The 108,002-nt window shown below is 33.6% G+C and overlaps 10 protein-coding genes across 10 annotated transcripts; 4 read left to right on the forward strand and 6 right to left on the reverse strand.

The window, feature by feature from the left end:
- Nucleotides 1–6,076: 6,076 nt before the first annotated feature.
- LOC130641230 (uncharacterized) lies at nt 6,077–12,857 on the reverse strand. The gene is made up of 3 exons (XM_057447948.1): nt 11,978–12,857; nt 7,239–7,306; nt 6,077–7,066 (listed from the first exon to the last, which is right to left on the reverse strand). The coding sequence occupies exons 2-3, from the start codon at nt 7,297–7,299 to the stop codon at nt 6,324–6,326; spliced, it is 804 nt and encodes a 267-aa protein (XP_057303931.1). The 5' UTR covers nt 7,300–7,306; nt 11,978–12,857; the 3' UTR covers nt 6,077–6,323.
- Nucleotides 12,858–20,513: 7,656 nt separating this feature from the next.
- Nucleotides 20,514–28,161, reverse strand: LOC130641227 (uncharacterized). Its single transcript, XM_057447945.1, has 16 exons — nt 27,940–28,161; nt 27,576–27,740; nt 26,877–27,343; nt 26,341–26,455; nt 25,580–25,775; nt 25,342–25,414; nt 25,066–25,242; nt 24,506–24,607; nt 24,113–24,217; nt 23,698–24,041; nt 23,554–23,589; nt 23,057–23,375; nt 22,459–22,889; nt 22,084–22,178; nt 21,768–21,944; nt 20,514–21,391 (listed from the first exon to the last, which is right to left on the reverse strand). The coding sequence occupies exons 1-16, from the start codon at nt 28,045–28,047 to the stop codon at nt 21,215–21,217; spliced, it is 3,087 nt and encodes a 1,028-aa protein (XP_057303928.1). The 5' UTR covers nt 28,048–28,161; the 3' UTR covers nt 20,514–21,214.
- An 8,124-nt stretch (nt 28,162–36,285) lies between these two features.
- LOC130642236 (uncharacterized) lies at nt 36,286–36,903 on the forward strand. The gene has a single exon (XM_057449324.1). The coding sequence runs from the start codon at nt 36,286–36,288 to the stop codon at nt 36,901–36,903; it is 618 nt and encodes a 205-aa protein (XP_057305307.1).
- A 10,177-nt stretch (nt 36,904–47,080) lies between these two features.
- On the forward strand, nt 47,081–48,698 carry LOC130641238 (40S ribosomal protein S8-like). Its single transcript, XM_057447957.1, has 2 exons — nt 47,081–47,845; nt 48,051–48,698. Exons 1-2 carry the CDS (start codon nt 47,676–47,678, stop codon nt 48,628–48,630), a joined length of 750 nt encoding a protein of 249 aa, XP_057303940.1. The 5' UTR covers nt 47,081–47,675; the 3' UTR covers nt 48,631–48,698.
- A 147-nt stretch (nt 48,699–48,845) lies between these two features.
- On the forward strand, nt 48,846–55,183 carry LOC130641237 (uncharacterized). Its single transcript, XM_057447956.1, has 7 exons — nt 48,846–49,831; nt 50,123–50,821; nt 51,497–51,668; nt 52,228–52,331; nt 53,154–53,235; nt 53,408–53,553; nt 53,917–55,183. The coding sequence occupies exons 1-7, from the start codon at nt 49,565–49,567 to the stop codon at nt 54,196–54,198; spliced, it is 1,752 nt and encodes a 583-aa protein (XP_057303939.1). The 5' UTR covers nt 48,846–49,564; the 3' UTR covers nt 54,199–55,183.
- Nucleotides 55,184–60,900: 5,717 nt separating this feature from the next.
- LOC130641239 (calmodulin-binding transcription activator 1-like) lies at nt 60,901–68,466 on the reverse strand. The gene is made up of 9 exons (XM_057447958.1): nt 68,294–68,466; nt 64,723–66,797; nt 64,151–64,245; nt 63,498–63,630; nt 63,185–63,360; nt 63,043–63,107; nt 62,392–62,466; nt 61,797–62,032; nt 60,901–61,709 (listed from the first exon to the last, which is right to left on the reverse strand). The coding sequence occupies exons 2-9, from the start codon at nt 66,732–66,734 to the stop codon at nt 61,640–61,642; spliced, it is 2,862 nt and encodes a 953-aa protein (XP_057303941.1). The 5' UTR covers nt 66,735–66,797; nt 68,294–68,466; the 3' UTR covers nt 60,901–61,639.
- Nucleotides 68,467–69,997: 1,531 nt separating this feature from the next.
- LOC130641240 (ropporin-1-like protein) lies at nt 69,998–71,568 on the reverse strand. Its single transcript, XM_057447959.1, has 2 exons — nt 71,367–71,568; nt 69,998–71,005 (listed from the first exon to the last, which is right to left on the reverse strand). The coding sequence occupies exons 1-2, from the start codon at nt 71,487–71,489 to the stop codon at nt 70,463–70,465; spliced, it is 666 nt and encodes a 221-aa protein (XP_057303942.1). The 5' UTR covers nt 71,490–71,568; the 3' UTR covers nt 69,998–70,462.
- A 14,540-nt stretch (nt 71,569–86,108) lies between these two features.
- LOC130641241 (KRAB-A domain-containing protein 2-like) lies at nt 86,109–89,223 on the reverse strand. The gene is made up of 7 exons (XM_057447960.1): nt 87,812–89,223; nt 87,471–87,590; nt 87,238–87,381; nt 86,922–87,162; nt 86,719–86,852; nt 86,603–86,635; nt 86,109–86,515 (listed from the first exon to the last, which is right to left on the reverse strand). The coding sequence occupies exons 1-5, from the start codon at nt 88,049–88,051 to the stop codon at nt 86,770–86,772; spliced, it is 828 nt and encodes a 275-aa protein (XP_057303943.1). The 5' UTR covers nt 88,052–89,223; the 3' UTR covers nt 86,109–86,515; nt 86,603–86,635; nt 86,719–86,769.
- Nucleotides 89,224–91,193: 1,970 nt separating this feature from the next.
- LOC130641243 (glycine betaine transporter OpuD-like) lies at nt 91,194–100,156 on the forward strand. The gene is made up of 8 exons (XM_057447962.1): nt 91,194–91,429; nt 94,532–94,583; nt 94,719–94,966; nt 95,595–95,745; nt 96,430–96,851; nt 97,145–97,342; nt 97,987–98,200; nt 98,731–100,156. The coding sequence occupies exons 2-8, from the start codon at nt 94,534–94,536 to the stop codon at nt 99,668–99,670; spliced, it is 2,223 nt and encodes a 740-aa protein (XP_057303945.1). The 5' UTR covers nt 91,194–91,429; nt 94,532–94,533; the 3' UTR covers nt 99,671–100,156.
- Nucleotides 100,157–103,062: 2,906 nt separating this feature from the next.
- LOC130641244 (Y-box-binding protein 1-like) lies at nt 103,063–107,224 on the reverse strand. Its single transcript, XM_057447963.1, has 4 exons — nt 106,993–107,224; nt 104,317–104,748; nt 103,804–104,047; nt 103,063–103,571 (listed from the first exon to the last, which is right to left on the reverse strand). The coding sequence occupies exons 1-4, from the start codon at nt 107,090–107,092 to the stop codon at nt 103,337–103,339; spliced, it is 1,011 nt and encodes a 336-aa protein (XP_057303946.1). The 5' UTR covers nt 107,093–107,224; the 3' UTR covers nt 103,063–103,336.
- Nucleotides 107,225–108,002: the final 778 nt, after the last annotated feature.

The raw sequence follows: 108,002 nt of genomic DNA on the forward strand, positions 1-108,002 counted from the left end.
CTTAAAATAACAAAAAATCACAAATGACAAAAGAAACCTTGAAAACCTTGAATTTATTGAAAGCAATTTGACAGACGCCTTGTTATGGACAAAATTGCATGATTATTTTTTGCCATATTAAATGTGCCAAAAGTGTCTCCAATCTCACTGCACCTACAAGGTCTATAATCATTGATGTAAAAAGGTTGGCGTTTTTCGGACAACTGGCCAATACTCTACAAATACAGGACTTGTAGCTTCACCATGCCCAAAAAAAAAGCATCGCAGCCGAAGGTCTGAAATGAGAAAAAAGGGTATGCCGACTTGATCAACGATTACTGCCGTTTAACCCTTTGTATACCCTGGTTGAGGGAGTAGAACTTTTATTGTCATATAGCCCTAAATTCGATAACTTTTACAGGGCTTACGATAAAAGATGGAGAATTATGTTCTTTTGCAGTTATTGGGTTTTTAGAAAGGATGTGGTTTTTATGAAAAGGGGTTTTTTACATGACAGGCAGCACAAGACGTTTGCTAAAATGATTTTTCTTCCCTTTATATGGAAAAAACGTTTTTCAGTGTTTTTCTTAAATTTGCGGAATATTGCAAAATTATCTCGTTCCTCCCGGGACGGCGTGTTTATATGGCAAATCTTCCCGTCCAAGCGAAAATCACGCTAAGCTCAAGGGCATCCCGCTTATCCGGGACGAAACAGAATTGCCCTAACACAAAAATTTTATAAACACAGTGATTTTTAGTATAATTATATTGATGAGAGCAGTATCCCGGCAGACTTGCGTCCCGCCTTTAATGTACACGGTCCCTAAGTGCGATTCGTATTTTTTATATACATACTTTTTTCGTGTATGGTGATGCCAGGTGTTTACCAACTGGTTGCTGGGACGATGTAGGCGTAATAACCAGACCAGATATGAAGAAAAAACAAATCTAAATAACTGACGACAAAATATGATCCCAATGCTGTCATTACTTTACACCGGCCCTCATTGAACACTATCCAGGTTCAGTGGTAAAAATACCCTACCTATATCCTACAAAATATCCTTACATTCCTTAATAACTTCAAAATTGTTGATAGAATGCCTCTAAATTTTATTATATTTTGGACACAAAATTAAGCCACGGTCAATTTTGAATTTGTTGAATTTGTGCTTTATTTGTTGCCGTTTTAAATTTGTGAATCCTCACGTTATAAATACGTCAAATAGTTTACGCCATTGCTGCTAACACTCAGTAACTAAGGGCGTTCAGGTTTTTTTGAAATTACACCCGTTCACTCACACTCCGCCCCCCCCCCCAAAAAAAAAAATTATGTAGACTTGGCGCCTTGTAACATTAGTATATACAGTTGATACTAATATCTCCTCAAGAAACAAACTTTTTCTTGTCAAATTGGCACCTCAATGTGTTCACAGGGTGGTCATCACTCCTGAAAACTTCTTGAAATTTTTGTAAATATAATATGCTCTATGCTCTAGAAACAGTTCAAAAATGGGAAAAAAGTCTTATAAAATGCTTTTTCTCGTTTATTCGGGTCGGTTTTTTATCAATCAGGCTATAGAAACGTTTTCACAGGGCAAGGAAGGCTATAATATGCATATTGTCTAACTTATCAAAAATAACAGACACAGGAAAAACTGCTAAAGTTACAGTGAAAGAATCACTGTAACTTTTTCAGTTTGTCTTGTGTTTTTAGGTTATTTTTACAACCTATTAGTCTGTAAGCAACCTAAGTCTAAAAAGGACAAAACACGGTATCAGTGACAACTCAGCACACTGCAGAGTAGCGAAAACTCAATTTCTGAGGTAAAGAGCCTAAAATCGGTCTCATTTGTTAGCAATAGAACTGACCTTAGTAAAAACAATCTTAATAACCATAGTTAAAGCCATTGAAACTAGATTTCCAATAAAATCAGTAATTATTGAGATACATTAGCTGAACAACTGTGGTAAAGAAAATTGCTACAGCACGTTGTTGTGTAACATCTCTTGTGTGACTTTTGCACAACATGTATTTTCACAACTTTTTCCGCAGGGTCTTGTGACTCCTGGGGCCCCGTTATTACGGAGTTGCTGCCAAATTAATCAAAAAGGTTGTACGACAGTTTTTTTTTAACAATTTTTAGGTCATTAGAAAGTAAGTACTATTAATGACGGTTGACCAATTTTTTTATGGACTATACAGAAAATACACCTTTCCCGAATAAGTTTTCTTTGATGTACCGTTGCTATTTCTCAACTTTGTCAAACAAAATGAATGTGGTTTTGAAATCCTCACCCGAACATCCTCTTACAACAGGATTTTTATTTTTTTCCTAATTGAACTCTGCTTGAAACTGAGGCTTATTAGTACAATGAGAAAATTAAGAAGATTTTGACCGTAACAGCATTTTCACCCGTCGGATTGGGATTAAAAAAAACTTACACACCAAATCAATGATGTTGAATATGATCCCGAAGTCAAAACATCAAAATTTAAAAAAAAAAATGTAATTCGGGAAATGTGTCTTCAAGTCCTTTTTTTATATTTTTTCATCACAGACTACTTCAAAAAATCGTATTTTATTCCGAAAAAAATAAGGTATCTTTACGTCATATATTACGCGCATCCTTGTCCCCAGGGTTTAACGCCGTTTAACGATTTGTTACTAGCGAATAATGACACCTTAAAATAACGTCAGTAACATTCTTGTCATCCATTGGACATGAGTCAACAAAACAATGATAGTTTTATTAGCTTCATACCAATACTAATTGATTCTAATGGACTTTTTAAAATCAACAACGAGCTCGTTACAATTTTTCGATTGCTTCTCTAACTACTTTATGATTGACATTGGTTTGGCAGGCCCAATCAAAAATGTCTCTGTTGTACCGGTCGTTGAAATATTTTCCCCCGTTCAAACGGGTTGCGAAATAACTTTTGGTAGAACATTCCATTGTTATTAGTTTCTAGAATTCCGTGCAATTTTTTGTTGTCGTCGGTGTCATTAGTCAATTTAAAGATATTTTTATACTTCTTGTGATATTGACCTCGCAATTTTTTAACGTTACCAGGCAAAGCCCAACAAAGTTTTCCATGCACGTTTATTTTAATAAGCAAAGGTACAACCAAGGTTTCCTAAATTCTGAGGTCATTTTACTAGAAAGAAGTTTCCTAATTTTGACGGGGGCAAAAAGAGAGATTTTCACAATCTCGTCGCAAGGCCTCTTTGAGGTCTGACTCGAAAGTAGTACTAGTATCCGAAAGAGCTCTAGGGACGAATATAAGGCGGTTCTTATAAAATGATTTCTTAAAAGGGTTTCTTATAAAGTGGTTCTTATAAGGTGGTTTCTTATGAAGTGGTTCTTATAAAGTGGTTTCTTATAAAGTGGTTCTTATAAAGTGGTTTCTTATAAGGTGGTTTTTAAAAAGTGTTTTCTTATAAGATGGTTCTTATGAAGTGGTTTCTTATAAGGTGGTTCTTATGAAGTGGTTTCTTATATGGTGCCTCTTATAAAGTGTTTTCTTATAAAGTGGTTTCTTATAAGGTGGTTCTTATAAAGTGGTTTCTTATAAAGTGGTTTCTTATAAGGTGGTTCTTATAAAACGGTTTCTTATAAGGTGGTTCTTATAAAGTGGTTTCTTATAAGGTGGTTCTTATAAAGTGGTTTCTTAAAAGGGTTTCTTATAAGGTGGTTCTTATAAAGTGGTTTCTTATAAGGTTGTTCTTATAAAGTGGTTTCTTATAGGGTGGTTCTTATAAAGTGGTTTTTTATAAGGTGATTCTTATAAAGTGGTTTCATATGAAAGAATGCGTGTAATCTTTCTGGTGCACACCGCCCTATTGGCGTTAATTTTCAAACTGTGGCGTTAAATATACCAGCGCTAGATGTATAATTTGTCATAAATTTTGCCAATTAGTGCTGGTTGTGAGTTACACCCGGTGTTATCATAAGGCGCGATACTTTCCATACACATTTTTCTCTAAGCAAATTTAACAAGCACATTGTTGCTTGTTGACACTCGACTTGGGAAGGCCAAATTTACATCTGTTTGGTCAATTTGATGGCCAGTGCATTAATTAAAATCAACATTTATTGTTGTCATCTTTTTTCTTTGAAACTTAACTCTCTTTCAAAATTCGAATGTCTCCTTAACATTGCTTTTTTTATCCTTTTTATTTTTTATGTTTCTTCACTTACCCACTTCAGGCTTAGCTGTTTTCAATAAGTTGCTTTATTTTAAAACGAATTTAAGGCTCGTGTTGCTTTTTGAAACGCTTGTAATTACAATTAACCAGAATGTCTGTACTGCTATCTCAATTTTTCGTCAAAGGACTGTAGCAACAGAGAAATATATCTCATAAACCTTTATGAAGGCTTACTTTTAAAAATATCTACTTCAAATCACGTTCGACATGAAGTGTTATAACATTTTTGCATGATCAGCAATAATGGTGGTAGATATGATGCAATCTATCCACAACTAGGAAACAATGAACATTGAATGGTAGTTTAGTTATTAAGAACTAATTTCCCGGTCCACCCAGGAAGACAAAATAATTAAAAACCTACATGCAGCAATTACTTGTCACAATTTACCCCCGGGATCAATTTCTATCATGTACATGTCGGGCCAATGATATATGAAAGAGTGTCAGTTTCGCGCGCGCTTTTTTTTTTCTTTTTGCCGCCCTGTTTGATATCAACTATTTATTATTATAGATTGTCATTTTTCACGCGCAGAAAGAAATTTGGGTGAGCAGTTATTGGTTGTTTGCTACTAATACTAATTAGAAAATATGACCTCTAAAACAGCCAGGTACACGTTTTTCTTATGAGAAATCTGGCCGGGGGGTCTATTTTGAAAGTTTACTATTGCCGAAGTTCTAGCTCCAGACATGATGAGTTCCTAAACAACGTTTTATTCTTTAGTTGGAAAAATAAGATCTATAAAGGCATGTACCGAAGAGACAATAAAAATAATTTTTCTTAAATAAACTGTCATAAAGTATATTCCCATTGATATATTCAACTTGTTCAAAAAAAACATAATTCATTCACAAACGTGCGGTTATTATTATGTCCGCTAAAATTAATATCATTAAGTTTAACGATATCAAACTAATACCCTTTTTATTTCCTAATGTTATAATTTGAGGATGTTTCCTCTACTAAGTATTCCTTGATGTGTTTTTCTATTGTAGATTGTTTTAGCGTGGTTAACATTAAAGTATAATTCCATATTTTGCCTTCCTCTTTTTCCTCCCTGTCTATCATAAATCTAAAATATGCTGACCGATGATATTGTTGTAATTTTGAATGTTCAACCTTCTAAGCCTATTTAAATATGCGTTTAACAATTATTTTTTTAACAGTGTTTTGACTGTAAACAGCATTTAGATCATATAAGTTAGAGTACCTAAACCACCCTGATCTGAGTTCCGTGACTGACAGAGAAACACTATTCTTCTTACTACGCTTACTTAAATCGAATACAGTTGATTCAATATGAATAACTTTGCTAAACTGGATACAGTGGATTCTTTCTACCTCGAATACAAACTTGATCAAACTTTTTTTCCATCCCTCTTCGAATTCTTTCTCGAATATGCACTTTGTTTATTTTTTCATTTTAACCTATTTTTTTCTCCTTAATCTCTCGAATTTATCATTTCTTAAACAAATTAAGGGCCCTTTGCAACCTTGTCTCCAGGGGTTCTTGCCTTTTTGAGATATTAAGGGTCAGCCTTTAAATAAGCGCTAGCAGCTTTGACAGGTACAAAATCCTGGGCAAAACAGGATAAGGCCTTTTGCTTAGGAGACCTTCACTGTGTTTTCATATACTCACTTCGGCGCGTTTTAATCACATCGACAAGCTGGGCTAAGCTAATGAAAATTTACAGGGGAATTAAAGTTAATAAATTCCTATAAAGTTTATTAATTTATTTATTGAATTAAGATATTATTTGCTTACAAAGTATTAATTAATCTATTAATAATTCCTAACCTCAAGAAATGAACAAAACTTCACGAAAAGACCAGCTTACAAACTTCATATTTTGGTTCTTGTTAAGGTGCTATATATATCTAATCGCTTGTACATATGTGAAAAAATACATTTTATATACACTATTATTTACAACAGGCTATATATCTTTTTTTAAATAATATATATATATATATATATATATACTAACTGTCAATATAATTTCCTGTCCAGCATTAGTATTTTTGTTCTGGTTGCTATAGTGACATACAATATGGCTGACCAGCGCTCTTTTAAACAATGTTTTTCGCTTTTTATTTTATAGTATTTCTCAAGGTTTCATGTCACAATGTCACAAAAAAATGTATGATATAAGTTCAGCATAGGAAATGTTCTTACTAACTGTCTTTTTCTTTTCTTTATTTTTTTTGTTTTTATTTTTCTTTTCTTTATTTTTCTTGTTTTTATTTTTCTTTTCTTTATTTTTCTGTTCTTTTTTCTTCCTATTTTTTCTTCTTTTTCTGTTTTTTCCTTTACGCTTACTCTTTCTGTATTTTCGTCTCAATTTTTCTCGAATTAATTTTAAAGAGTTAAAAATCCCTTTACTGTTCTTTTTCCTGTTCTTCCGATTTCGCTTTCTGCGTTTGATTTTCCGCTGCTTTTTCTTACTTCGAAGTTTGCGCGGAGGGGCGAGCGTCGGTATTTTGTTATCAATCTGACATGGTCGACATCTGCATTTAGTCGCTTTCTTCACAAGAACCTGTTTTTCTTCAAGCCCACAATCAAGAGTCACTACAAATTCCTCTTCCGCCACTGGGCTACACATTGAGCACTCGAAATAACCCGTCCTTTGTCGGGGTACAAACGCAGTGGAACATAGTCCCGAACAAGCTGTCTTCTTGACTTTCTTAGACTTGCATCCGTGAAATAAACCTACTTCTTCCATGAATGATATCACCTGGCATGATTGTTGTGCAGATCTATGGCTAGGGAGTAGGTTTTCTAGTATTTCGTTTATACTAAGACTATCTGTTAACGTCGGTGCCGTATATACGGTGACGGTTAGATGAGCAGCTAACAAGAGAATGTAAATATCTGAAAATAAAACACAAGCAAACATTGTCATTTCTTTATTGTTGTTCGAGATAGAAGGCACCTATTGAAAGGAAATATTACCGATTGCTACCTATTAGCTTCATAGAGCGGTCAGGGAAATTTAATTTAAAAAATTAAAAATACTAAAGAATGCAACAAGCAGTATACTTACATTTCATTTTGTTACGTGCAGGAGAGTTCGTGTTACAGTATGTTGCATTGTCGCTTGCCATTGATACACTAAAACATAATAGCTTTGTGCTTCTCTATTTATGAATGTGACGGAAATTACAAAATGACAGATTACAGTTGTAATGAGATGACATCTAGCATTATTGGAAAGGTAATTTGCAGCTTATACGTTTATTAGGAACATTAAAACAAATGTCTCATTCAAAGACGTCCAATTCAGAAGCATGTGAAGAAAGGAGAACGTCTTTTTGTTATTTTTGATGTCATCCGACTAACTGGAACAAATTTATGAATCTATTGGGTTAAGAGGAAAACCCTTTTTGAGGCCAAGTTTAACCGATTTTTTGAAGAAACAGTTAGTTTCTACCTAGCTAAAATGTAGGGGTGGAACATGACGTTAACAATAAGGTTCTAGTTGGCTAGCAGAGACTAATAACGTTTTAAGAGTGAAAATTTTGCCCATCACATATTCGTCCCCAGGGTTTACTGAACATTTACACGAATCATAAAAATGGCAAAATGTCTTAGGACTTGTCTTCGGCTCAAAAAATATTGTTTGATAACAATGATATGCTAAAACAACGAGATATACACTTTACTTTATGACTTATATCTAAATAAAACTCCCCCTTCCTCCCTCCTCTATTCGTGTATACGATTTATGGCGATTAGCGCAAGTGGTTTTGATTTATGGCGATTAGCACTATTTTAGGTGACGGCACCTTAAGTAGCAATACAATGATGTTTTATATCTACAAGAAAAACCGCAGTTGTGCTTGAGGGAGGTACATTCACTTCTAATTTTAAACCCACAATTATCATTTGTCTTCCGTAATGTGTCGCACACTACATGATTGATTTCCCCAAGAAAAAAAATAAGTATTTACGGTCCCAATCTCCACATTTTATAGACAGATGTTAGTGCCGCTACCGCTAAATCAAGGGGTTCCATAAATCACAAAAATTAATATTTCTAGAGACGAATTTTATATTACAATGTTACTTCTCTTTTTTATTTTCCATCTCTTCTTCCTCCCATCCATTGAGCTATGAAAAACCCTTTATAACGAATTGTAATCCACAAAACAGTCAGGGTCTTGCAACACCAAAAAAGCTTTTATGTTTATACTTGCTTCTGGGGTTTTCGAACATATTAAGGCCATCCATAACTTTTGTAAGCTTCTTCAAATCGAATCAAACTCAATCTTGAAATGTGTCTAAAATACTACTATCTGCTTTAAAATCAATTACTTTAGTTCTAACGAATTTTAACATTTTGTTTAGAGTTTCTAAGAATCCAATAAGAGTAATTGAAAATATTTTCCGTATTTTACATAAAATCAAAAAAATCGGAAAAATAAAATGATTCTTCTTGATCAAATAAAATGGGTGTTTATTTTATTTCTAAGGATATTATAAAAGTTATTATACTTTTCTGATTATGAGGATTTCCATAGAAATTTAAGGGGTAGTTTTGAGTAATGACCAATTTCTTAGAGGCTCTGGAAGTTATGGGACCTGCAAGTTTAGCATGGAGGTGCCTAATTAATAGATATATAAAATAATTCAATAAGTATCATAAACCGTGCAGAATAGCAAAAAAGAGTTAATTTAAAAACCAAGGCCGGAATCCCCCCCCCTCCCCCCACACACACAGAAACTGAAGAGTTGTTATGAGAATGTAAATATACTAAATGACGAAAATTAAGTATATAAAATAATATTCGGTAAGTATGTGATTATTTTTATAAAAGGTAGTTGAAATTTTTTATTTTGACGGAACTTTTGATAAAATATATGTGGTAAATGCCTGTCTTCACATACACGTTTCACAGTTAGCCTTTGATGGCTTAGTGCAACTCCTTTGTTAGTGTCAACATTGTGAACAACTTGCAAATAAGATTGAAAATCCAATTAAGTTACAGCTTATTGTGGTTTCCCATCCAATAAAACGTCTGACTGGTGGTTATATTAACATTCTTTCCTGGTGGATAGGAAATGATGCTAATTATTTTTTAACCAAACAAAAGTTTTTTGTCTCGGCTTTATTCTTTGGCATAAATATGACCTATTGAGCAATACCAGTAAAAATTAAACCTCTATTGTTCTTTCCAAGACTAAATATATAAACATAAAACAATTATGTTAATCTAAATGATCCACCAAAGCATGCAGTATGCTTTGGATTCTCATTAGCTTCTGAGATTGTGTTTCTCTTCATTAATTATATTGGCTAGGGTGGGAAAATATTTTTACGTCGATTAAGCTCTTAAACAAATTTTCCATTACCACGTCCATCTGATTCTTGATTAATCCTAATAAGATGAAAATGATACACAGGTGCGTCTAATTATGCAATAAAGTCTAAAAAGAATTCCTGATTGCCACACTTCATCAAGAAGTTTTGTTAGTTTTGTTAAGTGCAGCTATGTATGGACATCCGGTGAGAAACCAATGGCTGATAATAATGTTAATCACAGTTTGATGAGATGAAGTTCTCTTCTATCCTAAGTAATTGAGTTTTTTACTAGCATACCACACAAGCACCATAAGTGATTCTTTCTATTTTATTTTATTGGTCAAAACAAACAACTTTACAAGTATTTATTTATAGAAACTAGTGAAAAGATTTAAAAACTGGCAGTTTCCTAATCTTTTGGCAATTTTAATACACTGAAAGTTTCATATTTGGTTTCTCAAACTCAAACTGCATTTAAATAACATAAAAGCTTTTATTTTTCACTATAGTTCTATTAATAAATACAAACAAAGATTGGAAAACATGCGATTATTCAGTTTAAACACAAAATGTCTCGATTGAAATTGTTTCGATTTGAATCGCTTGTCTCTACGCTAGATGACTTATCGCTTGGCGTGCTTCAGTTAAGCGAGCAAGAATAAAGTAAGAATGAACAAGGGGGTGTCTAGTTCAAGACGAGGCATGAAATTATTGAAGACGAGACATGAAATTATTACAATATACGATCGATTGAAGAAATGAGACATATTTTATTAGCTGTATTGATTTAAACAGAATGTTTTTTCCAGATTGTAAGATCATCATGGGATACCGCATATTTCCATTTATCTATCCGGAAGGATGTACCAGTAATTTTCCCATATTAGGTAAATTTAAAATTAAACGAGGTAGTGTCGCTTGGTGACGATTTAAACAAAAGCTTTTTATCAAATTTTCATCTAGAGATCATTATGGCCAACAACAGAAACATAACCATATTATTACAGTAATAAAAATAACAGAAAAAGTATCTATAAAAAACAATAGTTGAAATTTTGGAAAACACAATAATTTTTAGTTAATAAAGAGAAGTTTTAAAAGAAATAGTAAAAGGGAAAGAACAAATCATTTCTTTTTTTTTATTCTCTTCTCCTGGCAAAAAGAAAAAAGGACGTACATTTCGCCTGTCATGCAATTTCGTCCCCCGTCATCATTATTTTGATATTGACGTAAGAATTAATACGGGCGCTTAAAACATATTTTACCTTAACAAAGTGAGGTAAAGGCGCTCTGTTGGGGAAGTAAAACTATTCCAATAACAATGGTATGTCACAAAACATAAAATACAAACAAAAATGTGTCTGAAACAATGATTTACAGTTTCTTATGAGATTTTAGAACTTTAAATTTAGGAGTATTTTGTGTGAGGTTAAACACGTTTCGTTCTGCATTTTATCACAGTCACACGATTTTCTTGTGACTTTGAATAGAATTTCTTATAAAGTTCTTCCGAGGCTTTTCTCAGCCTTGCTAATTGACCTAATTACAACTTCCTAAATAGACTCTCACATCTCACATGCTTGGCTTCTTGACATTCAGTGAGAGGTCAGGCTTATGGAATTTTCAGTAATTTTTGATCAGGGAGAGTTAATTAATGTCAGAAAAACATTTTATTTTGTTTTTAAATATTTTTATTTTTTGTTTTACCTTTCCATCATCATCATCATGATATTTTCAAATAGATTTTTTTAACTCTTTCTAACTTGCGGACTAAAAAACAACTTCCATAAATAGCGTGTTAATGTACAATAATTATTCTCTTTAATATTCAGTACTATTTTTTAATAGCTTTCAGTGAAAAGTTTTACTACAAAAGCGCTCCTTCACTGAAAATCGCGTGCACATGTGAGCCATTAGAATTTTCTTATTTCACGCAATAAAGCTATTTGCACGATTTTTAATTATTTTTCTTACTTGGGAATTCTAAAGCATTTGAAAACGTTCTTGAAAATCACAAAAGTACAAGTTTGAAAGCAGACACTCATAATAGGGGTGGGTTCATTGTTGGCTAAAAAACGCCATGTTTTAAGGTTTGGCGTTTCTTTGAGGGCGTGTTACCATTACAAGCCAGTGAAGAAAAAAGGGGGAAAGGCAAAATTGACTAAAACACCATTAGGTACTAGTCTTCACTTCGTACGTCTTTTTATATTTGATGGAACCTACAGTGCGGCTGTTAAAAAAACTTTGCAATCCCTGGACGAAAATTTGCCCATTGGGGTGAACTTACTTTGTGTCCAAAATAAATGCGTCTTCAAACTCGACGACAGCAGGAAACAAATTTACACGTTGAATTTTTGCGCTAGTACGAACTTCTTCTATGACGTGGGTGGATGTATACAAAGTACAAAGATACAGGTTACAAGAAAAGAAAAATCACCAGGGTAATAACAAACCATTTTGACAGAGACAGGAAAACTTACGGAGCATTTCTGCACTGTCACATTACCACGCGCGTTTAACTGACGTTTCAAATTTTTACTGCATCAATTAAAACCAGTTAAGATGCATGAGGCAATGCTTAAATATTAATTATCGCAATTAATAGCCCACTCAAAATTCCACATAAAATTCTTCTGACATTTCTGACGCTACAACTTCAGTTAACACACATAAATGCTTTCGATGTAATAGTTAATCGTGCGAAAAAATTTATTGCATCACTGAAGAGCGATTATAGGTATCATATAATGTGTTTATATTATTCATCAATTTTTAAGAAAAAACTTTTATGGATACTTAATCCCTTGCTTTCGATACAAGTTCTATATCCAGGTGAAGTTGGTTAGGCGTTGACTTAAGCAAGTGCAATTAGCCTTAGTTTAGGCCCGGCATTAACTTAAGATTGGCTTTAACTAAGGGTTGTCGTTGACTTAGGCCCGGCGTAAATTAGTCCGGAATTAACTTATAGCCAGCTAGCTACCAAGGTACGTTACGATTTTATGCGATTGAGAATTGAGATTCGTCTAGTTGTAATTTACATGGTCATGTTGCAGTTAAAATATAAGCTATATATCGTTCTAATTAAAATCGGTTACCATTTATTTAATAGTCAAATTCCCCTGAATTAACTCACGTTCCCTGCTTTGAAGCGAGTGTGCGGTGACGGATCATATTCTAAAAGTTTTGCATACATTCCATCGTCTCCTTTGAGAATGTGAGATAACTCTGACTTCTTTAAAAAAAATTCTTAAATTATAGTCAAAAGGGTACTATTGGGTAAAAAAAAGTACAGTGGAATCTCTCTATCTCGAACTCTAGAGGGACCAAAAAATTTGTTCGAGATAGAGAAAGTTCCAGATAAGGAAAGGAAAATACCTTAGGCGGACCACAAAGGGACCGAGACTTTAGTTCGAGATAGGGAGTCGTCAAGATAGAGAGATTCCACTGCATTTTCAAATATGCTAAGTGAGGAGAAAAAAAATTATTCCTGATCTTATAATGACATAAGAGAATTTATAAATAAAGATATTACTCAAAATACTACAAACCGACTTTTACTTTTTAGATCTACAATACTGCATAAAAAATGCAAACTACAGGATGTGTCAAATAATACCTTTTGTTCGGTCCTAAAAACAGAAAATTGGATAAAATTTTAAAACATTACAATTCCGAATTACCAAATATACCTGCAGGAGACAGTAAAAATAATGATTACACCAGAAAAAGCCATTCTTGTGAAATAAGGCTAGTTTGTTCGTAGATAGGCTACAAGTCTTTGTTGGATCACTTCCATTATTTCGTAGCAGGTAATATCTTCCACAAAAAGACGCTGTAACATATTACATACATAGCTCTCCCACCACAATGTCCATACTCCTCTAAAAGACTGTTAGCTACTATGTCTGTTACTATCCCTTGGTACGTTTTTTTCAGTAAAACTTCTAATTATTAAATCAGTTATTTATTTTTTCAGCCTCTGGTAAAAATTATACCACAGCTAGCCAATAAAAACTTAGTCGACTTTAAATATTCTCATTCCTGCCTTTGTGTTTAGTAGTTTATTGTCATTTTTCTTGTGTGTTATCGTTTGCGGTGTAAAGGGAGGAACAGACGGGTAGGTTTAATATCAGTTTATTGGTATTAGCTAATAAATGTTTGTTTTACAATTACTTATATTAGGCAGCTATTAGAATTTGAGTATAGTGCCTCGAATGCAAAGTTAGGTATGCTCTTTTCATGGTTAGCTATTTATGAAAAGAAAAAAATTGTTTCCAGATGGATTATTTCTTTGAAGATTGTTAAACGGTCATTTTTGCTTTACTTGTTAAAATAAGAAGATTTCGCGTGAAGAAGTTTTCGCAAAAGAATATGTTGGTGCGCGAAATGATAGAAGTATTTTGTCTGTTTGTGCACCAACATCTTCCTGCAAAGTGTTTAAAAATAAAGAGGGATAATTCAATTCAATTAAAAAAACTGCAGTATTTACACAGTACACAGTATTTTGAAGACTAACCATTGTACCGTAGGCCGTTCGTTTGATAAGTCCTAGACGGTACAGAATGGTTAATGGCCATTTTTGAGGTGTTTTATATTTTTGCAATATTTTTTTTTGTATTTTTGCATGTTTACATATTTAGCATGGATAAATCTTTAATAAATCAATTTAAAAATTTTGGCTGCATAAACGCACATCCTGACTGTATTTTTACTGTTCTGTTACCTAATTTTTTATTCCGTTTGTTTTTATCATAGCCAACATTATTCTTTATTGTGTGTTATATTCACAAATCTTATTTTACTAAGGTGCAGAGAGAAACCAAGGGAAGCCCACCAAGGACCAATAGATTGGTTCCAGAGAGGGAGATATTTGTGAAGTATATTGTTTTGTGGCACCATGGCCTTTTTAGAAAGCTATAGCATTTTACTTTAATTTGCGTCCCCTTTGTTCAACTAGAGAGTGTTGGTCGTCAACCACTTATTTAGTATTTCATTCATGTTATCGCCGTGGTTTGGTCAGATAAAATTATTTTCTGTTAAACATCCAGATATTTTAAAAAAAACAAAGAGAAAGTTTTCGATGTAGAAACAAAAACATGGAAACTTAAAGTTCAAAGATATAAGAACAAACGAATTTAGAAGCATGGCTGGCAATACATTTACTGTGTATGTGCTATACAATTTGTGAAAAAGAAATACAGTATTTTCAAATTTATTGACAATCTTTTGGTAAGAGCGTGTGCTACCATAAAAACTTCTTTGGTTCCCTGATTCAATCGTTGTTCGACCAATCTTTCAACTGCAGGAGAGTAAGAGTTGGTTGTTTTTTTTATGACGTTTTTATTAAGCCGACGATGCTATAGTTGACGTGTTCATGATCGCCTCAACTGTTTAATGAGAATTTAACGCAAATGTACAATTGAAATTCTCATTCAGTGAAAACGCGGTTGAGTTCCCTATCAATGTTTCTTGTATACGGCAAAATCAAAATGTTTAAATGGAATTAATTTTTTTTCTATTCCATATAAAGCTTTAAGAGAATTTTGCTTTTTATTTTAAATTTAAAGTTACATGAAAATTAGATGTAGCAAAGAATGCCTGTATTTTTCTTCCCATTCCCTTTAGTAGAGAGAATTCCCTTTTGCACAGTGCATTGCATGTAGCGAAAAAACTGTCCGTTAATTGCGGTCCATTTTTTAGGATTTGACCGAGACTTTTTGACCATCACATTTTGTCCGTGAAGTAGCTAGTCTGTTAATTATGGAGTCAACTGCAGTTTGGGTATCTAAGACCTTTTTTTCTTTTCAATGGGTATTATGATAATACTGGTCGTTAGCCCGTGGAAATATCCACGAGTTCGCCCGTCCTTTTTATACCGCATTGCGTGGGTCTCGCTACCTACCATTTTGCGTGACAGACAGTAGGACGGACGGACGGACGGACGGATGGACAGACGTATACGGGTATTATAAGATAGATAGCACACACTATCTATTTACAGTACGCGAATATATTTCCACCTATGACTTTATAGTTTTGTTTTTTTACTTTGGAAATAACACCTTTATTGTTTTATTGTTTATTTTACACTGGTGTGAAATCATATGACATTATATTTCCCTTTTCTTCTTTGTATTGCTTATGATTTTGTACTTTTATTCTGTCATTTAAAAATAATAATCTATGTATGTTTTTTCCCCGTAATATCGTAAATCGATTTTATAATATCGTAAATCGATTTTGCTCTGTAGTAAATTAAATTTTGATTTTACGCTTTAGAATCATGCTTAAAAACACTCGAAAAGAAATAAATAAATAGTAAAATAAGACCGGTGTGAAATTTCACTTCTAACAGCGCAATTTGAACGTGTAAACAATTGCTCACTGTTCTGATGCTATCATATAATCACGCGGTGATTGCGTATAGACATTGGCGCTTCTATCCGGAAGGGATTCATGGTGCTATACCGGACCTGTTTTTAAGTTTTAACTCTTAATTATTGGTAGATGCACTTTTGGATTTAAGGTTGTATTCATAAAAAGAGTTTCTATTGGTACTTTGTTACCGAGGGTCCTGCGAAGGGGTCCTCTCAGCTTAATTCATTCTAACTTCATTATTAAGTCTCATTACTAACAACTTCATGCTACAAAGAAAACATTCAAATGTCAACTCGTAAGTCAATCTATTCGATTCAATATAACTCAGATTAATGGAATTGCATGGTACCTTCAAGCAACCCCAAACCTAGAGGAACAAAAAATCTCCGTCCAAATACATTGTCAAGTTCGTTTTCCTCATTATTTATCTTCGTACCAGTCTTTAATACTTCAACGAATCCTATCTCGCCAACACACCAACTTATCAAAATCGTCAATAAATACAAGTTCATGTGATTCTATCTTAACGAAAACCTTCATTGATAACCGCTCTAACTAAATTTTTAACAACGGTCGCATCTCCGTCCTTGCTCGTAAGGTTAATTTTAAAAGATAATCTCCACAAATCATAAACAACACCATCATCATTAAATAGATTGGGAAACCTAACAGTCAAAAGTTTGTTTTGATCAATCGTTCTTAGATAATTAGTCGCCGATCTATGCTGCTTCAATTCTTAATTCCGCTTTCTGCTAGAAATTCTCGTAGGTAGTAAATTATTCCCATACATTTTTTATTTACCCAATTTTTCTTCTAAAATGTAGAACAATCCCGAAAGGATAGTCCATAATAACCCTTTCATTACCATCTACAATACTAACATCTAAAGAATAAATACACGACCACAACAACCACTTCGGATCCAAGTTTAAAACACTTGAACACCGAATCTCATCCTCACCCACATGTCAAATATATATTCCCTACATCTCACACCATGAACTAAATTATCAGAATAATTTAAACTCTTCCAACCTAAGACCATCTAACATATCCAGCCTCTCAACCAATCCTCTTAAATTTTTAAGAAGCATCGTAAGTAGTAACTAAGGGGAAGTTTTGACGTCCTTGGGGATTCCATCCTAACGGGCGGCTCTTAATCCACTCCGACTGTAATGTCACCTTACCGCCAGAGATACGCATAGCATTGCTCTAACTTGCTTGCCTGCCACACAAGCGGGTTAGCGGTCAGTAGATGGCACTATGGACTGACAACACTGAATTTAAAGTGCGCCGGAGTGGGGACTCGAAACCTTAAGATTACAAGTTGAAAACCCTATCACTACACTATCTTCGCTAACGATATCGATAGTAACCTCCCCACTTTGTCGATAAAAATTAATCCACACTCACTAAGTGTATAAAGTCCTGTCTTTATGATCTTCTCTTTACCGCCGGAGGGGAGCTTTTTATCTTTAGGAACATTATAACACGAAAAACTATACATCATAACATATCATTAACATCACTAATAATACTCTAATTTACCTGACAAACCTTACCAACAATCCTTAGATGCTTTTACCTATCCTACAAATACTATCCTAAAAAAAATCCAATTCCAAGAAAGACAAACACAACATTCCCAATAGGGGCCTAGCGAGGAATAGAAAACTTTTCCTCGCGAGGCACATCGTAGTCACTCAACTTAGGTTCCTTAACTCCGGCAACCTTACCACAGCTATCTGAAAGTAACTTCTCATTTCATCCTAATAGTCACTAAAAATATTCTACTAATTATTATGTCAATCCTCTTTGACCTCTTCGAGTTAAACCTATCCCTAACCTCCTAGAGGAAAGTTAAACAAGATAAACACATTTGACTTTCTCCCTGTCACTAGCATGCTTGGGTAACGGGTATGGGTAACGGAAAGCAGTTCTCCTCAAACCTCCACCGCTATCAATTATCCACCTTGAATACATAATTCTCTAGCAATCACCCTGACTATTCTTATCGCAAGACATGGACAACCTCTCAGGACAATACTTCACGATCCCTACCAACACCATATTCATTACAAACAGTATTATAACCCTCCCCTGACCAATTAATATAATATTGAGAAAAACCACTTTCACGTGTGAAATATCCTCCTGACATGATATCTATATTTTTTTCCAAATGTCTAGCAAAAACACCTAAACACGTAAAGGCACAATAAATAACAAATCTAAGCTGAACAGACGAATAACCAATATACTTATCACTATTCGAACACCCTTACCAGATAACCACTAATTTGACAATCCCTTTCTATCCTAATCGGATAACTTACAACTTGTATTTACAAATATTTAATTTCTTGTTAGATATAATATAACTATTGCTCCCACACCAGCAAAAGTTGTAAGCATGGAGGCAATGGCTATCCACTGCTCCCTAAACAACGTCTTTACCCGTTCCTTTTTAAAAACATCCGTATTTATTAACAACCTAAACGACTCCTTTACTCTTTGCAACCATATTAAATAAAATTATCCTTTAAAATTGATATTATCTAGTTATACATATTCAATTTACCTTCAGCCTTTTAATTCTATCCCTCAGCTTCCTCCTCATCTCCATATAATCATCACTCAACAAACCACCATATCAAATAGCTTCTCTGCTTCTCATACTCTAGGTCTAAATGAGCCTTTACCATAGCATATTTTTCTGTAGCACTCTTTAACGCAATCCTGTAATCTTATCTTAAACTTATCGATACCAAAAACCTCTTTCAAATACTTTTAGTATTCAAGTGTAAATCTATCCATATCAATAATTCTCACATCTCTAGCATCATTAAAAAATCTTATCCGCAGCCGCAACCACCTTATTACCATCTCTGGTAACTTATTCGCTATCTTCCCCATCTCTTTCTGTGCGTCTCGCCTTGATCTAAGATGCTTATTGATTAGCATCGACGGTAAACCTTCAATACTCTTATAAAGACTGTACACCTTGGTTTTATTTGCTCTGGTAGTGACAAGCCCGAACGTACACCCATCACCCATTAGTCCAGTATCAGCCGACACAGGATCAGCAGAAAAGAAAATTTCTTGTTTGGCCGTATCATGATCATTTTCATCACCAACATCCCTCAAAATTATAATCCTGTATATTTTACCCAAGCCAAAATAAATACCACGACTAAATTTATCACTTATCAAACAAATGAAATCTATCAAGCTGACGACAAATATAAACGAAAAATAAATACGCTCTGTGTGTTGTTGGTGTTGCATCTAAATACAAAACAGATAACAACTTACATCAAACACAGCAAATAAAACTATGGCTGCATTCCAAAAATATACAAGACCATTTACGTATCCTAATCTAATAAGGAGGGAAAGGAATTTTACAGTGACGTTACAAGATTATGCAGTAAGCATTCCCCATCGCCAATCAACAAGGCGATCCAAAAACAGCATAGAAGTCAGAGTTTAATAGGACGCAAGCTGAAAGATTGGTTGGTTATTAATACTAGAAAGGAAATGGTGGAAGGAACGTTGAGTAGATTCAAATTTAACATTTGAATTTCTTTTCTTGCCGTAATAGAAATAATGGTTAGATGGCTGTATTTGTCCACCTAGTGTTTGAATAACTTTGTCACTAAAGATTCAAATTATACCTACACCCAGCCAACTGGCGTTGCTGAACATTTAAACCAACCTTGTTCCCGGGAGATTCTGCCTTAATGATTAATTTGATAGCGGAAAAATTATTACTGATCACTCCGTAATAAAACTTTTGAGGTATTTCAAATGCGAACACAACGGTTAACTTCGAGGCAACGTAACGCATAACAAGACAAATAGATTAAAAAATATTAATTTTCAACGTGTTTCATAATTTTAACCTGGAGAATGAAAAATATTCTAGGTTTTAACCCTATTATAATATTGGGCGATAGACATGTAGTGCCTCTTTGACTAGGCATCATCTTGTTACGCACGCGCATTAATATTAGAATTTTGTGACTTTTCCTAACTTGAATCACGTTTGTCATTAAAAATTTCGGACATTCATTAATTAGGGTTGTAAAATGTCGTATTGGTTATATAAATATTTGTTATTGTTTTTTGGTTACCAAGTGGTTGCCAAGGTGTTGCTTAAAAGATCGTTACTGAAAATTAAACACAGGAATGACGTTATAACACCTTTCTCCCCAGGGTTTTTTTCCTTCTTAATACGAGAGATGACAGCGATTTATAAGGCAAAAAACCTTGGAGACGAAGGTGGACGTTATAACTGATTCCGTTTACGCCAGTATATTGATTTTACGTTGATCATTTTAAAATGCGATATACAAGTTTAATGACAGGAGTATCAATGATTTTTTTGAAAAATGGGTCTTTATATCTTTTCTCGTTAAAATAAAAAACTTACCTGTAGATGTCTTCGATTTTGATCTCTTTTTTCGATAAAACAACTTAAGACATTCTGCAACTATGGAATAGCAGTTTAGGAAATATATCCCGCGAGCAGTTTGTACCACCTCAGGGTTACACGGGCCAAGAACGCGTAGGTATAATAGGGTTAGCCTGTTTTCAAGCTTTCTCAGGAGTAATTGCGAAGGATAAAAATACCAATTGAACAAAAAAAGAATACTTTTTACATATATTTATTTACATACAGAAATATATAATACAATATCAGTCAGAATCACCCGCTCAACGAATCAAATTCGACCTTGAGATATCACAGCCTGCATTTTTATTTTATTTCAAGCTACCTGCTATCGTAACTTTTAAGAAAGAGAAAAAAAAAAAAGAAAAAGTAAAGAGCACAAAATTTGAAATTTTACAATAATTACATAATGATGTTCCCAAGTATCTTATCACCACACATGTGGTTTAAAAGTTATATCATGGTCACACTCGTTGAGTGCTAAAACAGATTACTACCACCGGAATAATTATAGTAAGAAAAGACAATACAGACGTTTCAAAAAGCAGTCTCACGTATATACATAATTTTAAATAAATGCTTTCAAATCAAACAGTATTTTGAGATGTGTTAAAATTAAAGAGTTTCAAGGTCTAAGTACTAAGTTACCAAGACTTTTAAATTATTTTTACACTTTTTATGTGCGCGTATTAAAGTCATTATAACAATTTTTCGTTCAGTGTTTTTATCTTCTATTAGCTAAAACCATCAAAAAATGACGGTAAAAAAAAAAAAACATTAAGCGTCCACACAAATACAATTTTGTTTACTAAAACCAACACAACTAATATAATCGTCACAATTGTAACTGGATAACAGAGGCGAATTGTTCTCGATAATATAATCAATGCCGGGTTTGGTGCCACGCGTTATCGTTTGATGCTAGGAGTTCCTCAATGCAGCTGCCGACATTATCTTTGTGTTTCTTTAATAGCTTCTCGTTCATCTCTCGGTCAAAGAATCCCATCTCCAAGAGTTGAACCATACTATCTTTATCTCCATCTTTAAACGGTGTAGCAACCTGAATAGCAAGAACAACAACTTATACACAACACAAGGGTGTGGTGCGAAGCTTATCATGACATTTCATAAAGGATGTCAGAGTATGACAATAAAGCTCTTCTTTACGAAAATCAATGAATGCGGAAATAAAAACCTAATTCTGCGACCACATTCTTGCAAACTGCAAGTTCAAAAAACTGAATGGCGAAATTCTGGGTGTTTGTTTCTTGAGATATTTATTTTTGCAGTTTAGGTTTTTATAATTTTGCGATTTGAAGTAAAATTTCCAAGGTTGATCAGTTTTTTCTTTCAACATTATACGTGTATTTAGGGTTAAGATTTTAAGTAAGTGAACGCAGTCAAGTAATTCTCAATTAAAAAAAATAATTTCCTACCGGCGGTGGCATCGATACTTCAACTTCTCCTTCTCGATACTGAACTTTGGGAGGTGATTTGCTGTTTAAGCTAACGATGTTTCCCACAGTGTTACCGACGGCAGATGCAGCACTGGCTGCTGCATCCACAACACTCGCCATAACATCAGTTAACGCTTCACCGAATGAAGGATCCTTCTATAAAATTTATATAATAAAAAAATAGTAAATATAAATATACTTGATAATATATAATAAGTTTTATTTATTCAGTTTTATTAATTCGTTAAGCTTCTTTCCTAACAAGGAGATTATATTGAGTAAGCGTTTTACAAACCTCAGTTTTAATTTCTTCTGGTCGTTGTCGAATTTGTTGTGTAAATTTCACTGATGGAGGGTTGAACACAGACAGAGTGGGAGAAGGTTCGCGAGCTACGAGGAAAAAAGAGGAAAGTGATTATAAATTAATTAATTTTATTTCAAATTTAATTCTGATCAATTAAAGAGGGTAATGTAAGTGGGGACTTATTATGGGAAATGTATAGAATTGGAATCTTCTCAAATGAGTTTGTTTTAAAATAGGTTTGATTTACATCTAACTTTTACTAGAAAAGTCATTGTTCAGGTACGCAAAGCCTCTGTCTTTCGGGTATTTAGAAGTATTTTATAGGAAAAGTCAATTTATACTCTTCAATCTTGTATTAGAACCGACCTTTCTCCAGCCGATAAATTTCCATCTCTTTCCTTCTGAGTTGTTCTTCTCTTATCATTTGAGATTCTGTGATGGAATCTAATTGGTTGTTAGATTCAGATTCGTTGACATTAACTTCTGTGACTAGTGGAACAGATGGATCAGAGTTGTTTGTTATTTCTTTAGCTTGCTCAAGTAATGTCCTTGGTTCAACTGGGCTGGGTGGAGACAAGACAGCGTCTGTTTTCTTTCGTATTATCATGATCTCATCATGCAGTGATGGCTGAGTAGAGATAACATCTTCAGGATAATCTGGCTGTGTCATCACAACAGTTGGAGATGCCGGTTCGGGCGACATAATGGGTGAATTTGATTTCTCAGGCTCAGTAATGCTTTCGTCCATTAGGTTTAAGTTGCATGGCGGTTCAAAAGACGCAATATCAGGTGGGGATCTAAAACAAATAATAAAAATAATCTAGGGTCAAGAAATTTAGCAAAATTACAAACATAAAAACTCTTGTTGTTCTCAGGTATGTGAAAAAACAAACAAAAGGCACAACATAGACAATTAGCACAAATTTGGTCAGAAATACACTACAGTAGACTTTTAAATCTTCACCTCTCAACTGGTGGTACAGAAGCAACAAGATCAACTGGCATTTCACCTTCATTAACAGGTGAGAATTGATTGCATGATTCAATATCACCTTCGTTTACACTCACAGAAGGTGAAAATTGATTGCATGATCCAATATCACCTTCGTTTACACTCACAGAAGGCGAGAATTGATTGAATGATTCAAAAACATTGCTGTCATAAGAATTAATACCCTGGTACTCTAAAAATTGTTCCGCATCTAATGGTGAATTCAAGTCAAAACATTTTGGCACGACGATAAATTCTTCTGTGTCAATATCTTTATTAAAATCCACCAAGTCTGAAAAATATAACTGATTTTCATTATAAAGAATTTTCAAGTCCTAAATCTGCTGTAAACATTTGAAAGTAAAGATTTGGTGCCATATTGAAAAGGCAAAGTGCAGAACATTGCTAGCAACCATTTTCATTACACAAAGAAAGCAAGGAAATTATATAACTACAATGCATTGCGTTACCTGGTTTAGTAGAACAGCCTGCAGCAGCTTTATTACCTGGAATATAAATTTTCACATTAAAACAGTCCTCTTTTGGACAATTTTCGAACATTTCCACAAGAATTACCTGCCAAAACCTTTTATTTGCATATTAAAACAAAATACCTTGTAAAATTTCCATAGGTAATGGAATCTCACTCTTCTGTATTACCATTACATCACTCGATGTACGATCACTTTCATAGTCCAAAGAAAAGTTCTTGTCGGCCTCACAAAGTTCTGCCTCATTATTGCAAGCAACTTCTTCTACAAATAGACCTTCAACCTTTCCTTCGTTGTTCGTTAGAGCTTCCTGAGAAGTTTGCACTATTTGTAGACCAGATAAAGCTGTGGTTAAATTATCATCTTTTAATGAGTTTGTATCAGTTGAAACCACTCTCTGTACTTTTGGAGGGTCATTCACTTCAAAATGAAAGGTTTCATTGGAAATTGTAGTCTCTTGTTGTTGTCTAAAAGAAAAGTATCTAGTTATTCTAAATTCTTGCTTAAGTATTTTTTGTCAACAACAATTTAAACTTACAGTTTAGTTCGTCTCATATACTTTTTGGACTGCTCTTTCTTGTTCTTCTTAAACTCATTCTTTATCTTCTTCCATTCCTTCTTCCTTGCAGCTCTTAAAAGTTCTCTGAATAAAAAAGTGATGCTTCAGTCATTCTTAGTCAATAAAGACAGCTAAGGTATATATTTTTAGATTAACTTAAATTAAATAGACTTAAATTGATCATGCTTCAATTTTAGTCTAGACCTATGTTCCAGGCAGGGAGGCAGGCAGGCAGACAGGGGATATATTCAAAGAAGATTATTAACCAATTATTGCAGTTTAACTAATTACACAGCAGTCTATATTTTGAGTCAATTGCTTGGCGAATGCCTAGGATAATAAGGAATGTATGAATTTTTGGTTTACATATACCTTGCTTTCTCTGCTTCTTTATTTTTCTTTCTTTGTTTTTCCACCTTTTCCATGATATTTAACTCCGACCCACTGTCAAACTTTCGTTGCAATAAATCCTCCCTAAAATAGGAGCCAAATCTGCATGTCACGTGTTTTTTTAAGAATTTGTGAAAAAACAATTTTACATTTTTATTCCTCTAGGTAGTATGGTGACACCAAGATGGACAGAAATGAGTAAACATTTACTTTAAAAGGTATAAAACATCTACAAAAGATTGTTTTTGGTCTAAGGGTATAAATACAAAAACAATCACCTAAATAAAAAAGTATTTTGTAAACGAAAGGCAGTCAATGTATAGTTAGTCTACACATTAAGAACATGGGACCAACTTTTGTAAGTTTTACATTTTAAATTGGTTTTCCAGTAAATATTCAGATAATAATAGTTATAATAGTAATTAAGTTAATCATAATAAATTTGAAAGCCCACTGTTAAAGACACAAAATAGCATATTTTGAAAAGAAATAATTTTTTTTTAGGATTAGGAAATTTTTAAAAGAAATGAATCATTAGTTACTTTTCTCTTTCAGTTTCTCTTTCTTCGTAAATGTTTCCTCGCAGTAATGGCTGCAGATGTCCAACTTTTTGTCCAGCAGAAGCTGTGGGATAGTAAAGTTTTAGAAACACATGACTCGGCGTATGAATTCCATCAATTTGTTCACACATCTCGCATAAATCATAATCACTGCAATTTCTTAAAAAAAGAAAAATTAACGAGAAATTAGATTTATACATTAAACTGTGCAAAATAAAAGCAGGTTTTATGACATATAAACAAAGAATGTTTACTCACCCACATTTGTATCGTGGTCCAACAATACTACCATCACAATGATCACATATTACGTTTTGATGGTGGTACTTCACTAAATTCGAAAAATCAATTAACTAAAAAAAATCTTACAAAAAATGTAGATCAAGGTATGTGTGGAATTTAAATTTGTTAAAATTTTTTAAAGCATTTTTAATGCCACATATAGTATGTTCAACAATTTTATTGTGAAATGTAATTGTGTATAAACTATATATACCTCTTGCAGAATCTTCACCAAAATTGTTTGCAACATAGTTTTCAGCTGATGCATTTGGTGTAGTTATTGATTGTATGACAGCACCTTCCAATTGCTGAAGGATTGATTGAGTGATTTCACCTTTCATGTCACTGATATATTTCTTAACTTCCTCAGAAAATTTCTCATGCATTTCCTTTTCAAATTTACGAAGTATCTATAAGAAAAAACAAAATATACTGAATTATGACTTTAAACTTTTTTCTTAGCCAGTCACATAGGTCCTATTATGTTATATATATATATACCCAAAACATAACTTTGTAACATGTGTACAACTTCAGTTATAAAAAATGAGTTCTTTGCATAAATATATAAGCATAGTAGGAAATTGTCAATACATTTGCTGTTTTTAAATATTATGTTTCTTAGTTACCAAAGGGGGTGTTCAGGGCAATTGTGCATGGGCCATCAAAAAACTTTAAAAATAAAATACATATATATATACACTAATAGCTACTTTTTATAGTTTTACCTATAACTTGTGAAAGAAACACATGGAATGCAGTGGGAATGCAAAAAGGTATATGCAAAAACACTTATAAAAGTAGAAGAAATATAAATGTATTAAAAAAAACAACAACATGTATGTAAGAGGAAGTGTGATGACAGGAAGTGTAATGGCACTGTTTTTATTTTATTGTAAGAAGAAACAATTTTTTTAATGCATAATTTTTTATTGTATATACTGTATTATAATAGTGATGATTGATGAAAAATACCTCATTTATCATTGCTGCTTGAATGTGTTTCTTCTTTTTTCTTTTGGTCATCTTTCCACATTCATCAGAACTACTTTCTGATGATGAAGACAAGGAAGAAGATGAGGTGGATGATCTAACATAAATAATGTTTTGCTTATTTTTGTTGTGTAAAAGTTTTTAATTTTCATCAATTTAACAGTTTTGCAACAGAGCAGAGCGAAGAACAAATTTAAAGGCGAAACATAACCTTTAGTTCCCAAGTTTTTTTGCTATGCAGGAAAATAATCAACCAATTTCACACAATTTCTAATTAGTAAACAAATAAACTTTTGACAGATTAGTGAATTACTGAATTTGCATTCATAATTACGTTTCGACAGCTACAGCTATATTATCGACGGGCAGACATAATATCCATATTATGCAATGACAATGACTGAACAATGACTAAGTGGTACTATTTTTAAAGTCTACAAAGTGGTTTAACAAAAATTTTCTCTAAGATTCATGTCATATATAACAGTTCCATGTACTATATGTATAAAAAGACTTACCCACTTGATGATGAGCTTGAACTTGAAGAAGAACTCAAGACTCTTTGTCCATGTTTCTTTTTCTTTTTTTGCATGTTGCTTCTGCTGGACCTTTTATCATTTTTATCTGACGTTGACGAAAGAGTATTGGATGACATTCTTCTGAATTTTCTACAGACTGGCTTCTGTGAGATATAATTTAGTTCCATGCATTGCTCTGACGCGGATGTAAGAACTGGAATGCGTCCTGTTACCTCCGAACTAGTAAATTTCAAGTCTTTAGACAGTTTTGACGCAGATTCAATTTTATGAGGAACTGATTTTTTTCTGTTCTCTGTTATATCCTCATTAACTGAAATGTCCGATGCCAATATTGTCTGCTTTTTCTGCTTTCTAACGTCAGCTTGCATCAAGAACTCACCAGAACATTCAGCTAATGCATCTTTAGCATTAGAGATTTGATTATCTGAAGCGCATTTGACTCTTCCCTGTTTGATGAAAGAAAGTGTTTATTTTTACAAAAAGTTAGATAACTAATTGGAGCTAGGTTAAAAAAATTGTGGAGTGAGTTTGGGCGACTGTTCGAATTAAATTGGCAGTTGTCCTTTGTAGTCAACCTTACCACAGAAGTTTTTTCCACAAACATTTTTATCCTTACAGGTATAAAATGAAAGAGATTTGGATTTCTTACTTGCCAATTAATCAGCCAAAATAACTTACTTGCTTTATTTCAGCAGAATTGAGATACAATCTCATGATTCCTCCTGTTTTTGGCACAGTTTTCAAAGCTTCTGTAAACTCATCTTCTGTGGATAATGATATCAAGTCTTGATCTTCATCTTGAAATTTTACTGTCTTAATTTCATCCTCAAAGACATTTTTGAGCTATAAAAAAAAATAAGTAATGTTTAATGTTTGAAGGGTTGTAAAAAGTGATTTAACAAACATTTTACAGCTTGGTTTGTGACCATGTTTACGTATTTTTATTAGAAAAAATTCTTAATGAGTATATTCTATCTAAAACTACATACTCATAAACACAACTATTCTAGCTAGCTAGCTAACTAATTTATCGAGCACATACCACAGACAACAAATCCCTGTACGTGCAGTCAGTCGGTACGTTGAAACGTTTTATCGTAGAACCATGGCTGGCTTTAACCGAAAGTAACCTTCTTTCTCCGTTTTCCATGTTTTCTGAATATTATAAGCAATAAGAGATCTATAGTAAATTATATATACGTTATATCTGCAAACTTTGTTAAAATTTGTGATTCACGTTGTTTTGTTTTTAACCTTGCGTTTGCAAATTTCTTTGTTTACCTTCTTTTTCCCTGCGACTTCGACGCATGCTCACGTGATTATTTGGCTCTATATTTGTAACATGAGGTAATGATCAATGTTTACGGTCGACGACTTGTAGAGAAATGATGAAATATAATGGCGAAATTTTTTTTTTTCATTCTCTTGCTTTTATTTATATTCAACCACAAATTATTTCTTCCATATGTCTAACTATTTGTAAATTCGCTGATAATAAATCCTAATTTCTCTAACTATTATAGAGGGTATTCTAACAAGGTCGGCGTCCAAAACGGACAGAACACTGGGAACGAATTGTTCGGTTTTGATGACACACAAAGACGGACATTCTAGAACTGACTTAGCTCACGTGTCGGCTACTAACAATAAAATATGTCAACGCATGCAAAATTGTTTTGATTTGTGTAAATACAAGACAGATGACCAATATTGAGAAGTGAGTATAAAATTAGTGATCTAGCAATATATTTTGCAATCGGCTCACAGGGCTTCTTCTGTCTCAAACAACCAAACTCTTGACATTAAAACTTTACACGTCAATATTGAAAGGACTCTGCTTAGAAAGACCTAAACATGAAACAGGGGTGTGACAAACCAATAGACTATATATATCTCATTACGGAGTTTCATACCGCGCAGGTCTGGGCGCGAGCGAAGCGTTTTCTAGGGACAAATTTTTGGCTTGTTTTCATTTGTCTCGTTAGTCCAAATAATTTTCATGATCAGTTTTTCACAACTATTCTGATTAGTCCTGCGAAAAGAGGCAGAAATGCAAAATCCTGCTTGATGTTTCTTCAACTAATTTTTTACTTTAACTGACGTTTTGCATTTTAATAACACGTTTAAATGGTGTTGCTAACCCTCTTTGTGGTATATTGACATGGGTAAGATGTTGGAATCAAAGAAAACTTAAATTACTGACTTTTATAAAGAGGCAAGAGAAGACATATTGATGATGTTGGTTTTTAGGGGTTAGCTTCCTGTTGCAAGCTATATATACCATACATGTTTTTCTTAGCAAATGCCTTACGCTCTGCGGGGGATATAAAAATTTGTCCCTACAAGCCCTTCGCTAGTGCCCAGATCTGCGCGGTATAAAACTCCGTAATAGAAAGGCAGTTGGTCTAAAAACTGATTACAAACGTCTAGGGAATCGACTTCTTTCTCATCCTCGTCTCCAGGGCTTGTCGCCTTATGTCAAAGCCGCTAGCGATTATTTGACGGCTAACGCCGCCATCAAAAAGTCAAGAACTGCTAGGGACGAAGTGTTTTTTTAAGTGTTTTTTGCTTTCGTGTCATGCGTCATATTCCCACTTTTAATAACTGTTTGATTGAAAAGCTGCACCCAAGTGTTTTTACTGGTCGTTAGAAGGAAAGTAATTAAACAAACACATTAACGAGTATGGGGTTATAACATTATGTAAGATTAAATAACACAGGTACTTTCTCAATCCTTTTTATTTAAGAAAGGCTATTTAATTGGACAATGATAGTACGATCTAGTAATTTTTACCTGATCTTAAAGACGATGTCACATCCTCGTCCCCAGGTTTTGTCTTTTTCATATATGAGAGAAGACGACGACCAATATAAAATATTTTTTGATGTCATCTCTCTCAAATCGAAAAGGCAAAAAAACCTGGGGACGAGGGTGACGCTATCACTTACTTGACGGTTTTTCCACGGTTCGCAATGGTAAAATAATCTTGGGAATACAAACAAAAAAGTTACATTATTGCCTGTGGATGATATTGTCATCACGGCACTAACATTATAAAAGTTTCGTATATTTAAAATATAAATATAAGAAATATACAGTTAGCTTCCGTTAACCCAAAAGCCAAATAACTCGAACTTTTCTTATCTTGAACCATTTTCTGGGGTACCTTAAACTTTTAATAATACTTTCTTATAAAAAAACTCCAGTTAACTCGAACGTTGGATGACTCAAACATTTGTTTTAACTCGACCCATTTTTCGTCCTTCTTGCTAAGGGATTCTTGAGATAACTCGAATTTTTACTCGACGAAAGTAATAAAAGACTAGATAAATGTCTGATTTTCATTTTTATTTAGTTTTTATTAACTCCTGATGTTGTCTGTCAAGGAAAATTCAATTTACAAAGGACCTGCATGCCTATTTCATCAAGATTTTACCTGTTGTCCCACTTCTTAAATCTGAATTTGAACTATAATCCCATTTTAGACTAAATTCGAGCTTTGTTAAACTCGAGCATTTGTTATGTCGAACTAATTTTCTCGGTCCCTTGGAGGTTCGAGTTACCGAGAGTTAACGTGGTTATTTTTGCATGAAACTGTACCTTAAAAATTACCGTAGTAATGACCAAATCAATGTAGTACCATGTTGCATTATCTTCTTCAAAATTTTGTGAATTATTTGTGTAAAAACAGAATTAGTATTAACTTCTGCACAACAACCAAGCAAAACATATAAGACCTGGTGCTCCCTAAAAAGATGTCACTCATCCCAGTCTTTTCACCGGCGCGTACTGGTCTCTAGGTTAAATTGGGGAAGGCTACTTAACGCATACCTAACATACTACCTGGCAGTGAGAGAGATTTAATTCGCCCATGATGTTCTGACGGACCGTCAGAGTATCATTGGCGTAGAAGAGCTCTGAGGATGAGATTGGTTATTTGTCATATATTTTTATCGACATTGGCCCGAGAAATAATCAAATTTATTATTATTGTGACATTCTGAAGAACAATGGTTCTGTAACTATTATGCATTTCATTCACAACCTTAAGCGAACATCATATTCGCCGTATATTTACCGTGGATTTAACTTCGCGGATAAAATCTTTATGGTATTGCGTGGACTAATTTTTTGCAGAGACCCTTTTTTAACAAAATAATCTCATTGTCTGATTTTGAGGATTATCGTAACATATAAGTTCGTAACTTGTAAATTCAATGTCTGATATTGGGATTATTAACTGGTAAGTTCGTAACTTGTAAATTCAATGTCTGATATTGGAAATATTGTAATTGGCAAGTTCCTAACTTGTAAATTCAATGTCTGATATTGGAAAGTATCGTTACTGGTAAGTTTGTAACTTGTTAGTTTAACTACAATCTCGGACAAAAATATAAAGATAACTTTTTTGGAAGAATTAGAAGAAAGATCTTGCTTTTTTTCAAACATCATTTGCTTTCTTTATGTCTCTGCATATTTGTCTTTCTGTGCATAACACCTCATCTCTCCCTCTCCACACAAGCAGTTTTTCAACTGCACAGTTGGGGATTTTCCCACTTGTCGACATTGGACATTGCCAGCAACTTTGCTTGCGGAGGAGGGATGGAAGATGACTGTATAAGTAGATAGATGGTAGATTGTAACTTAGTTACTTGTAACTGATTGATTACACTTGTCTTCTTTATTTTTGCCCCAGATTGTAGCACCTCGATGGTGATATCTTCTTACAAAGAACTACAACATTTTCCCAATCGAATACCAACTCGTTTGGGTGCTATCCTGGGAAAAACATTAAAAATCATAATGGCGGACACTGCTGCAACTTTTGTATGCGTTACTATTTCAGAGTATGATATGTTTGCGAAGCGAAAAATTAAATATTTTATTGATCATAAACTTTTGCAAATTAGTTGGAACAATATTTTCTCGCGAATTTAAACTTCCGGAATTAAAAACAATCCATTTAATCATTCTGGATAAAAAAAGCTAATTCTAGTATAATAAAAAAGCTATTTATTGGATAAATCATATACTAAATGAAATACTCCCGTTCTCCAATTCCCGTCGCGAACTAAAGGTGACTCAGGTTAACGAGGTGCAATTAACCAGCTGTTTAATTGCAGATGACAACGCGAGTTGGCAATGGCGTTGATCACGAAACGTTTTTAATCGCATGATAGCTACGCTGTGATAATAATAGTTTCTTTTCATATTGTCACGTGGTAAGTGTTTATGTTATACAACATCACTTGGTGAGAATGGCATAAAGAGCGTGAGAAGAATTTACCTTAACACGCGTATTTCCCTTTTGTGAACGCATAGGTCGTTTGTAAACAACACTATCTGTCGAGATTTTGCAACTTTAATCTCAGGAACATTTATCTCTGTTTTAAATGATAAAGGCAAGATAAACTTTTAGTCTCGGCGTAACAATGCCAGTGAATATTTACGGTCAATATTTGAATAAATTCTTATTTATTTTTCATTCAAAATTGTGCGGCAAAATATGTATAAAAATGACAGAAAAATTAGATAAAAATATATAAGAGGGCTATCTTTCTTTCTAATTCCAGGCGTCATTATTCTAGTGTGAATAGTCTTGGAAACGAGGATGCAATGAGCTCTCTTCTAGTAGGAATAAAGTTAGCGAAAATATATTCAGATGATAAACTGAATCCAAAAATCCTTTGTTTTTGCTCGTGACATTTTAGGCTAAACGAAACTGAAGCTTTTATCTCGGAGCTACAGAAGTTTTACCGCTAATTATAAAGATAACGGTACAATCTGAAAACAAAAAACCGTATTTCATATCGTGAGTATTTTTTAGCGTTTTCTATTTTACGACAATTAAGTGACAAGAAAAATTGGTTGTCAGATAATCAATGTGTGATTGACATAAAATTAACATCATAAACAGAACTGCGGATGGCAACAAGACTTGATGATAAATGGTCAGAATTGCGCGCCATTCTTTCATAGGGACAGCTTTTAAAAGTCTTTCAAATGTAACACTTCCAAAGCATCTATGGATTTCAATCAACATCCTTTCGTCATAGAGCAGGATTTTTAGCCGGCTGTCTTCGCGAGGTTGACAAAAATGGACACTGTCGGGTAGGAAATTTAAATCTTTTTCAAATGAACCACTATTTTGATACCTCAAAGTTGAGCCATTACAAGCTGTGGCTAATAATTTACATGTCGATATTTCGGTCTTGTTCCAACGCCAATTGACGTGATACAGAGTCTAATGGTTAACATGTAGAAATGGGCACTAAAAATTAGAAGGTCAAGGATTTTGTAAGGCAAAGTGAAATACAAGTTTATGTATGTTTTTTTTGCCAATAACAAAACAAGATTTTACTGATCGGCTTATCTTGTTAAAACTTTGCAATTTAAAATTGATGACAGCTGACATGCTTATATACTCACATATGTCAATTTTACTGAAATAGTATACTCCCTTCCAGAGAATAATTTCAGAGATCTAGTTGATATGCATAGATAATGAATACATAATATTAATACAGCGAAATGCCGTAACAGAATTACCTTGCCAAAACCCTACAGTTGATAGACTGTAAAAGCTTTCCTTTTATAGATGTGCAGGTCAGGGAAACGGCAGTAAAAATGCGCTACTGAAAGTTCTTACTATTTGCTAAGGAGTCAACCCGAAGGTCCGTTAAGACCCTAAAAATCGTAACATACTGACACCAACGCGAAATTAGGCCGGTTTGCACGTGTACTTTAATAAGTTATCAGCGCACACGTGTTTTATAGTAACAGGTAAGAATGTGGTACGAATTTAGAAGTTCGACCCTCTTTTGCAATATATATCGTCCGGAATTGCGGTTGTATCTGCCGGATGCATGAAAATTCCATACTACATCCTTTCCAAAATTTTCAAAAACAACATCAATTAGCTGTTAATACTGCAGTAACTACATGCCATACGTAATTCATTCTTGTTGCATATATATTTCACATTCCCTTGTGTACCTTATAAAATTATATATGTGTAAAGTGGTAACATACTTTCCGATTAGTTATTACATCAGAAGTATCTTTTGTTGAATTATTACAAAGACTTATGCATCATACTCGGTCTTATGATAGAATGTTTTTCATGCCTAATTTTCTCGCGGGTTGTAATAAAGATTAAATACTTGATTTGTTTACATATTTATTAAGTCATTACACCTAATGATGGGAGGAAAACCACAAAGTTGATCATAATTTGCCTTAAAAACCATACAATTATGAACTGAATTTTTTTCATTATAATTCCCAATCATATTGCCTGATACAGCAAATTATTTTCACATGGGTACGGATAAAAAGAATTCACGTTTAATCATTCATGAGTCATCTGCGTGATAAAGTTTGGGTGACCTCAACCACATTTGACAAATGTAATAGACTTTTTCTTCCTCTTTGTCGACAATCTTTCAAAATTTATTACGCACGCAGGAATTAGATGTGTTTAATGATACAACCAACCGCAGTCAATGTAAAATTCATGCTCTCGACTTTACTGCTTGTGCAAGTTAATTATGAATCATAGTATTTTGTACTGGATGTTGAAATACCACATTGGATTATTACTTTAAAACATCTAGTCATGGCCATTCTTTTTCGTTGCATCAGGTCTTGTTTTATAATTTCGTCCTAAAATGTTTTTAATTGGCGGTGCTTCATATTTTTCCCCAGAAGAAAAGGAAAATTTAAAAATTAAAAAAAAAAAAAAATGATTGGTACTAAGTATGTAGGTATGTAAAATTTTTGCGCTTAAAACCTTAAAGAAAATGACATCTTTTAATTGAAATAATTGCTATAACTCCCACACTCCTTGCTCTTTGACCAATTTAAGGATTATAATTTCTGATTGAATACATACTCGTTGAACCAAAGAAGAGAGTTGAAGAAGTAGAAGATTTTTGAAAGAAAAAATAAAATATAATAATTCACTTTAATTGATTTAAAACAACGAGTATTTTTATAAAATAATCATAAGCTATTCGAAAGTTCATGCGAATGTTCAAAAATCTTATGCTTGTTATACGAAAATATACGTTGTTTTCAATTAATTTTAAACAACATTTTTCATTTTCATATAATAAATTGATTTTTTCGTTTTATCCATCAGTGCCATATTTGGTTTCCCCCAAGTACATAATCAAAACAAGGGTTGTGTAACGAATCCATGCAACAAGACAAACGCAGACGAATGTTATATAAGTAATTGACAAGAACGTATGGATTAGAAACCAGACCGCCTTAAATGTCATGTAAACAGGATATCTTAATGAACCTGTAACAATCTTGAACCTCCTCTACAATTCTTCAATAATATACTTGTACCGTTGCGCTGTCTTAGAAGATGGTTACATTCTCTTCGCAGCTGAAATCTCAGCGTAGTTTTTAGAATGGTGAGTCAGTTCGTGGAACATTGTAAAGGAAAATAATATGCACCTAATAATGGCACGGTAATCTTTAAAATGCACGCATTAAATTGCCATTATTACACAAATCGTCTCAAACAGGATGCGAAATGATTTCATTAGACAACCAATATAATTAAAATATGATAGATAGATGGGAGGTGGCACTGACACTAATTCAGTTAGTTAGGTAGCAAAAGCGAAATGTATATTTCGTGATCTAGTTGATGTACGGATTTGACTTATGTCTTGGTAATTTTCATCTTTAATTGGATCTTCCTAATTTGCATATTTGATTTTTGATTTGCGTTTTTTCCTTCCAGCTGTGAAGTGACGTTACATATTGTCGAAGACACGCAAAAGAACGGAAGACCATAATAGACGTTCAGTAAAAAAGAGAGTCTCATAAGAGCTTCATAAGTCATCTGGTTCGATAGTTAATATTTCATTTAATATGTTGCGGTGTCGTTAAGAAATGTGTTAATGGCTTTTGTTCTATTGTCAATTGCTTACTTTGTATTGTCGTTGTTATTATATTTTATTGTCTTTACCTCTAATCTTTTACCATAATCTCTTTTAATTACATATATTTAATAGGATTCAAGTGACTGACAATTAAAAACAGTTAATGACAAGGTTGGTTGGCATTGGTATTTGATTAGCTGCTACTGGACATAATAAAAGAGGGACATTACAACAATAGCTTATCAAATAAAACCATCGTAAAGAAACCATTTTTGCACGTCAACATAATTTTTATAAAAGTTCACTGTCCGCGTGTATTATAACTATTGAACGATCAAAAACTGCGTGTTTACGAAACGCTGATATATTTTCTTTGTAGCGCACGACTTGTTATTAGTGTCGTTGAATCTCATAATCGAATGGTTCTATTTTTTTGAACGGAAGAAATCGTTTTGTTTTCATCTTTGGTCGTCGACACGTCGCAATGTTTATGTTATCGTGGAACTTTAGAAGAAGCAGAGTAGCAAGAAAGGTCCGAAAGCTGAGCGGGAAATTTCTGTGTGCGAGGCTAACAAATACTTTCAAAATTGTGGTTGTCGGATGCAAAGATTGTGGTAAAACAAGCGTTGTAAGGCGATATGTTGGAGATACGTTTTATGAAAGCAAAAACGACCCTTTAGTAAAATCATTCACTTTGTTAACTTTTTTAGAGGTTTCAAACAAGATGAGAGAATTTGAAACAGAAATTATTGAACTATCGAGTAACGAGTTGAAAACTAAAAATGGTAAAAAACAATTTGCTTCTGCGGATGGTTACGTATTAGTATACGAAAAAAATAATGGCGATAGTTTAAAACAACTCAAGAAAAGACTAAAGGAATTAACAACATTAAAGAAAGACTCGTCACCCATCGTTTTGCTTGAAAACAAAGCGGACTTATGCTCAGACGAAGTCGATGGGAAATATAGTTCTCAAGACATACGCGCTGAATATCAACATTTTTCTGTTTCGGCAAAAACGAACACAAACATACTAGAAGCTTTTGATGCTTTACAGAAAAGTTTCTTGTTACAAAAAAAGTACGTAAGAATAAGTTCATAAGTTGAAAAATAAAAGTTTATTTATGTAAAAGTAATAATTAAAATGTAGATAAAAAATAATAGTTTAAAAAAAGCACGCAATGATCCAACATTTTACGATGTTTATTCTGTTCAAAATGGCTTTGAAATCACTACTTTGTGCTGAAGAGGCACAAAATATGCTTGAAATATGTATGACGGGTTCCCGTGTATATTTTATCGAAAGTGTTCCACTTCTCCTTAATGTGAAAATGTTAGGTTTGGTTTCTTGTGAATTTACGGTACTGTAGTTTCTAGATCTCTTACGTCTATTTAGTATCAGCAAATAGAGTCAAACGCATCGGTATTTTTATTTGGGAAATTTATCATAAGACATTATACCCTTTTCGTGAAGAAAATATCATTCGCATGACATTGTACGACATCAGCGTGAGTTTTTATGTTCTTAATACAAATTCCACTTTGTTTACAAGATGGTGTAGTTTTCGACTAATCCTTTTTTAAGCTATAAGCACTAAGCAACCATTGTATAACGATAATTCCAAACCACTTATAAGATTATACAAGTTACGAAAAATAACACGGTTAAATAACAAGCACTTTAGATGGGTTTAAAAATTTCACAAAAATCTGCGGTAATTGTAAAGTGACGAATTTACTTTTAACATCCACCGTTATTTCAGAGAATTTTTTTTCTCTTTTTAATGTTAGGGACGGGACGAAAAAAAAGAAATCTGGGAATGAGGTTTGGACATACACAAAAAATTTGTTCTGAAAGTCAATCCAGCATTTGTCCTTGTTATGAATTATTAAACCTTTCTATAGCAAATACACACATTTCCGGAAAAGTCTGTTCTGTGTGACGTTAATTTAATAAGCACTATACCTTGTTGTCAAAGTTTCTTGCCTCTTTGACATGGAGGCCAAGTGCGAAGAAACTTGTTAATTGCCAAGTAAGCACTAATGGCTTTGGCGTCAGACAAAAAAACATGGGTACGACGATGCACCCTGTGATTGGGCGTTATAAAAATAAAAGTGGTCAATTAAAAACCGTATATATTTTGTAAATTTGCAAATGGTATTGAAATTAAACCTCGATCCCAGGACCTGTTTTTTTATATCTCCCGAGACAAACACGTCCAGAATGCAGCGTCGGGTGAGAGACTCAAGACCTGGGGAGGAGGTTAATTGAAATTAATTTAAAGTGGTAATTCTTTATAACAAAGAGCTACACCAGACTTCATTAGTATGTGACGACGACGGAGAAGAGGAAAGAAAGCAGAATTAGTTAGACACAATACATTTGATATATATGTATTGTTTTTGTTTTTTTACCATTGTTAATTTGTTATTATTATTATTCTAACTTTAATTCCAAGAAATTCGTAATGGGCGTACACAGTGAGCAAATAATCACAGAATCAGTGCAGCCGTAAAATTAAGTACAGCAAGCCTTAGCCCCTGGTGTTTTTACGTTTTTGACAAACCCGACCTCGTTCCCAGGGCAATTTTCGCTTTTTTGATATCCGAGACGGCGCGAGATTCTCAGAAAGAGAAAAATGGATCTGGGGACGAGGTTGTGACAAACCATCGAATAAGCACTAGCGGCTTTAACATTAGGCAACAAAACCTTCAGACGAGGATGGGTGTTCAGAGTCGACTATTTATTCTCAACGGTGCTGTGCTTTTTGACAGTTCTGCTAGGGTCAAGCTATAATCTGATGCAAGGTACGAGGGAAGGGAAACGGGCCGGTCGATCACCCCCATTAAGTTCATTACGAAGCGAAAATGCCGTGGGAACGAGTTTGACAGAGGTTGGTTGTGTGGTGTGTGTGTGGCCGAAGAATAAAATTGTAGTAAATATGTAAATTTTGCTGAATCTTATGCCGCATTTAATTAAAATGTTCTAAAAGCCATTGCGTTAACTATCGGCTAGTGAATCTCAGCACGCTCGAAAGATCTGTCAAGGTTTTAGCTACACTACCTTTGCCCGTTTGCTTTGCTATAACTTGTTCTCTTTTTCAGCTATAACCTGTTCTCTTTTTTAATGATTTTATATTGTTTATACCCTTCTCTAAACATGTGACACAAGATGCACATATTGCACAGACTAATGCTCAGAATTTATCCCATCTGGCGCAAAGATATTCTTGGATCCGGATTAACATGCTTAAAATTTTCTGATCATTTTCATCAAAAATGACCAACATATTTAATTTCAGCACCAAAATTTATGGAAATATGCAAATTTTTCAGTTTGTACACTAAGTACAACTGCCTCTTCTTATTAGTAGCCAAGAAATGACCACACAAATTAACTGCAGTGAGAATTTTTCAGTGCAGTTAGATATTATGGTCAAACTCTTATAAAATTTAATATTCTTTTGGCATTCTAAGGGGCCATCGACAATCGATTTTCGTATCTTTTAGCGGCATTTGACCGTTAAAGGGGGCAGGGGGACGCTAACGGCATTAAAAAGATATGAAAACCTCTAAGGTGTTGATGTTCATTCTTCTTTATTTTAGAATAAGAGAAGTAGTTGAACTATCACGTTTAATGCTGCGCAAGGAAGTATCCGTCGTTCATAACCAATCAAGCCTTTTTCACAAGCCATTGGGATTGTCTCAATTTTCAGCAAACGGAGTCAGTTGTTATAAATTGAACCCTGTAACCCACTGACCCTGGTATTTATTCGTCAAATTTTGGATTTAGATAATGTGAGAACCAACAAACTCTGGGATTCTGGAGTACAGAAAAAGGCAGTGTTGGACTAAAATGTATCTTTAATAAGTTTGTTACAGTACTGGAAAAGGTTGTTTAACATCGCGTATCTGTATTCTCGATCTGTGATAGACGTTTTTTTTAATTTCAAATTGTATTGAGAGGGCTTCGCGATGCATCCGTCTTAATGTCATTCTCGAAGCTATCGAGGCCATTAAACTTTTTCATAATAGAACTATTTTAAAAATAAGAGTGTATTCAACAATGATCGCGGATGTTTAAATATATAATTATACTTCTTTTGTGTTATATTTTTTTAACTTATGCATAACAATCTAGGGTATAAAGCTAGCGTTAATCTTTCTTTTTTAGATCACATTTTAAAAATTTAAGAACAAAGAACGGCAATAGAAAAGTTTTTTTAAATCACATTTAGTTTAAGAACGAAAAGCAACAACAAAAAAAGCTTCGTTAGAGATCGCATTTTCATAGTTTAAGAACGAAAAGTAGCGTTAGAAAAAAATTACGTTAAAAAAGTAATGCGAATTACTTTATTAAATACAAAAGTTAAAAATTTTCTTATAATATACGCCTATTTAAAATAGAAAAAAAGATAAAGCAGAGAGAAACTTTCTCTCTATTCTCATTAAAAAACTTTCTCTTTATTCTCATTATCACCTACCATTGCGATACATCGAGACGGATTTTGTCACGGTACTAGATTCTCGATAGATCACAACAATTTAATTTAATTGTTTCTTATTATTATAAACGCGGTACATCGCGTATCGAGGGAGTCCACGCACGTTGTGCGCTTGATATGTTAAACAACCTTTTTCCAGTACTGTATATTTGCATGAAGTGGCAGGTTGTTAATTACTAGTGATTGTTTTTATAATAATAATATAATAGCACGACGCTATATATTATTATACTTTGGTTTTCGGTACATTTAGATAAGTGCTGAGCGAGATCATGTTTGATAATCGAGACCAAACATCGCATAAAGATAGTGGTGGAAGGAAGACGATACGGCCGTTTTCATATGAAAGTTGGCTTTCATTTTCTTTTATTTCTGGACAATATTTTTCAAAATTTGGCCGTTAAGAGGGAGGGGGAGGGGGTAGAAAGTTTAACGGTCAAATGCCACTAAAACATACGAAAATCGATTGTTGATGGCCCCTAAGTTTCCTATGTTATATAATTTTTGCTGATAAATCCAAATATGGCACTCATTTTTCTTAAAAGTTTCTTGTTTTCTTTTTCAAAATTTGATAATGTTTAATTGCTTTGGGTTCCAGAATAATAACACAAGTTGATAGAAACAATGTATTTCTGTTGGAATGAGTTGATACAACACATTCAGTATGCGTAGACTATTTATGGAAATTTTTGGGGAATGGGTAGGAATGAAGGTGCCTTCTTCGTGCTTCGTCATATGCACAAATATATAATGCATAACCTGAGCGTCAGGATATGCGTTATAGGGGTTTTCATGCCCTGAGCGTCAGGTGCATGAGACAGATGAGATGCACTGAGCGTCAGATGCATCGACATGTCCTGAGCGTCAGGCACATACTAATTATGGTGTTCTCTTCCATGCCCTGAGCGTCAGGTGTATGAGAGATGCCCTGAGCGTCAGGGGCTTCATCATGCCCTGAGTGTCAGGCGCATGTTTCTTATTCACATGATGACTACACTAGAGATGCCCTGAGCGTCAGGTGCATCGACATGTCCTGAGCGTCAGGCACATGCTAATTACTTGTGTTCTTATTCTATAATGACTTTTATCAACACATTACTTGCCTAAACGGCTGACGAAGGAGGCTCCCTACAGACTTGTTGTTTCTACAGTACAGTCCAGATGTAAGCGTACGCGTACGCTCAACTTGCAAAAATAATTGCTTTCATTAAAAAAAACAATAGGATAGCGAGTTCCTTTCAAATTGCGCGAAAATAATTGCTTCGTGTTAAGAACAAAAGCATAGCAAGAAACATTGTTTAAAAACAATACTCTGCGCGAAAATAAATTAAACGCGAAGGCCATTGAATTTTTATTTTTTTTAACAACGAAACTAATTATAGTAACGCGATTTTAAACTCGATTTATTTAAAAAACACAAGCTCTTTTAAAAAACAACAAATCCAATGAACTAAATATTTAAAAAAAAACTAATGCTATTTTTAAAACTTTTAGTAATATTTCTTTATCGTCGAAACATATTTTAACATGCGAAGCTTTCCTATCGCCGTTCTTCGTTCTTTAACTTTTAAAATGTGATAAAACGAAGCTTTTCTATCGCCGTTCTTCGTTCTTACACTTTTAAAATGCGATCTAAAAAAACATTTCTGTCGACGCTTTTCGTTTTTAAACTTTTAAAATGCGATCTAAAAAAACATTTCTGTCGACGCTTTTCGTTTTTAAACTTTTAAAATGCGATCTAAAAAAACATTTCTGTCGACGCTTTTCGTTTTTAAACTTTTAAAATGCGATCTAAAAAAACATTTCTGTCGACGCTTTTCGTTTTTAAACTTTTAAAATGCGATCTAAAAAAACATTTCTGTCGACGCTTTTCGTTTTTAAACTTTTAAAATGCAATCTAAAAAACATTTCTATCGCCGTTTTTCGTTTTTTAACTTTCAAAATGCGATCTAAAAAATTTTTTCTATAGCGGTTTTTCGTTTTTAAACTTTCAAAATGCGATCTAAAAAAACATTTCTATCGCCGTTTTTCGACTTTAAAGTTTTAAAATGCGATCTAAAAAAACATTTCTATCGCCGCTTTTCGTTTTTAAACTTTTAAAATGCGATCTAAAAAAACATTTCTATCGCCGTTTTTCGACTTTAAAGTTTTAAAATGCGATCTAAAAAAACATTTCTATCGCCGTTTTTCGTTTTTAAACTTTTAAAATGCGTTCTAAAAAAACATTTCTATCGCCGTTTTTCGACTTTAAAGTTTTAAAATGCGATCTAAAAAAACATTTCTATCGCCGCTTTTCGTTTTTAAACTTTTAAAATGCGATCTAAAAAAACATTTCTATCGCCGTTTTTCGACTTTAAAGTTTTAAAATGCGATCTAAAAAAACATTTCTATCGCCGTTTTTCGTTTTTAAACTTTTAAAATGCGTTCTAAAAAAACATTTCTATCGCCGTTTTTCGACTTTAAAGTTTTAAAATGCGATCTAAAAAAACATTTCTATCGCCGCTTTTCGTTTTTAAACTTTTAAAATGCGATCTAAAAAAACATTTCTATCGCCGTTTTTCGACTTTAAAGTTTTAAAATGCGATCTAAAAAAACATTTCTATCGCCGTTTTTCGTTTTTAAACTTTTAAAATGCGTTCTAAAAAAACATTTCTATCGCCGTTTTTCGTTTTTAAACTTTTAAAATGCGATCTAAAATAGCTTTTCTATAGTGTTTTTTCGTTTTTAAACTTTCAAAATGCTATCTAAAAAAACATTTCTATCGCCGTTTTTCGTTTTTAAACTTTCAAAATGCTATCTAAAAAAACATTTCTATCGCCGTTTTTCGTTTTTAAACTTTTAAAATGCGTTCTAAAAAAACATTTCTATCGCCGTTTTTCGTTTTTAAACTTTTAAAATGCGATCTAAAAAAACATTTCTGTCGACGCTTTTCGTTTTTAAACTTTTAAAATGCGATCTAAAAAAACATTTCTGTCGACGCTTTTCGTTTTTAAACTTTTAAAATGCAATCTAAAAAACATTTCTATCGCCGTTTTTCGTTTTTTAACTTTCAAAATGCGATCTAAAAAATTTTTTCTATAGCGGTTTTTCGTTTTTAAACTTTCAAAATGCGATCTAAAAAAACATTTCTATCGCCGTTTTTCGACTTTAAAGTTTTAAAATGCGATCTAAAAAAACATTTCTATCGCCGTTTTTCGACTTTAAAGTTTTAAAATGCGATCTAAAAAAACATTTCTATCGCCGTTTTTCGTTTTTAAACTTTTAAAATGCGTTCTAAAAAAACATATCAATCGCCGTTTTTCGACTTTAAAGTTTTAAAATGCGATCTAAAAAAACATTTCTATCGCCGCTTTTCGTTTTTAAACTTTTAAAATGCGATCTAAAAAAACATTTCTATCGCCGTTTTTCGACTTTAAAGTTTTAAAATGCGATCTAAAAAAACATTTCTATCGCCGTTTTTCGTTTTTAAACTTTTAAAATGCGTTCTAAAAAAACATTTCTATCGCCGTTTTTCGTTTTTAAACTTTTAAAATGCGATCTAAAATAGCTTTTCTATAGTGTTTTTTCGTTTTTAAACTTTCAAAATGCTATCTAAAAAAACATTTCTATCGCCGTTTTTCGTTTTTAAACTTTTAAAATGCGATCTAAAAAACATTTCTATCGCCGTTTTTCGTTCTTAAACTTCTAAATCACGATCTAAAATAGCTTTTCTATAGCGGTTTTTCGTTTTTAAACTTTCAAAATGCGATCTAAAAAAACATTTCTATCGCCGTTTTTCGTTTTTAAACTTCCAAAATGCGATCTAAAAAAACATTTCTATCGCCGTTTTTTGTTCTTAAACTTCTAAAACACGATCTAAAATAGCTTTTCTATCAAAATTATAGTTTCAATCTTTGTTAAAATATAACAAGAAGCCCTGGGGGCTCTAAGAATTTCCGCGCGCTACCAAAATATTTGATGAAAACCTGCTAATTCGTTGTGTTATTGTGCTAAACATTTGAAGGGGTTTGGTGCATGAACCTCTGAAGATAAAGCCCATCAGTGACATTATATCTTAGAACAAACGCAAACAAAACGAAACGTGTCATAATAAACTCACATTTTAAAAGAAATTGCTAACAAAAAATACAGCCTATTGTTCATGGTTGAAAGTCTTGCGATTGTAACGTTTATGGTCTTAAACGGCATTAGTTGACAAAAAATCAAAATTTTGATGTGACCATCATTTTCAGCATACTTTTTTTATTAACTGTGTCAATTTTTGTCGAAAATAAAGCAGTTTTAATTTTTGGATAAATTTTGGCCTGAAATGACATTTAGGTGATAAAAACCAAACTTTTGTACCATCATCATTTTCAGCATACTTTATTTGTTAACTGTGCCAGATTTAGCCGAAAATGAAGTGGTTTTAATTTTTTGACCAATTTTGGCCTAAAATAGCATTTAGGTGAAAAAAATCAAAATTTTGATGTCACCATTATGTTCAGCATACTTTTTTTGTTAACTTTGCCAATTTTTGTTGAAACTGAAGTAGTTTTAATTTTTGGACCAATTTTGGCCTAAAATGACATTTAAGGTGGCAAAAATCAAAATTATTATGTCACCATTATGTTCAGCATACTTTTTTTGTTAACTGTGTCAAATTTTGTCGAAAACAAATACAAATTTTGGCCTGAAGCGTCAACAGTAGTTAAGGAGCTTGGGTACGAAGTTTACATCCGTGACGGACCAACGTGAAATCCCAGGGTCGATTTTTTCTCAAAAAATGCTCCGAAAGAAAAAACGACGGTTTTAAAGAATTTCCTACGCCTTCGGGCGCGGAAATTCAATAATTTCTATCGCTTAAAAGCTTTATTTAACCCGCGCAACCAACAATGCCTTCTCGCTAGTTTATTTAGTTTCCACGCAAAACTTTTGTTTAATAAAAATATTAAACAATGACTCTTCGTGTCACATTGATAGAGTTGATAACATTTGCAATAATGCTATTGGAAATAGTTATGTTAACACTATTTAACAATAGCTACGCGCAGTTATAATTAGCTATTTTTTCTTAAATAATCTTTTGTTTATTACGCGCAAGTTAATGACTTACAAGACTCGCAAGATAATTAATAAGAACAAAAGACAAACAACTACCGCCTCCGAGAAAAAGGTGTGAAACTTGAGCGTACGCGTACGCTTACATCTGGACTGTACTGTACCTCTGGACTAAAACCCTGACATAACATGAGCCAAAAGAAATGTCAGGGAAACCTTGAGGCAGAAGCAATTTGTCTGGTTATGTTGTGCTGCGTGCTCACATAACAGTTGTGATGTGGTTGTCTTTAGTTGCATTGGAGACGTTCATGATATTTCGATTTCGACTCGAGTCCATTGCACCACGATAATTGAATTGGTATCTCATCCAGGCCATTTCGTGAGGGGCGTGCGATCGCACGCGCACGCCCCCACACGTGCAGATTTGTTTAGGCGTGCGATTCATCACACGCGCAAAACGTTGCTGTAATTAAAAAAATCTTAAAAATAAACGATCATTCTTTTACTGAACTCTAAAAATAAACAATCATTCTTTTACTGAACTCACAATAGATCGCACAATTTAATTGCTACCATTTACCAGCTACCAGGCTATATTAAGGATTTGCGAGTTTTATTTTAATGATTTTATAAAAAAATGCGCCAGTATTTTAATCCTTGTAAGGTCGCCTTTTGAAGAATTTAAAAGAAATTCATCATTATTTAAGTTAAAAAAGATAATATCATTAATAAGAGAAAAAAACTTCTTTAATAACGAAATATTCTTTTAGATAATAATTTTTATGATTCATCGAAGGCTTATTAAATATTATTATTAGCGGCCGTTCAACTTTCCGTCGCTCTCCTGCACAAAGTATGAGAGTGATAACCACTAAACTGTGGCTCCACTTTAAAATAAATCTACTGTGCCACTAAATAAAACTACTGCGCTATAAATTTTACGAGGGTGCAGACTCACCGGAAACACTGCAAAAACCACAGGCTGTCGGACGACTTCCAGTGTTTTGGAAGAAACTTAAAATTTTGCCTGGAGAAACTCGAATCAACAGTTTTTTTCAACATGTATTTCCATTTTAATAATTTTTTCTTTTAAGCTTTGGGGAGACAATGCAATTTTTTTCATCCTCATGCAACGCGATTTTGTTGCATTGCAAGGTCAAAAAGTCGCTCTCGTCTCACAATTTATATGCAACAAAGTTATCACTTTCTTCACTCACAAAAGCTTTGGGGAGATGATCTTTTCTGTTTATTGTTGTGATCTGGATTGTCGTTTATCCACAGTACTAGATTTTCTTGATAAAAGTTTACAAGTTCTCGTTTTTCTTGCTTGTTCATTTTTAACTTTTCTTCCACACAACAACAACAATTCTTGCACTATGAACTTTCCGTTATGATTATTCAGCATTATCCAGAAAATGATTGGAGAAAAAACCGTATTCTGATTGGTAGATTATCATCATGCAGCAAAAAAATGTTGCAAACCATGGGAAACGAAGCAACAACCTGAAACTTTGCTGTATGTTGTCTCCAACATTCAAAAAAATGTTGCAAGAAATCAAATCGATTTGATTTCGTGCAACAATTTTTTTGACGAATTTAGTCGCATTGCACGAAAAAAATCCCATAATTTTACCCGGCTTCACGATGTAATTTTTTCATCCGCATGCAATGCAACAAAATCGCATTGCATGCGGATGAAAAAATCGCATCGTCTCCCCAAAGCCTTAATGTCGAGCAGTGGTAGTGAAAGACTGTTTTTTATGTCATTTATTCGATAAATAGCTGTAATAAAAGCCCACAAATAATAAACTGTAAGTACAACGACAAAATAGCACATTCCTTCTTCTTGACAAAATTTTAAATGAGAACAATGAGCTCGCCCCACGTTGCATTTCGGGCACAATTCGGCGCTTTTGGACCGGTCCAGGTTTTTCCGGGCTGTTACAGACGAAAACCCTGAAGAAAATCCCCTGCGACCACCCTCACATGTACGCCGTTTTAGGCGAGTCAGCACCCTCGTTACATTTTAATATGGCTGTTTTCAGGTAAATTAGGCTATACCTTCGACACATGCTGTCTTAAAACCTTTGCTGAATGAACATGGTTAATAAAGGCCTATGCATAGTTATACTGTGATTCGCTTTTTCAAGCTACATTAAATGTTTAAGTTAAAGGTGGCATACTAATTATACTATAACAGCATATTCAAAAGTTTTTCCTGAATGCTTATTTTATTTTTTAGCATTATGCGCGATTTCACAGTTTCAGTTAAAACATTGTTTAAATAAATCTTTCTTTTAGTACAACGTTCTTATTGAGAATTAAAAAAATGCTCAAAAATCAGGTGCGAAATTTAGAAAACTTGGTGAGGCGAATAAATAAAGAGGATCTGTGGAGGAAAGCATACAGGGCAATGAAATTTGTATGGCCATTGATTAAAAAATTCGTATCGCAATTCTTATTGGAAAATCTTAATAATTCATATGAAAATTTGTATAAGTAAGAATATAATTTGTATCATAATTCGTATAAAAATAGTATAAAATTCGTATAGGACTTTTTAAAAATCGTATAACTAATTACCACTACAAATTTTATATGATTTTTATACGAATTATAAGCAATTAAATTCGTAGTATAAAATCCCAAGGGTGGTAAATATAACATAAATTGAATTTTTTTTATTGTTTTGTTATGCATTTAGGTCTTTAAAAAAGATGACTTCTAAAACTGCGATAACAAAGGCTTGTCGCTGTTTCTTTCCAAGATTTTTTTCAACTACACCTGTCACTGGTCGACTAAAAGCTGAATGGCGTGTGGACAGAAGACCAGCCGATACACGATTGTCAGCAGAAGATGTTATAGAAGAAAGAAAAGCTTTTGGTGGTTATAAAAAATGGAAAGCTGTAAATATAAGCAAAGGAAAATATGTACTAGAATCACAAGGAATTGAAAAATGTCTCCCTATATTGGATGTTCTTTATAGTGCTGCTGGAAAAAAGTACAGCGAAGAAAAAATAATGGTAAAGGGAGCTTATATTTTAGTTGATGCATCAGATATTAAAGATGATTTAAACATCGACTCACTGTTGGATGCTTCGAAAGACTCAGACATGAGTGATGTAGAAGACACAGTTAAAGCTAATGTTATTGATTTGTTAAACAGCAAGAAACTTATTGCAAGAATTACATCTCGTCCAGGTCAAGTTGGGAATTGCGATGGTGTTATTGTTGAAGGAAAAGAATTAATAGATATGATAAGTAAACTTGGAAATAATATATAGTCTGAAGTTTTAGGTTATTACAAATTTGTAGGTCTTCTTTTTTATAAAAAAATCAGTTATTTAAGATACTTTCTAGTTTATTTTAGTGATGTATGTTCTGAAAAGTAAAAATCTATCTTTCAACACTTTTTAAGTCCTGTTAGTATGAGCAATTAACAAGAAAAATATTTTTTATAATATTTTAATATTATATTATAATGTCCCCTATTTTTTGACATAAGGGCCAATTAAAATTATCCTTTATAACTGAAACTCACAGAAAAATATTCAATAGTTTGCACTACAACTTCACCATTTTAGAACATCATTAATTAGAAAATGATGCAATTCATATGTAATTAATAATCCTGTGATATGTTTTTTGTGAATGAAGCATGTTGAAATTTCTCTTCTTCATAATCATAAAAGGCACAGGTAACAGGAATTACGAACTGGTTTTAAATGATTTTTAATGCCTTTTTTCAGTCAATATCCACCTGTGTTATACCCTGTCGTTGAATCATTATTATGGTATGGAAAGGTTTTCTGTTTGTGAAGATGTGGAATATTTTAAGTGACACAGTTTATATACATACAGTGCATTGACATATTGAGAAAATTAATAGCCTAAAATTTGATGGCAACAAGTGCTTAAACTTGTTTTGTTAAAATGTCAATTTTATATGCTGACCATGTGCACATAAAAAGTGACAAATATTCATCGTACCTTTTAGTTGCAAAGTCAGTTAAGCAGTTATATGTACGTCTCAAAGCTTGTTGTTTTTGTAAAGAAGGTGATGTTGGATCTGAATCACCTTAAGTTGATTTTTTTTGCAAAAAAAAGATTCATTGACAACTAATCTTCAAGAAATATCTCGATTTGATTGATCCGCAAAAATTAATCTTTGGGAAATAAGTCCTTATGGAAATTGGGGTCAATATCCAGATGTGAACTATGATTTTGAAATTTTACATAAAATTTTATGCAGAATTTTATTTTTATGAAAAGATGTATAAATCACATGTATGCCATCAGGTAAAAGAGTGGATACATTGCCGAAAACTGCTATCAAATCATGGAAGATTCTTTTCACCTTTTTGTTGCAAAATACACAATCAAAACAATATTATAAAACCTGAAAAGCATGTGGAAATCCCAAAAGAAGATCTCTTCACGTTTTTCTTGAGGAGAACAGAAGGATATGCTGACAGAGTCGCCATGGTATTCTTTATATTTGTTCTTTCCTACATATTTTTTGCAAGCAACTCAGTTGCGAAGTGTAGCTTTAAAATTCAGTCAAAATGTAAGCAACTTGTTCAGCAACCTCCAACCTAAGCAACTTTTGGAGTTAGACTAAAATTAAGGCTTGTAAGAGTATACTAAGATCCAACAAGATTTTGCTCCCACAAATGTTAAGAACTTTCGCTAAATCTTTTAATAAATGCTTGCTAACCCTTGGTTTAATACCTTAAATCTTTTAAACATTTTTTGATACATTACAATATATTTAAGGTTGATTGTATTTCTGGTGACCAGATGACATTTAGAGAGCTTACCAAGAGATCTAAACAGGTCTCATCATTCTTTCAAGAAAAAGGCTACCAGCGAACTGACCATGTTACAATTCACGTTCCAAACTGCATCAACTATCCCGCAGTAATGCTGGGAACACAAGCGAGTGGTATGGTATTCACAACAGCAAATCCTTATGCCACTGAAAATGAATTAAATACTCAACTTAAGTATTCCGAAAGTAAAGTTTTGTTTACAAATAAAAGCTTGCTTAATTCAGCCAGAAAAGCTGTTGAAAGTACAGATGTGAATTATCTTGTGTTGATGGACGATGCATCTTGCAGTGATAGTGGGGTCCTGTGTTTATCAGACATTTTAGAAAATCGAGAATATAGAAATCAAAGAAACAACGTTTACATTGATCCAGCCAATGATATTGCTGCAATGCTCTACTCAAGTGGTTCCACAGGCGTCCCTAAAGGAGTTTTAATAAGTCACCGTAGTATGGTAGCTAATGTGTTGCAAGTACTTGATGATAAAACGTATAAATTTCAAACTGATATCTTGTGTGTGCTACCAATGTTTCATGTTTATGCTCTTCAGTATGTGATGTTCACTCATTTATGTGGAGGGTATACCATCCATACGCTGCCTTCGTTTACTCCAGAGACGTTTTTATCGGCAATAGAACAATACACAGTAAGTCATGTTTCTTTTTTTGCTTCTTGTTTTTCATTGCTTTTAATCTATATTAGATTCTATCTGTTTAAATTGTATTTTTAACGGTGCCAAAGGAAGTTTCACATTTTGTCAAACCAATATTGGTATTGAGCCTCCAAAACCTAAAAATCTTAAGAAAATTTTAACAAAATCTTCAGCCTTAGCGTGTTAAGATTCCATTTTAGGACACAAATCTTAGTTTCTTTTTTTCAGTCAAATATAAACATCCTAACAAAGTTTTATCCCAATAATAACAAGCCTTTTTTCTTCAATAAAAATAAAAGATACCTTAAATAAATCGTAGTTTTTTATGAACACAAAAAACAAATAAAATATAGAAATACATTTTAATAAAAAAATTAAGTAAAATTTCGAAGAAAGTTCAGGCAAAAAAACTGTTTTCTTATGAAATAAAGAAAGTGTAAACCAGGACACAATTTGAGTTGACATTATCAACTGAACTAGCTTAATTGCAAACAATAAGTACTCCCAATTGGAATGTTGTTACTCCTCTTTCGTTTGATTGTCTACTTCAAAAACCCTCACAGATGCCATATAGCAACCTTGTCCAATAAAGGATGAATCAACTACTGTATTTTGTGGCATAAGGCATGCTTTTTAGTTTCAGATATCAAAAGTTCTTTTTGTTTATAGATCCAAAAACTTCCCATTGTGCCACCCTTGGCCTTGTTTTTGTTGAACCATCCAATGGTTCAGAGTTATGACTTATCTTCCCTACAGAATATTATGATTGGAGCTGCTCCTGTATATGAAAATGTAATCAATGATTTTTCAAAGAAATTCCCAAACGTCATTCTTCAGCAAGGCAAGTTTTAGGAACTGCTTATTGCATGAATATTTTGCGGCATGCGAAATTATGCATGTTTGCTCGACCGCGAAATTAAAATGCCACAAAACTTTAGTTCTGTCAAAAATTAAAACAACCGCAAAATTTTCATGCAATACACCTTTTCCAAATTTTTTATTTATTTATTTTTTTTTTTTGATGTACCGCTGCTATTTCTAAACTTTTTCTAACTAAATGAACGTGATTTTTGAAATCCTCACCTGAAACTTGATAGACTGTCAAATCTCCAGATTCATACAGCAAAAAAACAACTTCTTACAACAGTCTTTTTAACTTCGTCTTAATTGAACTCTGTTTGAAACCGAGGCTTATTAGTACAAGTAGAAAGTTTAGGAGATTTTGACTGTAACATTAATACCACCAAAACAGCATTTTCACATGTCGGATTAAGTTAAAAATTTATACACACACCAATTCAATGATATGAATATGATCCTAAAGTCAAAACATCAAAGTTCTAAAATTTTAAAAAACATGTAATTCGTGATAGTTGTATTAAGGACACTTTATCGCTTAGGTTTCGGGCTAACTGAGGCACTTATAACACATATCCAGGCTGAAGATCCTTCATCACATCGACCTGGTGCAGCAGGAAAAGTTATGTGTAATACTCAATGGAAGGTATCGCTGATTTTCTACTGTTATTATTATTATTATTTTACAATTTTTTATACAGAATAGACAATTCAATGTAGGAAGATACTTTTATCGCTGCGGATTCTGTGTTCCGAGGGTATGGACTTAAATGCACATCAGTCTGGTACTGGCACTTGATAAGAATGCCCCTACTTTTTACGGAGCCACCGACCCTTAGATTATGAATTAACCTCTGTAATCTTTAGCCAAACGACTATGAATAAGCAATTTGAACGTAACATATTTGGATGAAATAGATTTGTATTGGTACTCGAAATAATAGTAATATTTGTTGTTTTTGTATGACAAAATATTCATTAAAATAAAATGTTTCCATTTGCTTTTATATGTTTACATTTTTGTGCAGACTACCTTGATTATCTGAAACTTCATTATCCACACATTATTTTAAAATGCCGATTTTTTTCTTTCTTGACATTGAAGCAAATAAGATTTTTTTCTTTTCTCATAATGTCGTTGCATTTCCACTTGTTTTGTTGTAGCAGTATATGTTTTTTATTCGCCATTTCAATTTTTTGACCAAAATCCCCAAAATCACTTACGCCATTTTGTTTTTGTTTTCTCTAAAGCTGAAATTTGTTACTACTAAAAAGTAAACTAACCAGTATTTTGGTTTATGTGGATGTCAAGAGTTGAGGTAATTCGAAAAGAATTCTGTATTTTTTTTCTTCGTTGTTTCCCTTGCGTCTGTTTCTGCCACCCTCGACAGCGCAATCTCTGTCGTAGAAACATATTATGAATATCAGTTTTTATTGATTTGTAACTTTTTACTTGTTATATTTTTAGATATCTTGTATTAATACTGGTAAGGCTTTACCAGCATTTGAAAAGGGCGAAGTTTGTCTGAAAGGACCCACCGTTATGAAAGGTCTGTCTCTGTTTTTTATGATTTCTGGACATGATTTGTTAACTTATTTAGTTGACATCCGTTCGTTCGTTCGTTCGTTCGTTCGTTCGTTCGTTCGTTCGTTCGTTCGTTCGTTCGTTCGTTCGTTCGTTCGTTCGTTCGTTCGTTTGTTTATTTGTTTTTCATCTTCTAGGTTATCACAAGGATGAAGAGAAAACAAAAGCATGTTTGAGTCAAGATAGATGGTTAAGAACTGGTGATTGGGGATACCATGATGGGGAAGGAAGACTGTTTGTTGTTGATCGTTTAAATGAACTGATAAAATACGAAAATGTTTTTGTGAGTAAATTATTTTTTTTTTATCTCACTACACCGCATACCTTCTTCAAACAAATAAATATTGGCGCAGGTTTAATTTAACAATGAAATCAAATGATTTGTTGATGTGTATTTAATTTAGCGATGAAGGAAAACGAAATAGCGTTGGTTTAATTTGTAGTATTACAAGAGTTAAGCTTGCATAATTTTAAGTTATATCCATAAAAGTAAGAGAAGTGTCCATACCTGCACAAGATTATGTTTTCAGTTTTGCATATTTTGGATTTTTTCTCTTGCTTAAAACATTTATGTGTAAAACTATGCATAGAAGGAAGCTGAAAAAACTGCATGTGTATCAAAATTCGCAATCTAGCTCTCGTTTAGATTGAACCAGTTGAACTCGAGGACGTACTAACTAGCCATGAAGAAATCAAAGATAGCTGTGTGATCGGTGTTCCAAATGAGCTCTGCGGTGAAGTACCTATAGCATACGTGGTGAAGCAGGAAAATTCAACTCTTACTGAAGCAGACGTACAAAGTTTTGTGGACGGGATTGTATCACCCCATAAAAAGCTCCGTGGAGGAGTAAAATTCGTAAACAGTCTTCCTCGTTCTTCGTCTGGAAAGTTGCTAAGACATGTCCTTAAACATCAGTACATGTCATGATGATGTTATTTTAGGGAGTGTAGCAATGATAAACGGTAATTTTTATGAATATTTGTCTTTCTGCGATCGACTTCAAAATAAAAGCACATGTTTACTGCATCGTAAGGGATTTTTAAAGACTACCTTGAGGGAAGAAATTATTGCGCACGAACAAGATTGCGGGATTGCGAATTTGGCCAAAAGCGAATTTGGCCAAAATTCGCATTCTTTTCTTCCGGAATTTCTAGCGAGGAGTAGCAATTTGCAATCTTTTCTTCCGCAATCCCTAGAAAAATTACGCAATTTTTAATCTTTTACAATCAAATTTTGTCGATTTCCATGAAAAAGACGAGTTGTTTCTGTCGTTGTTTTGCTCAATTATTTGCATCAAAAGAAATTTTTAAAGGAATGAAACGTAATAACCAAAAAGATTTACAAGTGATTTCGTGGAAAAGTTCATGGATCATTGCTTTCATTCGCAATTTTAAATTTCGCAATTTCTTGACACAATATCACATTAACAATCTCTAAATCCCCAATTTACCATGAATCCGCAACCTTTAATTTTGCAATCTTTTCTTGGGCAAACTTTTCTTCCCCTAAGGTAAAAAGTTGCTCGAAAAAATTCACCCCTTACATGCATTGATATTGATATTGTTGAATTTCTGTAATTTATTTTTATGTTTTACGTTTATAAATTTTTTTAAAGTACTGTTTCTAATAGAATAGGGGGGATTGCTTTAAGAGGTTTAAAAAAATTTATAAAACCTAAAAAGGAAGTTATTAGTAGCGCTGTTGTTTTGAGAGGCCTAGTACGGGGGTGGAAACTCGTATCAAAAATTATTCGTAGGAATAAGAAGAAAAATATTTGAAAATTTATTTAGCGGCTGGCTATTAGCGAGAAAAAAATTTCGTACATATATCGTCTTTGTAATTTTCTAACTTATTTTCATAAACGCTGCATACCACGCTGTATATATTTTTTAAAATGAATATTTAAATTACAGTTTTGTGTTTAATTAACCGACTACAGTTGACTCTCTCTATCTCGACTACCCTCTATCTCGAACATCTCTCTATCTCGAACCAAAGTCTCGGTCCCTTGGACATTTGTGTAGGCTCTAAGCTATTTCCTCTCTTTATCTCGAACCTCTCTATCTCGAATACCTCTCTATCTCGAACCAAAATCTCGGTCCCGTCTGACTGTTTCTCTCTCTATCTCGAACTTTTCCGGATTTAAGAACCTATTTACACTAAAAATCGAATTAAAATGTTCCATTTTCGAACCAAAATGTTTGACGTTCGAATTCTAAAGTCACTCACAAAACATTGTTTACAGTGTTTTGAACCAGAAACCTTCTTGAGGTGAAGATGTCGGCTTTAAAAAGAAAACTCAATAACGTTTCTTTAATTCAAAAATGTCAAATAATTCGGGAAATCGAGAAAGGAATGTCAAACAAGGAGGCAGCAGAAAAATATGGGATCCCCAAAAATACAATTTCAACTTGGATGAAAAAAAAACATAAGATCCTACAAAGCTTGGAAGAACAAAAAACCGCGTCTGGTTCGAAAAAGGTTCGAGGCTGTGATTATGAGCAGATAGACAAGGCTGTTTTCAAATGGTTTACTGTTCAAAGAAGCCAAAACATTCCGATCGATGGCAATTTGATAAAAGAAAAGGCACTCAGTTTTGCTAAAAACTTTGATTGTTCAAGTTTCAAGGCTTCCGATGGTTGGCTGGACAAATGGAAAAAAAGGTAAATAACATAGTTATAATTTTCATTTCGTGTATAAAAACAACGTGATTACATATCAAACACTAAAATTACAGCTTCTGTTTTTTCAAAATCTCTACCATTGACTTTTGCCCGGATAAGCTTAGAACACAGGGGACCTGCATTCCATCACCATCTCCAAGATTAACTGCCTTTCCAGTAACATTTATATCACATCTCCCAAATTGATCAGCACGGAGAAAATAAAATATGGTTTTAGCAAACTTTCCATTTTCTCCTAACGGCAAATGTCCGACTAGTTTCCCATCTTTTTTAACGGCTACAGCGTATTTGTCGACAGGGTTGTGAGGTTCCATTTTTCCTTGTAGTTTTTCTTGTTGGACTGGTGTCCATAAACTTTTGTAAACATGGTACCCTTTTATGTAAGATGTAATGTCAGTGGAAGACAAAACGACGAGTGGCATATTTTCAGTTAATTCAATTTCTTGTCCCAGTAAATTTATAGCCATATTGTTCATTACAGATTCTACTACACTCCACGTGTTCAACAATATAATTTGTAAACAGATAAGAATCGAATCGAACCAATCTTAAAATTTATGTTCGATTGTGTTATGTTCGATTAATATTAAGGGCTGCTTTACACGAAACATTTTTATTTATTTACTTTTTCAGGCACAGCATTTCCTTGAAAGTTATCGGTGGTGAATGTAAGTCAGTTACAAATCAAATGACAAGCTCCTGGAACGAAACCACGCTCCCAACCATTCTGTCGAATTACAAATTGGAGGACACTTTCAACGCAGACGAATTTGGTTTGTTTTACCAATGTCTTCCCGAGAAAACATACCACCTCAAAGGAGAAAAGTGTTCTGGGGGGAAGAAGAGCAAGTTGAGATTCACTGGAATGGCCGCAGCAAGTGCTACTGGAGGAAAGTTGCCAATGTTCGTCATTGGCAAATCAAAAAAACCTCGCTGCTTTAATAACATCAAACATCTCCCTTGCCAATACACATCACAAAAGAAAAGTTGGATGGATAGTGAAATATTTGAAAACTGGGTCCGGAAACTGGACCAAAAGTTTTGTGTAGACGGGAGAAAAATCGTTCTTATAATCGACAACTGTCCAGCACACCCATCGATCTCGAACTTAACAAACATTCATCTCGTTTTTTTGCCCCCTAACACAACGTCTGTGTTGCAACTGATGGACCAAGGTGTTATACGAAGTCTAAAAGCGTATTACCGAAGGAGAGTTGTACGTTTGCTGTGCAGTGCTTTGGAGAACAACAAACCTTTGCCAAAGATTTCAATTTTAAGCGGAATGAAGATACTGGCTGATTCTTGGGAGGCTGTAACTAAACAAACCATCATCAATTGTTTTAAGAAATCTGGAATCTCTTCTACAGGACAACAGGATGCTATTGCTGATTCGGATGACCCATTTAAAGATCTTCAAGAAAGTTTGGATGATTTAAGAGAGGCTGATCCATCATTGGTACGAAATGATCTCAGTGCTAATGATCTTATGACCTTGGATGATGAGGTTATCGCAACCGCCCCTCAAATCTCTAATGAGGATATCATTGATGAATTTCGGAAATCTCAGGAGGACGAAGCTGAAGACGATGGCAGTGACATGGAGGATGATTCATTTGATATAGTTGTCGAAAAACCATCAAGATCAAAAGTCGAGTGTAGTATTGATCTTTTGAAAGATCTAGCAATGTGTTGCGAAAAAGGCAATGAAATGCAAATGCTTATCTCCAAATTCGAAAAAATGTATAATGAAGACAGAGTGGCATCACTTAAACAAAAAGACATAACCGATTTCTTTAAATGAAGCTGTAAATTTATTTTATGTATTTATTTTAAAAGAAGTCTTGTGCATTGAATATTAACATTTTAACATCTCTCATTGACCTCTATCAACTCCCGATACACTGAAGGTTAAAAATACGTTTTTTACGAAAAAATCCAATTTTTGTCAATTTTTCACTATCTCGAACTTTCTCTATCTCGAACAAATTTTCTGGTCCCTTGCGAGTTCGAGATAGAGAGAGTCAACTGTATACCACGACTCAGGAAAAACCTGGAAAACTCTCCTTTTTGTAATATTCTTTAAGCTTCCGCGATGCATTGCACAGTGGAATTGCACCCGTTTGATGCTCCTGGCATCCCGCAAAAAAATTAACAAAGCTGTCGATTCGGGAAAATTAATACGCGCGAAATCAATTAAAATGCTAACTCGCGAAAATTGGTCCTTTTCTTCTCTATTTTTTTATTCAAAATTCACATTTTTTACATATACTAATTTAACCTAACAACTATTGCGTCTTCTTTTCCCTCTGTTTCCACAGAACCTTTTCGCAAACATTTCCATCATTGTGGTGCGTGGCCTTGTGGTTGTATTCGCTTCGTAATCACATTCCACACCGCGGGCATGTATCTTTACCACAGCTACGCGTCAATCCATGCCATGCGAGGCAAATTGGGTAGGCAGCCTGTGTATACTTAATGTATACCTATTCAGAACACAAGACCCACATTGTTAACAGTATTTCCAACACTGAAGTGGCTTTATCCTGCATAAATATTCGGAATAATAATATAAATAAATGTTAATTTGGTTCTTTTTTGACTATTTTCGAATCAAAAAATAATGTCGAGTGGCTTTTGCAGAAATCGCAAAACAAAGTTATGAAGCTGATTTTTTGTCACGTGGTACTGTTTTGGGTTTAAATTAAACTAAAAAGTTCCTCTTAAATTGGCTTATATTTTTAGTGCAAATCTTTTATGCAGTTTACAAAAGTTGATTAGTCGCAAAAATGTGGTCCGGCATTTTTTTTTTTTTAAAAAGATTAAATCACAAAACTATTTTATAAACCATACTGAAACAATAACGACTTTTTCTGTTATTGTGTCAGCAGTTTTGGGAGCTTTAATCGCAACAATGCAATTTGTTCGCCAAAATCTTTTACTTTAGGTCTCCAGATTGCACACAAAAAAACAGTTCCGCCAAAAAAAACTTTCCTCAAAGTAAAACTTTACCACTTACCTGAATCAAATTTTAGTCTTTGTGAGAAAATGTTGGTACAAATATACAAAATTAGCGATTACAATTAAGTGCCGTGTCTACACTTCTAAGTTAAAATACTTTTCAAAAATCCTAAACGCACTCGACCCTTAATTTTGTCACTTGCTAAACAAAGTTCGTATGCCGAAAAAAATACTAAAACAAGAAAAACTATCCGGTTTAATCACACATTCGTATTGCACGAGAGTGGAGAATTGAAACTCACTGACAACTTAACCCTATTCGGTCCGGGCCCCCTGACGGTTTTTTTTAATAACTCCTGATTGCTTTCTTATATGGCTATGATACTTACTGAGTTTCAACATTTATCTATTAGACACCTTTCAGAGGCTTTGATATTGGCCATTACTCGAAACTACCCCTAAAATCTCTATGAAATCCTTATAATGGGGAAAATATAATAACTCCTGTTAGGATTATCCTTAGAACTTGAAACTTGCAACACAACTTTGTTTCAACAAGAAGAATCATTTTGAATAATTTTGACACGTGACTAATCCGATTTCCCGATTTTGTCGGATTTTACCCGAAAATCGGAAAAAAACGGATTTCCGGGCAATTTTTGGCAATTTTTTATTTGATCCATGTAAAAACCGGAAGATATGTTAAAAAAATTTTATTTAGCTTTCAGAAACTTCAAACAGAATGTAAAAAATTCGCTCTAGAACAAAAGTAATTATATTTTAAGCAGATAGTGGTATTTTTAACAATTTTCAAGCTTCTGATGACGTCACAGAAAATGTGCTGACGCAAACAAATATTTATTGCCGCCATTTTGTTCCTTTCATGACGTACTATAAGTGTGCCAAGTTTGATTCAATTTGAACAATCCTATGAAAAGTTATTGAGGGGGGCGGAATCCGCTTCCCGGTCATAGTATGTTCGAAAACCCCCGGACCGAATAGGGTTAAAACGGCTGGAAAATTCGGGTTGGGGAATTGTTGGTGTTTCCCTGGATGAAGTAAGCTAAAACATAACATGCAAGTAGTCCAACCACTAATTTTTGTTACCCCATTGCAACCTCCATCCACTGCACCATTTAACATCACAAGATTTATCATCAAAAGTTTAGTCACAATTTCTTCTTAAAGGAACGACTTGCATTGTGACCATTCTTATAGGGGCTTTCCAACAAATATGTGCTTGCAAATAATCTCTTTAATAATAGCCGTCGTCTGTCTGTCTGTGTCCGCGAAAGCCGTGTCCAGTAACGGAAACACGAAATTTTTAAAATGCGCACCAATACCAAATGCGATATATTTCTGTCCACTTTGCTGCAACGGGTTAATTTATAGGACGGTCGACCCCGTGGATATTTCCACCGGCTAACGACTGGTAAGATATAAACACACAATTGAACAACTTCTAGTTTAATAAAAACTTATTTTTGACGGATACTAAACAGGTTTGCCCTCATTTTACAAAAGAAAATTCCAGAATTTATTTAACCTATTCCATGGGTAATTTCGTTCAACAAAAATTTTGTTTAGCAAAAAACCTGAACGGATGCAATAAGCTCACGAATAAAAAAACCCAAACCTAAATAATAAATATATTCAGAAAAAATTTTTTTAAGGAGTTTTCCCATTTTAGCAAATTTCAACGAGTTTTTCTTATTTTCCAAATTCAAGGAGTTTTTTCTATTTTTCCAAATTCCAGGATTTTTTCCTTTTTGCAAATTCTAGGAGTTTTTCCTATTTTTCCAAATTCCAGGATTTTTTCCCCATTTTTGCAAAGTGTAGGAGCTTTTCCCATTTCACAACTTTCCAGTAGCATTTTCAAGGAGTACGTTCCATTTTAGGGAGTTTCCATGAGTAGTAGCCACCCTGTATCCTATTTTACACCGAGCATACAAATATGGGCCATCAAGACACAAAGTGGATAAACATGAAACGTCGATTGTTTCTCATTATTTTCAATGACCGTATGATACAGAAATTATGATAAGTTATGTTGATTTATGCACATATATACATACTTTTCGTTCATACATGAATAATTTGTGTATCGTTGAAGCATAAATACAACTCCGAAGAAGAGAATGACATAAATAATTATGAAAAAAAAGTAAAATAACACTTAATCTAAAGTATGTTTTTATTTCAGATTTGAAAAATTCATTGTTTTAGAAGAAAATCATTGCGCGTCTGTCAGTGAATTCAGAACATAATGAACTGACTATCAACCAACATCAAGCAATGTGATCTAAAATCATTTCTTATTGTTTACCCTCCTATGACCTAACAGAAAACAAGGCACATTAAAAATTTGTCAAACTCAACAAATATTCATATGCTAAACAAGGAATACAGGGTAACCAACTTTGTAACATACCGTACAGGCTCGATTTAGCACCCGGGTGGTTACAAAACATTACATTTAGAAGGGGACACCAAATCGTAAGAATCTGCTGCTTTAAAATACAATACCATTTTTTTGCTATATAAAAAGTTTACTTAGTTCTGAGAGAAGACAACAACTTCGCAATTTAGTTTTTTCTCCGTTTTTTTTAAAAAAAGATAAAAAGCATCCCGTTCGCATCAATACTCTCTCCAATTAACCACCCAAGACGCTTGTTCGAAATTAGGCGCTAAATCGAGCACTTACGATAGTTTTACGGCACTGTATATCAGCTTTCGCATTCCATGATGTCGAATTCTGTATTCGTCAGAAAATCATTTGATGTTTTCCGACTTAACCTGAATAAAAAAGTTGCATTACAAACCCTAAATAAAAACAAAGCGCTCTTCGTTTGGACAAATAATTGAATGAAAGTCTAAGCAAACCTGTTCGTAGTGTGTTGTAAAAATCTTTTCAATTTTCGCTCATCAGCTTGTTGCTGTCGATTCTTTTGCTGATAGCTTTCCCTTCTGTCGAAACTATGTTTTCGCTCTCGATATTGTCGATAATAATTTTGAATAACACTGGCAGCTTGGCATTTTTTTTTGGCTTTTTCTCTGTGAGCACGATATTGGTTCTGGATGAGCACAGCACCTTTCTGCATCTTCTTAAAAGCCGCATACTATAAAAACATGATTACGAGAATTTATGGTAACATCGCCGAAAACTTCATTAAAAAACTACGGTACCATCGTCCACAACTACATTAAAAATTACGGTAACATCTCCAACACTACAATAAAAACTACGGTAACATCCCAACACTACAATAAAAACTACGGTAACATCGTCCACAACTACATTAAAACCTACGGTAACATCGCCAACACTACAATAAAAACTACGGTAACACCCCAACACTACAATAAAAACTACGGTAACATCGCTACTACATTAAAAAACTACGGTTACATCGTCCAAAACTACATTAAAAACTACGGCAACATAAATACACCACAACAACTTACAAACATCTCGTACCTGCTTGTATCGCCTGTAGTAACTTTGAATAAGAACGGCTGCAGAGAATTCACTGTTGCGTTGATTTCGACGTTCCTATCCAAGAATACAATATCATTAAAACGTGGGATAATAAGCACACATCCGTTAAGTAGGGAGATTAACTAATTGAGGTACAAAAAAAAAAAAAAAAAAGACGCAGCTTTTTTTACATGCCCAATTGATACTTGTTGCCTTCTTAACTGAATCTATTTCAGAAACGAAACATGTTTACAAAGTTCCCGCCTTAGAACACATTTAAAACCAATCAGGTACAGTAATTAAGTTAAAAAAATAATTTTTAAAATTAACATGAATTTCTGAAGTTTTGTCCATTGAATAGTGAGGGTGGGATATCATGAAATATTCGATAGGCGGTCTCTCTCACGGTCTGTAATTCTCTCGTGTTGCCAATAACATGATCTATCACTTTATGTCTTTTCGTTATTTTGTACCCAGGGTACCCTCTTTTGTTCTAACATGCGACATCACTAAGGAAATGGTCGAATCAGTTGCCCTAGTTATTTTTGTGGTGCGTTCGGAAAATGAATCAGTTTTCTGACAATGGAAGGGAGTACCCTATCATTACTGTAACTGCTGATATAAACTGATACTGGAAATATTAGCACTCACCTTGTAGGACTTGAACGCATTTTGAATAACATTAGCCGCCCGATACAGTTCTTCCTGCTCAGCATCTTAGAACAAAAAAAATCAGTTAAAACCTTAAATACATTTTATTAATCTAAACGGTTTTTGATTTCTCGAAATTTACCTGTCAAGGTAAGTTCGGCAAAGTCTTTTTCAATTTTTTTCGCTTTAAAAAAAAACTCGCAAAATTCAGCGGTTTCGCGAGTGCCTCGATTAAAACTCGATTGACCAGGTGACGGTGGAGAATGAAGAGTGACTGTTGATGTTGCAGGTCTGTTTTCTTCTGTAAACGAACGTTGTCTAAACGAAAAGCGATGAAAAGATGAAGAGCAAAAATTAAAGATAAAAGGGGAAAGTTTTGTAGAAATCAATGTGCTTTTTCAGCAGCGGGGTACCACTCCTATTCAATGTTTTGTTAAGAAAGATACCTAAGGTACCTAGGTGTAAAGGGAGATGTTTCGAACAAACTTTCTTCGCCATCGGAACACATGCTATCACTTTCATCATCTTGATTACTTATAATTGATTGGATGTAAGCCAAAGTTTTGCCCAGTGTACGAGAGGATGAGCCTGAAAATAGAAAAACCATTTTTCAGTAATCTTTGAGCACGAGCGGACAAACGTGGCGTAAAAATGCACTGTATATACAGGTATATTCTTCTTTAAAGAACTGTTTTGTAGATCACGTGTTGTAATATACTACCGTTTAAGACTTGGTAGCTTACTTTTAAAATGTTTAGCCTGGGCGCAATTGCTTATTTTTTGACCCTGGTTTCCTATAACAAACGTGCAGGTTTAAGAGCGTTAGTAAATTAGAAATATTTTAGCAATCATGTTAAGCTTGAAATCTTTTAAGGCTTAATATACGTAATTTCCAAATCAAATATTTGATTCGTTTACGTTAAATGTCCTAGAATTACACGCTTTGAATAAAACCTACTCAAAAACAATCAAAAAAGCTGCCATGTCATTTAAAATATTAAAAATCATTAAAAAAATAATGGCAGTTCAATTAAACTAAACATTTAATCGAAAGAAAAAAATATAAGTATTGTGGGAAAAAGAGTGTGGTGTAAGTGAGCAGACATACCTTCGCTTATGTCGTTGCACCAACCTTGAGAAAAAGAAGTTGGTTGGAAATTTTGTGGTGACGTACCACTGATGTCGCCACCGACAGAGTTTTCCCTATATAAAATAAAAGTGACTTCGAACTGAATAATGTTAATGAAGAATTTTTGCTTAAAGTTTCAACTATACTAAAAGTTATTTTCTTTGCGTTTGTTCTAAAACATACAACACCTGTAATACCATATTAAAAAAAGTGAGTGGCAGAAGGAAAATTGACATTTTTAAACTTTTATACTTTGTCAAACAATTTCGCAGTTTGAAAAAAAGGGAAATTTGCAGGAATTAATTTTCACGGATTGTACAAAAAATTATCAATATTTAGTTAAAAAAAACATAATTTTTTTTAAAAAAAATTTCGGTGTTCTCAAAATGCTTTATTATCTTAAAGGAATCAATTCCCGCGAAAATTAATTCCCTTCAATTCACGGAATTTAATTTCGCAATTGTTTGTATAAAAAATATCGCGAAATTTTCCAACACTGCTGTAGTTTCGAAGGAAAACAAAGTAGAAAACTCAGCGTAGGTCTCACCAACCTGGACATGCTGGACTTCCTCAAAAGTCGTTCCAAATAAGCCACCAATGAATCGTGCCCACATTCCCTTGCAAGATCAATAGCGGTACATCCACAATTGTCACACTCATGAATAGCATCCTCCTCCCACTGATGTAATACGCACGTTGTATTAAAATGTCCTTTCGCAGATGACCACATGAGGGGGAGTAATTTAAACTGATCGTATCGTGTTGGACAGGCTTCAACAGATATCAGCTGGTTCGGGTTAGATTCCACCCAGCTCAATAATAGTTGAATAAGTTTGACGTAGCCTAAAGCAGCGGCTAAATGTAAAACAGTCATCGTGTCTTCCACGTTATAGTCGAAAGAAAAGTCAATCGTAAGGTGAACTAGTCGCTTGCAAATTGCTACAAACTCTTCTTCAATGTCGTTACTGTTGATCTCCTTGAAGTCACATTTGCATTCTAAACCAAACATTTCAACGATCGCCGTTATTCTCTGCTTTAACAATTCAACAAGAGACTCGTTTTTGATCGACAACCAAGAATCGTGATTAATACTTTTTTCGTCAGTCACTGGATCTACGAATTCAAAGTCCACTGTATTTGAAACAATCGTATCGTTACACAAAACTAACAACTTGATTTTTCCTGCTTTGTGCGCAGGACTGAAACAACGCAGCACGCCATTTTGAATCAGTTCCGCATCGACAAGTACATCACCAAACCTGCATTGATACCTAGCATCTTTTGCGTTCCAAGATCCAATCAAAATGATCTTGTTAGCACCAGAAATTGTAGAGATTTCTGGCGAGACATCAATAATATCTATCAATGTTTGTTTAGTCTCTATGTTTATAGGAGATGCAACAGTAGATGTGCGATTTTGTGGAGACAGAGAAATAAATGTATTTTCTATGTTTTCTGAAGAGGTGCAGGAACTATTTTTTTCTTGGTTCGATGGCACTGTAAATATTGACTGCATGTTTGACACAGAAGAATTCGTTGTCAGTAAAGAGGAACTTATAATTGCATTCTGATTCAAAGCTGTGATATCATGATATAAATGTTTGAAATTTAAATCATCAAAGTTGTCAGCGCTTAAACAACCTATGTCTAAATCGAAGTTACCAAGTTTTTCAAAATTTGAACAGTTGTTTAATAATTCCCCATCTACCGCCGATATATCCAATGTTGGATTTACCGTAGTTGCTTGTGGAAATTGTTGAAAAGCGACATTCTGATTTTCATCAGAACAAACGGGAACTATGTTGGCTGCTTTTACTGAATTGACAAGAGTAGGGACAGAATTGACAAGTGTAGGGCTTCCCTGCATTTTTGGAAGGTTTATAGTAAGATTTCGACCAAATGAGGGGTTTGATACATTGCACGAGATTTTATCAGAATTGGATGGCATACTTTGAAATTGCTTCAGTGGATCAAATGCTGACACGTAACTTACAGCTGAAGAATTCACAGTAGATGTTACATGTCGACAAACGTTGTGTGTTGAAACCGCAAAAGGTGCTGCTGCAATATTTGAAGTGGTCTGGGTAATACTAAACGTGGTCTGGTAACTACCTGTCGAAGCAGGTTTGGGCAAGATGTATGCAAGTTGACTGTTCTTCGTCGGTGCAGTATTGACCATTTTACGATATGTGATCTGCACTGCACCATCAGGTGCGTTCTTGACGACAGTATCACGAGGGTCGTAGTTTTGTGAAGTCAATTTACTAGGCTGTTGCACGTCGTTTGCTATTATTTGATGTAAAAGGTGCCGCTCAAATGCAACTGAGTTGAGATTGATATCATTATCAATGTCCTGCTTTGATATTGGAGGATATAGCATTACACCGTCCGTCGTAGAGGTGCAAATAAGCGAATTGGGGTTTACATTCCAGTGCATAAAATTAGCTGTATTATCGATATTAATCCCGTTTACATTTTCTGCATTGAAGTCGAGTGAAGGATTCGATTTATTCTTGGGCACATCCTGAACATCACCACCGTTCATTTCAATACCAAAGGACATTCAATTACATCTTGTTAATTACACACCAGGATAAACACCATAAAACGTTTTCTAATCATTTAACTAAGAAAATAATACATGTATAAATATAAAAATCATGAACATTTTAAAAGCTGAGTGAGGGGAACTGAACACACACGTGATGTTTGCAGAATTTAGATGAAATTTAGCATATATTTGCTCAGATTTCAGAAAAGAATTGTTTTGTTTACTTAATAAAGCAATGTTTTACATTCTTTCTTAAGGTAAAATAAATTAAGACATTTTTGTTTTTGTGTTTCACAATAAGAAATAGGAAATAAAAGTAAAATTAAAAAGAAATATAACTATTATTTTTAAGCAATGAGTAACACAAGTTTCAGTGTAGTAAAATACCGTTATAAACAAATCAGTAAGTAAGATTATTTTTTCAGAACTTACAAAATTTTGAAAGCTCCATTAAGCACAAACGCTGCTAATTTAAAACCAGAAGTCATAAATACTACATACTACAATCATTAATACATAACTATACACTACTTGGTTGAATACATCAAAGAAACTCCTTCCATTATATTCAACGTGTCCAATGTATCCACTGATAGTCACAATGTATAAACCACAAACTTCACGGAAAGAAGAAAAACACCTTTAAATTCTCTAATAAGTACCAAACGAATATTAACACCATTGTGTGAAAAAAACCAAACATTGTATCAGGAAGACCTACAATATACATGTCTAATGTTTATCTTATATATTATTAAAAAGCATTTAAAATTAGCTAGTAGCAAATTATGATGTATATTGATGAAGTAACTAGTCAAATTCATATTTAAAAAATCGACTATGAAAAACTACCATATTTCAACGACAAACCTGCTTTGAATTTAACCAGTCTAAATCTTAGGGAAATTCAAAAGTTCAGAAAGCATATAAAACACAGCAGCAGATTTAAAGGACAAAAAAAATAAAGAAAAAATATCTAATAAAAATTTAATGACTGCATTATAACTATCACCTGCTTCTATACTGAAAAAGAAAAAAAAGAAAAAATAAGAAGAACTTCGTACGTCATAAATATGAAATAGAAAAAGCTGAGAAAATATTTTATTCTTGACATTTCAAAAAATAAAGTCTCACACTGCTTAAGAAAACACACAGGGATATAAGAATAAAAACTCTGAAAGAATGATGTCATATGTTGAGATTAAGTTTCTCCCAATACCATTACGAAAGCGTTTCCTTACTACGTCCTATAAAATATAAAGTCTCTTCAACCATACCATAATACTTATTCATCAAACACAGTAACATTAAAATAACCGTGTTTATAGATTTCATTCAAACCACAAAATCTCAAAAACCTTTATACACAGCAGCATAATAAAATCTTAATTGACAAACCAACTACTCAGGGATTCAGTAATCACTTCTCTATTCTGACTGATTCTCATATCAATTATAAAAAACAAATTAATGCTTACAAAGATAAACAGGCTCAAGTTAAGAAGAGAAAGAAATACATAGCTTATAACATTCATAGAACTTTGGCTTAAAATAGGTAAAAATATAATCACCTTACTAAGCCATAAAATGTTCAATTCATAAAAAATGCATAGTATAAATTCTATAAACAAATGCAAGTAATTCTCTTCTCCTTCATTTCATAGCTTGACATAACATACTCTATATTTTGCATTGAATTTTTCAACGTGTAACTATAAAAGAAAATATTTTGAAAGTATTAAATAAAAAAAAGAATATAAATAGTTGCAAAGAGATGTAAAAACAATCAAAAAGGTTAACGTACACAAAACAGATTAGCCAACAAAAAAGTTAATCTTTAACACAATGTATATGAAAGTAACAGACAAAAATTATACAAAATTAGAATTTAACTTCTTAAACATAATAAATCAACTGCTTTAACAAAGCCCTGCAAGTTAATAAGCAAATAAAAACAGATCAAAAACATCTACCAATACACAAAGAACATGGATACTAAACACAGCAATAAAATTTGAGTGTTTGAGAATCAGAGAAGCTGCATTTTATTTCTTACTGCTAATTAACATTAAGTTAGCCAAAGGTATGAATGCAGGCATATATAATTTATCATAAAAAGTAAAACTTCATAAAAATTTAAACAGTTTTCGATTAGTGTCTTTTCAATGTAATGAAACTTAGAGAGAGAGAGTTTAAATATTCTTTGATTCAAAACTTTCTTTTGCTTAATAAAAATACATGCATACCGCAAATTCTGATTTCAACTCCAAAGTGAAATGAATCAGAAATACTACAATATGATTGGCTAGTCAGAAATTCTCAATTACTGTCTGCAAAAATGTTAAAATAGTACACATTGGATAAAGACAAAAATGTTATTTCATTCATGACATCAGAAAGCTCTTTTGATCAATATCTCATATTTCATGCTTTGTTCCCCTACAAGCACTTCAAATGTGACCGGTAATATATATTTTAAGGCTTTAAATTAACTTTGACTTTTTTTAAAACTATTATGAGCAAAACTACACATTTATAAATTTCATTGCAACATATTTTGCCTGCATTGTGAAAAAAAGTCCGTTTTGCTGCAAAAAGGAAAAAAAGGGTGTTTTTCTAGATTAATGATGTAATAATGTCCCATGATTATATAGAAAACAGAGCACATCTTTTGTATTTGACCTTTCTGTTAAAAAAAATAATTTAATAATTTAAAAAAAGGCAGAATCCATTTAGAAAAATTTAAAAAAAAAAGCAGAAACTAAAAATGCCAGGTAATGTTTTGTTACTTGGTTGCTTGGTTATTTCTTCATACTGAGATTGATTTGAAAACAAAGCATTGTATAATGCTGTTAAAATTATTGGCATCAAAGTAAAGATAAGAGCTACAAGAATTAAGCACGCTAAAATTACTACACATGAGTTATCAACAACAGTTCCAATATGTGTAGTAGTTTTAATTTTCTGAGACTAATTCTTGTGAAACATCTTCTCTCATTACTTCGTGCAACTGGGTTTTTAACTATGATACTTTTCACTATATAGGTTTTCTTCTTTATTATATTTATTTCTATATATTTCTATTTATTTATTTCTTCTTATTATAGGTTTTTTATTTATCTTATGTATTATTTAACGTACTGTTTTATCAGCATTTTTCTTTAAATAAATACAAACAGAGGGTCCCAGTCACAAGTGAAGATGCACTGTATACCTTCGATCACGAGAGCTTTACAGTGACATGTAGAACATGCTAAGAAGAAAGGATTCAAACAGAAAAGGAGAGCATGGGTCTATCTATTTCTCAATAAGGTTTAATAAATCCCCTTTAGACATATATTACTTTTACACATTGATAATTACGTAATATCAAACATGCTAAACACAATAATTACATCATCAAATAGTTTTCTATATATACATACATAATATATTATATATTAGTCATTTTTAATTTAATATAAACAAAATGTACCTTTACTGTTACAGCCTACTTTGAAAGGACAGAAAATTTGGACTACACGTAAGTGGGAACACTAAAAACTGGATTTGTAAAAACAAAAAGTAGTAAAATCTTTAGATTCGCCAGGTATATAATATACATATTATCTGTAACTATAAATAAAGTGTAGAATGGTACAGGAGTAGGGGCTTCTATACAAATAAAAACTTTGCAATCAAAATCAAATAACATTAACATGAACCAGAATGCAATGTTTGTTCTAGCATTCTTCACAAAGTTACTCCACATAAAGAGCAGGACACTTATCATTCATGAAGTTTTGTGGTCCAATCATGCCGCTTTGACGTTCAACATCATGTGAAAGATGATCTAACACTTCGTTCACATGATCTAGGGAAATATCACCATCGATAACTGCCAAGTACTTGTATAAATATCGAAAGGTTTCAAATTCGATTCTTGATCTACCACCTTCCAGGTCTTTGGTGATTATATCACAAACCGCTTGCAGAGCCGTTGTGATGTTTTCACTGATGTTACTGCAACACAATGCCAAAAATTTCAACCATTCAAACTCCTCACCAAAACTGCCCAAACGCATAATGTCGTTAATCACTTCTTTAGACAAACATAAGGCGTGCCACTTCTCTTCGACCTTTGAAAATTCAACAATAGGTTTATCTCCTACCTGACGATGAAGGACAGCAACGGCTTCCTTTGATAATGCTTTATCGTGGACTTGCCCAAGTTGAAAGTCCAGTCTATCCTTAATCGGTGGTTTCTCACCTTTTGACAAAGCATCAAAATAGGCAGCTGCCCACTACATAGAATAAAGAAAACATAATTAAATTATACTAGATGTACTTAAAACTCTGAAAAAATTTCTAATTCAATTTATCATCAACTGGCAATTAATAAAAATAAGTGGGGGGGGGGGGTGCAAGTGGCTTTACACTGTGCAACAGTTAAATTTAAACAGAAAATGAGAGCAAAACTTTTGTTTAAGTTACATCCTAGTTAAATAAAAAGTCTGTGTTAACCAATCAGCATTCGTCTTGGCAATTATACCAAGTGCTATTGTGAATTAGAAAGTCAGAAATATAAGCAAGTTCATTATAAACACTGCTAAAAAATAGCATTTATAAAAAATAATAAGTTCTACTCAGACTAAAAAAACATACCTGTAAAACATCTGTGGGTTGAGTTCGGATAGCAGCTTTCGTAAACTGCTTTAAAATATCAGGCAGTTCTGGTGGAATGTTGATTTGTTGAGAAGTGTACATTGGCTCATTCTTGGACGGCATCGTTAACTTGTAATGCTAGAAAGCTCTTTACTAATTTTGTTTATAAACTAAAAAATAATAGTACAGTATGTTAATATTTATCTTGTCATACTTAATGTTTATATTATGTTGCTAGGCTTCAGCTGGTAATTGATGACCAAGACAAAAATATATATGTAAATGTCAGAAATTTTTACAGGTAGAAATTTTCGTAATTATCACAAATAATTATTTTTCTATAAATATTGTAAATTCCTGAAAAGTAAACATTTTTTTCGAAATGTTAAACTACAACTTTACAAAAATGTGCTTTTTTAACCCAAAAACTTAAATCCTGTTAATAAAACTTATTTTCCTCAAATCTTAAGAAAAACTAAAAAAATGAAAATTTTTAATCTTCTCAAAGAGTTTATTTTTAGAATAAAGTTAAGCATTAAAAAAAGACAAAACTTTCATGCAATTTCCCCTCAAAAATTCTCATGTCAATTTATTTTGACAGAAAATAATGATAAAAAAATAAAAATAAATATTCATGAAGGAGCCTGCAGTGAAAATTTATATAAATAGTTCATCTTTAATTAATCTATTCAGATAAATTTAATGATTTATAAATATTATGTATATAAATTTTATCAGGATATTAATTATGTGATGACAACGCTAATGAAAGAAAACCTACCAAACTTGAGAACAGAGAATCATGTTTTTCATATAAAAAAAGTAAAATGTTATTAAAAATATATTTTCTGAACAACAAAAATTTAGTGCAAATATTTGTCAAGCTAACTTAAATAAGAAAAAACTTTCAGTTTTAAAATTTGTGAATGTAATTTGTAAATAAAAGAAAATGTACCTTATTACACAAAAATAAAGAAGCAAGTAATTAACGGATCCTTAATGCAATCAAAAAAACACAAATTGTAAATTTGGAATTCAAAGTGTGTGGTAATTAACACAAATCAACATGATAAAGAAAACAATTTTGTGCAAAAACAGACAGGAGTCACTCAAATTTCAATGTTAAAGGGAACCCGAGGTATAAAATGATGTTGGACTTTATTATAGAGCTTAAAAAGTTAGCTAACAAGTCTTTTTAAATTTTTCAAAAAGCTCTTTTCGGTCTCAAGATATTCTCATTTGAAGAATTTCAGATTTAATTATGCTGCATGAATTATGATGTCATTTTTAAGTAATAGCAAATTTGGACATTTACTTTCATCAGTAATTTTAGACCTGTAAGGGGTGTGCATGCAAACTTTATCAATGCATAGATATTATAAAGGTTAATTGATTTTAGCATAAATTTTTTTGCCAAAATGACACTCGCTTGCTTGTCCCAGGCCTCTTATTTTTTTGCTGACGACTCAATAACTCGGGATCTGCAACTTGGTTAGCAATCAAATTTTGAGGGTAAGCTTGTATAAGCCCTATATGTTTACTCACAAATTTGATTGCAAACCGACATGCAGATCCCAAGTTATGAGTTTGTCAGCAAAAAATTAAGAGGCCTTGGACGAGCAAACAAGTGTCATTTTGGCAAAAAAAATTATGTTAATCAATTAACCTTTATAATATCTATGCATTGATAAAGTTTGAATGCACATCCCTTAACAGGTCTAAAATTACTGATGAAAGAAACTGTCTAAATTTGGTATTACTGAAATATGACATCATAATTCATGCAGCACATTAAATCTGAAATTATTTAAATGTTAATATCTTGTTAGCTAACTTTTTAAGCTCTATAATATAAGTCCAACATCATTTTATACCTCGGGTTCCCTTTAACAATTGAATGTATAAAAATCATCATAATTTAACAAGTTGGTTTAAGAATTGATATATATATATATACTATTATACTTTTGCTTAAAGTTTCGTTACTTTTTTCATAAAAAAGCCTTCTTAGCAACAGCAACAGGCTAATTGAGGAAAAGTTTAAAGAAAGAATTTTAAACATACAATCCTCTCCCTGGACAAAATTCGATGATGTCATGACCTTTATTAGTGGCTACATTTTTTTCATTTTGCAAGACCATTATTGGTTGGAAAAAAAAATCTTGAGAGGGTTGGGGGGGGGGGTACATCAGAAACTTATAAAAGACCGTTGGTTTTTTCCGACCAGTAAATTACTGACGATAAGCAAAGAAACAACTTTTAAAATTTTCTTGTTTTTGATTGATATTTCAACAAATACTTTTTAATTTAAATTTAGCACACAGAAGTTAATAAAATTTATCAATATAATATTTCATATAATAATATACAATTTATGTCTTACACACAAATGCACATAACCTTACAAAAATGCCGTTAGTAACCATTTAATGCTCTCAACAACATTATCAGGGATGTCAAAACAAATTGTGGGATAAAGGGGTTTAGTCTTTTTTTGGTCAAATTTGAGATTCAAACGACAGATATTCGTTTACAGCAACAATGCACACCATTTCAAAACAATTCTTATACTAACGCTTTAAGCCAAAAAGGCTTTCTTAAACCAAAACCAGCATTTATTAACAACAGGAAGCAAACACAGGGTGTAATCCAGCGTTCTCAGTAGCCATTAAATAGCTATTTCCCAATTGATAATTATTCTAACTTTCTCAATTAATTAGAGGAGCTAATCATATTCCTACAAAATATGGGACTTGTAGCCCATTTTATATAAGTTGTGAAGAAATAAGATTTCAATTCTAGGACCAGCTTGATGAAATTCAAATATGGGGTTTATTTTACAATTCTGGATTACACCCTGAAACAATCTGTAATTTGCATTGGTACTTAAAATTTGCCAACATAATCCTAACATATTTTTTAAAATAACGCTAGTGTCTCTAATTATTTGGTGGTTGCAAAATTTCAAACAACAATCAGTCAGACTTGTGCAATAGCACCTAGCATATAGTCTTACTAGCGTAATGTTTGGTCTTGTTCGTGAAATGCACAATTTTATGTTTTAACTACCACTGAATTTAAAACAAAAACATGAAAATAAGATACCATTTTAACTTTCATGATTTTCTTCAAACAATTAGATATTATCATGTCACGAACAAGTGAGTTTATTCTATGCTATGATTTGACAGCTACAGCTGTCATCAATGAGCAATGATCGTAATCATTTTTGGCTATTATTAATTGAGGAGATAATTAGAGAATAGAAATTAACCAATCAGATCACAACAATAATTATATTATCTTACCAGTGGATAAAGGAAGAAAGAGGGTTATTTTAGACAAGAAGGATTATTAACAAAAGTGCATATCCATGCCTCAAACAAGATCCCGCAGAAACTATCAAGTGTGACACAAGAATATCTTGATACGTTTAAATAAATACGATAGCATTGATGATAGATTGTATTATAAGCTTGGGCCTTCAGACACTCAAGCACCTTGATTCTATGGTCTTCCTAAAATACATAAACAATGAATTCCAATATGCCCGATCAATTTGTGTATACTTTATCGAAATATCCAGCTTCCATTCTTAGCAATTACACAAAGAGTGATCACTGTAAAAGCCTGAAAGAGTTTTCAAAATTTATGAGAAACATATGGATCAAGGGTTACAATTGTATGGTAGCATTTAATGTTACTTCACTGTATACATTATACATCATAAGGGAATTACTGCTGAATGATGATAAGCACAAGAACAAAACATGTATCCCTAAAGACAAACTAATTCTCTTGATTGATGTTGTGCTTACAAAATGGTATTAATTCGACGATTACTTCTTTAAGCAAACTGACGGGGTGGCCATGGGTGGCCCAACTTTCTGTGGTATCCGTAATTTTTATCAACTGCAGATCATGCTCTCAGAGTTTCAAAAAGATTTTGTGGATGATGTCTTCTTGATAATTAAAAGAGCACGTCGAGACGCATTTGATGAACATATTAATAATTTACACCTGAAAATTCAATTTACAATTGAACACGAAAAGAATGGTATGATTCCTCACTTAGACACTCTAGTGTCTGGGGACACAGTACCAATATATCACAAACCAAATCATACTAATCAATATCTCAACTACACATCTAATCACCAAATGTCGTGCAAAGAAAGTGTAGTGTCCTCATTACTGGACTGAGCAGTCAATGTAGTCAGTAGAGAAAATGACTGAAAGAAAGAGTTATCTTAATAAACAGTGTCTTACTTGCAAATGGGTACTCCACACAAACCATTAGCAAGGTTTAAAGGAAAGTCAGGAACAGAACTTATAAGATCGATAATGGAGAGGATGCAGAAAATGAACTAGTAGCTATTTAACATCGCATCGTGGCCTCCACGCTAATACAATTATCTCCATGACGGATGGTGTGCCACAATCATTTTTGCGATTTTGCGATTTCTTGTTATTGTATATACTAGTCGTTAGCCTGTGGAAAATCCACGGGTTTGCCCGTCCTTTTTATACCGCATTGCGTACTTCTCGCTACTGTGCAGCTAAGCTACCATTTTGCGTGACAGACAGACAGACAGACAGACAGACAGACAGACAGACAGACAGACAGACAGACAGACAGACAGACAGACAGACAGACAGACAGACAGACAGACAGACAGACAGACAGACAGAAAGACAGACAGACAGACGTATACGGGCATTATAATATAGATAGCAAATTTAATTGCTTCTTTTCAAAAAAATAAGTGTTTCATAAAAGTTAATTTGTTTCATTCTGCTTTTATCCCATTTTACAATGTTTAAGCACTTGCTTGATATATTGTTCTGTTATTGATATGAATTCATTTTTTGTACTATACTATCTTATGCCATTTTGTTTAAAAAAGTTAGATTTCCCTAAACCTAAGTTAAATTTAGATTTTGAAGTACAAAAGTAGATATTAAAAACATATTTTGTAATCAATTTTCGTAATGATGTCGGCTCCTTTAAAAAAAAGTTAAGCAATTAGTTTCCCTTTCAAAAGAAAAAGTTATAAATAATGCTGTTCTGTACAGCTAAATCATTTTAAATCAAACTTACAGCAAGGACATATAGCACTTCCAAAATATTTTAAGCAGCAAATAGTATAAACCTTTAAAATTAAGGAACTTGCTGTACACAGACTAGCAAAATTATTGAAGAGAAGATGTAAAAAGATTTATATAATGGCAAACAATATCCAAAAATGTTCAAAATCATTGAATGCACAAAAAATCAGAACAGTAAAACCTCTTAAGATTACGTTTTCAGGTGTGAGAAAAACACATTGATAGTAAGCTTCTTGAGGTTTCGTTTTCAGACCAAAACAGTGATGCAATTTGTTAAAAAGGTTGATACAAAGTTATTCAAAACAGCAATTACATTTCCTTAACAAAAACACTAATTTTTTAAAATTTATAAAATTGTGTGGAAGATTAACCAAACATTTCGCACACTTGTAATTCAAAAACTACATATTTGCCACTGCTTAAATAACCGAAAACTAAAAATATAGCTATAAGCTTTGCAACAACAAACAAAACCAACAAAATTTTAATTTAATTAAATAGTAATTCACATTTTTGTTGTTATAACAATAGAATAAATCTATCGTGGTCGCCACAATACAAAGTTTTATTCTTAATTGTGTAAATCCACTATGCAAGGATTGTGTAGACTATAATTAGTAAAATAACATGCATCATGGACTATAGTGGTTCATGTGTATCCCAAAAAAAACACGAAACATGATGTTAACAAACCTTTTTACAGTACTGTAATTATCTCCTCAGCTACTAAGTAGCCAAAGATGATTACGTTCGCTGCCCATTGGAGACATCTGTAGCTGTCGAAACAGATAAGTGGTACATAATATTTTTTCAAGATTTTCTCCCTTACCAGAGAAAACTTGTATTTATAATAAAAACTACAAAATAATATACAATATACGAAAATATTAGCTCAATTATGCAATAAAAACATTAGTTAGAATGCATTATGTTCTAGGCCGAAAAAATGGCATTAAATTAAATTAATTTTACATTTTACAGGATTCATTTTCACCACAAGGAGTTATAAATTGTTCTAATGGTGTATTTAAAGTTCAAAATATTTGTTAATTAGTTTTTTTTGCTTAGAGCTTTTCCTGGTTAAAGAGCTTTTCCTGGTTAAAAAGCTTTGTGCATTCTGGTTGGAAGTGTGATTGCCCTGACAGCCTGCGTAAAATTTTCCCAGTACCAAAAAATTGTGGACCCGCGAGCCTGTATATTTTAAAAATATGTTAGGAATTACATTGGCAAATGTTGAATACCAATGTAAGTTACCAAGACAGTTGGTAACTTACATTGGTATTTGCTCTTATTAGAAAATTCTTGTTTTGATTTAAAAAAGCCTCATTGGCTTAATTTTGTAAAGAACACCTTGTTCTGAATGTGTTTGTTCTGACTAGGCACAATGCAGCATATGTTACAAAGTTATAATACAATGTATCTCTCTGTGAGCCTATGATGTAATATTTTAATTCTCATACAGTTTATGTATACAGTGGAATGGACATAATAAATAAAGTTTTATACTTTAAAATTTTCATATATTGAGAACTGGTTTTGAGAAGCTGGCTATTATCATGTGATAAGGTGTTTAACTGCATATTTAATATAATAAAGTAAAGTTTTATTTGTAAAATTTGTCATAATAAATTTACTGAATTTATTTAATGGACATGAAAGCTAATTGCTGACAGTCTTGTAATAAGTTCCAATAGGTTTCCAAGACATAATGGCACTGCAGTGCATCTGCCCTTTTTTAATTTTTAAAATGGGTTCTGGTTTATTTGGGCAATAGTGGACCCATCTTTAACCGTGTGTACGTTTGTCAATGCTTCATCCCAACTATCAAGGCTTCAGAGTTAGTAGCAAAAATAGCAGAAAGAATGTTATTAAAATAAATAAAAATGTAATATTTGATTTTTTGACTTCTTATCTTTAAGATTTATATAAATCATTTCTAAAATTTAAGGTGCTTTAGGATTTTAAATCAGTTAAAAAAACAAATAAAAAAGATTTTAACAAAATTTTGTCTACACTTTGATCATGTTTCAAAGCATACAAAATTCAAGGAAGGATGTTCTGATTTTTTGTCATCAAAAAAACGTAAGTGCATAGACTTTACCTTAACTGTAAAAAATCTTTAAAAAGTGACTATTCCAATAGAGATTTTTTAACAAAATAAAAAAATGCAAATGATGGATATTTTCAGTTTCATTTCTAGTTGAAATAAATTCTTTGTATTTTTACTCTATTGATAAGGTAAATTTTGACCTTAATCATCTAGCTCAAACTTTCTGAAAAGAAAAATTCGTAATTACCTGTTATAGCTATAGGATGCAATCGATAAAAAACTTGATATATATGTTGTTTTTGCGGAAAATAAGATGTAAAAATTACTTCCCTACTTCTTGAAGAAACATACCAGTTCTTTTAATTTTTTTTTGTGTGGTGAAATAATAACAAAATTTTCGTAAAACGAATAAGGCTGTAGAAGGCATCTAAAATTGATCCTCCGTTTTTTCTGATTAAGATATAAATGTATTGACGCATTGATGTATTGTTGTCGAAACTATAAGCAGTCAACAACACAACATCACTGGTATCACATCAAACTTTTACACAGGACGTGCTTGACAGTTTAATGACTTATATAGGAAAAAAGCATGGTGCATACTTGGGTTTCAGAAAGAAGAATGTGGATTGTGTGACATATACATTTTGAACCTTGATTGTTAAAATGTATAAAAAGATGTTGTTAAAATGTATACAAGTACACACAAAAAAGAAACTTTCTATTATTACTGCATTAATTAGTTTATTATTGCAGTAATGATATAATTACTAATTAATACGTTACTGTATAAGTTTTTCATTGGAAAAGTTGTATATATATTGACAGTTCGAATGGGTGGCCCATCTTACAGCTTACCTCTCACTTTAAAAAACGCAATTGAAAATCAACTCAAAATATTGTACTAATTACCAAAAAAAATTTCTTTTATACTTATCTTGATTTGTTCGCAAGATATTTGTCGTTAAAGTTGTAAAATATTAGCTGGAGAAGCTTAATGCCAGTCGCCATCTTGTGTCTCGATTGTAAATAAATGCCTTCGCGGGAGGGCTTGTAACGTCATCTCCCAGATGATAATTTCGCTGACTCTGCCGTGGCCAAGGTTTATATATACAAAAAGCGGTTGATGTTTTGTTTTTTAACATTTGTAATGGGTACTGAGGATGAGTTTGTAACAGGTATATACTGAAGAAGTAAACACTTGTTTTTAACTACCCTTTTCTTAGTTTTGAAGTTTCGGCCAGTGAAAAGTCTACAAAACGTGGCAGTGAATCAGACTCTAGCTGTGATAGCTGTTATGAGGATAAAAATGGAAGTGAAAGCAATGGCTTAGCAGTGAACAGTGGCCTTTTTCACTATTCCCATGCCCTGAGAACAAGATTGGCCACTTGTGTTTAGACTTCAAGAAATGCCCACAGAGACAGGTCGTTGTGCCGGGAAGTATATTTTAAAGTAAAAAAGAAGCTATTTAGGGGTTATCAGAGCAAACCATACCGGACGAAATTTTACCCCCTCTCCCCCACATTAAATGCCGCACCGTGATCCCTAAGAGTTTTTGTTGGTTAGAAGAAAGCGATTTTAACTTAGAAGATTAGTAGAAAACTTTATGGCTAGACTATTGGCAGCATTAATAATCACGACCATGCGGAAGTAAAAATAGAAAGGACAAGTGCAAGCTAAAACACAACCCTGGGCTTATTATAATAACAATTCAAGCAACCTCGATCCCCAGAGCCTATAGCGTTCTTTGATATGAGAATAAAAACGTGACACGAAAAATAAATTAAAATACAGTACAGTCTAATGTAATCTACCACGTACACGCTTATATCACACCTTTGCGTGGAGGACGGCAGTCGTTTGTCTTTTGTTATAATTAAATCTCTTAAGGGTTTTGCGAGTTTATATTTGCGTGTTAAAAAACAATGCGCTCGCAAAGAAATATCGGAGCAATTATATTTCTTCTAATATCGAGATACATTGTGTAAATGAATTGATAAGCTATTCCCTTAATTATTAGCGTGAAGTAATTAAATAATAAAAATCTTTCGCGAAGTTTTATAATACATTGCGCGAGAATGTATTGTTGATTTAATTACTTAAAAAAATTTCAGCGCGTTTAATCTAAGAAACATACAAGAAGTATTGTTCACAACTATTAAATGCCGCTTTTCGTTTTTAAACTTTTAAAATGCGATCTAAAAAAACATATCTATCGCCGCTTTTCGATTTTAAACTTTTAAAATGCGATCTAAAAAATAATATCTATCGCCGCTTTTCGATTTTAGACTTTTAAAATGCGATCTAAAAAAACATTTCTATCGCCCCTTTTCGATTCTAAACTTTTAAAATGCGATCTATCGCCGCTTTTCGATTTTAAACTTTTAAAATGCGATTTAAAAAAACATATATATCGCTGCTTTTCGATTTTAAACTTTTAAAATGTGATTTAAAAAAACATTTCTATCGCAGCTTTTCGTTTTTAAACTTTTAAAATGCGATTTAAAAAAACATTTCTATCGCCGCTTTTCGATTTTAAACTTTTAAAATGCGATCTAAAAAAAAACTTTATTACTGCAATTAAAATTTTCAAAAAAGTTCGCACAAAATAGATGGCTAAAATTGATTGCGTGGGGTCATTGTTTATCAGCGAGGCAATTATTTTCTTAAAAAAACAACAGCTATTGTTCTGTGTAACTATTCATGCGAGTTTCGCGTCCGCGGTAGATTACATTCAGACTGTACTGTAGATTATTAAAAGAAGGAGAGAAAAAAAAGAAACAAGAAACAACACCCCATGTATGACAAAATAAAATCCCGTAAGTCCCTGTAGTGTACCACAATATGATAAAAAAATCTTAGACGCAATGTAGAAGAAGAGCGAGAAACTATACCAGAATTTGCACATGGCCTAATGCAAAGACAAGTGGTCAGATATTCAGAATTACCAAACCCTTTTTTGTCAGCGTTGATCAAACATTAGTGATCAAAACTCGACTTTGAAAGGGTATCTGTTAAAGGGGCACTCCAGTTAAGAAATAAAATAAAAAATATATTTAATTGCTTTTTTGACATTCCTTTTGTCAAAAAACTTTATCATTTGCTTCAGTAAACAATCTTTCTTACTTTACAAGCCAATTTATTTTTATTTCACAGTTCAGCAATATTTTTCCTCCGCACACGCTTTTTTGCGCACAAATGCAAACAAATTTTATGTAACACTAAAATTTTCAGGTCGTGATAAGTTGGTAAAGGGGGGGTATTAATATTGTATAAATAAAAATCATTCTTATGATTATGGTAGGTCATAAATGTATTGCAGAAGCTACTGACTTATATGTGGTTGTTTTGACAAAGCTGTTTTAGAAACTGCATTATCAGCATTACATGCAGCCTTAAACAGTTACAAGATTGAAGAAAATGGGTACATTTACCCCCTAAAAAAAATTTGGCGTGTCCTTCCATAAAAAAAGCTTCTTTTTTGAAAAACAAAGAATAGAAACTTGAGCGCTATGAAAGATACATGTGTAAATAGAAAACTTTTTTGTCTGTGTTTGCATTTGAAATTGGTATAATGTTCTTTTATTTAATATTTTAATTTTGAAGTTTATTTCCTGGAGATCTCTTTTAAAAGAACTATCTGTGAAGTCCCCCAACTGAATATAAAATTTTGACGTATTTTGTTTAGCCATTTTTGAGTTTTTTCTTTTTCACAGACAGGATTTTATGAAAACTTACTTCTTTACACTGCTCTGATCAATTGGTACATTAAAACGCAGAGCAACTAACCATTTTTTAAAGATGTGAATGTAAATTCTGAACAAAAAGCGATTTAATGTAAGCTATAGATCTTAACATGCGCCCGCTTAAACTTTCTGCACGATGTGATGTCATTATTTATAATCAAGTCCAGTCCAAAATGAAATTGCGCCTGTCTGTTTTTTTATGAGAAAAAAATTGAATATGCGAAGGCTTGTATAGCCTTCGCATATTCAATGTTTTCTTTTCTAAATAAAAAATCAAGTGAAGTAAGTTTTTTTTATTTCTTATGCTTTTCTAAGTATGTATAAAACAAAAAAGAAAAAAGTAATTTTGACTGGAGTTCCCCTTTAAATGAGTACATGTAACTCGTTGTTTCTTGCCTGTTGGAAGACTGGCAAAAGAATGCTTTCCAGCGCTACTTCTATTATTCTTATTGCAAAAAGGCATAGCAAAAAAACACATTTTATAATTATTAACAAAATTAATCTTAGTTGCAATAATTTACTCTTCTTTTTCTCAAGTTAATGTTTTATTGCAACTTGTTCAGGGGGCATTTTTTTTGTCATCCGGGAGATGCGTCAAAAATGGGTTTAATCCAAAAAAAATTATCACAAAATGGCGGCTTTCGAGAAGGAAGCATGCTGTAAACACAAGAAAATGTGGCTTTATATTAGCTTTATGATTTCGATTTTTACTTAAGAAATGTTAAAATATAAATTCTTGACAAAGTATAAACAAAAAAAAGATGAACTTTTTTTAAAGAGGGAGGTAAGCTTTAAATGTCGCAAAATCATTCAACAGTCATTTTTATTATCTCAATCTAACAAAACGCTTTTCTACCCCAATGTATATTTTAGCAAAGTAAACTCAACATTTGCTGTGTATGTTATACACAAGTTGACAGTTTCAGTTAACCATTGTTTCAATAAAATATTCCTTTGCTATGTAGCAAAAGAATATTCTATTGAAACAAAACTTTTGTTAAGAATTAAAAAAAAAGTAAACTGTTATAGCTAAATTAAGAAGGCTCTGATAATAAAAAAACTTAAGATTTTTAGAAAAGATGCCACAAGACTAATTATTTCTTTAGAAAAAGAGAAATATTTATATGGTCAAAAGCTATATTATAATATTCACATGGATGGAACAACAACTTAAATATGGCTAAGCTGTAAATGGGTATATTTTAAAAGAACGGCAGTGGTTTCGGACAAGATTTAGGGCTATTTTATTGGTGTAGTAATTTACTTATTCACTTGAAGTTACTTGAACCTTGTGTTGTGCACTGATTGGACCATAACTAAACGAGGGAAATTATATAATAATAATAGCTCTAGCTAATGCTAATCACACATTCTTACTAGAGAATAACAAAAGATAACTGTAAAAGTGTAATAAAAAAGTAGTAGTCAATGTTTTTAATCTTCTTTCTCATCAGAAGGAAAAACATAATAGAAGACGTTACATTGTTCCGTACGAAATTGACCCGTTGTACGAGGTTGGTCACTTTTCGCGCTTGTACGAAGATGGGCAATTTTGTACGAAAATGGGCATTACAATTGCTGTACAAAAATTAGGCAACGAATAATTTGGTTTAGAAATGAATATCTAAACATTGTTAATTACATTCAGTAAACATGATAATATCTTAAATATTCTCTGAACGTTAATTTTTGACAATTATCTGATGATTGTACCAACATCGTACAACTTAAATAACTGTGTACGAGGTTGGGCCTACTTCACTTCTTCTACTTAACTTGAATTTTTTTATCCATACCAACTTCGTACAACTTAAATAACTGTGTACGAGATTGGGCCTACTTCACTTCTTCTACTTAAGTTGAATTGTTTTTAACCATACCAACTTCGTACAACTTAAATAACTGTGTACGAGATTGGGCCAACGTCACTTCTTCTACTTAAGTTGAATTTTTTTTTAACCATACCAACTTCGTACAACTTAAATAACTGTGTACGAGGTTGGGCCTACTTCACTTCTTCTACTTAACTTGAATTTTTTTATCCATACCAACTTCGTACAACTTAAATAACTGTGTACGAGATTGGGCCTACTTCACTTCTTCTACTTAAGTTGAATTGTTTTTAACCATACCAACTTCGTACAACTTAAATACCTTAAGGGAAGAAATTTTCGCGGGAATTTAATTTCGCGGTTGATCAAAACGATTTTTTTCGCGGAATTTAATTTCGCGGTCGAGAAAAAAATATAATTTTCGCGGTCGAGAAAAAATAGTCTTTCTAAATTGTTAATTACTCGTTACATTCATCATCGATAATGAAGTCAAATGCGTTTCTATCAAAGTCTTCTTCGAACCCCCATTCTGCATCATCATCATTGTCGTCGTCATCTTCATCATTTTCTACGATTTCGTTTACGTATCCTTCCCGTATCTCGTCCGATACTTCGATGAAGCTGGGCTGGTTAGCAATCTCATCCGGTGACATAGCCAACGGCGCTATCTCATTAAACGGGTCGACGCTTGGTAGATTCAACTTTCCTTTCTTTATCGCATCATAAATTCCAGCAATTTTCCAACCTTTAACAATAACATCAACACCAGCTACTGAGGCGATGTGATTGTAGTAGTCCACAATCCAACTTGCATGTAATGGTTTCATAGTCGTTAGTTTGAACTCAATGTTGATGTTTTCCACTTTTACTCCAGCATCAAGGGCGTTCTGAACCTGTTGTGTGTACCAATCAGAAAACTTGCTTTTCATGAATTTCTTGCAATGGCCGTTTACTGTTAAATCCAGCGGCTGGAATAGATGGGTCATATTGTTGGGTACCATGATGAAAAATATGTTATTTCGTGTTAAGTGAGACGTGACTTCGTCGGTGATTTGGCCACGAAACACATCGAAACACAGAATTTAATTTCGCGGTCAACAAATTTCGAAAAATTTCGCGGGAATTTAATTTCGCGGTCGGTGAATTTTTAAAATTTTCGCGGGAAGAAAATTTCGCGGTTTTTTCCAAAAACCGCGAAAACCGCGAAATTTTCTTCCCGCGAAAATTTCTTCCCTTAAGGTAACTGTGTACGAGATTGGGCCAACGTCACTTCTTCTACTTAAGTTGAATTTTTTTTTAACCATACCAACTTCGTACAACTTAAATAACTGTGTACGAGGTTGGGCCTACTTCACTTCTTCTACTTAACTTGAATTTTTTTATCCATACCAACTTCGTACAACTTAAATAACTGTGTACGAGATTGGGCCTACTTCACTTCTTCTACTTAAGTTGAATTGTTTTTAACCATACCAACTTCGTACAACTTAAATAACTGTGTACGAGATTGGGCCAACGTCACTTCTTCTACTTAAGTTGAATTTTTTTTTAACCATACCAACTTCGTACAACTTAAATAACTGTGTACGAGGTTGGGCCTACTTCACTTCTTCTACTTAACTTGAATTTTTTTGATCCATACCAACTTCGTACAACTTAAATAACTGTGTACGAGGTTGGGCCTACTTCACTTCTTCTACTTAACTTGAATTTTTTTTATCCATACCAACTTCGTACAACTTAAATAACTGTGTACGAGGTTGGGCCTACTTCACTTCTTCTACTTAACTTGAATTTTTTTAACCATACCAACTTCGTACAACTTAAATAACTGTGTACGAGGTTGGGCCTACTTCACTTCTTCTACTTAACTTGAATTTTTTTAACCATACCAACTTCGTACAACTTAAATAACTGTGTACGAGGTTGGGCCTACTTCACTTCTTCTACTTAACTTGAATTTTTTTAACCATACCAACTTCGTACAACTTAAAACACCAAGAAACAGATGAAGACTACCATATATTATCATTATGGTCTTTACATCGCTTTTTTTATTTACTCTATCAATAATTTGTACCAACAAAAACTGAATGCGGGTTAACGATAATCTCCCTGTATCAAATTCGCATGGGTACTTCATCCGAATGTAATTGGTGATGACTCCAGTTGGCTCTGCAATGTCCGAATGACGCATCAGTTTGTGATAAAATTGAGGATGTTTTTTCGCCAGTATTTCGTTATAAAATGCTTGATACTTGCTACCAGAACGTTTAATCAGAAGTAGTGGATTTTCTTCAGGCAGCTTCGATTGTTGTACCAGGTAGTCCAGGGTACCGTTTTTGTATAATACTGGCAATAACTCTCTCCTCCATTGCCTCTCCCTTTCTTCTTCGTCTTCTACTTCTTTCTCTATTAAAGGAAAGTTATCGTTGTATAACTATCTCATTATTATTATGAAATTGTTTGCGATCAGGCTTATAATTAATTTTTAAATACCTGCTTCTCTTTGTTGTTGACGCTGCTGGAAATCTGGAATATAAGTTAAAAAAGAAAACTCATAGTACATGTTAATTATACAATTTTGTGTAGGAACTCAGGGAAGCTTTACTGACCTTTTTTTGCAATATGTAAACATAGATCGCACAACCAGTCCCCTAATGGTTTTACAGCCAATTTGCAGCATTTAAAATGACACTAGACAAGACAGCGATCGCATGCAATTGATCTTCCTTTTCCAATTTTTCGTCTGCAATGATTTATTATTATATTTATATTTATATTTATTATTATATTTCATCAACCGAAGGATACTTACATCTTACTGGTTGAGGGTACAGCTGCAACGCGGATGCCGTGTAACGCCGTTGAATTGTGCCTTCACTACAAAGGAGTTTATATGTTGGTTGGTTACCACCTGATTTGTGTACAATCACACAATCATTTGCTGATTTCCCTTTCATTGGAAATAATATCCTGAATTTGCTAAAATGGTCCACGACATGGCCAATGTAGTTGTAATCGGCATCTGGTTTGGATAACATAGCAATCAGATCGATCTAAAGAAAGACATGTATAATGTAACAAAAAAACTACTAACTAGCACAAACAAAGTGAAAAAGTATTAAAAATACCTGTACACGCTGTAAGAATCCTGTAGTGATAATCGGCTTCAATGGAGCTTTCTTTATTTGACTGGATTTCAGACAGCAAGTTGTGCAAAGCTTTATATAAGCACCAACAGCGTCTCTAGTAACGTTATCATAGGTGCGTGCTATCTAAAATTGTTAGCAATTAAAAATCAGTGACACACCCATATTCCGTGGACTCTTACTTTCAAACGAGGTTTGTTCGAAGAATCTAATACCTTTTCAAACGTTTTATGAACCCCTTGGTGACCAACTTCTTGGCGGTGTACTCTATTGATAATGTCAAACATCTGTCGGTCTGTTGCTACGCGACGATATTTTCCCAGAGGAGAATCGCCCTAAAATACCGTAAAATTATTTGAGTTGGCAATTTTATAAACCTTCTTTCTTAAGAACTTAAGCTCATAAGAACATCTAGACCGAAGCTATCCAAAAATTGAGAACACCATATGACCATGCCGAGCCTGAAACAAAATTTCTTAAAAGTAGAAATGTTTATAAAAAAAATAATTGTGACTTTAGTTTTTCCAAAATTAGATATATATAAAAATGTTCTTACATCGGGAAATGGAGAGCACAAAACACCCGATAAACCAAGTGTAGGATAACTCATCACTTGGAATTTTTTTCTTCGCAGTTTTCTTTTCATAGCACGTGGAACGTTGTCTATTCTTCCACATAGAAAATCTATTATTGTTTTATAAGTCTGTTCGGGCATTATTACGGAATTCCGTTTAGTCCTTTCAACTTCCAACCATTCCTGAAATTTTTCTTCCATGTATTTCTTTTCAGTCTCCATTGTGCTGAACCTAAAAACACGCGTTAAAAGTTTAAATGTAAATTTAAAATGTGCGTTCGAAAAAGCACTCGAAAAGGATTCGAAATTTACCTACCTTTTCCTTTATCGAAATAACTTAAAAGGTTAGAAAAAATAATATTGAAATTTTTTGTGTTCTTCTCCGTTCTCACTCAATTATTAACAAAACTATGTTTACAAAAACAGTTTCGTACAAGCCACGCAAAGGCACTGGGGACAAGGGTGATTTACAGGTTTTTCGCACGAAAATTCAATATAGCATTAGAATTCAAAGGTCACTACCATAAAAACCATGGAAAGGTTAATAAAAGAAATCAATAACAATATCATACCTGATATAACCTTATTTGAATCAAAGAGATCAAATTTATACTTACGAGCACTAGTACCATTTTTCAAAAACATTATTGTTTATTCTCTGTTAATATAAAACAAAGTATAAATATATATATACATATTAGTATTTTTCCAAAGAGTCATCCAAATCGTAAAACAAATGTCTTTTTTTGCAAATTACTTAAAAGAAAAAAAGATATTTCAAAAAAGTTATTATTTTATTATAAAAGTTTCATTTTTTGACGATATTCGCCGCTGTACGAAGATGGTCGGTTTTGTACGAGGATGGTCACTCTCAGCGCTACGGCAAAAAAGCCCAACTTCGTACAATGAATGACATCGTACGGAACAACATGATAACCTTGTTTAACTTCGCTGCTGTGCCGCCATCTTGCACTAACGAGACCAGTTCAAAGTAAATAAATAAAATCTGATTGATTGTTTACTTTACTTTTCGCCTTGACTACGTTCATAAAAACTTAGTACCTAGTCCTTGTTTCTTCATTTCATTATTTCCGTCAAACAAAAACGGATGCCATATGCGAGGAAAAAGAGATAGAATCAATATTCCTAAAGAAGAAAACTTTAGGTGTACGACTTTTTGCGCACTATATACCGCGGATTTCGCAGATTTTGACCAAATTATTCGCTAAAGTTATATGTCGCGAAATTTTCTAGCAGGGCGCATCGATTCGCGAAAGTTTGTTGGGAATGGGAAAAAACAAACTTCCTTTAATTCGCTAAAGTTATAGTGGTGATGAAAACACTTCAACCGGGGAGGTGGTCCGGTTTCGATTTTACAATCTGATAACTTGGCTTGCCCCAGAAAACCAAATAACCAAATAAATTCATATATTTCTCTTCAATGAATATTTGCTTTTAAAACACCATAAATATATAAAAAAAGAAAGAAAAGAAACAAGATTCCTGCTTAAACAGATTTTTTTGCCTAAGTTCAGTGGAATTGTCACTTTTTAGGTTCTATTTTTGACTCGACCTCTCGCCAATATTAGCAGAATGCTACTAAAATAGAGGAGGAAAAGTTTTGTTTTGCTCGCAAGCAATATTTTTGGAAATGGATATTTATCGTTAAACTGAAATGCGATGAGAAAAAATAGGAAAAAACACGCTAATATATATACCAAACTCTTGTAAGTATTGATATACAAATCAATCTCGTTCCCAGGGTTTTTCTAAAACATACAAGAGGCATTGGGACGAGGTTATACATAAATGTTTTAAATAAAGAGATAATTAGTTAGACGGTATGCTAATGTGTCGTGGTTAAGGCATTAAGACATTTTAAAAGACTCGCCAGGTTTGGCAGATGAAAATATTTTTGCCTTTGATTTAAAATCTATGGTTTTTCTTCCCTATTCTGAGTGATTCCGAAGCAAACAATTCAGAAGGGATTGACACACGATGAAACTAACTGATGAGCAGCTGATAGGCAACGCTGATATTTAGGACAAAAATTAAGAAATACGAGACAGTTAAACTACAGTACGAACGGTTATTTGGATCACAGAAAATTTCTATGCAAAGGGAAAGTAATTACATTGTAGGGCGTTATAAAAGTTTGTTATCCCCTGTTCATCTCGTTACTCCATAGAATAGTTTTAATTACTATATTTGACTGATGTAATTATAAGTGAAACTACATCAGAAAAAGTCCAACCTTAGAAAGTACTTCATAGCTACGACCGAGTTACAGTATATGCTAAGTTTATGACGATTATCAGCCTCGTCCCCAGTCTTTTAGTATTTACATTTTCTCACATTTGGGTAAATTCATTCCGATATAAAAAAAACTTAAAGAAGTTCCACGATAGATTGGTTGATTTTTACTTTTTGGCAATTTTTTACTAACTGGAGACGTTAGCTACCACTGCTTTTTCCAATTGCCTCGTTTTGCCTTATGTAATCAAAACCTTCTGCAAAGAATTTAAAGTAAGCGCGCTTCTACGCTACCCTGGATCCATAGAAGACAGCTTTTTAATTAAAATTGAACTTTGTGCACGTATTTCAGAATTTCTTGTTCTAAGTTTTAAAGCAATTTTTGGATTGAAGTTTATATAGTAAAATGCCTTGAGGAAGACGTTACTAAAAGTACTTTTGATGTTTGCTTTTTAAGGTGCAGAATATAAATTTTAGGTCAATTAGACACTAAGTCTAATTGACATAAATTTTTTTAGAGGCATACGTTCCTCGCAACCATGTCAAAGCGAAGGCATGGACCGAGGTTAATTGTTTTCGACCGCTGATACTGGTAATAAAAGAAAGTGTTTAAAATTGGTTTTTTGTGTTAAGTGTTATGATTTGTTGCACTAAGACTTTTCCTTTTTTTTAAAAGATAGATACTCTGAATTATCTTATTTTTCTTAATTGTTTCTCCTTTCTCCCAATTATTAATTTTTATATGTTTTAGCCCCCCTCCCTCTCTTGCCCCACCCCTTGTTGAGTCAGTACTAAAGAGCAAGTAATTTATAGTACATCCACCCCAACTTCAGCCCATGCAAGGGCCTGTCGTTTAACGAGTTTTTATGTATTCCATTTGAACATTCCATTACCAGTTATACTGTTGTGCTCATACCACCCTCGTCCCCAGGGTTTTTGCGTTCTGGGGACAAGAGTGGTGCCTATACATAAACCTAAGACGTTTATACTTCTGTTTTTTTTTTATAAACTATAAATTTGCTGTTCATTAAGTAATTACAAAGCCCAGTTGTTATGAACTACTTTTTAAGCCGAAAGCGATAGTAATTAAACATAACTTTCTTGTAATGGTATCAAACCCACGCATCAATTCGTAACAACACATTTATTTAGTAAGAATAGTATGCTGCAAAAGCCATTTGTTAAATAAATGTGAAATTGTCCACTATTGTCTATAGTGATCTTAATGACTACTGCTTTTGTATGATGAATTCATTACAAAGTTGGAAGATGGGCCTATAACAACAACATGAAAAAGTTTTTACGGCTGGATGGCGTGGCATGATTGATTGGTACATGCCACAACAAGTAAGTTAACTTCTCTTACTTACTGTAGCAAGGTAATGGGGCTTACTCCAGCCTTGCGTATCCAGAATTTCGTATTTTCCAATACACATATTGAGATTTTTCATGACAAACCAATCATGCCAAAAAAATACTGTCGTTAAAAAATGCATTCCGGAAGAGGGTTTTCGCGCAAATAATGCAGAATAAAAACAATGCACGTAATATAACTGTATGAACTGACTAGTTTGGAAAACTACCAAATCTTTTTCCGTATCCGCTGGCATGTACAGTGTCGACATTGTGATGATCACAAACAGAAATCGTTTCTAAAAAAACTACAAAAGTATGAAATGGTCTAAGTTAATCGTCCTTGGTCTGAAGTTTTACATATATAATATAACCAGGAAGAGTTTCTTCTTTGTGATATCATTTGTATGATAAAATGTCAAACAGCAGGAAGTTGGGTTATTTACATATTCAAAACTTACGTAATAATTCCTGATAGCGAAATACAGTTATGGTATGCGATGTTATCAGAAGTTATTATTTTTACCAAGTAAAAGAATTTCTCTCTCCTTACGTCTATGATATTCTAACGAGGTATTCTGATGGAAACAGTTTAGCGTAAAACGAAAATGTCTGGCTATTTACAGCTTGCACTCCTATTTTTCTGATAATTACTTTTTATCCTTGTTGTCGTCGTTGTTTGCCATCGTCGCCATCGCCATCGCCATCGCCATGAACCTATGATGATTTTCTTACCCAATTATCCTCCTCTATTCTTTTCAAGTGTCCTAACCAGCTTAATCTTCTTGTCTGGATAACAACTGGATAGTAATGCCTCAAATGTTTGGCCTATTTCCCAGCTCATCTGAGTTCTGTCTTTAAAACTAGCAATGCACACACTCCTAATCCATGTGCGACCACATACAACATATCGCATTCTATAAGGGTCTCATGCAACCTTCCTTTTACCTCAATCAATAAAGTTCAGCTAGTCAACGGAAAAGGAAATATTTCTCTAGCCCTCTTTTAGCCCTAATCTATCCTGCAAGTAACACATCTTTAAACACCTCAGTAACAAAAGTTCTTAAATATCTCTAACGAGCCACTATTGTACACCATTAAAGTTGGAAAAATTTGTTGTCAAGATCCTGCATTTGCAACGCTTACACAAACGAAATTTCAGCTTTCAATTTTCCTGAGTGTTCCTACACGCTTCAGACGTACCCAATGCTTACTAGACTAATCTAAAAATTGAGATACTACGAACCCCTTTGCTGCTAAATCAACAAGGCCAATTCCACTTCCCAACTACGAGGTGACATGGTGGGAGTAAGTACAGGATTACAAGTAAATTACCCAGGGATTGTAGCATTTTTGATACTGGGTTTGAAATTAACCAGTTCGCTTGTTTTTTGTATTATAATATTTATTATACGTCTTTTCTCTACCTTTAAGTCAAGATGGTAGCTGCAAGTAGCGATGAATAGAACCCCATGGATTTTTCCCTGCACTAACGACCAATGTTGTACAGCTGTTGCTCAACATTTTTTATATTAATGTAAACCGACCCTTATTTAGCTATTTTTGAAAGTTGTTATTATTACTCATTAAAGCATGAAATAAACCAACGTAAGTGAAAAATTAGCAAAAATTACTTCACTTTTTACCTTCCCTTCCTTGTTTTGCTATAACTAGTGTGTTCCTACCATTCTTTATTTAAGCAACTTCTATCGCAGGCCCCGTTGTTTATCTGGCGAGGTAAGAGACAAAAGACCTGCGAAAGAGGTTGACACAATAATAACTTCCTCATGACGAAGATTATTTTATTACTTGTCCTTTGGTCCCTTATCTATTTTGAAATCGAAATAAAAGTTAGGAGAAATCTATATTTTGCCTAACTTTTCCTACAAATATGAATACATAAAACTTACAAATTGTAATAAATCTTGAGGTATCAACTGCCACCCCCCGTCTTCCCAGACTTTTTTTCGCTCACTTGATGAAAAGTGTCCTTGTTACCTAAACTTTGAGTTGGAAGCATTCAGAGAGTAGAGAGTTTGGTATGTTTTTAAAAGAATAGCAGAGAAAACAAAAAAATTAAACTGAGAATATTGCACGCGTTTTATAATTTTTTATGGACCGTCCATAGCAACGAAAAAAAATTTAGAAATTTGTTTACCCGCTGCATCTATAGCGTAGAGCTTAAAACTCTGATCAAAATAATGTAGAGAGTGATACACCGGTTGAAGGTTGAAAAGGTATTGGGGTGCAAAAGTTTTTTGATGACGTCATAGAATTGTTTGTTCCAAAACGTATCCACATGCAGGAAATGACGTCAGTTAATTCCAACCATTTTCAAGTTACTTGACTTAAAATTTAAAGGTGTACTGCAATGGCTTCGCTAATTTTTTAATTGCTATTGACGTCAGTTTAAAATTCATTTACGTTCTCCCGTAAAATCTAGGAAGTTAACAAAAAAAGAAATACTTTTTTCGACTACATCAAAGAAAAATGAACACACCTACTTTGCCTGTTCCAAACAGACAGACACATATTGTTATAGGAGACTAGTTATTAAACCCACAAATAAAATCCACTAAATATTTTTTTTTAAGGTTTATTATTGATAATCATTAAAAAGGCCGAAAAGAAACGTTTTAAACGAAACCCGTGGAAGATCTGCTCAAAAACATGTTTAATTTATGTATGTTTCTTATCACAACAATGATAGAAACGTTAATTGCCATAACACGTAAAATAATTTACAACAAAGCAACCGTCACCGTGGATTTAAATTAGCATGCAATAAAATTCCTAACTAATGAAATCATTTTGTTTCATCACATGAGGCTGTTTTTCGCTCGTTTGATAAAAAGTGTTCTCGTGACCTAAAAAAAATTTGGAAACAACCTAAGAGTAGGGAGTTGGGTTTATTTTTAAAAGAATAGCAGAGAAAACAAAAATATGAAATTTAGAATGTTGCACCCGTTTTACACTTTTTCTGTACAGGTAAAATACAATTACAGACATCTTTTTTTACATTCGTTATTAAAATATTAATTTTATTGATTTTCAATACAATATGTTTGACCTCTTTAACATATTATTTTTATATAGCAATGGACTCAAATGATCTTATCTCCAAGAGACGGGAAGAATACAGGAAGTGGTAAAATATTATTTTATTATCCTTTCTTAATTAATTGATGGATTGACTCATTCACTCATTCACTCATTCATTCATTCACTCATTCATTCAATTTTTTTTTTTATTTTCTAAAAAAATTCAAATATCATATTTCAGTTGGCGTAACTGGAAAGGTAAGGCTGGAAAACTATCCTTTGACTGCAATCCAATGACAGCTATTGGTGCTATGGCGATTGTATTGGGTGCGTTTTTGTGGAATGTTTTGGACCCAGAAAGTCATTCTTCTTTGCATGCTGTTACTCAGTGGATAACAGACACATGGACTTGGTTGTTTGTTATGCAGCAAGTGATTTGGACCATCATTGTTCTTGTTATTTACGCGAAGTGGAGACATGTCAAGCTTGGTATGTTTTACAATTTTTTCTGTCTTAAGTTGTACCTGGGCAAAACTTCGTCGACTCTCTGATATCTACGAAATTTTCATTAACTATTTAATTCCGTGTCTTTTTGACACGCTTTATTGGCAAATGATACATTTAAAAAGCAACCCTAAACCTCCATGCCTACATATGTATCATTTAAATCTTTATTTATAAATGACATTTACGTTTACAAAACTAACCAGCTCTGGATATGTAATATTTTCCTAACCATATATATTGGCTATGTTGAAGTTTTTCAGTGTTGAAATTTTTAACACCCATTCTTTACGTCAATTTAAACATTCTTAAGACCCATTATGTAAGCTGTGTTATGTCGTGCCAAGCTCACAAAATTGCCTTGGTACAACTTAGCTCAACTGTATAAAACCAAATGTCGAGCCATGCTGAACCAAGGCGAGGATATTTTTGATTCCTGTCGGTATAGCACAGTTTATATAAAGGACCTAAGCAACAACAGCTTGACATTAGTGTAAATTCAAACAACACTGGTGCTCAACTATAAGACGTTCGTTTGTGTAAAAGAAACAGTAGTTCCTAGATAAAAATTTGGCTAGGATGAACTTTTCAATAATTCGCGTTTTTTTTTAAGGTAAGGAGGATGATATTCCAAAATACGGAAACTACACATACTTTGCAATGTCTTTCTGCACTGGCTTTAGTGCTGCAAAATTTCCAAGCGCAGTGGATGGGGTAATAACACACTACATGAATAATGGAACGACCATGGTGCATTTAGGAAGGTAAATTATATATTTGTTTTCTAAGCTGAAGATTAGAATCTCATTATCACTTCATTAAGAAATAGTTGGCAAAAACAGAGCCAAAATATAATCACTTTTTACCGACTTTATCTAAAAATGAGGTAGCGTACCGTTAAATTACCCTCCAGATTTTAAGCACATGTTATCGATCGTTTTTATATATTAAAGAAGGAAAATCAAGTATTACAGCCTTCGAACAAAAATAAGATTTTAAAACACATGAATGAAACCCAGTTTGAAAATAAGTAATGCACTTGAAGGGTAAAAAGTGACACGTCTAATGCAAGTACCCATTTATATACTGCCGAGTCGTAAATTGGATGCTGCGTGTCTTTCTTCGTGCAGCATTGGTGAAAAAAAAAGTTTCAGAATTTGTAGTGCATTTTATCAGAATCGGTAGTACATCATATTAAAATTGGTGTCATATCAGAAGAGGTAGTACACAATGTCAGAATTGGTAGTACGTCAACTCAGAATTGGTAGAACATCAACTTAGAAGTGGTAGCACACCGGCTCAGAATTGGTAGAAATTCGTCTCAAAATTTGTATCACCTTACCTCAGAATTGGTACTAAATCATGTTAAAATCTGCAGTGCTCTCTCTAAGAATTGTCACTATCCCATCTCAAATTTCATTCATAATCCACGCCTTTCTTCCTTTTAGAGTGGGCCACGACGAAAGAGCGCAAAACGCAATAAACATGAATTTATTTTTATGGGGATTTCATGGCTCATCAATCTTTTGTTTACCATCGTTGCTCTTATCCTTCTTGGCGTATCGCAAGGGTCTTCCAGCAACAATGAGATCGTGTTTCTATCCATTATTAGGAAAATCTATTCAAGGCATATTTGGAGATTTAGTTGATATTATTGCAATAGTTGCAATAATCTTTGGTGCTACAGTGGGACTTAATTACGGATCGAGTGCGATTGTTGGAGGGATAAACAATCAATTTCCGGATATACAATTGAATAAAGAAAATCAAATTATTGCCATTTGGTCCATGATTGGGATTGGAACTGTTTCTATTTTGACTGGTATTGGATTGGGAATAAAACGCTTGTCACAGCTTACTTTGTCTTTTGGTAATGATTTTTTTCCAAGATCTTGATGAACATGAAAAAAATTATCCTTTTCCACGTGCTTGTAAGATTTAAACCTCGCTTCCAGGCTTTTCGTTTTTTAACCAAAAAAAAATTCCTGGGTAGGTTTTAGCCTCAGGGTAATCTGTTTTCATAATAAGCTTAGTGGCCGCCTCATAATAACGGCTCAAAGCAACACACCCTCGGGTTGAGGATTTTGAATCCTTTCTCTTCTTTTACTAAACTCGAAGGAGCTTGCAAAGAGGTGTTGTAATTCTGTTTTTTGTTATATTCAGGCATTTGCGTGCTTCTGACAATATTATTTTGTGACGAAACAATGTTCTTGCTCAATGTCTTCGTCCAATCATTTGGTTACTACTTCCAGCATGTCATTGGTTTGTCTTTGCACACTGGAGCGTTTACTCAAAAAGATAACTTTCCTGAACAATCTGCAGACACACAAAACTGGATGCATAACAACACAATTTTCTTTTGTAAGTTCAACTTCTTATTTTTTAAGAAGCCCTATATTTGGGATTTAATTTTGGATGGCTAATATTAGTTGGATGTTAGATTTTGAACCCTCGAGTTGCCCAACTGGTTGCAAAGTGGTCCAAGAATTCGTATATAATTTTAAAAAGATTTTAATTGTTTCTAAGATTTTGAACTTCAAAGTGCTACCAATTATGCATGACATCATAAACTAGCTCTGGGCGAAGTATTGATTTTATCAGTTTTAAGGAGGCATATAAGGTTAATTATGTTTCTAGCCATTTAGATAGAAGTTATGAGTTATAATTGCGCTTGAAAACAGCAACTACATGTTTTAACACTGGTTAATGCTGTCATACCACAAAAACTGATAAAAGATTTTTTATAAAATAAGAAGATTGCTGGACATGTTTTCAAGCTCCTTTATATGGAACCGTCTTGTTGTGTTTTTCACGGGACGTAATCTTTAAGTTCTGGGCCAAGCCTAACGCATCAAAGCTTTTATGACATTGTATCGGCTATACGTGGCCTTGGGACGAAGTAGAATACTTTACCAACCTCTACCTTAGCGCATTAAAGCTTTTATAACATTGGGTCGGCTATACGTGGTCTTGGGACGAAGTTGAATTTTTATCTCTTATTGTAGGGGCGTGGTGGATAGCCTTGGCACCACTATCAAGTATCTTCACAGCACGCATCAGTAGAGGTAGAACTATTGGAGAAGTCATCAATTTTACCTTCTTTGCTCCAACCTTGTTTATTTTTGCATGGTTTTCCATCATCGGAGGTGCTACTTTGAATATGCAACATAACGCCTTAAAAGCAGGAATATCATGCTCAATGTATAGAAAAGGTGAAAGGTAGGATTTTAGCTGAAAATGTTTAACACAGCATTTGCCTGCGCTAGTTTGTTTGAAAACAGTGCCCTAAATTCATTGAATTCAAATACATCTTTAGGACCTCTGTATTCTTCTTATAGTTTCGCCTTTGACCTTATTCCTCTCTCAGAGAGTTGCTTTTTTGTGTCGAGCTGTGAGGGTAAAGTTCCAGAAAAAAAACTTAAAACAAGGTTGACCTCTTCACATGTAGGTTGACCTCTTCACATGTAGGACGAACCTTAACTTGGATTAGTTCTGTTTTTCCAGAAATTGTAGTTTTTATTTACAATTTGTATAAATTTAGAATAGAAGTTTATCCTAGGGGGTTCGGTCCTGTATTGAAAAAAAAAGCAATTGCAGACTCGCCTCACAACGGTTCAATACCGATTATTTAGTTGGCAGAGAGGTGGGGTAAATGCTATGATCGCTTGTTTAGATCTTCCCCTCGCCCATAGATCTTACCTCTGCTACTGAAGATTATAAACTTAACTGGCCGGCGTATTGTTGTTTAGAATATCGTCTATGTGGAATACAACAGACATGGAACCGTACAAAAACGTTCAGAGACTTGACTGTAGAATGGGTGCGGGTCGTCTCTATGACCTCTTAAATGGCTATGAAAATGTCTCAAAGTTCTTATACTTCTGTGTCATCGTCGCCATAATTCTTCAGTTTTCCACTCAAGTTGACAGTTCCTCGTACGTCACAGATGGTATCTCCTCAAATGGAGGGGAAAACAAGTCAGCTGCACAGAAAGTGTTATGGGCGATCCTGTTGGGTACTTCGGCGACAGCTTTCACGTATTTCGGATCTGCTAACATGAGTTCAATTGTTATTATTGCGGCTTGCCCATTTCTCTTGTTGTACAATTGCTCTTGCTATGCTTTGTGCAAAGTTCTCAGTAAAGAAGAAAATTGGAAAATACCCGATTGTAATTTTGAAACCGACTGGTGCATGAGATTTGGTCATATTAAAGACATGGCTCGACTAAAAAAGGTTCTTTTAGCAATAGTCGCTCCATGGTATTTTATTGGTAATATAGCATTGCATTATAGAAGGCGTGAAAGCTCACTAGGTAAAATATTCACCTATTCCCAATTTGCAGTGCCATTTTACGTCTGGGTAATTCTCCTGTTTTTGCGGATAGGCTTTCAAAATGTGGACAAAGTAGGGTGGGTATTCTTCATAGCTTTCGTTGCATATTCAGTGCAGCATCGCAAGAACTTGAGAGAAAAAAGCGATATATGTGGCAACTCATTTGAGGATTTCCTAGTGTTGCTGATTTATCCACTAGCAGTTGTTCAAATGAATGAAGAGATTGTGGAAAAGAAAGTGCCGCCAAATAGTCCCACAATGTCAAATCCTGCTTTTTGCAAAGAAGATGTCGAGTATTGCGGAGATGTCTACGAACCAGGAGAAATAGGGAACGTCAGTGAAGCGGTCATGTTTTAGATAAATCTGCATTAAGTATAATTTATCGTTTTGATTTTAAATTAAACACACTTTTTGTCCAGTAGCTGTTTTATCAACTTTGTCTCCAGGACGTTTTTCTCTTTCGGGCAATCTCAGACGGCGCGATTGTGAGAAAGAGAAAAAGAGCTTTGGGAGCGAGGTTGGCTGTCATATGTATATATCATTTTATGCTAATATTATTTGAACTTTCTAAACATTTATTTATCTTTTGATAGACGTGTGTGATTCGCTTATTAATCCGCTGTGAAAGCAAACACGCGTTTTAATCCTTCTTTAAGCTTTGATAAATGCAGTCAATTTTGTTAACGCTATTGAGATACGACCACTGTACATATTCTCATTTGTTTACATCATGTGATTTCTATAGATTCGCGTGACTTTATACCGTCACTTTTGTTGTGCCGTTGTAGTTGTAATTTTATGGAGATAAAAGATTAAGTGAAGAGAGCATTTTTATTCCCAGGGCACTTTGCCTTGTTGATAAAATTGATGAAGTTGTTGGCCACTCCGTAATAACGGCACAGGGGCCACAATACCCTAGGAACGAGGTTGAGAATGTAGTTTTAATGCGTTTTTGGTATAGTCAACCTTTATGCAGTCCTTAAATTGTACAAATTAAATAACTGGTCAGTGTCCCGTGGATAATGCATGGGCTCGCCCGTCGTCCGTCCATACCGCATTTCGTGTTTCTCGCTTCTGCGTTTACCATTTTTTGTAGAGTCAAACAGATGACGGATATTATACCAGGGACTAGTCATCAAACCGTGGAAAATCCACGGGGTCGCTCGTCCTTTACATATCGCATTTAGTGTTTCCATAACAGGAAGACAAACAGACAGACGGCGGCTATTATTAAAGAGACTATTTGGTGACCTATGGATAATTCCACGGGTTCGCTCATCCTTTAAACTTAACCGTCGGAACAAAGTAGATGAAAATACAGTAGACTCTTTGTAATTCGACTGCCCCTAATTCGAACCTCTCCTTAATTCAAATCTTCTGATCCCGTCAAAATCCCTTAGGAAACTCTCATTTTTCACTTCCCCTAATTCAAACCGCAATAATTCGAATACCTCTATATTTCGAACCATATTTCCAGTCCCTTTAGATCATTTCACCCTGTAAATCGAACTTTTAAAGATCGAATTACGTAAATTTTGGTCTTGATTACCTTCAGGCGAACTTTGATGAGTGGATCGGAATTGGTATCACACCTGACAACTACATCGATTTTGACTAAGACGTGAGCACCAACGAAGGTATTTTAACAGAGTAAGAAATATTAGCTCAAGTTATTAATCAAGATGATGATGACCAAGAGAATGAAATGTTCGATAAGAGGCAACTCGTTAAGCTTGGAATAATTGAAGTCCGGAATGCCATTGAGATTATAGAAAAGTTTAGTTTGCTTTCTCGATTTGGCGAGCAAATGATGAGACCGTTAAATATGCTTGATCGTTTTGGCGATAAGGAGGAGCAACACTGCAAAAAGCAAACCACTATTCATGACTTTTTTGCAAAAATAGAAATACATCTTAAATAATATAGGGGATATAATTCTCAAGATTACAGATGGATGTATCTATGAAGTCTATTTACTACCACCAACCCTGATTTTTTGACAAAATTTCACAAAAATTATGAAATTCCCCTAATTCGAACTCTCCCTAATTCGAACTTTTTTTTCGGTCCCCTGTGAGTTCGAATTACAGAGAGTCTACTGTATATCGCATTTAATATTCGTGTTTCCGTAGCACAATTTTCTAAATCAGCGGGGGGTCGCGCAGAGACAGACACAGACGACGGCTATTATTAAAGAGAAAATAATGTGTTTTGCTTTAAGTCTTGCAATGACCAAATGCAAGATAATGCTACACAAAACTTAACAAAGAAAAAAAACGGATTAGAAAAACTGCTGTAAACTCATCTATTTTGAACGAAACGAACCCAGTGAATAAAATTAATGATTTGGTCAAATGTCCAAGATTTATTATGCATGTTCATTTAACTATTCTCACATAGGAAAGTAGATAAAGTTTCCACCTAGAGAAATTAGCAATCAATTAAAAGATCATACCTTAACTGTAAAAAAAATCGGCAAAAATAAAAAGTCGGCAAAAATATTTGTCAGTTGGACAAAATTTAGCCACTTTTTGCCGACTAAATTTTTGAATTCACTTTTTCCCGAGTAAGTTTTTGAAGTTAGTCACTAATAAAGAATAATCGCATAAAACCCATAAAAATTGGCAACAAGGTAGGAAAATCGGCAAAAATTTTAGTTACCTAGCCAAAATTTAGTCACTTTTTGCCGACTTTTTTTTACCGATAAGGTAGGCAACATGCACTAGAAGCAATCTACTAACGTCGAATTGTGAAGTAAATAATCAGAGCAATGCTATACATTACATATTTTTAGTGGCAATGTTAAAGTTGGAGAAAGAAAAAATTCAGCCGTTATGATGGAATACCTAAAATACAGGGCTATTTGTTGTATAAAGAGCTAAGGAACTAAGTAGTCGGCAGTTTCATTATTATCTTTGCAGCACAAACTTTCCGAGAAAAAACTCATCGGTCTACAGAGACCACCTCATTTACACAAATTATTGTTTCCAATTTGATTGTCTTTTTTTGTATAACTTTGTCTTCATGGTTTGAACTTAAAAATTTATCTTGCTTTTCCAACGACATTTCAGGCTCGAAACTAAATGACTTTAGAGCCGAAATGTCTGGAACAGTGTTTTCTCCGTCACTGGACAAGAAACTATGATGCATTTCTTATTCGAAAGTCTGTTCCATTATAAGCAACAACATAGGGCCTCAGCTACAGCAATGTTTTGAACTATAAAACGTCCTATTCAAATTAGAACCCAGTCTTTTTTAACTTGACGCACTAAATATTTACGGAGATATGAACAGGGAATATAGGTATTTAGAGATAAATCCTTTTGTTGTGTTATCTGATTTAATAAGTTCAAATACAAATACGTAGTCGAAAAAAAAATATTCACATTTTTGAGGTTACTTCCCCTTTGATGAGCACAGTTGACCGCTAAAAATAATGGACAGTAAAAATAAAATTTAAAGTTTGTTCCGAGTAGTCATGACACACGAGTTGTATTAAAGGCGCATGCGTTATATTAAGACGACAATTAATCTTGTTACTATTCCGAGAACTTTAGAAAGACGTTTTATCACGAAAACCGCAGCGAATTTTTTTAAGTCGTTTCCTCCCAGTTCAAAACGCACTCAGCGTCAAAAACCGTTGCCAACTAACTACAAACGTTGGGAATTATAATACATTTGCAGGTACAAGCTATTGTGGGGTCTCATCTTTAAGTAGAGTCTAGGAAAACATCGAGAAATTTCATTACTTTTAGCAGCTATAAATTATTTATTCAATGATTCAAATCAGCTACATCAAAAATGTTGTACTACAGATGTCAACAACAACTACATATAAATTTAAACGTCCCCAAAGTTGACAAGGTGACAATTATTATTATTATAACACTAGAATGGTTTAAAGTGAAAAAAATAGCGGTGGTGCTTAAACTATCCCGCCTCAACAAACAACAAGTATATACATGATGGACTTCAAAAACAAGATTACAACATCATCTCTAAACGTTTGTTGAACTTAAACTACTAATTCTCAACCGTCTCGGGTTGAGATGGGGGAGGACCCTGCTCTTTTACATCCTCCTTTGCTCCTTCGCTTTGCCTTTCTCCCTCGTTATTTTCATTTCCACGACGAGGGCCTCGATAGCGAGGCCTTCTTGGCCTGCGGCGCTGCTCTCTGTTTTCATCTCCCTCGTGTTTCTCATCATCCCCTTGATGTTCACGATCGCCTTCATCTCCAGAGCTTTGTGGCGGAGGACGTCTAAAAACAAGTTTTTTCAAAGGTAAACGCCCTATTTGTGCATGAAAAACTTAATATTCGTTTAGAAATGAGCTTTTAAAGTCTGTGACGCTTTTAATGGAACCAATTTTTGCTGTTAATTTTTTACGTAAGTTTTGTCCTACAAGGTTTGATAGTTTCCTTTAAGTAATGTGCTGGCTACATGAACAAAGCAACTAAAATATAACAGAATAGGCATAAAAGAGGAAGTTACCTTGGCCTTCTGCGGTAGCGTCTTGGTCGGCGACCACTTCCACCACCACGTCTGGGACTTCTTCTCTCACCATCAGCACTGCCATCCCTGCCCTCCTTGTCGTCTTGACGACCATCGCCCTCTGAAGTATATTCGTTCTCATTTCCTGAACCTTCACTACGTCGCCGTCTGTAATTATATCCTCTGCCTCCTCTTCCTCTTCCACGGCCTCGCCCTCGCCCTCTGCCACGTCCACGATATCCACCTGTAACCGAAACTTTATTAGAGTAATAACTCTACTTTATACTTATTTATATTTATGCTGGCAAAAAGATAAAAGGCTTCTTTCTTTTTAAGAGCTTTTAGGTAAACCTCGCTTGTAAGTCTTAATTCTCAGATCACTACGAATTTATAGTGTTTCATAGCAGTGCAATTTCCGTGTTTAAACTTTGAGGAAACATATTGAAAAATAGAAAATAGCAATAGTTTATGTCTAAGTATTTAAATTTTAGTTGTTTCTTGACATTTACTCACCAGAGTGTCTTGGTTTCTCATCAGCTTCAGATTTGTCTGGATCCTGATCTTGATCGTTTTCCTTATCACTGCGTTCCTCTGCCGTCTCTGATGATCTTGGTCTAAAGTTGCGGCGTCCACGGTACCCACCCCTATAACCACGACCACGATAACCACGGCGATAACGTGAACGTCTATCTGGTGCATATTTGCTACCTTGTACTGGCTCACCATCAGGTCCTGTAACATTTGCTGCTTCTAGGCCTTTTTGTCCTTCAATGACATCGAACTCAACAGTTTCATCGTCACCAACACTACGTAAATACTTCTTTGGATTGTTACGTGTAATGGCTGTCTGATGTACAAACACATCCTCTTTGGTATCATTTCTGTTAATGAACCCATACCCATTGCGGACATTGAACCACTTGACGGTGCCCGATACTTTGGTAGCTAAAGAACAAAGCATCACTCTAAATTAACAAAAAAATAAATCTCGTAGCATTTTATCAGAAAAGAAATACGTGGCATGATGTTGCTGAATTTTGAAAGGTTTATGCTCCGGAATCACTCTCCTACAAGACTATGAAATGAAGACTTTAGTGCTAGCAGATTTTATTAATTAGCAGGGTATATATGTAGATTTTTTTCATTTTTGGATTTCTTAGGGGTAGGAGGCGTGATAGTAATGCCAAATCATGCTTAAGCGCCAATGATTTTGTTTCAGGATGCTGTGATTATACATTTCTTAAAAGCTTATTTGACAACAGGATTTGAATTAAAAACAAAGGCAGTTCGCAGAAAATTGTTGACTATAAAGAAAAAACCCTTCGCAATGTTGTATGGGAGCACTGTAGTCAACTTGCCATTGATCCCCTGATAATGGTTATTTTGTTGCAACAACCATTATTAAAAATCGAGATTCACAATTTTACAATTTTCCTTTGTAGCAGGATTTGCAAAGGGCATTTCAATTTCCAAATTGAGACCTGCTAATTGCAAGATTTTTGGCCTACAAGTGAATGTAAAGACATTTAAAACTAATTACACAGCAAGAACAAGTATAATACATATACCATGAAAATAAAGAGATACGTTTCATGCTTTAACCAATCTAAATTTTATGCAATGTAAAAAAAAGTATCTGCAACACGATTTACCTGCACTAATCAGTCAACCTGGTGCCACTAATAATTAATTTTCAAACATTCAATGCAACTAGAAAATGCTAAACAACCCAATTTGTTGATAAAAACAATAGATATTACACCTTCAATGCTGTATCGCTAAAATGCTCCACTAGATTTACCTGTACTGAGTGCTTTTCCTCAGAAGTGTTCCATAAAAGAAAAATCTGCAGAAATTTGTTTATGAACAACAGGTTAACTGTGACAACATATTTGGCCAGCATACAATACCTTGTATACCTAGCGCTATATACTCAAGTTTTGACTTCACTTTCTTCACTTGTATTACTTATGACATTTCTTTCATGTCATGATTTCTTACAGCAAACCATGAAGTTCAATTGTGTCGGTTTCACAAGGTTCAGCAAGTAATTTTGAAAAAAATTGGGACTTAGACATAAAGTGTCACTGTCCTGTATATGTAGAAAAAAATTATCTTTAATACTGTACAGGGCAATGTTTGAAGCAGCCACTAGCTCTGAGGCAAGTCACCAAATATTGCAACCATTTTAATCATAAAATAGATTTTACAATTCCAGAGTATCTCACATTGGAAAAACACTCACGGAAAACAGACGTAAATCACAGAGATGGTACGTTTTAGTCAGGTTTTTTCACTTAACCATGCGCAAACACAAACCTTGTGCAGTGACATTTTGCAAGGTTGTTTCTAGGCTTAAAGTCAAAACCATATAGTTATGTGGCAAACAGAGTTGCAAGATCGTTGCTAGAGCTGTTTGTTAAGAAAATCATGAATTAAGGCTGGTATGCTGTAAGGGTGCTGATAAGCCGGCAACGGCCGCATAAGGGTGTCAAATAAAATTAGCAGTGGTCCCCCGAAAAAGCCCTCACTTTCCTGAACTCGCCCAGAGCATTCTTTAAATGCAATTCCTTGTAACATAAGAGAAAGGAGTTAAAAGTTTATGTATAACTTATTTATAAAGTAAACTTTATCAAAAAGAGTTCTTTCAAGAACTTCGCTACCACATAGTAAGTTTATTTTAATTTTTACAGTTTTTTCAAATCATACTAGTGTCTGTTTTTCTTTCTTTTTCCGGGCATTGTTCGGGCTCATACGGGTTTCAGGCGAATACTTGAATTCTTTCGAAACGCCGAAATCGCCTGAGAAGACTTCACACTTTTTACGGTGTATGCAGCTTTTCGGCACCTTGTGCTAGCCATATACCAAAATTGGGATTTAAAGTCCAACTTTCCAGACTGTGATAAATAGTGAGAGATGGTACATCTTAATTTCGAAATTGTGTATATATAATACATTGAGAAATTGTACCTTGCACATATAATCATGCAAGCTAAATGGATATTATTTAATTTTTTGTAAAGAATCTTTTTTCCTTCTTTCACTTTTGTTGCCACTCATGCATACTCGTGTTTTTGATGGCTCAAAATTTGTTAAAATTCAAAGAAATCGCACAACCAATAGCTGAAATTATGCCTGCTGGGTTGTTAACTCAAAGGAAGGATAAATCAACTATCTTTAAGTTCTTACCTATTACTTTGCCAGCAGGTTTGTTTGGAGCTTCTTCGTGAAGGTCTTCTTCTGATTTTGGCTGGCTTTCAGCTGCAGGGCTCTCTGTGGCTGCCGACATGATGGATCAGGCTGCCAGCTTCCTGCAAGCACGATGTTAAGATGGTAAAGTTGATGGAATTACAGATGTTACTCGGTTAGCTCCTTCCTCTCAAGATCTTACTGCATCGTGTGAGCGGGAAAGCCCATTTATAGCTTAAAGCATACATGAAAGGGCGAACAATAAATATAAACATCAAGATGTAAAATTTCTAAAATATTCTGTAGAATTAAGCTAACACTTAATTAAGTTTACAAAAAATTGTGAATATTACAAATTTATTTCTTCCAAATAAAGTTATCACATTATTTAAGGTAAACTTAGTCTTATAATTTTCTATAAGAACTAACAATACCCCCTGATTCTAATTTCGAATGTAAAATTGCTTTGTGGGAAGAGAGTTTGCAACGCAATTTTGCTTAGCTTATTTATTTAACAGTTACCATATTAGTTACCAATCTCCTATTTATTTATTCTGAAATTGGGGTTCCCTACACCATCGTTGCCATTAATGGAGAATAAGGTTGCCGAAAAAATGAAAGGAAAGGGGTTACTTCGCAGGCCCCAATTCGCTTTAATTTTTATAAGCGGTGCTTGTTAAGCAACCATTAAACCTGTGGCCAAAACAAATTTGTTTGATATAAAGCCAAGTGTCTTCAAACCAATAAAGTGGTGCAAATAAAATAACGCTAAATGACATCTTATGGACCTCTACACATTTCCTCACTTGTCTAGAATTCTTCGTTTTTCGCCGCCAGTTCGAGACTCCCTAATTTAAAACGATTGATATGGGCGTTACCATAAATTTATCTTTAACTGCGGTCGCAGAGCAACATTTCACCTTCAAAACCTAGTTTTCTCAAAAAACTACGATGAAATTAGCACCCAAAAATAAGGTAGTAAGAATGGAGCAAAAGTTGATCTTTTTGTT

The sequence above is a fragment of the Hydractinia symbiolongicarpus genome, chromosome 4 (assembly GCF_029227915.1).
Source record: "Hydractinia symbiolongicarpus strain clone_291-10 chromosome 4, HSymV2.1, whole genome shotgun sequence".
Lineage (NCBI taxonomy): Eukaryota > Metazoa > Cnidaria > Hydrozoa > Anthoathecata > Hydractiniidae > Hydractinia > Hydractinia symbiolongicarpus.

Coding starts and splice junctions, on each gene's coding strand:
- LOC130642236 (XM_057449324.1), top strand. CDS start 36,286: ATGTTTATGTTATCGTGGAACTTTAGAAGAAGCAGAGTAGCAAGAAAG.
- LOC130641227 (XM_057447945.1), bottom strand. CDS start 28,047: ATGGAAAACGGAGAAAGAAGGTTACTTTCGGTTAAAGCCAGCCATGGT. Junction 25,776..26,340: donor AAGCAGCAATGATAAATGAG/GTATTTTTCATC, acceptor TTTTTCTTATAG/ATACTTCGTAAATTTGAAAA. Junction 21,945..22,083: donor CAGAAGAAATTAAAACTGAG/GTTTGTAAAACG, acceptor TAAATTTTATAG/AAGGATCCTTCATTCGGTGA.
- LOC130641243 (XM_057447962.1), top strand. CDS start 94,534: ATGGACTCAAATGATCTTATCTCCAAGAGACGGGAAGAATACAGGAAG. Junction 94,584..94,718: donor CGGGAAGAATACAGGAAGTG/GTAAAATATTAT, acceptor ATCATATTTCAG/TTGGCGTAACTGGAAAGGTA. Junction 97,343..97,986: donor TAACAACACAATTTTCTTTT/GTAAGTTCAACT, acceptor CTCTTATTGTAG/GGGCGTGGTGGATAGCCTTG.
- LOC130641240 (XM_057447959.1), bottom strand. CDS start 71,489: ATGCCGTCCAAGAATGAGCCAATGTACACTTCTCAACAAATCAACATT. Junction 71,006..71,366: donor AACCCACAGATGTTTTACAG/GTATGTTTTTTT, acceptor TATTCTATGTAG/TGGGCAGCTGCCTATTTTGA.
- LOC130641238 (XM_057447957.1), top strand. CDS start 47,676: ATGCTCAAAAATCAGGTGCGAAATTTAGAAAACTTGGTGAGGCGAATA. Junction 47,846..48,050: donor TCATATGAAAATTTGTATAA/GTAAGAATATAA, acceptor TTATGCATTTAG/GTCTTTAAAAAAGATGACTT.
- LOC130641239 (XM_057447958.1), bottom strand. CDS start 66,734: ATGTCCTTTGGTATTGAAATGAACGGTGGTGATGTTCAGGATGTGCCC. Junction 63,108..63,184: donor TGCCGAACTTACCTTGACAG/GTAAATTTCGAG, acceptor TTTTGTTCTAAG/ATGCTGAGCAGGAAGAACTG. Junction 61,710..61,796: donor TTACAACACACTACGAACAG/GTTTGCTTAGAC, acceptor TTTTTTATTCAG/GTTAAGTCGGAAAACATCAA.
- LOC130641241 (XM_057447960.1), bottom strand. CDS start 88,051: ATGGAGACTGAAAAGAAATACATGGAAGAAAAATTTCAGGAATGGTTG. Junction 87,591..87,811: donor TGTGCTCTCCATTTCCCGAT/GTAAGAACATTT, acceptor ACGGTATTTTAG/GGCGATTCTCCTCTGGGAAA. Junction 87,382..87,470: donor TTCATAAAACGTTTGAAAAG/GTATTAGATTCT, acceptor TAACAATTTTAG/ATAGCACGCACCTATGATAA.
- LOC130641244 (XM_057447963.1), bottom strand. CDS start 107,092: ATGTCGGCAGCCACAGAGAGCCCTGCAGCTGAAAGCCAGCCAAAATCA. Junction 104,749..106,992: donor ACCTGCTGGCAAAGTAATAG/GTAAGAACTTAA, acceptor TTTGTTCTTTAG/CTACCAAAGTATCGGGCACC. Junction 103,572..103,803: donor CGCTACCGCAGAAGGCCAAG/GTAACTTCCTCT, acceptor ACTTGTTTTTAG/ACGTCCTCCGCCACAAAGCT.
- LOC130641230 (XM_057447948.1), bottom strand. CDS start 7,299: ATGGCAAGCGACAATGCAACATACTGTAACACGAACTCTCCTGCACGT. Junction 7,067..7,238: donor TGCACGTAACAAAATGAAAT/GTAAGTATACTG, acceptor TTTTATTTTCAG/ATATTTACATTCTCTTGTTA.
- LOC130641237 (XM_057447956.1), top strand. CDS start 49,565: ATGATTTTGAAATTTTACATAAAATTTTATGCAGAATTTTATTTTTAT. Junction 49,832..50,122: donor ATGCTGACAGAGTCGCCATG/GTATTCTTTATA, acceptor AATATATTTAAG/GTTGATTGTATTTCTGGTGA. Junction 53,236..53,407: donor AGGACCCACCGTTATGAAAG/GTCTGTCTCTGT, acceptor TTCATCTTCTAG/GTTATCACAAGGATGAAGAG.